Here is a 144179-nt window from a genome sequence, read left to right as displayed (position 1 = left end):
AGATAATTCCTTTCCATATAATGTCTGAAATAGCTGAGATATGCTGCTGTGCTGTATTAACAACTTCACTCTCACCTTGTGTATCAGTCTTGAAATGTTTTTTTAAAATCAGTGGACTTAATGTGTTCTGGGTATTTATCTGCTTGTATTTTAGATACATGTAGTTGCAAATAGCACTGGGAATTAGGTCTGTGTACACCCCTCATCCAGCTGTGTGAGCTTCACCAGTTAATGTCTGCCCACTTTCCTCATTTATAAAATGAAGGAATTGGTCTGCTAACTCAGAGAAGTGTCCCTTTCAGCTTCTAGTGTGGTTCTGTTCAACATCTTCAAATCCACCATCCCCTGAGGGATATGTTTGGGCAACCAGGCCTTGAATTTTTTTATACTCTGAATTTTGCATGCTTATTTGACTTAGTATTTCCGAATTGATTTGTTTTTAAGGTATAACTTGTGTTGATTTTCACTGAAATCATATGGTTCCGTCACTACTCTTGTAAATTAATTTGAAACTTAACCTTTAAGGTAACTGGGATGATATGCTTGTGAAAATGTTCTCCTTTGCTTTTATCTTATGTGTACCTCTTTAATCTTCCTTCAATCTGATTCATTTGTCTTGTTATAATAAGGTGTAACCTTGTGGCTGAAGACTTGCAAAGAATGAAGGTAATGGGACCTCTTATTCTCAAAGTAGTGACGTATTATCTGCAGTCACAGATTCAATGTCAGACTTGAGAATAAAGATTCTTGGTATTTAGTGTCAAAATTTTTTTTTTAACTTAGAAGCAAAGATTCCAAGGAAAAAGTAAAAATCTAAAATTCCATGATTTTAGAATCTTAGAGTCTAAAATGCTAAGATCTTTAGAATCTAAGTTCAAATGACTCCAAATTCTTAAAATGTTAAGTCAAAGAGTCTAGAAATCTGGGACCTTTAGTTTCACAGCTTTATACCTAATTACTGGTGGCAACTGAACAAATAAATCAGCTTTCCAACCCACCTGCCAGGAAGTGTTTGGCACCTTCCAAGACGGTGCTCAGGGGCAAACCTAAGTTGGCATAGCTGCCAACTTGCTCAGTCACTTCGTGGTGAGGCCAGATCGTCCATGACGGTGAATCTCTTCTCTGCTTCCAATGCCATCGCTGTGGTGCTGGAGTGGACACCTACTACTTTTGTGTGCCTTCTCTTCTTTTTAGGAACTGCAACTGCCCACTCCATGGGATCCAGTGGGATTGCCAACCACACAGCACCACCTTCCCCACCTCAAGGGTGGGCACATGACCCAGTCTGGCTAGAGAATTCCCATACCCTGAACACAGTGATCCTTCTACAAGTGAGCAGAGGGACTTCTCAGGCAAGGATATACATACAATGGGAGAAAGAGCATTGCGCACTCTCGGGACCTGGGGTTATGAGCTGTGAGGACAGTATAAACACTGTGAGTCAAGATTCACTCCTGGCCAGCTTTTCCAGGAAGTGGAAAAGTCCAGGGCTGGCTTATCCATAGGCACAGTAGGCACAGTGCCGAAGGCCCACCATACTTTTAGGAGCCCAAGAAAACATTTAATTTCTTTTAAAATCAGAAGAAGAAAAGGAATAAAATCCATCCTGGATTATATTCACATTTATACAATGCAATCGTAAAATATAATTTTTAATATTTTCGTATGGAGGAAGGGACCCAAAAAAGCAAAAGTAGCAGGGGCCCATGAAAGGTATAATGTGACTCTGGAAAGAACCCATCTAAGAATGAAACCAACATGGGAAAAATATCTTTGAGAGATGGAGCAAGGAGAGCAAAGTTATCACCTAAATCCCTGGATCAGCCATATCAGAAGCCAAACTATCCCCTTGGACTTCCCAGTTAAGTGAACAAATATATATTGTGTTTTACGCAAGCTGGCCTGTTGGACATTTGTTATTCTGTTGGCTTCCCAGAAGCTTCCTAAGTCTAAGGAGTTTCCCACTTTCTCCCACTAAAGAAGCCTCCACTTGCTTTCCACCATCCCTTGCAAGTAGAGCCCAGGCATGTGACCTAAATTCTCTGGCCCAACAGAGAGCTAGCTAATATCCTCTGGTAAAATTCTTTGCTGATTAAACCAGCCAGAGTTGATTTCTATTGGCAAGCAAGACTAACAGGTACAGCTAGTGTGAGCTGGGCTTCTGTTACTTGCAACCAAAAGTTTTGACTAATACACAGCAGAGCCCTCTTCTGCCCCTGCCCCTTCCTCAGGGGACAGAGCCAATCAATGGTCATGTCTTCCTAACAGCCAAACTCCTTTGTCCCTGGAGAGAGAATAGATCAGGCTGAGTTCTATCCAGGACAGGATCACAGGAGCCAGGAGGGCTGTAGAGTGCAGATTGAAAGGTCAGTGTGACTTCAGGACTCCTCAATACATTTGCCCTTTTCTCCCTGACCCCAGCCTCTAGTTTACCCAGGACCTTCCCTCTGACACGATTTTTAGGAGGTGGACTGCAAGGAAAATCACTTTGTTTGTTACTTTCTTCCACCCACAAGCACCACAAACATTCTCTCACAGGAAAGTGTAAGAGAGGTGCCTCTCCCTCTTTTCAATGCCTAAATAGAGGGAAGATCATAAGTATGGAAGAAAAATTTTTATCATAAGGCTATTTGGTGTCTTTGAAGTAGAGAACCCAATGAATGTGACAGAAAGAGTGTTCAAAGATAAATAGCAGGAAAGTTCCATGAAATACAGAACTAATTCTGCAGCACTAAAGGGTACAGCGTATTTCAAGAAAACTTGGTGCAGGAGGATTGATACCTATACATACCTTGATTAAGTTATCAAACTTCAAGTATAAGGAAAAAATATTTTAAGCACTTAAGAAGAAAAAGTAATTCTTATATTTCTCCTCAGCATCATTCAGGGTCACAACATGGTGGAGCAGTGTCTCTGAAGTCATTCAAGCCTAAAGGCAACAGGTAAATATTCTGAGACATGAAGGAACTCAAGAAGTACAGCATCTATGAGCTCTTCATTAAAAACCTGCCTCAAAAAGAAATCTGGACAACCAAGAGACAAATCAAAATAAAGAAACTGAATAGAGAAGTGATAAAAGGATGATCGTGAGCACTAAATAATCCATTTAAATATAGAATTAAGACTAGAGAATTCCAGGGATTATAACCGCAGACTTGAAATTAATGTTATAAATCTTGACAAAGTAAAATTAATTACTAACATTTTTGAGGATGAAAAGGAGGTGAGAACAAGTGTACAAAGTTAGTATCTTCTAAAACTAAAATGAGAAATTTAAAAATGACTCCAATCTCTTAATTTTTCGTAACCTTTTTATTTCTTAATCATTATGCTTCTTTTAAGAGTTAATATCTCTTGAGTTGAATATACATTTAGCTGAAGTTCACTGGCTTCTTCAGTTTCACTTCAGTTTCTTTTTCTTCTATTACATTTATGTAAAATCAAATGTAACTATTAATATTTTTAGTGGGACTTATTTTTTATTGTTATTATATTATTATTTAATGGGGCTTATTAATGCTTGTGCAATAATAAAAAATAAGAGAAACTTCATTTTGAAAATAAAAAAGTTCTGACCCAGTCGTCGAACTACCAAAACTGCTGGCTTCCTCCCACAACCTCAACCTCAAGGATCCTCAGGGGAAAACAACAGGATGCTGAGAAAACTGTAAGAAATCTCTGGTGTGACAGTGGCCTTTTAAGAACTGGTATCTTGGAGGGTGGTAGTGTTGGTTTGGGGCAGGAGGCAGCCTTGAAGGGTTATAGGAGGAGACAACAAAAGAGGAACTATTCGAGTTCTGCTTTGACTTCTCTCCCTAAATATATGTCTTCCCCCTACACCAGCAGCAACTCGGAACTCTATTCCAAGGGACCTCAGCAAAACTAGGGTAGTACAGAAGCACTTACGAGGAACTGAGAAACAGAGACATGGATAATTGACTCCAGGCATTTGCCTGTGCACTGCTCCCCTCCAAAACCATAGAATCGGGTAATTACAGTGTAATTACAGTCTGATCCTAATGCTGCTTCTGCCTGTGGGGCCAGGGAGATGACTTGCCCTCTGAGGACTATATTATCAGGGAGGGAGGATTGATTGTGGTTTTCTCCAACTGGGGTTCATCTACTCTCCACATCCTGAGCTAATTGGGACTGACACAGTTTGGGTCTGGCCTTCCTCATATGCATTGCCTGACACTGCTAAACCAGGGGAAAAATGAATTAGCAGGCTAAAATAACAAGACATTTGAGAAGCACAACTGTTTTTAAGGAAAAACAATATAGTGGGCTACAGATTTCAATGATAAAGGAAATATTAAAGAAGGAAGACCAAGAATTAAAGTTAGCTTATAAAATATATTTATAATGATGCCATTAGAAATTAGCAATGTGTAACACAAGCAAGGAAACAGAAAAGATCATGGAAAATATTAAAGACCAAAAATATAATCATTGAAATAAAGAATACAATCTACAAAATTAACAGAATAGATACAACTGAGAAACAAATTAGGAAATTGGAAGACTACATTGAAAAAAGTGCCCAGAATTAAGAAGAAAAGAAGAAAGAAACAGAAATAATCAATATTAAATATTTTTCTAAAACCCACTTAGAGATATGGAGAATTTCAACAGAGAATAGGAAACTATGATAAAGAACCAAATAGTAATTCTAAAATTGAAAAATACAATAATTGAAATTAAAATTCAATGGATGGTTTTAACAGCAAATTAGACAGCTAAAGAAAAAAATAAGTGAACTGGAACATATGTCAGAATAAAATATCCAGAATTAGGCATAAGGCAACAAAAGCATGACAAATACAGAAAAAAGTACAGGAGATTTATGGAGTGAAGAAAGAAGGTCCAACATGGAGCCCCAGAGACAATGGAGAGAGAAGATGGGGAAGAAGCAATATTTGAAAAGCTAATGATTAAGAATTTTTCAAAACTGACTAAAGACATCAATCCATATACTCAAGTAATCCTACAAACCCTAATCTGGATAAACAGGCATATCATAGTAAAGTTGCCAAAAACCAAAGACCAATAAAATTTCTTAAAACAGCCAGAGAAAAAAGACAAATTCCCTTCAAAGAACAAGCTTTATATACTGACAGCAGAATTTTCAACAGAAGCAATGGAAATAGAAGATAATGTAATAATATTTTCCAAGTGGTGATAGAAAATAATTGTCAACCAAAATTTCTATAGCCAGTGAAAGTATCCTTTAAAAAAGAAAAAGAAATAAAGTCATTTTCCCACAAACAAAAGCTGAAAGAATTTATCATCATCAAACACACACCAAAGGGTGTTTCAGGCAAAAGGAAACTAAATCCTCATGATAGATAGATGGACAGAAATAGGCAGAGTGAGATTACACACACACACACACACACACACGCACACACAATCTTACTTAGCAACAATTGACTAACTCCATAGTCCTTATCATGACCATTTACCCTATATCTCTCAAATGCTAGAGATATTAAACAAGCCAGTGCTAATTCAGTCCCCCAACCCAATGCACTGCAGATGTAAGACCTCTACACAGGAAACTACAATACATTATTGAGAGAAATTAAAAAGACCTAAATAAATAGAGGGCTATACCGTGCTCATATATTGGAAGACACATGTTGTAAAAATGTCAGTTTTTCCCAAATTGATGGATATGTACGATGAAATTCCAATCAAAATCCAAGTAGAGTTTTGTGTGTGTGTGTGTGGAAATTAACAAGGTGAGTCCAAAATTTAAATGGAAGTGCTGAGAACCAAGAATAGAAAAGATAATCTTGAGCAGAAAGAGACAAGGAGGAGAAATAGAAAGAAGAAGAATTAGAAGAAAGAGGACTAGGAGGAGCAAGAGGAGGGAGAGGACAAAGAAGAGGAGGAGGAGAAGACGGGGTGAAGGGTGGGAGAGATTCAAGGAGAGTGAAGAAGATTTGAAGTGGCAAATAGCACAATAGAGAATGGGAGAGTGAGCTGACAATGAGATTTGTGCGTGATGCTGAAGACCCAGTTAAGACGGGTAAGGATTGGGATTAAGGGGACTCAAGTCTCCAACATTACAGAGTTTTCTGAGGGATTCTGTGGATACGTCGCTTCATCTGATTTTCACAACATGCCTGTGTGGGAGAGATTATTGCCCCCGCTGTATAAGTGAACCCGGGTGGGGTAGGGGGGAATAACCAGCCCACATCACACTGTGAGTCTGGTGGATCCCTAATCATAGATCCTGTGGCAGCCTGTGTCAGAGCTGGGTGCCTGGAGAAGGGGGCCAGAATCTGCTCACCTGAGCTTCCCGCACAGGAGACTGGGCAGCGGACCCAGTGTGTGGAGCTCGCTTGTGTGATCTTGAACAAGTCCCTGGCCCCCTCTAGGCCTCAGTATCTCTATCTGTACGGATGGATGATTGGGGTCCATGGGTCTATGACCCTAGAACCTCATCTTCTGTCAATCCTCTCTCCATACTGTGAGGGTGGCACAGAGCTCTGCCCTGCATTTGAGGCCATGGAGAGGACCCCTCAGGGGGAAGGAGCTCAGAACACAGAGAGCACAGGAAGCAGCCACTGATGTATGATACATGCTCTCCAAGTGCAAAGCCCTCCCCTAGGCCCTTCTTATCACATTCCTGGGGTAAACAACTTGCCCACTGGGGGAGGAAAATGAGCCTAGACTTGGCAGCAGGACACCAGGGTTCTAATTAAGCTTTGTCATAGCTTTGCTATGTGTCACTCACCAAGTCCTTACCTATCTCTGGGCCTCAGTTCTCTCTTTAAAATGAGGGGCTTGGGCCAAGATGTCTTTAAGGGCCCTTCTGAATCGGACCTTAGGACACTAAAATTTTCTTATAGATGCAGGGATCTCAGTGTTCTTAAGAAGGGCTGCCTTCGGTGGACATTCTAAATTAAATACTCCCCACTGTCTTTTCCTTTGAATTAAGTTGGTAACATTCATTCATTCAACAAATAATCTATTTCATCTATGAAGAAAAAACTATAAGCTAGGCATTGGATATAGGGAGATGAACAAGCCAAAATTCTTGTCCTCATGGAGTCTACATTCAAGTGAGAGCACAGACAACAAGTAAGTAAATAAACAAGATAAGTTTATGTAGTGCTCTTCATGAAATAAACCATCGGATACATGGGTGGCAGACCTAGCTGACAGAGTGACTTCAGGAAGTCACTTTCCATTCTGGGCCTCATTTCTTTCTCTGGAAGGAGGATAATAATCCCGGGGGTGGGGAGGGGATGAGCACAGGGTGACTTTCCTGCTGCGCTGCCATGATGGTGAGAGACCCAGAGTTGTTGCGGGGGACACACCATGATCAGTTGAGAAGAGCAGACTCACACTCAGGACGCAGGGGGAAGAGGGGATGGAAGTGGGGCAGGGAGAGGAGAGAGAGAACCAGTAACCAATATCGCTGAGCACTTGCTCTGGGCCGTGCACTGTGTCAGGGGATTTAGGTCATTGTTTCTAAGTCTCTCAACAAACCAGCCATGTAGGCATTGCTGTCCCCATTTTACAGAGGAGGAATGTGAGAGATGATGTGACTTTACAAAGTGGCAGAAAGAGGATTCAAGATCAGGTTTCTCTGACTTCAAATCTGATGCTGAATCAGATATTAGAAAGATTTTAACGAGATACAAATAAGTATAACACTGAGACTTTGCATCCTGTGGGAAGGAAAGGGAAGAGATGGGTAGGGCTGAGAGGTTAGGAAAGTCTTTCTGGAACAGATGGTCGTCAGCTGGGCCTTTGAGTGTAGGTGGGTTTGAAACGAAGAAGAAGAGAGAAGCAGAGACCTGGGGCATTGGACTAAGACCTGGCCACTGGCTCAAGTGAGGGGTATATAAAGGTGGTTCAGAAAAGCTGGAAATATGAACCCAATAAAGAGCCCAGAGTGCCTTATTGAGGAGTACAGTCTTGGTTCCTGGGCATTCAGGAGCTGTAGGAGGTGTGCAGACTGGGGAGGGACATAGCACAGGAGAGTAGATCTGGAGTCAAAAGACCTAACGTGGAGTCATGGTTCTCTCACTTATTAGCTGTGTGACCTTAGACAGTTTACTTCATTTCTCTGAACCTCAAATCCTCATCCTTAACATGCCTGACTTAAACAGTTGTGTTCATCATTGTATCCTTAAGCATCTGGTCCAGGGTCCATCATTTAGTAGATATTCAATTGATGTTTATTAAATAAACTAAGATAAAAACTGCCTATCCCAAAGACCTACACATAAGAGCTAAAAGTACAAAACTCTTAGAACAAAACATAGAGGAAAAGCTTCATGACACTGGATATGGCAATGATTTTTTAGATATGACAACAAAAGAAAAAATAGATATATTGGGCTTCATCAAAATGAAAGTCGTTTCTTCGTCAAAGGACACTATCAAGGGAGTAAAAAGGCAACCCACAGAATGGGAGAAAATATTTGCAAAGCATACATGTGATAAGGAATTAACATCTAGAATATATAAAGAACCCCTACAACTCAACAACAACAAAAAAACCAAACAACTCAATTTAAAAACGGGCAAAAGACTTGAATAGACATTTCTCCAAAGATATCCAAATGGCCAATAAGCACATGAAATGATGCTCAACATCACTAATTATTAAGGAAATGCAAGTCAAAACCACAATGAGATACCACTCCACACCCATTAGGACTGCTACCATCAAAAAAGCAGAACAAGTGTTGGTGAGGATGTGGAGGTATTGGGACCTTGTGCACTGCTGGCAGATTATGAACATAAAGGCCTTGCCTAGGCCTGGCCCGTAGTAAGTGCTTAGTACAGGACGGTACTTCGGAGGGGAGGGTAATTTCTGTGATGATCACGTACTTCATACAGTGCAACACTAACGTCCTGTTCTTAGATGATGAAAGCAGTTCTGTGATTATCTTTGTACTTGTACTTCTCCTATAAGCAGGCAGGGTGCCCCTGAGCTCTACTGTCCCCCCAGAGGGACCCAGCCCAGCAGGAGACGGATGGGCCTGCCTCAAGAACATATGCACATGCCTACCTCCCCTCTCCCCAACTCCCAAGCTTCTAGATGCCCTAATTGGCCTCCAGAGGGGAAACGGATCTCATTGAAGGGCCTTAATTAATCCCTAGGAATCCAGGTCCCCACATTCTCCTCACTCCACTCCAAATCCCCAGTTGTTTGTCCCAGACGAGACAGGAACTTTGCAGACTCCCCGAGGAAAGAGAGGCCTTGGGAGGGGGTCACATGTGTGTGGTCTGTGCTGACTGTTGTAATGAGGCTCCAGGAGACCCTGCCTCAACAAGGCAGACCCAGAACTTGGAATGAATGCTAAGTACCCTTCCCAGTAGCTGTTCTGGCGCACGTCCACGTCCACCTTTGCCCCATGTTATAGGCATTTGTGTTCTCACCTGGCTGGCCCATGGGCATCTAATTTGGGCATCTCTGTTCATACAGGTCTTTCCATTCCATGGTTCTGAAGGCATAGGCTGTGTCACTGCCCTGGCAGGGTGTCACTGCTGGAGGTCCTGCCCTCACAAGAGCCACCTCACACACTTCTGCTCATCTGTCAAGGCCCAGAGCAAACAGTCCTCTGTGAAGTCTTAGCCAAGTGCCAGACAGGCCACCTCGCCCTCCCTGGGGCACCATGGTTTGTGCTCCTGGCAGAGCTCTTAGCACTGCGGGCCCTGGAGCAGAACTGTGATGTCGTATGACTCTTCCTGGCCAGACTCCAGATCCACAAGCAAGTAGAAGCTGCATCTGAGGCAGAGGAGGCTTCAGTCTCAGTTCTGCCCTACTATCTTTACTCCAAAGTGGATGTTCTGCATTGTGTTTATAGCTGCTATTTAAAAAAGGGTTCTGTAGTCAAATAAAATTAGGAAACAAGACATAAAGTGTCCTTACTGCAGGACTCCTCAGAGTCTTTACTGTGTTCATGTCCAGTGTGAACCTCTAAGAGGTTATGGGGATGCGACAGTTCCTAAACTTTTTTGACGACAGAATCTTTTTGACTCCTGAGCATCTTATGGGACCAGTGTTCTATAGAATCTCTGGGAAATTCTGACCTAGATTATAACTCACATGTACCCAGTCCAATTGGGGGAAAAATCATTTTAGAGCTTCACCTTACACCATACGCCAAAATAAACCCTGTATGAGTTAAAGAACGACATGTAAAAATGAAACTATAAAAACTAAAGGAAACGTAGGCAGACAGTGGATTCCCAAAGCCTGGCCCTGAGCCCAGCCCCCAGTGCTCTGTGATTATTTGGAGAATGAACACAGGGTTATGATATCACTGACAGATACGCTGTGTAGGTAATATTTGATTTTGCATCTTGAATAGGCTGCTTCAGCTGTTAGACTGATGAGGTTCCATTTTGGCCGTATTCCTCCTATGAAATTACATCTAGGAAATGAATAACCTCACACCTGGAAAAGCTCCCTAATGGTGCCACTTAATGTGACCATCACATTGGGCCTGCATAAAATAGCCTTTTTTCGAAAGCAGTGACTTCAGCCCTGAGCTGATGGTTCCCAGCAAGGTGGAGGGACCTAGGGAGAATCTCCCAGCCCCTCCCCTGGCAGGGGCCAGTCTTTCTGATCAGGACTTATTCCTTTGAAGGGCCCCATGGGCCTGGACCCTAGAAACAACTCAGTAGGGCAGGCGCATCCTAAGCTCCCACCTGGCCACCCTCACCCCTGTGCATGCAGGACCTGGACACCACACATCCTCTTGCCAATTCCACCTCTCTGGCATCCTTCCCTCCCACTCCACCCACAACCACTGCAATGATTTAGCCTCATCTTCTCTCCCTTCAAGGGTCCCTGTCTCCCATCTCCAGGCCTGTGAGCTGTAAGGGCAAGGATCAATTGTCCCTGACACCCAGCAGGGGAGCTCATGTTTCTGAATGGATGGTTGCACCTGGCAGGGACTAGTCCTAACCAGAGATAGAAATCAGGTTGGGACACCTGAGGAAGGAAGCTGAGCCCTCTCCAGTGTCCCAGGTTCCCACCAAGCTGTCAATGGCTAAGACTTGTAACTTTAAGACTGATCTCTGATGGAGACTCTCTCCCCAGCCTTAAGTCTATGTGACAAATAACTTTCTGAGAAGAAATGCCAGGCAGTCACATTCATTACCTTCCCTCTGGGCAGAGACCAGAAACAAGAGGTGCCATTAGGGTGGAGGAGTGAGGCAGAGCAGATCTGTCTCTCTGGTTCCACAGGAGTAGGGATCATCACTGTCATTTTCTGAGTCCCCAGCTTGTGGAGGCTTGGCAAAAGGTGTCAGTGTCACTCACAGTGAAACTCAGTAAGTGAATGTTGGATGGATGGATGGATGGATGGATGGATGGATGGATGGATGGATGGAAGGAAGGATAGGTGCATGAGTGGACAGATCAGTGAAGAGGCTACTGCACTGGTCCGGGAGAAAAAGATAAATACTGAGATGAGGCAGTGGCCATAATTGGAGGCAGGGAGGGATGGATTTGAGGGACACTTAGAGGGAGAGATGACAGAACTTAGTTACTGACTGGCTCTGGGCTTGGGGACTCTAATTGCCTCATAAATCACACACAGAAATACTATCGATGGGGAAACTGAGACCTGAGACAATCAATACCTTGCCCAAAGTCACACAGCAAGATAGTGGTAAAACTGGTCCAGAACCCAGGCATCCTGGATCCCAGGCCCAGACCCTTTCCCCACAATGGCACAAATAACAGTTGTAGGACTATGCAGGTTTCATGGAGCCTTGAATGCCACGCCTGGGAATTTGGACCATTCCCATGAGTAATTGGGAGCCATGGCAGGTTCTTAGTATTTGGCAGCATTTCTCATTTGTTTGCCTTCCCCCAACAGGGAGCCTTCCAGTGCTGTTGCTAAAATGCACAACCTAGATGCTTTTAGGCCAACCCAACCCCCTCAGTCTTCATATAGAAGACAGAGAGGCATCTTCTCATCTTTACAAGGAGAAAGCACAAAGCCCAGAGAGGGGTTAAAGCCATGCAGCAAGTTAGTAGCCCAGATTTTTCCAAATACCAGAACTGTTCTCTCATATTCTGGTAATAAAACCCAGAAACCTGAAATTATGGACCTGGAGAAGGAAGGGTCTGACCCAAGGTCATCACAAGTGGGTGGCAGAAGCAGGACCTTGCGCCTGAGTCAGACCCCTTGGGGCCAGTGCAGCAGCCGGCTGGTGCCTCCCCTTCTATGGCCCCCCCTCCATGGCTGCATTCCTGTGAGGAAGTCTGTGTTCTGACTCCCTCCCTCAGCAGTCACTGTGCCCCCATCTGTCTTGGCGGGGGCCAGTGCTGGGACATCTCCAGGCTGCCTTCAATTATGAGCCAATAAATATGAGATGTGCTGTGCATCAAGCCGCTGCGTGGCCTGCCAGCCCCACCCCCACTGCGCCCCTGCCAGCCTCTGCACCAAGGAAGATTGGATTTTGTGTCGTTCATTTTTTATCTCTAGTCTATGTCAGATGGGGAGATACAGGACGTGGGCAGTGGATAATTTTATCCTTCCCCCACACATCGGGCGCAGCGCTGAGATGGGGTGTGTGATGTCCTGAGGTCACCTACTGCCCTCACGTAGGGAGGTCCCCCACCCCAAGCCATCAGCACTGGGCTCCTGCTCTCTGCTGGGGAAAAATGACATGTATAGAGAAAAGAGCCCTGGGCAGGAAGACAAGGGACCTGGGTTCAAGCTTGGGCCCTGCTGCTGACCCGCTGTGCAACCTTGGGCAAATGTCTGAAGACATTCTGTGAGGCCCTTCTCTTTGCCAAGCCCTGTGCAGGCAGCAGGGGCCACCAAGAAGAATCGGACCTGCCCCCTGCCCTCAAGGAGCTGGCAGTCAACTCCAAGTAAACAGACATCCCAGGGAGGGGTGGCAGATGTTGGCACTGGGAGTGAAAAGTGAGGATTTGCCAGTAACGAATGAAGGAAGGGAGGGAAAGAAGACTCAGGCAGAGGCACAGGGAACTGCTTGAATAAAACATGGCAGAAGGCGGTGAGTGACCAACGTGTGCTTGGAGACCTATGAGTATGGCTGGGGCATGGGGTAGATGGAATGGGGGAGAGAAGAGTTTTAAGCAGGTAAGTGTCATGATCCAATGTGCATTTTAGAAAAATCTCTCCGACTACTGTCTGAAAAGCAGATTTTGGGATGATAATGGAGATTGAAAGCAGGGAGTTCAGTGAGGAGGCTGATGCAATGGTCCAGGAAAGAGAAGATGATGTCCTAGATTAGAGCAATAACAGTGAATCCAGAAATAATAATAATCATCATTATCATCATTATGATGAATACCATCATTAAGTGTTACTATGGGATGGGCACAGTGCTAGGTATTTATATCATTGTTTCTAATCTTCACAACAACTCTTCAAAGTAGGTTATTATCCCCATTTTGTAGATAAGGAAATTAAGCCTTGAGTGAATTAAGAGAGTTGCCCTAAGTCACATAGCCAATAAGTGGCAGAGGCAGGATTTCAATCCAGGTCTGTCTAACCCTAAAGCCCATATTCTTTCTACTGTGTTCTTCCTCCTAGAAAGAGAGGCACAGTTTTCAGAGAGTTTAAAGGGGCATGGAAGCTATCTGATTTCTGTGATTGTCTGGATGTGGAGAGCAAAGGACAAAGAGGATTGAAGGAAACTGTGCAGGCTTCTGGCCAGGGATGCTGGGTGGAGAGAGGAGGCACGGGGGAGGAGCACGTTTGGGAGTCGCAGATGGACTTGGTCCTGGCCAGTTGAATTAGGGGGCAGTTGAATGTCTGAGTGTGGAGCCAAGACGTAGCCTGGAGACAGAGATTTGGGAATCATTGACAACCGGGTAGTCACAGCTGTGTGAGTGGATTAGGTCATTAGAGGGAGTGTGTACAGTGACTGGAGGATCGAGGCTGGAACTTTGGAGAATTCCAACCCTTAGAGGATGAGTAGCAGGAGGGTAAACAGGGAATCAGGGTGCTGCAAGATGGTGTTAGCCCAGGAGGAATGGAATTGCTCAGGAAGGTCAAGGAGTAAGTGGTCCCTGATGCTGCCAAGTGGTCAGTAAGGTGAAAGCTAAAAACTGGGTTTAGGGACCAGCAGGCAGCAGTACAGCAGAGGTGCTGCATGCAGCATTCATCAGGAATCTTGGCAAAGGAGTCTTCATGGGCATGGTGTTTCCAAGTGGTTGGAGGGGGCTATACATACCCTATCCGTGGCCCTGAATTATGTCTCTGCACTCGGCCTGTGGTGTGGTCTTTTGACCCTGGCACATTAGTGACTCCTATCCAACCTCTCTCAGGAATCTTGAGCCAGGTGAGGAAAGTACCAGCGTTAGGAAGGGAGATAGAGGAGAGATGTGAAGGAAAAATAAAGAAGATTGTAGGAGGAAGAGAGAAAGACTGAAAAATGATTGTTAGGCAGGTATAATACCTGAGAAACCACCAAGAAGAAAGGGAGATTTATTTTGATGCTGTTTTCCAATAATTATAGTTACCAAAAAAGAAGCCACAACCCACGATAGCTGAAGTACTAAATGAGTGAAGAAGGGTAAGAACTGTGTGTATCCAGTGAAACAGAACAATGCAAGTATCAGTCTGCTGCCTTTGAAGACACTTGGGCTGTTGCCTTTGCACTTGAATGATACGTTGGCTGGGTATGATATTAGAGTGTGTGTGAGCAGAAAAGCAAAAACTCTAGCTGGATAGAGAAGACTCGTGTCATCGGCAATTGGGTTATACCAGAGTACTCAGTGTTTATCTTTGCTTCTCTTTTTAATCTTGATGAAAAATTTGTTGCAAAACTACTAGAGTTGTAACACATTTTACAATTTACATAGCTGATTTCACGTTTGATTGACAGGTTTTTTAGGCTGTTGATGGGCATAAATTTTTTTCCTCTGGGAAAGTGGGGCACAATCTCCATATGCTTAGGGCAGAGCGGGTGGACTGGAAGCCAGTTTGAAGAGGGGTGAGGAAGTGTAGACAGCAAGTCTTTGAAGAAAATGGGCTGAGCTGTGATAGTGAGGAAAGAAAGAGGAGTAGCTGTAGAGTAACATAGCATGGAAGACATTTTTGAGATGAGAATGTCGTAAACATGTTGAGTGCTAAGGAGCCAGGAAAGAGAGGAGCTAAAGAGGGGAGAGGGTGTTGAGTGGAACCAGTTCCTGGAGGAAGTGGGCAGAAAATGGGCTCCAGGGCCTTGAACTGGAGTAGGGGCAGCTCCATGGCCACTACACTATAGCACAGTGGTTAAGAGTTTGGGTCTATAGTGAGATGGTCTGGCTTTGAAACCTGGCTCCATCAGGATGGCGTGACTTTGGTCAAGTCACTTAACCTAAGGCAGAGGTGTCAGTTCCTTGTTTCCCAAAGACAGTGCCTACCCCATAGAGTTATCATGAAGATCAGATTGATACATATTGATTGATACATATAAAGTGCTTAGAACAGTGCTGGTACATATGAAGTGCTTGATAAGTTAAGCTGTTAGTGCTCAATAAAAATTAACTGTTAGCTAACTCATCTTGTAAAGCTAAAGAGAAGGGAGGAATATTGTGCGGCCTGTGGAAACTCCACTTGGAGGGGAGGGATGATGATAGAGCTCACATCAATGCTTTGCTCTTGAGCTGAGGATTTGGAGTGAGGTAGAGCTGGGTTTACCTCATTTCACCACGCCAAACCTCAGTTTTTTCATCTGGACAAGCTCCCTCTCGAGGCGGACTGTGAAGAGTTCATAACACAAGTGGGTGAAGCACTGAGCACAGGGCCAGGCACCCAGAGGTGCTCAGTGAATACTTACGATGATCACCGGCTCCCTTCCCAGTGATAGAGACCTCGGCAGGAGGTCTCTGAGAGGGAGAGTGGAGCTGGGGTTTGGAGCTTTATATGAGAGAAGGTTTGCTGGGGTGCAGGGTGGGGAGTGCTGGGCGCTGCAGAGGGTCTGGATGGGACGATCGCCCCACTCCTGGTCCAGGCTGGCCAGGAGAGGAAGAGAGTCCTGGGGGAAGGGGATCCAAGGCTGGATTCCTCCAGGAAGGTGAAGGCAAGAGGCAGGGGCTGGGAGGAAGGTCTGTGGTGTGAGAGGAGGATTTCTGAGTTTCATTCAGTCACACTTTTCTGAGCACTTACAGTATGCCAGGTTCCATGTGCAGCAATTGTTATACCTGGGCTCATCCAACCCCTATGGGGCATGTCAGTTGAGTTGTAGCTGTCGGGGGAAGAGGGAGAATCTCCCTCTGCCCTTTCCCTTAAGGTTCTTCTGGCTGGCCAAACAATCAACAAGACAGGTTAGCAGGAGAAAATAGTACCAAGTTTAATAACATGTATACATGGGAGAAGCTCAGAAATGAGCAACTCGTCCCTCTGTCTAAGCTGCTTTCTTAAGTATTGCAGCTAAAGGCGAAGGAACGTGTTGGGGGTGGGTAGTGGCCTGGGACTTCAGAAGGCAGAAGGACAATTCTTTTCAGGGTCATCTATTGATAATTTGGTCAGGGAGAGATAGAGTTTTTTGATAAAAGGGGCTTGGTGCCCCTCCCATTGCAACATCTATTTTACATTATCTTTATAGCCATCATGATAGAAGATCTGTTCCAGGAATGAGCCACCATGCCAGATTCTCTAGGCAGTTAGTGGGGGAGGTCAAATATCCTTATTGTCTTCAGCTCGAAATAATCCGCATACCAGAGTGGTGCTTCCTGGGGCAGCTTGCCCTGAGCACCATCATAGCCACGGGAGGTCATGTGTAAGCAAAAGTGGCGGGAGAGCAGGGACTCTGAGGAAGGAGAAGTTGGGAGGCAGAGAAGAGAGGGAAGGAATCAGCCTCTGAGTAGCGGGAGGTGAGCGGACAGCTCCCCCACTGACAAGAGGTGGCGGGAGGCGCCAGCCCCCAAGTGGCCTCTTCCTCCCAACATTCAGGTTCCGGTTCCAGTCCCCAGAGCTGGCTCCTTCCCCAATTCCCCTTTGTCTAATGGACTCAAGTGGTTTTCTGTTCTTTGCAACTAAAGGAATCCAAATAAAGCATATCCCCATTTTGCAGATGAGAAAATGAAGGCTGAGATGGGAAATGACTTGTGAAGTCACATAGCTAGCTGGCTAAGTGCAGAGCAGGAATTAGAATCCGAGAAACTTCTTTCTCTAGTGCCCGCTCCTCCTCTTTCCTTAGCCCCAAGTAAGCCAGGGCTACTTCTCTTCATCCCCAGCTCTTACCCTCAGACCCTGCTGCCCCTGAGAGGTGGGGATGACAAACCTCTAAAACCCAGCCAGAGTCTTGCCAAGTGGGAGCAGAGTCAGATGCCAGCAAGAGGTTCTCCCAGCTGGGAGGGGTGGTTGGACCCAGGACTGATTCATTCTCCAAACCTGCCTTCCCCTCAGGGCCTCTTCTTGGGATCCTCCAACTGGTGGTCCCCTTTGGGTTTCCACATCCCAGTGGGGGCCCTTGACATTCATGCAGAAAGTGGCCACAGTGGCTGGGCATCAAGCTTTAAGGCTCTGGGGAGGATGTGAAGGGGCATGCAAGACCCAGGCAGGGGGGACAAGGACTAGACCTAAGCAGTAGGGGTGAGAATAAGTTTCCCCAGAGTGGGTCCCAGGCCTACGTAGGGCCCAGTAATCTCCTTGGATCTCACAACTTCCTAGTAAAGTCAGTACCATCACCCGCATTTTACAGCTAGAGAAACCGAGGCTCAAAGATATTGCCACCTTTCCAAGCCTACATAGCCAGTAAGAGACAAAGCTGGGATTTCCCCTCTGGCCTCCTGACTCCAAGCCCAGGCCCCTCCAGCTGCTGCTGTAGCGGCCCAGCTTTCCCAGGAATCAGTGTCATTCAGAGAAGAGCTCTTACCCACTCTGCTGCGGAATGGCTGTGGCTCTGAGCCACTTGCCTCTGTCTCTGGGTCTCAGCTGAGTGGGGAGGGGTCCCCTGGATTTCTAAGGTCTGCCCGCTGGCTCTTCCAGTGGGTTACAGTCTCCACCACTGGGCATCATCCAGGCCATGCCCCCGCCTCCCTAATAATTAATCTCCAGCCAACAGTCCCAGCTGCAGTGCTTTCATCATCCAATTACCGGAGTTGCTGGCACAATAAATCTTGGTCACAAAAATGCAGGCAAATCTGCAGCTATTTTCATGGCCATTACTGTGCATAGGACATTGAGACTCAGGTCATTTGCCTTTCTGACGTGGAGTCCTGCCCCCACCCCCTATCGTCCCTGCCTTCTTTCATTTCTCATTGGTAGCTGCCCCCTCCGCTATCCCCTTCCACTCCATCATCCCTGTAAGCACACGCTCCTCCCTTCCCTTCTCCTATCTGTAGGCAGGGAGCCAAGATCAGAAGACTCTGTGTGACCTTGGCCAAGTCAATTCACCTCTCTGAGCTTCTATTTCTTCACCGGTAAAACAGAAATAACATTATTGACCTCATAAAGTTTTGTGAAAATTAAATAACCCAAGTGTACCACCACCTCACTGGTGGTACACAGTGTTTGTTGGTGGTCTCTGCTAATTTTTTTAATAGCTACATATTTATTTTAATGTGTACTAGGCAAAAATATAACTAATATATCAAACCTAAGATTTCATGACTATTATTACTTCGGAGATAGTGAAATTAGGTATATACATAAAATATGCCAAAGAAAAATATTAAAAATAATACATGGATTTAGCAAAAATCACAGAAGGGGCATGAAAATGAGAGAAGCTTGGAAACCCTGAAATAATGGCTGTGCAATGCTTGCCTTCATACTTATTTGTTCTTTTCTCCATCCCCCTTTCCTGTAGAGGGGAATGTGGGGGGCTATGGAGGGAGGGGACCCATCCTGCTCTGAGAGGCACCCCATCTAATCCAGGGTGGGGGGAGTCACCTCAGGGCCCTTCATTCATGTGACAACCTTCCCCGAGGCTTGCTCCATGCAGGCCCTGTGATGGCTGCTGGGGACACAGCTCAAATGGCAGGTCCCTGCCCTCATGGAGCCCCCAGTCTCCTTCACTTCTGAACTAAATCCTTTCAGCGTCCACCATGGTAGCCGTCATGAACTTTACTTGAGAGGATGTAGGGTAGGACTTTCCCTGAGGTCTCCAAATTGTGGATTGCAGTTAAGACCCCCAGCTGAGGGCAAGAGGCTCTAAGGCCACAACTGTAAAGAGAGAAACAAAGGAGGACACACATTCACACACACACACACACAGAGGACTTAGTAGGGAAAAGGGGAGAAGTCAGCAGTAGCCTTGTGAGGAGTGCTCTGTTTGCGTGCGAAGTTACTGCCATGATGGTGAGTGGAGAGTATTCCAGAGCTCCTCAGAGAAACTGGGCATGCCTGCCAGAAGGGGAACCTCACCCCCTTATCCAGGCAGAAAGGTTGCTGAGCAGGAACCCACAGGTCCACCCTAGGGCTGCCACTGAGCAGCACAGAGACTGAGATGAAGTTTCTAGTAGAGCTATCCAGTGGCAGGAATCCCACTGATGGGGGCCCTTCCAGCCAGCAGTGATGAGAGGAACATGTGAGGTATTCCAAGGAGGATTCAGAGGACTCCCTCCCAGTTCTTCCTGGCTGCAGGCAGGCATGGAAGAAGATCACAGAAGTTCTCATGCTCCACACAAAGACCATGCAGGTTAGAATAGGGGAGGGATCTGTTGGCCACAGATGGCCTCAGACCAGGTATGGCTGACCCCACCTACAGAAGGGGCTGGGCCTTGGACCTCTGACAGAGTCAAAGGAAAACTCAGCTGCCATCTCTGAGCGGGGCCTTGGAAACAGGGGAGGCAGAGGGGTGCCAGGAAAATCATGCCCACCATCTCTCAGCTAAGGACAGGTCAGCAGGTCCACCAGTCTCCAATGGAACTGGACTGAAGCAGATCCTGTGCTCATGCCCACACATAGAACTTCCTTCTCTGGAAAGTCACCACCCCTCTCAGAGCATCAGTACCCCCTTGAGGACAACAGAGTTAGCAAGTGATGCCTCAGGGCAGTTTTGAAAGCCCAGGCAGAGATTGCTGCTCTGTCACCAACTACAGGCACTGCCATTTAAGATTCCAGGTTGCCTATCGTCAGCAGCCAGTTGGGGGAGATTGCCACCTGGTGGTCAATGTTGGCAGTGCCACCAGGCTACAGGCGAAGCCCTGGTCTGGGAGCCCCCAGGCCCAGAGCCAGGCCTGGCTTTAACAGCATGACCTCGGGCAGGTCGCTGCCACTCTCTGACCCTCACTTTTCTCATCTAAAATGTGGGATAATAATGCTAGCCTTGCGGGGCCATAGTGAGCATTAAACTAAATGACTGCACTGTTGTACCTGTCATGGGCAGGCCCTCAGTAAAGGTTTGATCCACCCGGATCTTGTTCTGGCAGGACTCTGAGCAAGGGTCAGCCCCAGAGGACCCTCTGGGCAGTTGTAGCATAGGTGCATGGCTTGGGGAGCTCCACGCTGGCTGGATTTCAGGCCCCCTTGGCCAGGTACTTTTGTATGATACACCAAAAGCAGCAGGCCTGCCCAAACACATCACCTACCTGAGCTCCTGAATCTGGAACCTGTCTGTTCCTAGCTGGTGGGGTGGGCCTCAGCTCCCCAGCAGTATAAGCATGTCTGCAGCTGTGGGTCCTTGTCAGACCTCACTGGGCACAGGGAGTTCTGATGAGGGAGGATCTGCCCCACCTCCTGACTCTGGGCTTAGTATGAGGCCTGTGCCCTCTCATTTGCAACTCCTGAAGCACCAGGATACTCAACGGCCTGGAAAGCAAACATGGAACCCTACCCCCAAGCCCCACCCCTACCCTCCTGAGAGTTGTAAGGAAACTGCTACTTTCTGGCAAGGAGGAATTTTCACATGAGGAGTGGAAGGCAATTGACACACCTGACTCTGGCCTCAAGATTCGACTTCCCCTTCAGATCTTCTCTCACTGACTCCTGCTGCCACCACCACGCTGGTCTTTGGGAGCCTCACTCTCTACTTTCAAGGCTCTGGACCAAGTGTGTTGACCCAACCATTCCTCAATGTTGACAACACAGTGGATGCCAGGCAGCAGGGTTCAGATCAGGCTTTAGGAAAGGTTTTCCAGTAACGACACAGAGCGTGGTATGAACCTAGATTATTGGAATGGAAAGAAGGTGTTCCTTAGCACTAGCCTGGGGTCCTCTTAATAGCACATCCCCGAATCCAGGGTTCGCTTCAGGCTACCAGGGATCATCCTCAGGGTCACTTAGATGCCATGAAGTCTCGAACCAAAGGAGTGAAGTCAGGAAAGGCAGGAGTGTCCTATTCTGCCTAAGACCCACCTTTGAGTTCCCAATTTTGGAGGATCTCTACTTCTCCAAATGATTGAAACTGGAATGGCCACTAACCCATTCGTTCAACAAATATTTACTGAGTACCTGCTATGCTAGGGGAAGGAATCATATGGTGATGGGCGTGGCACCCTCCCCTCAAAGCTCATAGATGCCCATAGGACCTGGCCTTAACCCAGTCTCCATGGCCTACAATCATCATTCAATTTCAATACAGAAACCCGAGCTTTCAAACTAGGCACATAGAGTAGCAGGAAGGGCACTGCAGTTTCCTAACCATTTTCCAATGTTTTGACCCCAAGGAAATCTGGGACTGGGGCCCCTGAGGGGAGGGAGCTCAGGAGAAGGGTATCAGGAGATAGTAAAGAGGACCTTTGCCTTATGGCCACACACAGTGTTGCCACCAAGGGCAGAAAATGACGGTCCAGAGCAGACACAGGGTCTGATTATTGTCTAACTGATGAGTACTGTGTAGCCCCACTCCCTTCACACCCTGAATTTCACATTGGACCCTCATACCAATAGTGTTCAGCAATCTCTATCTTGGTAACTGTCCAGACTTATTAGCTCATGCTCTGTGCTGACCCTCACTCTCCCCTTTGCAGGCATAAAAAGCCCCTCTTCACAGAGCTGAGTCTTCGGCAGCCCAACTAACCCAAGGCCTGTTTGTCCACTGCCTACCTAGTCCTTGGCTGAGCCCAGGAGTCTTGCAAACCTGCTCCCCAGATGGAAAAGCACTCTGTACCCACAGGCCTATGTCTGTGCCAAAGCTGTGGTGTCATTTTTAATTTCCATGAGATTGGGAAAAAATATCAGTAGGAATCCCAGGCAATTACCATGTCATGGGAAAGTTGAATTTTTGACCCAGGAAAGCTACAGCTCAGTGGCAGACTAGAGACCCAAGTTAGACACCTATTTGGCAAATGAAACTTGGTTCCACATGGACATTCATAGTAGCAGTCTATGTTCCTCCTACCTCATGGGGCTGGCAAGAGTGTGAGTAGGAGGTAGGTGAGGTAATAGATGGAGAGGTAAACACTATAACACAGTGCTACTCAAAGAGCAGGCAGCATCAGCATTAATTGAGAGCTTGTTAGAAATGCAAATTCTCAGGCCCTACCCCAGACCTAGAATCTTGAATTAGAATCTTGGTAGGGGGAACCTTTTTTTAAAAAAACATCTCTAGGTGATTCACATGCACACATAAGTTTGAAAAGTACTGCTATCTCACTGTGCTCACACGATGGGCTAATATGACTCCTACAGGGAAAAATCATAATAATCACGGCAGCTCCCATTTTTTGAATGTCTACTTTGTGCCAGGCACTTAACTTTTATCTAAGTTTAAATATATTTTCTCACTTAACCCTCACAACAACCCTACGAGATACTTCTATTATCCTAGTTTTTACAAACGAAGAAATTATAGCTAAGATACTTGCCCAATCATTTCACCTTTCCAAGGCTCAGTTTCTTTGTCCGTAGGTTGGAGACAATAAGGTCATGATTCCCTGGTTGTTGTGAGGATTAGAGACAATGTATAGAGTACCACCCACATTGCTTGATGGGCTCAGACCTGGCCACTGGGTGTAGCTCTAGGGACTGGCCCACAGTGGGGAAAGGCAGAGGCAGAGTTCCTATCTCCAACTTGTGGCTCAATCAGAGACCTGCCCAATGCCTGCAGGCCCCTGACCTTCTCACTTGGCACTAAGTCAGCTTCACCTGCTATCAAGTTCTATGTTTACCTCTCAAGAGAATCCATGCTCTCATTTCTGATTCTATTCCTAGTTGATGACAACAAAATCTATATTTAGGATGACTCTGGGTCTTGGGAGGGAGCTGCTCTGATGGTTTGGGGTACTGGAAAATAATCTCCAGCTAGATCTCGGCTTCCAAGTAGAGAAATTAATGCATTTCTTTCAGATGATATAGAAGGGGAAGACCTTTGGTTTAAGACGCCACTCTAGCACAACTATGAGACAGGTTGTTACGACAAGGATCATCACCACCAGGCTCTTACCAGCTACTGAATACCCATGATGTTGCAAGGATTATCTCTGCCTCACGTCAACCTGCAAGGTAAGCATCACCCACAGTTCTGCCTCTTATTTACCATATGACAAAAATATAGGTTTGGAATCAGATCTGACTTCATCACTTACAGGTGTGTGACATTGGAATATATCATGTTACCTTGTTGAGTCTCAACTTTCCTATCTCTAAAATGGGTTGTTGGATTAAATGAGAGAATGTATGTATAACTCAAAGCACACAGTAGGCACTTTAAAATTGTTATTCTCCTTGCATCCTTCTTTCCTATACTGTGCTATACCTGGAGCTATGGTGGGCACAGAGAACAGAGATGACTCAGACCAAGTCCCTTCCTACTTGGGCCTGAGGTTTTCCCTTTTATACCCAGTCTAGGTCATTCCTCATAGTAAGGGAGCAAAAGGTCTGGGGCAAAATCAGGTTGGGCAAAATCATGAGGCCTGCAGTTTGCTAAGGACATGATGGAGGTGAGGCAAGATGACTGTCCAGCCTTGGAGTGCGCTCCTCAGCGAGCCCTGCCTTCCTCTTCTCCTCTTCATCCATCACCCTCATTTTCAGCATTCAACTGTCAAATGTTGCCAATGCTGATGGATAATGAATGGAGATCCATGGGTGAAAGGTAATTTATCCTCTATTTACACGACATTGCACTGTTTGCTAAACCCTTCTGAGGATTCACTAGCTCATCAGATCCATACAACTTCCTGGTGAGTGGCAGGGCAAGGGTCATGCCCCTGCTATATATAGCTGAATAAACATGTTCCCAGAGAGGGTCAGTGGCTGGCACAGAGCTGTCCATCAGGTCAGTGGCAAGCTCTAGGACAAGGACACTGGACTCCTGACTCCTCCTAGTCTAATCCTTTCTCCATTCTGTCCCAATGTTTCTCCCGGTGATGCTCTTTAGGTAATACTGTTAATCAAACTTTAGTAGATGTATTCCAAGTTAATTTCTCATGGCTTGTAGTTCTGCTCCAGTTGTGACTAACAAGTTGTGGTATCAATTAATCAAATTTTCCACAAGGATGGGTATTTATAGTCTTTTGGTTGCAAGCTACATACATCCAACTCAAACTAGCTTAAGAAATAAATAAAATAAAAATCAAATAAAGGTTGGGGGGTTGTGGGTTCCCATAACAGTGTGGAGCCTAGTGGATATCATCAGGACTGTTTCTGCCTGGCTCCATTCTTTCAGGCTTCTACTGCATTCAGGCATTCTCCACTAGCCAAGGAAGATAAGACGGCTATCTACGGTTCCAGGCCTTCAACCTCCCAGTTTAACGCTCCCAGTGGAAAGAGAGCTTGTCCGAAATGGCACTTTTGATTTCCTTTGGATCTGCTACTACTAAATCCCTAGGGAGATGGGGGGAAATATCTGATAAAGTTACTAAAACTCTAGAGAAGTTTAAAAGTTCCCCAAAAGGTGTAATAATAATAAGTAAAAAAGTTAAATCCATGGCATCAGCTCTTTTGTACTCCATTTTGATATAAGGATGTTTTATAATCATTGGATTTATTTAAGTTTTATCTATTATTTATGGTATTTGAAATGTTCAAAAGGATCAGCTATACTAAATTTGTAACTGGTATTTATGTTTAAGGCAGTTTAATCAAATTTGTTATTGTTTAAATATTTAAGAGGTTTTCAATGTTTTATTGAATATGAGTTTAATAAATTGAGTACTAAAGTTTTATGTAGTAGTGCATATTCCTCTCAAGTCCAAAGATCCCTCAGACATTAAGCAATCTAAAAAAATACATGAAAATAAAATGGATCATTGGATTTTTTTTTTTTTTTTTGGTGAGGAAGATTGGCCTTTACCTAACATCTGTTGCCAATCTTCCTCCTTTTGCTTGAGGAAGATTGTCCCTGAGCTAATATCCGTGCCAGTCTTCCTCTACTTTTTATGTGGGACGCCACCACAGCATGGCTTGACGAACAGTGTGTAGGTCCGCTCCTGGGATCTGAACCCGCAAACCCCAGGCCACTCAAGCAGAGTGTGTGAACCAGGCCGGCCCCATGGATTTTTTTTAATGATTATATAAATGATTATTTTAAAATTATTTTTAAGAGGTAAATTAGCAGTTCTCTGAACTTCATTTATTCTTTCATCATTATATGACTCGCAGTGTTATGATGAAACATATGCCCATTTGAAACTTTTTCAACAGTCAATTTGTTTTAAGAAAGCAGACTGACCTACTGGTGGAATTTGAGGAGTTAATGCTTAAACATTTTGCAAAATAAAGTAGTGCCTTAAGCATCCCAATGGAACAAACAGAAAGTCAAGTAAAAATCATAAATTAAAGCTATCACCTCATTTCATTAAGATAAATATTTGTGACCTCTCCAGCTACAATTAGAGAATAACTTCAAGGTGTTTTGAAACAAGAAATAAGATGTGCAGTGACAAGTACTGGAGCTGGTGTCAGACAGGGGTGATTCTGTGCATCCTGGCTCCTCTACTTAATAGCTAGCGCGTAATACGCAATCAAACCAGTCATGAGCATCTCTGCCCTGCTTCCCTCAATAGGTAACTATGTTCAAATGACAATCTGTAAAAGTGCAAAGGATTATTATTAATGAAGTTTTCTGGAAATAAAAGTTCTTATGAAAATCAAGAAAGTGCATCAAATCCATTTTTTGGAAGAAGTTAGGTACAAACTAGATATAAGTATGAGGATGCCTTAACAACAACAAAAAAAGAGTCACCACAATTAAGCTCTTTATTCATCTTCCTTGTTTCAAAGAGTCATGGTAGTTTTTACAGTACAGAGAGTACTTCTGGCACTTGGTATCACAGAGCCAAGCCACGCTCAGAACATGCTCAGCCCCAGCATCTCCCTTTGAGTCCTGGACGAGTGGCGGTTACAGAAAATCCAATCAGGGACAGAGGGGAAATACCAGTGAAATGAGAACCCCAAATGAAGGCTTGGCTTTGGGCTTGGGCTGTGATCCCTGGGACATTCCGGGCAGGACCAAGCTGAAGCCAGAGAAAAGCTCATTCCCAGGAAGTAATGGGACTGATCTGGAAGCAGGCCAGGACAGAGAAGACTCATTTAGGGCGAGTGTTCAGCAGGTTTAGCATGCTCTACAACCCATAGAGGGATGCAACATGCTCCTCCTTGTGGGGGAACTTGCCCTGACCTTCTCAATTGGCTCCAGAAGGCCAAGAGTCTTTGGCTCCTTTATTAATTCAGCATAACTTTACTGCTGTCTATTCTATGCCAGGCACCCTGTGTCGGGTGCAAAGACAGGAATCAGACACAACCCTTACCTTCAAGGAATTCAGAATATGATAGAAAAAGCATATATTTAAAAATAAGTCTTGTGATTCAAGGTAAAAAGGACAGAGAGGAGTCAGACAAACTTAGCCCTCAAGGAGTTCACAGCATACCAGAGGTCTAGAGAGCACAACACAGGCAACAATAATACAGGGCAGCCTGTGGTAAGGACCACAGGGAGGTCAGACTGTGCACTCTGGAGCATAAGGAAAGATGACACATCTACTGAATAACGCAGTGGGAAAAGTCACGGCCCACTGGAGAAGACTGAGCAGCCTAATCTGGCCAAAGTGAAAATATTGAATCCTACTGCCCTGGGGAGGAGGCTGTGTAGCCTCAGGCTGACCTCTGTGGGTCTCTGGGGCTACCCAACAGGCAGGGTGTAAGGTCTCTTACCTATGGCTGCCGTTTCATCATATCCTGTGGATATCTGAGGGGAGAACGGTGACCAGGAGAAACAGGTCCAAATAAAGCATCCAAATAACAAGGGCCTGAGGTAAATACTAGGAGCCGAGGAGTTAGGGAACCAGGAGTTAGGGAGCATGAGCAGGACCAGCAGGTTAAATGGGTGGGAGGCTGGTCTGGGTACATATCAGCAGCAGGAGGCCCCTACCTGTGCTTTCCTGCCATGTGTGCTGAATGGTTCCATTCTGAGGGTCCAAGGACAGGGTGGGGCCTGTGGGGGCAAAGGACCACAGACTATGTAGTCCTCTCCTCATGCCTCTAGATTACAGGCCTCCAGTCTGCTTTCCTCTTTTCTTCACAGCTACCATCACCTACCCTATCTTTTCCATTCTACCAACCTGAGAGTGGCTGCAATGGGCTCAGTTAGGGTACCAATATCATGGTATAAGTCGCAGGGCCCTGAAGGCCTTGGCTAATTGGCACAAACAGTTGGAGTGCCTACAGCTGTTTTTCTTGGTCACCTGGAGCATGGAGAAATTGAGCCAGCTTAAAGCAACGGGGTTGGGTAGGAACTTATCTGCAGCATAACCTGCTGGCCTGTGCAGGCCTCCTTCCTTTCCCACGTTTCAGGCAACAGCTCCAGCCTGTTGTCATTTCTTCTTCACAGTGGCCACCACCTACACCATCTCTCCAGCCTAGGGCTCATGTTTGTGCCACTTTCTCTCTCTTCCTAAAGGTGCCAGGACTCCTATCTGCCATTCTTTTTCTTCACAGCTGCCATCACCCACTCTGTTCCTCTCTCTAATCCTCATTATGGATTACCCGTCCCCAACCCTCTTTTCTTGCTTTTCCTGAAATACGCACATAGGCCCTTTGCCTTTTAAGAGTTTCACTGCCAGTCACTAAAAACAAGCAAACATGAGGCAAAGAGGAAAGAGAAAGGGGAGGGCAATTTAGAGACGGATGAGACATCTTCTGAGTACTGGTACTAGACATCTGGGGTCCACACTGCCATATGACTGAGGTCCGTTCCTTGACTCCCTTCTCAGATGGTCCCAAAGAGTCTTGATAGTCTCACTCTCTTCATCCTTGAGCCCTGGTTATAGAACTTAGCCCTCCTCCCTCTTCCTATCTATTTGGAGTAGGGTGCTCAGGAAAGCTTTGCTGAACAAGAAGTTTCTACTATTCAGGAGGGGGCTGCCCTTTTAATCCTCTCCCCTTCCCCAATTTCTCCCTGCATCACCAACACTGTCCACCCTCAAACCGCCCCAGCCCCCTCCACCTGCCAACTTGACAGAGGTCTTTTCTGACGGTGAGCTTCATATAAAGAAGTAGATGGGGTCGGCCCGGTGGCACAAGCGGTTAAGTGCATGCGCTCCGCTGTGGCGGCCCGGGGTTCGCCAGTTTGGATCCCAGGTGCACACCGACGCACCACTTGTTAAGCCATGCTGTGGCGGCGTTCCATATAAAGTAGAGGAAAATGGGCACAGACATTAGCCCGGGGCCAGTCTTCCTCGGCAAAAAAGAGGAGGATTGGCATTGGATGTTAGCTCAGGGCTGGTCCTCCTCACAAAAAAAAAGAAGAAGAAGAAGTAGAGATAAGTATTCATTATTTCACCCAAAATTTGAAGGTCCTACATGCCAGGCTACATGTAAACACCCTTAGTAGGCAATGAGGAACCACAAATGATTTTCAGCTGGGGAATGGCAAGAGAAAGTACCTTACATTATGCACTCAAGAAATATTTAGATAAATGTATAAATGAGTGAATGAATGATCATAACTGTGTATTGAAAAGATAACTTTGGCAAATGTATGAGAGGCTAAGGGAATTTTAAAAAGCCACTCTAAGCCATGGGCTTAAGCCATATGCTGAAGTAGGTGAAGTCAGTCTCTACTTTCATCCTGTAGGACTCTCCTCCATCTGATTGGTGCAACTGCAACCCCTAGCCCCCAGGCCATGTTCCATGATGAAGATTTGCTCTCTGGGGTCATTACCCAGCACCAAATATATTTAGCTGATACCAATTTAAGGCATTATCCTCATAAAATAGGGACAAAAAAGAAATCTCTCATGATAGAATTTCTGTCACAATAACAGGCTATGGGAGAAACAATCTAAAATAAGAGCAACCAATTTGGTATCATCTGAGAGAGCCAGCACTGGCAAAGTTCAGCCCCAAACCTATCAGACAAAGAGGCATCCCTACATCACAAATAGTGATTTCAGTAGGTCCAAACAAATAGGCCTGATTCAGAGGTTTGGGGGTCCAGAGACCTTCCTAATGTTGAAGACCTTCTCCACAGGTAAAGGAGTGGCTGAGCCAGGACAACATTCTGAGAAAAACAAACTTGGGGGGAACCCAGCAGCCTGGATAAGCCTGAGGCAGATGACTCCAGGCACAATGAAGATGCAACCAAGACAATGACATTAGGAGCTACCATCACACCAACTTCTACATCTACATCTACATCTTAGAGCCCAATATCTACAAACTATCCCACCAGCTGCACTTATTTTGTTAAATTTTCTCCCTCTTCTAGCCCCATAAACTGTGAGCTCCTTGTGGGCAGAGACTGTGAGAAGTTTTGTCCAATGCTTTAAAGTCCTAACCCAAGTCCTTTTTCCACCAGGAACCATCCTCATAAATGAACTTCAGGTTCGTCTCTCATAGGAGTAATGCCATCAGAAACAATAAGTACCACTATCAATAACCCCTGGCACCGAGCTTCTCATTTTCTCCCTAGGAAATACTACATTCTGGATGAGGAAGAGAAAGTTGAGCAGAGCTGCAAAGCTGGAGAAGGTAGGTGACCTCATGATTCTACTCTTTTGCCCAATTCCTCCAGGGTAGAGAGCCTGTAGAGCTCTGAGCATGATTAGAAGGGTGTGGGTATTTTTGATATTAAAAACAGAACAAATCATCCAGATCTTCCTTCATACCATGACACCTGCTTGTAACCTCACACTTGGATTAGTGGTGAGTCATTTGAAAAGATGAGTCCTCTGACTTCCATGTTGAGATCAGAGTCCTATATATGCAGCCAGGACTTGCTGATCATGCAGCATGCAGGTGCTCTGCCTTTCCTAGGGATGGGAAGTAGAGAAATCACAGATCCGATCTTCTCATTTTACAGATGGAGACCTGAGGCCCCGAGAGTTCAGGTGACATGTCCAAGGTCCCAAAGCAAGCAATGGGAGAACCAAGACCATATCATGGTCTCCTACCTGACAGTTCAGTCTCTTTCCACCTCAGTAGCTATGGCACAATTATCATTTTGCCCTCTGGAAAACGGGTAGTGAAAAAAGGTAGGGCGTAGAATCTTAAGTTTTTGGATTCTTTGTAGACTTCAGTAACCTCTGTTATCCTGACCTCCATTATCCTGGCTATGGTTGCCTTCCATGGTTTCCCTTCTATGGAAAGTTGAGTCCTAAGCCAACTAGTTTTGAATTGGCTCAGAGATCCTACCAGGGCTGGTGCAGTCTCCTTGCACATGGCTCAGGATCTCTTGGACTGTAAACAGACGGAAGGCAATCTGCTCACACTCCCGCTTGATCCCACACTCAAACAAACACGCAAACAAGCCCTCCTTCTCCAGAGCAGCCAAATCAGAGTAGCCACAGGGCCCACAGTGCAAGATCCAGGGGTGGGACCAACAGGCAGCCTCCAAGGGGGTCTGGTTGAGGTAGATGCCTAGGTTGACTCTCCGTTTCTTACTGGTTGGGTGTGAGTACAAGAGCCATGATTCTGACAGTGTTCCAGCTTCCTTCTCCAGCCTCAGTGAGCTGTCCAGCAGAGGGTTCTGCTGAATGGTAGGAAGATCTTGGCCACTAGGGTCCTGGCACCTATGTGGGATCTCCAAGGGCCGGAAACTTACCACACTGCCTTGGCAGCCATGTGGGGGCTCACAGAGCTGCTGGCTCAGAGCTGGTCTCTCAAAGCATTCACCATGGTCAGCGCTGAGAGCCTCTGCCCGGCACCTTTTTGGTGTCCGGGCACTGCAATATAGCACTGAGTGACCGGCCCCTCCGGTCACCTCTGCCACTTCGCACTCCACTGTCACCATGGGCTTAATGAGCCTGCCATGGTGCCATGTGGCCCCTAGGTCATCACTGTAGATCATCAGGGAATGAGGCCTGGCTTTACATGGTAGCCGGAAGCAAAAGAACCGGTAAGGGAGGTAATAGGCATATGCAGGGATGACCAGCCTCCCCGACTGCAGCTGGATGCCATGACCCGGGCCCACAGCAAACGTGGCCCAGTGCTTCACTTCTGAGCCAATGACCTCCTCAGTCAGGTCCCTCACCTCGCTCCACGAACAGCCAGCATCCTGACTGCAGATGAAGCAGAGGCGGGCAGCATTCCTGCCTGACACAATCTGTTGACGCTCAGTGACATGGCCCCGCACACAGATGAAGAATAGGTAGACACAGCCACTCTTCTGCTCCCACACAGGACAGGGGTTCATGGTCCGATGCCCAGGTAATGTGGCTTCCATCAGGGGCTTCAGGGGTCCCCACTAAACAAGGGGAAGAGAGAGAGAACAGGAGTGAGAGACTAATAGGAAGACATGAGGCTCATTAAAAGCGTTAGTACTTTTCAGAGATAAGAAATAAATGATACTGAAATCTATAAAATCGTGAAGGCCCAAGTATTCACTGAATTCTCAAATAATATAGGATGATTTATAAAGCTGGAAAGAGGCAACACTAGATATTGTACATGCTGTCCCCTCCGTCTGGAACACTCTTCCTCACTTTGTCTAGATGCCCATTTTATCCTCCAAAACCCAACTCAAATGTCACCTCCTTTATGAAGCCTTCTATGAAACTCCCTCCCCTCCCCCACCAAAGGCAATCAGTGGCTTCCTCTTTATACAGACAGAAGAGTTATAGCACTTATTATAATTTTATGTCACTGGCTCCCTTCCTAGACTATGAGTCTTTTGATGGTAGAAACTGAACTATTCTACTTTTGTATCTCCAGTGCCCAGCACATGATAGGAGCTAAATAAATATTTTTAAAAAGAAAGAAAGACCAAAAAAAAAAAAAAAAAGAGGAAAGAAGAAAAGAAAGAGAAACAAAAAAAGAAGAAAAGCAAAACAAGGAAGATAAATATGGAAGTTTTAGGCAAATAAAGGGAAATTTAAGACAAAGAATTTTTTTCCTTCCTCTTCTACCCTGGGGAGGCAATTCATAACAGCATCATTAAAAACTCAAGCACGGAGTCAGAGACACCTAGTTCAAACCCTGCCTTCCTCACTTATCATGTGACCATGGACAAGTTAATCTTATTTTACCTCAATTTCTCCATCAGTTAAATGGAGGATGTAACAACATGCTCAAATAGGAGTTGTTGTAAGGATAAAATGAGATACTGCCTAATCAGACATATCACATAGAAAGGCCTAATCTCCTTAACGTATTTTAAAAAACAATATTTGAGGGGCTGGCCCAGTGGCATAGTGGTTAAGTTCCCTCACTCCACTTCACTGGCCCAGGATTCACGGGTTCAGATCCTGGGTGCAGACCTATGCACTGCTCATCAAGCCATGCCGTGGGAGCGTCCCACATACAAAATAGAGGAAGATTGGCACAAATGTTAGCTCAGGGACAATCTTCCTCAAGCAAAAAGAGAAAGATTGACAACAGATGTTAGCTCAGGGTCACTCTTACTCACCCCAAAAAATAATAATAATAAATAAATAAATAACAATACTTGAAATTGGTAAGAAAATTTCCAGAAATCCAATAGAAGTGGGCAAAGAACAAGATCAGACAACTCACAGAAAGATAAAAACAAAAATAGGTTCAACCTCACATATAAAAAAGAAAAGCAAATTAAAATTAAATTGACATAGTATTTTTCATCTAAAACCTTGGCAACATCATAAACCTAATAACACTCTGTTGGAAAAAATGTGAAGAAACCAGCAATCTCATATATTGATTGGAGTACAAAATGGTTCAACACTTAGATAGGACATATCAAAATTACAAATGCATTTATCCTTTCCCAGCATGCCCAATTCTTGGAACTTATCCTAAAATATATCTGCTCATCTAATTAAGTATGTATAAGATTACTCACTGTGGCATTGCTTGAAACAGCAAAATATTGTGAACAACCCAAATATTCATCAGTAGTGGACTAGTTAAATGAATACACAATGTAAGAGGGGAAAAAAGAAAAAGGAAGAAAGATCTCCATAATATATTGTTAAATGAACAAAGCAAAATACAGAACAGTGTATATACATGCTACTTTTTGCATAAGAAACTTGGAGGAAAAGGACTTCCAATTACAGCAAACTAGGTAATTTGAACTTCCACTGAGAACTAGAATAGATAAAATACTAAAACAAAACCATCTGTTAGAAAGCCAACAAGATAATGAAGAATTACAGGCCAAGAACTCGAGACGTTAATTCAGAAAGGTTGGCCTGGTACTTCGAGTCCCTTTTCCCCTCAGGGTATCTCCACTAATTATCAACGAGGTAACCGAAAGGAGGAGAGGCTGAGCAATCCACTTGACAGCCTTGTCAGGCTGGGAGGACAAAAATTAGAGGCCCTGGTAAACCCTCTACTATGAGTGGAGGAACCTTTGATTTGGAACCTTAATGGGGTAAATCCCAGGAGTAAGGGTGAAACCGAAATAGATCAACCCTCATAGCCACTAGAAAACTGGCTAGCATTATCTACTGAAGTGGAACATAAACATGGCCTATGATCCAGTAATTCCACTTCCAGATATAAACCCAACAAAAATGCTCACACATAGTACCGAAAAACTTGCACAACCTAAGCGCCCATCAAGAGATGAATGGATAAAGATGTGGTATATATACACAATGGACTACTACTCAGCCATAAAAAAGATAAAATCTTGTCATTTGTGACAACATAGATGAAACTTGAGGGTATTATGCTAAGCGAAATAAGTCAGACAGAGAAAAACAAATACTGTATGATTTCACTCATATGTGGAAGATAAACAAACACACACATGGATACGGAGAACTGATTGGTGGTTACCAGAGAGGAAGAGGGTGGGGGGAGGGCGAAAGGGGCACATGTGTATGGTGACAGAAGTAGACTTTTCGATGGTGAACATGATGTAATCTATACAGAAGCTGAAATATAATGATGTACACCTGAAATTTATAAAATGTTATAAACCAATGTTACCTCAATAAAAAAAAAGAATATTCAGACCAGCATTAACTATACACATAAAAGCTAACTCAAATAAGCAACAACAGTAGAATGGATCAATTAATTGTGTTACAGTCATACAATGGAATATTATGTAACAATGAAAATGAACAAATTATAGCTGTACACAATTTGGATAAACCTCAAGAATATAATATATTGAATGAAAGAAACCAAACATAAAGAATACACAGATTAAAAATAAACAAAACTAAACTCTAGAGCTATAAATCAGGGTAGTAATTACCTTTGGGAAGGAGAGAGGGGGCATAAGAGAAGCTTCTGAGGTGCTGGAGTATTTATTTCTTGAGCTGAGTGGTGAGTCCACAAGTGTTGGCTTTGTCAATTCACAGGGCTGACATTTGTTTTGTGCATTTGACATTTATGTTTTATGTTTTCTGCCTATGTGTTATTGCTTCACATTAAAAAAAATTTGAAAAGGGAGTATTAAGAATATATACTTGGGGGCTGGCCCAGTGGCGCAAGCGGTTAAGTGCACGCGCTCCACTGCGGCAGCCTGGGGTTCACCAGTTCGGATCCCGGGCGTGCACCAACACACTGCTTGGCAAGCCATGCTGTGGCGGCGTCCCATATAAAGTGGAGGAAGATGGACATGGATGTTAGCCCAGGGCCAGTCTTCCTCAGCAAAAAGAGGAGGATTGGCAGATGTTAGCACAGGGCTGATCTCCTCACAAAAAAAAAAAAAAGAAGAATATATACTTGTATTTCTTTGTTTCTGTATGAAGCACTAGAAGGGTGCATAAGAAACAACAGTGACAGCCTATAGGAAATAGAAGACTAGGAATGCAATCTATACCTTTTTATATTGTTTTTATTTTTCAGCCATATAAATGTATTAACTATCCAAAACAAAAAATAAGATTTAAAAAAAATTTTAATTCCGGCATGAATGGGCAAAACATTATTAAGCAAAGCTCAAATCATAGAATCTCACAGTCACAAGGATCTAGTGCTAACTCACATCCTACAGAAGATTCTCCTCTAAGTCTTCTGGATAAAGGCCATTCAGTCTCTCCTTGAACCAGTCTAGGGACAGGGAACTCATTACCTCTGCGGCAGTCCATTCTATACTAGAGTACCTTGTATACTGTAAACACTTCAAACATATGTGCCAAAGTCAACTTAATTATTGGGCAGTCTAGTCGTTGGGAAGTCAGAAGCTCAACCATCCTTACTGGCTGAAGGGAGAAAATGATTTGGGCCAGATATGTCTAATATAAAGTTGACATGAAGCTGGAAGAAACAGTAAACAAAACAGGAAAGCATTAGAATCTAAATGATCTCTGGAGCAATGGGACATAAACAAGCTGAGGCTTGACAGAGATACAACAAGTCTTGGGTTTAAAAATCTGGATGGAGAAACGTGATTAAAGAACAGCAAATGTAATGGCCAACAAGCATATGAAAAATACGTACTCAACATTGCTAATAATTAGGGAAATGCAAATCAAAACCACAATGAGATATCACCTCATATCAGGATGGCTACTATCAAAAAAAAAAGTGTTGGTGAGGATGTGGAGAAATTGGAACCATTGTGCACTGTTGATAGGAATATAAAACGGTGTAGTCACTGTGGAAAACAGCAGGCAGGTTCCTCGAAAATTAAAAATAGAATTACCATGTGATCCAGCAATTCCACTTCTAGGTATATATCCAAAAGAATTGAAAGCAAGGTCTCCAAGACAGCACACCTTGCACACCCATGTTCATAGCAGCATTATTCACAATAGCCAAAAGGTTAGAGCAACCCAAGTGTCCATCAATGAATGAATGGATAAACAAAATGTGGTATACACAACACTGGAATATTATTCAGCCTTAAAAAAGAAGGAAATTCTGTTATATGCTACAATATGGATGAACTTTGAACCTTATGCTAAGTGAAATAAGCCAATCACAAAAAGACAAATACTGAATGATTCCACTTATATGAGGTATCTAAAGTAATCAAATACATAGAAACAAAGTAGAATGGTGGTTGCTAGGGACTGAGGGAGGGGGAAATGAGGAGCTGTTCAATGGGTACAGAGTTATAGTCATGCACAATGAAAAAGTTCTAGAGATCTGTTGCACAACAATGTGCATATAGTTAACAATACTGTAATGTACACTTAAAATGTTTAAGATGGAAAATTTTATATTAGGTGTATTTTACCATAATTAAAAAAAAAGGAACAAATGTGAAAAAGACTTGGAGATCTTAGCTGACCATCTACTTAATATTAGTCAACTGTGTTATGCAGCTACCGAAAAAGTAAATGCTACTTTACCTCAAGCTGCATTAAAAAAAGGAAACAAGATGGGATAGCCACCCGATTGCTGAGCCAGTCAATCTATCCTTGGGGTCCTAAGTTCAACTCTGAGTACCATTCTTTGAAAAAGGACACTGATATCCCAGACCAGATCCCAAGGACAGTAATCACAGTTTTCAAGGCACCAGAAACCAAATCAAGACTATGGCCTAAGGAGCCACTAACAGAACTGAAGCTACTGAGCCCCAAAAACAGAACACTCAGAGGGCATGGAACATCACCTTCAGGTACATCAAAGAGTAGTTCTCTGGAAAAAGGACTTTATCTATATTATGTACAGACTGACAGCTCCAGAAGGCAGAACAAGACCAACGGGTAATTACAGAGAAGTAGAGATCGTCTCATTCCAAAAAAAAAGTTAACAGTTGCCACAGGATTAAGTTTATTTGAGGAGGTGTGTAAGCAGATCCTTTATAGAAGATGACTAATGTTGAGTTCCTACTATGCAACTGCTATTATTAATTACATTCTGCAGATGATGAAACAGAGAAGAGTCAAGTATTCAAGGTCACACAGCCAATAAATGGTAGGTCTTGCCTCACTCCAAAGCCATACTCTTAACCACTAAGCTATTAGTAGCTACCAATGGAATACAGAAGATTTCTATACTGAGAAAGAAGTTGGGCTGATGATTCTTCTAATGTCAAAATTCTACAATTAAGTCAGTCAGAGAATGAAAGTGAATGAAATAAAGAGAACAGAGAATGAATGAAAATGGACATATTTATGAATATGTGTGACTGCTGGGTAGTGAGGTTATGCAACAGGTATGGTCTGATAAAAATTACTTAACAGCCCAACTGTCTGTAACAGAAAGCAGGGCAACATGACCACAGGCAATGCCGGTCCTGGGGGAAACAAAAGAGCTAGAACTCCAAGCTGGGCTCCAAGCTGGGCTGCAGGGCTGGGGCTCTTTGGAGGCCAGTGATACAAGCAGAGGTTTGGTCCTAGGAAGCCATGAGGAAGACTCACGACAAGATAAGGTGAAAGAGCACGGACTGTGAATTCCCTAAAGTAAAAAACTTCCCCACAGGGAAATGTGAGCAAGTCATCAAAAGCAAAGACAGGGGTTGCTGGCAAGGCCCCCCTTCAGCAGAATAGCATTTGCACTGTAACAGCGAAACAAGGCATCCCTATAGACATGAAGTTTCAATGGTGCGATTTCCGTGGGTAGAAGAGCAGGACAGGTTAGGGGATTAAATTACCTACTATAAATACAGATATGTGTGTGTTTGTTTGTTTGTTTACAAAAGACTCTCAAATCCATTGTCTCATTTGATCCTCACTTCAGCCAGCTCTGGGAGATAAAAGAAGGCAACGATAAGAAAAATGGCATCTGCAACAAGCCAGCAGCTCACAGGCCCAAGGGCAGCAACCATCTTTTTCCCCATTAAAAATGCAGTAAAAATGTGCTACTTAGGGGCAAGGGCTCCAACTCCAGTTCTGCCACTTCATAGGTGTGTGCCCAAGGCAAGTCCCTTTAATTCTCAGCCCGTTTCCTCCTGTAAAATGGGGATAATAATATGTACCTCACATAAAGCATGTAGTAGGAGGAGGGGTAGGAGGAGGAGTATGGTTGTTGTTATCCTCCCCACAACATCTGCCAGCTGTGGTCTTGAACAAGCTACCAACCTCTTGGAGCACCAGGATCCCTCATCAGCAAAACTGGACTAACAACACTTACTTCCCTGGGTAACTTAGGAGGATAAAAGAGAATGTGAACAGGGTTCAGCCCAGTGGCGTCGTGGTTGATGCCACTCTGTTTCAGCGGCTTGGGGTTCGCAGGTTCAGATCCCGGGCATGGACCTATTCACCACTTATCAAGCCACACTGTGGCAGGTGTCCCACATATAAAGTAGAGGAAGATGGGCACGGATGTTAGCTCAGGGCCAATCTTCCTCACCAAAAAAAAAAACGAGAGAGAATGTGAATGAAAAGCATACCACATGTTAGTTGAATCTGAATGAGCCATGGAGGCCTCTGGAGACAGAGACCAAGTTTGACACCTGCTTCTACTGCTTTATTATAGCTGTGTGACCTTGAGCAAGTGGCAACCTCTCTGAGCCTCAGTTTCCTCACCTGTAAAACGTGACTGACAACAGTTCCTATGTCACAGAGTGGCTGTGAGGATCCAGTGTGCCCCCGGCACACAAAAAGTACTCAGCGAAAGCCACTGCTTTTACTGTTTTTCCTTCCTCAGCTCCCACATAGGGCTTTTCCTGCTCTCATGGGAAAGGCACAGACCCTGAAGTGCTCTGAGCAACGTGGAGAGAAACTGAAGCCCAGGCCCAGATCTGGGATGAGGAGTCACCTGTACTGAGTGTCCAGTCCTCAACCCTCGCCTCAGCACCAGGTGGAGAGCATCCTCATCCCTGCACGAGGAGCGCTTCTCTGCAAAGGCCAGGAAGGTGTGGGTGGGGGGCACGTAGAGCAGGGCTGGGATTCGGTAGGTGATCCCTCTCTTGTCTTCCTGCTGGAACAGGGGGCTGCTGAAGGAGCATGATGTCACTTCTTCCATGACCTCTGTAAGGAGAGGAGGCAGCTAAATGTCTGTCCATACCCAAATGCTGGCTTGTATACAAGTTCTGCTCTATCATTCCTTTTCTAAAGATCACAGACAGGGAGGCACAGATGGACTCAAATGTTTACTTTTTTACACAAAGGGAACATCATGGTCTTAACAGCACAAAGCAAGCAATATGCATTCTCATTTAACAAATCTATCCTCCAGAATTTGTGGGAATCCTACGCAGCCTGTGTCAAGTGTATCTCTCCAGAGAGATTCTGCATGTGCTTCTGCCAAGCATCCAGGGGTATTACCGGCCCAGATGGTTTCTAATGTCAATATTTTGGCTTGGAGTTTTTAGGCCATTCGGGTAATATAAATATAAACCCAAATCCATATGAGGGAATGCCTGTGGTTAGGAATTCTCTGGGAAAACTATTTCCCTCTACTGGAGCCTAGGATAAGCGGCAATCTTGGTCAGCTCTCTGAGTCAGCAGTGAGAATTTTTTTTCCTAGTCCACCTTATCACAGGGCGTAGATTTTCAAGAGACTTCATGCAGGGATCTCAGCTCTAACTAGAGTCTAACCCATGTGGGCCCATAGTTTCATTCACTGTAACAGCAGGTCTATTCAAGCCCAAGCATCTAGGTAAGTGAGGCCAGCAAATATCAAGGGCAGCTGAGGTCAGGTTAAGGGACTAACTACTCTGGTTTTCAGTTTACTCTTGGTTTTTAGGCCCCCGGGGATTTCTCTTACTTTCTTGCAAATTCAGCTATAAAGGACTTTGTTATATTTTATCCACCATTTTACAGGTTAGCTAGCCTGCCATAATGCTGAAAATGGAGGTCTCCAGGTACACTTCTCAAAGAAAATCAGGTGTTCTACTTCTCAGAGGCCAAAAAGGGAATCAAGCCAGACAAAAAGAACTTTAAATTCTTCTTTTTCCTCAAACCATCTACCATCAGGCTCTATCTTACAAATTGTTTGTAAAAATTATCAGGCTGTAAGAACAAGGTCCGTAAGGGCTTATTTTTTTATTTTATAAATATTTCTGGGTGCTTACTCCAAGCTAGGTAGATGCTGAGAAGAAAGAGAGGAATCAGAGGTCCCTGCCCTCAAGAAACCCACATCCAAGTGAGGGAAACAGGCGTACACATGGACAATTACAATATCATATACTAAGTGGTACTTCAGAGGTAAATACGAGAACATGCTGGAAAACAGAAAAGGGGCATCTGTCCGGATCAAGGCAGCAGAGAATTTTTGGAGGGGTAGTAACTGAGCCAAGCAAGCTCCTGTCTCATAGCCTTATACTGTGTGCCTGGAATATTATTCTTTCAGACAGCCAGAGCTCACTCCCTCACCTCCTTCAGCTCTGTTCAAACGTCATCCAATCAGTGAGGCTTTCCCTGACAACTCTCCTGCCCCTCCCTCTCCCCTTTCCCTGCTCTGTGCTCCATACCACTTACCATCCATATATTACACTTGTTTACTATATACTACAGAATGGAAGCTCCATAAAGGGCAGGGATATGTCTGTCTTATTCACTGCTACACGTCTACACCTGGAACAACGCCTGGTACATGATAGGCGCTCAACAAATATTTGTTGAATGACTGAACGAGTGAGTGAGCTGGATCTTAAAGGATGAATAGTGAGTTAGCCAATTGAAGGGTGAAAAGGAGAAGGGCTGAGGGAGAGGATGTGAAAAGACTATAGGTGACAGAAAACATAGTGAGCCGTGGGGACTCTTAGTAGGTCAGTATGACTAGAGAGGAGCGCAAAAGCTGTGAGCAGAGATGGGACTGAAGGGATCAGCAGCGTCCAGATCCTGGGAGGCTCTGACACCTTATGAAGGTGTTTATCACACAGTTACGGAGCCACTCAAGAATTTTTGGGAGAGGAATGGCATGATCAAGTATGCATTTTAGACCAATCTCTCAGGCAGCCTTGTGGGCAATGAACTGAAGGGGAAAGGTGCACTGCTTCTGGCGACAGCCTCCTAGTGTCAACCAAGACAAACTTTCATCAGTAGCATATGAATGATTCACTTAGTCACTTGTTTCTAACTTAAAGAGAGAACCATGGCTCACTATCATGAAGGGAGTAGGGATGTGGTCTCCTGAGTCCAGAAGGAAAGCCTCCCTTCGCTCCAGTTCTGAGCTCTCAATAGCAGAACTGAAAGAAAGGCAAGGGTGAACTGTCTTCTTCACACAATACTAGAGCACACCTCTCTCTCCCCAAATCAGGCTCTCTCGTCAAGAAGACTCAGGCTTTCTTCTAAGTAAAGAGCTATCCCTGAGCCAGGCTGGTATATGGTTAAAAACATAGGATTTAAACCAGGACCAGGACTCCACGGCCTTGGGCATGTTATTTAACTTTTCTATGCTTCAGGGTCCTCACTGATAAAATTCAGCAGAGTGGTTGAGAGAATTAAGTTAAAAGTTTAAGTGGCTGTTCCAGAGCCTATGACATAGTATGATATCAATATATGAGTTATTATTTTTAGACTGTCAATCATATTCTAGTTTTATTCCTTGAAACCTGTGGATGATGATGATGATAACAATTACAACTCCCCTCTACACCTCTGGGAGAGATCCTATTTTAAACTCTTATAAGCTAATTGTTTAATTATGAGTTAATATCAACACTATTAATTAATCAGCCAACACATGATTATTAGTTAACATTGAAAGAGGAATTCTTTGGGTGACAAGATGAATGGAACACAAGATAGGCACGGAGTGGGGAGGAAGGACTAGGAAAAAAGAAAGGGGCGGGGAGAGAGGGCACCAAAGGAGAAGCACAACTTGTCATATGGGACTGGATTCACGTCCCAGCTCCTCTTCTTACAGTGTGACCTTGTGCCAGTCACTTAATCTCTTTAAGTCTTGATTCCTTGCTTGTAAAATGTGGATAACAAGAACACCTACCTAAGATGATCGATATTAAGAACCACTTGAAAGTGCCTTATGAACTTTAATGTACTATATAAGTCTTTATTATAAATTTTGATGTCTTCACAATTTCACTGTGGCTTTGCTATCACTATAACAATTAGAGTCACTATCATTATTTTTTCTTAATTATGGTTATGATGATCATGTTGATGACAGTGTTAACACAGTGGCTCTGGCACTGACACCCAAACTATTTCACACAAACCTTATGCTGGGCACTAGGGATGGAGAAGAATCAGATATGGTTCTCCTTTGGAGTTGTTCATTTTAGCAGAGAATTCAAATTATTAATTGCTGCTCCATGTAATCACCTTGCAATCAAGTCCTCCCTGCTGTCTTACTGGGAGAGAGTACAGTGGAGCAGGGACTTTGAAATCTGACTTAGCTTTGACACTTACCAACAAGTCACTACCTCTGAGTCTCAGTTTTGTCACCTGTAATGGGAACAACACCCCCTATTTCTCAGACAATGTAATGCCACAGACTCCAATTAATCCAGTGCAGCAGGCAGCCTCCAGTCAACCCCAGAAGGAGGCCTCCCTATCTCACGTAGTCACTCCTAATAACTAATATTTAAGGAGCATCCATCCCATGTGAGCCCTTTGGAGGTCCTGTAGTCCAAACCCCTCTCACGGCAGAAATGGGACACCTGGCCCACAGAGGGGAAGGAACTCATCCAAGGCCACTCTGGGAGTTGGTAGCAAAACCTGGACCCCTAAATTCCAGCCCAGGGCTCTCTGTGGCCCAGAGACCCCCCTCTAGGAAGAACGGTTTTCCCAGTTTAAGTTCCCTCTCTTCTTTAAAATCCTAGTTCTAAGGTTTAGGTTTGGCTTCAGTGGAAGGAAAATAAAAACAGAACTAGCCAAGAACATTCTCTGGCCGTGTCTGAGATCCGGCCGACGGGGTGGCTCTGACTCCACATTCGCCCCGAGCGGACTTCCTGAGCCCGACGGTGCTGCTGAACGGCCCCAGTCACAGCGCCCGCTGGTCGGGGGTCTCCAGTCTCCCGGCCCCGCTCACCTGCGCGCGACCCCGGCTCCGCGCCTGTCTCGGGGCAGCTGGGCGCGAGGACAGGCCCTCGGGTCTCGGGCACCGAAGCCCCGGAGGACGACCCGGCTGGGGAGACGGAGGCAGGAGGGAGAGAGCCGGCGGACACGGCCGACGAAGCGCAGAAAGACGGAGACAGCGGCGCCGAGAGGCCCAGACCAGCAGGAGGGCAGGCGGGGCGGGACGCGCGGAGGCCGTTGGCCCGGCCGTTGGCCGCGGGGCAAGTCAGCCCCGCCCCTCTCCTGTCCCCGCCCGCCCCCTCGCCGCCCCCTCGCCGCCCAGCCACGGACGCCCGCCCTCTCCCCAGCCCGCAGTCCTGTCCAGCCGCGGTGAGGCACCTGCCCCTTCTTCTCCCACCACCCCTTCCAGCCCAGGCCCAGGTTCAGCTCAGGCCCTGGGCCTACCGCGACTCCCAAGAGCCTCGCAGCTCCCTGGCTCCGCCCCCGCTTCTATTTCCTCCCCTGCCCTCTCTCTTCAGCCCCTATCCCCACGCTCTTGTCTATTGGCTGCCGGTCGGTTGATAGGTATCACCGCCTAAAACTTCCCTGGATAGCCCGAGAGTCAAGCAAAGGTTCCGGGCGTCAGAGAGGACTCCACAAAAACGACTCGAGATCCAGAGCACTGGGCCACACGTCCCCTAAAATTATTTATATGTTATATATGTGTGCGCGTGTATATATATGGAGAAAATAATAGTATTAGATTATAACCTACTGAATAAAATAAAAACCCATAAGTCCATATTGATATAATTGAATAGTGAATAAAAAATTGGGGAGAAGGGGGGAGGGAGGAGGGCGAAAGGGATAATTCAGCACATGTGTGTGCTGATGGGTTGTAATTAGTATTTGGGTGGTGAACATGATGTAATCTATGCAGAAATAGAAGTATAATGATGTACACCTGAAATTTATACACTGTTATAAACCAATGTTACTGCAATAAACAAAATATTAAAAAAAAAAAAGATTACTGTATTATGGTTTATCCAAGTCTAAAAAAAAAAAATTGGGGAGAAAGGACAGCTCTTCCTATAGTAGAATTCCAATTAATAAATGTAGACTGTGTGCAGACTGAACACAATATGCTTATGCTAAACGCCTGCTTTCCTTCTGGGAGTCTGGAGTTTTGCTACACACCAGGCAGAGGGTGCCCACATGACCAGCCCCCAGTAAAAACTGTGGGTGCTGAGTCTCTAACGGGTTCCTAGGCAGAAACACGGCGCACACGCTGCATTTTCATTGCTGGGGGAAAGGGCGCTCAGTCCCATCTCTCATGGGGCAGTGGGGAGCATAAGAAAGCCTCCACATGGATTCCTTCAGACCCCGCCTGTGTCTTTCTCTCTTAGGATCCAATGTGCGTCCTTACTGCATCGCTATAATAAATCTCAGCTGTGAAGACAACCATATGCTGAGTCCTGTGAGTCCTTCTAGCAAATCTCTGAACCTAGGAGTGGTCTTGAGAACCCTCAACCAAATACCATATATAAAGTTTTAAAACAATACCATATATTGTTTATGGACACATATGTCTGAAGAAAATGCATACGAATAATAAATATCAAATTCAGGGTAGTAGTTACTTCTGGGAGTGCAATAAGTAGGATGTGATTAAGGATACTGAAAGAACTTCAATTGTATAATTTTTTTTAAAGGTGGCAATGGGTTCATGAATGTTCATTTCATTATTCTTTAAACCTTATTATTTGTCTGAAATATTTCATTTTTAAAGATCGGCTCATACAAAGTCTTAGGGTTCTTCACCAGACTTCCCCAAATTCACAATCACAAACTCGGTGGATCACCAAGTCAATTTAGAAAAACATCTAAAGCTAATGCCAAATCTCTCAATTCTTCTTTGGTGGTTTGTCTTACACCTGAGGCAGTGAGGTCTAGCAGCAATCTCTATATTTAGAAGTGAAGAGATCTTGGCTCCAATCCTGACTTCCCATTTCCTACCGGAGTGACCTTGGCATGTTATTTAACTTCTGTACCTCAGGTTCCTCATTTGCAAAATGGGCACACTTAGCCCTACTCCTCATTCATGGCTCGGACCAAACAGGTTTCACTTCCTGTATGAGGACCTCCCAGGTCTCCATGCTAAAACAGTTACTCCTCTTCCAGCCTCCACAGCACTTTGTACAGATGGCTTCTGATGAATTTTCTGAATTTGCCACTCCATCAGCCACTCTGATTAATCTGACAGAAATGGGAACCAAATCCATTCTAATGGTCTCATACAGCATTTAATTAAAGATACTATCAACAGAACTCCAAGCAACAGGATGAGACCAATCTGCAGAATTGACCTCAACCACATCCAAGGGCCCACACCCAATCAGCTGGAAAAACAAACCACCACCACCAAAAAACAATCATAAGCCATCAAGGTCTACCTTAGAAAGCCAAGTGGCATTCTCTAGTGGCTGTATTGATGTCATACCCGGCCTGAGGCATTAATCCAGGTACAGCAGGATGTATTAGTGATTGCCGACTCTACCTTGGCCCACAAGGAAGTCAAGAGCAATTCTATCATCCATAACCACATTGGCCAGTGAGCTGAGGCGCACCTGAATGCCTGCCTTCCAGGATTCAAGTGGTATCATTGATGGCTTCAGCTAAAGTCAGGAATGAATTTCATATCAACGTTTCTAACAGGATGACTCTCAAGATAGGGATAACCTCCTGCAAAGTGTGCCTAAATGAGTCAGGCACCCCTCCAGGAAGCTCCCCCTTGTAACCAAGGGCAGCCTCATTTTGGAGCAATCTCCACAGTCATCTGAGGGCAAAATGATCTATTTACTGGTGGTGCTTCCTTAAACATCTTAAGGTTGCTTATGACCCTCCCTATGGTGCAAGGCACCATGTTTTCAGGGAGGAAGACAAGTTAACACCTGGCTTCCACACAGGAAGTACAGTCCTGAGGGCATATATGATGCCCCTGTTTACAACTGTTGGGGCCTCCCAAGTGGGACCTACATTATTCAGGGGACACAGGTCGACAGTGTCGCTAACGTGGCCTCTTGGCCACCTGGTAGGTAGGCCCCCGAGTTCCCAGTTCACTTAGAATAACTGAAACCAGTCCTTATTTTTGGCAAGACTGCCTGATGGCAGTTAGTCCAACCTGTCCCATATGTCCATGCCACCAAGCAGGTGGCATTTGTCCACCCCACAGGATGACTGGACAATAGCTACAAGAATGGGGGGAAGGGAGACGTCTAGATGCTGTGACGAGTGTTTTGCATGAGACATACAGGAGCTGAAAGTGCACCTGATGTTTCGATGGACTTCTCAGTAGGTTAAAGGGAACAGCCATCAAACTGCGGTCAGAGCTATCTGGTGGGGAATGGCAAATCCAACAGTCAGTCAAATTTAAGGAACTTGCAACAGTCTGAGAGAGTTGTACTAGGCCGTTTTCCTTTGAGAGGAGGGCTCCAGGGGTGACTCTGTTTCCAAATGTTATGCTCAGGGACTGTGTCAAACTCACAACAGAATCCAGGTGGCTTAACTAGAATCAAAGGTAAATACTCCAGGTCTCCTTCTGGCTAGGCTGCCACCTGGAGGGTATAGCAACAAGGCTGGCCTGGGGATGATGCTGTTAAGGCAAAGAAAACATCATGCCCAGCAATGGTCAGAGCAGAACAGTGAATTTTCACAATACCTCTATACAACACTCCCCATCCCCTTTCATTCTGATCGTTACTCAGTAAGCAGCTGTGATAGTTAATTTTGTGTCGACTGGGACACAGGGTCCCCAGATATTTGGTTAAGCATTATTCTTGGTATGTCTGAGGGTATTTCTGAATGAGATTACAATTTGAATCGGTAGGCTCAGTAAAACGACTGTCCTCCCCACTGTAGGCAGACCTCGTCCAATCTGTTAGAGGCCTGATTAGAACGGAAGTCAGGGTAAGGGAGAATTCACTCTCTCTGCCTGTTTTCAAGCTAGGACATCAGTCTTCTCCTGCTTCTGGACTGGAATTTAAACCACCAGTTCTCAGGCCTTTTGACTCAGACTGGAGTTACACTGCTGGCTCTCCTGGGTCTCCAGCTTACAGATGGCAGATCATGGGACTTCTCTGCCTCCATAATCATGTCAGCCAAATCTTTAAAATACATCTCTTTATATATACATACACATATCCTATTGGTTCTGTTTCACTGGAGAACCCTAATATAGCAGTGAAGAGGAAGTGACTGCTTTCTGGGAACAGCCACCTTCAGTGACCAAACTGCCTTACTAAGGTATTGACCAGGATGAGCTAAGAGAAGCAGAGTCAGAAATCTTTTGAGTACATTTTTTGAGTAGGCTGTTTCAACACTCAACAATACTAGATGCCTGTGGATGGAAGAGTGGAAGGTCCATCAAATACCCTGACTATCAGCCCACTGTTGAGTGGCTTTTGCAATAAAAGCTGTACCACTGACAGACTGCATATGGTCGAGAAAAACAAAAACATGAGACAGATTAGTTTCAAGACCAAATAGTGTGGTTGGAGTTGGCTGACTGCACTAGAACAGCAACACTGTAACCCGAAAAAGTGTCAACAGTGGTGACCCAATCTCAATAACCCCCAGAGGGAGCCAAAGTTGACTGATACAGTCAATCAGCCAGGAGTGAGTGGAGGCCATGCCCTGTGCTATGTGGCCTCACTCAAGGCTAGACAAACCAGAGTTTTGACAGGAGTCACAAGCCTGGCATGCAGCAGTAGCCTCGGCAGTAGCCTGAGAAGTGTAAGTCTTTTTTTTTTTTTTGCAGGAAAGGATTCACTCTGCGCTAACATCTGTTGCCAATCTTTCCTCTTTTTTTTTTTTCTCCCCAAAGCCCCAAGCATGACTTGTAAGTCCTTCTAGTTCTATGTGAGCCACCGCCACAGCATGACAACTGACAGGTGGTGTGGTTCCGTGACCGGGAAGCGAATTCAGGCCGCCAAAGCAGAGATCATGGGTGGGACTTGAACGACTAGGCCATCAGGGCTGGCTGCAGAAGAGTTACTCTTCTACTTTGTGCCCATGCTATGATGGTGGGTGTAACGCCACGTCTGGTATGATGGATCCAGGCAACGATGGTGGCAGTCTGAGTGTTACAGGCTTCATCAGCAGCTTGATTCCAGTTGGTCTCATCAGCGAACGAGCCCCCACTGTGGGCATCTACGTGAGCAACCCCAATAGTTCAACTCATTTATAGTTTGTGGCCCCAAAGAAGAGTGTCTTTAATCTGACAGTCTGCAGTCTTCCAAGTGACAGACCAGAAGACTAAGCCATTGGCAACAGCCCTCGAGTCAGTAAAAATATAACATATCTGGTCCCTAGGAATTATCTACGGCAAAGGTCACAGCTTTCAATTCAGCCCATTGTGCTGATCAGCCTTTACTGTAGTCAGTCTTCCAGAACTGTCACTGGACACCAACAGCTTTTAACTTAGCTGGACCATCAGTGAACCAGGCCTCGGCATTTGATTGTGGAAGTCTTTGTAAATTAAGTGCCCCATTGAGCCAGGGGCTCTGCTTCACGCAGCCAAGTGGGGAATACATTTCCTCCAAAGGAGCTGCTGTCACTTTTTCATGTAAAACTAAGATGGTCAGGCTGGTTGCATCCCAGAACACATCATTTCCATTTGGCAAGGGAAGTCTGCTGGGATCTCTTTTGTAAGTTGTCAAGTCTGAGTTAACATGGCCCAAACTGCATTAGGCCAGAGTTACAAGGCTTCCATGGATCAGACATGCAGTTTTAGCAACAACTCAGTAGCAGCCTAACATGCAGTTTTAGCAACAACTCAGTAGCAGCCTAATAGCTGTCCATCTTCTTAAAAGGGTGGACTTGGTACCTGCCAAGGGCATGAGGTACTGCTGTACTGGGAAATGGCCTGTGTACTCCAGCAGTCACCAAGTTTTCAACTACAGCTGTGATTTTCGTCTCTTTCCTCTTAGGGTTCTATATCCTTTTGTTAGACTACCTGAGAGGACACAGGGATCACTTCCCTATATGCAATAGTCCCTGAATGGGAGACTTATAAGCATTCACAGTTCAATCAAATGTATAATTGATATCAATAATACATTAATGCGAAAGCCATAGAACAGTAGTACACTGAATCAGTTTAGAGACCTCTCCTACAGGCCATTTTAATTTTCCTTTCCCATTGCAAACTTCACCCAAACCCTACCAGTTGAATTCAGGCAGTTTTTCCCCACTATGAGAACCCAGACCAAGCAGTTTAAGATAGGTATGTTGGAGGCCACAGCCACAGCCACCAAGAGATTATGCTCTCTCCCAGCCAAGAATATGTGGACATCACAGGAGTGAGAGAGGCTAGCCTGCATGGGGCAGCTGGGTCAGCGGGAAAGACTCTTCTCCCAAGTCCTGCTCTAGCGTCAGTGCTGCCTCTTCCCTTGTCTAACTGTTGGCTCCGACAAGCACCTAAGGCTCAAGGGCTGCTATTTTAGTTTTGTTTTTTGTACCCCTGCACACCATTGTGGATTTGCCCCACAGTCCTGGGCACTTTTGATTATCCCTGTGCTCAGGGCTCCCTGTCCCCTTGGCACCAAGCAGGATGGTGGCTTATGCTTATATTCAACAGAGCTATAAACAGGGATCTCCTCAAAGATCCCCAGCATACACAGCTTCTTTCCCTAAAGCAGTTGAGGGAGAGAGAGGGATCAGGGGTTACAGAGGGAGAGCGGCTTTGTGCCAGAGTAAGCAAGGTCATGTATTTACTTTCGTTTCAAGAGGTTACCTGCTTGGACTCAACAAACTCCTCGTGTTTTTGGTCCATTCAAAGCTCTATATCCTTATTGCTGACACCATTTATTTCATCTTTGGGGAACCCTTTACTCATCAGTCACAGCCATACTGCCTTCAGCTGGGGCCAGAGGCTTGCTGCTTCATTGTTAAAACATCCTTTCCGGGCCGGCCCGGTGGCTTAGCAGTTAAGTGCGCGTGCTCTGCTACTGGCGGCCCAGGTTCGGATCCCAGGCGCGCACCAACGCACCGCTTCTCCGGCCATGCTGAGGCCGCGTCCCACATACAGCAACTAGAAGGATGTGCAACTATGACATACAGCTATCTACTGGGGCTTTGGGGAAGAAAAAAAGGAGGAGGATTGGCAATAGATGTTAGCTCAGAGCCGGTCTTCCTCAGCAAAAAGAGGAGGATTAGCACGGATGTTAGCTCAAGGCTGATTTCCCTAACCAAAAAAAAAAAAAAAAAAAAAATCCTTTCCTCCTCCTGCCCAGAGGAGAGTGAGCAACAACCTAAGTACCATCTGGACAGTGTGTTTCAATCCTGCCTCTTGCTACTTAGCCTCAAAATATTCATTAACAGGTAGGACAACAAGGGACCCTTATTCCTCTACCCTAGCTCAGCAGCATTTGCTACCAGAGCCCAGGTTATCTTCTCATACCTCCTCACCTGGCCCATGTCTTCTCTTCTAGAAAACCATGTCTGTCAGCATCCCATCTTGGTTACCAAAACTGTCAAAGTAGTCTATGAAGGATCTAGAATTTTATCCTACTTGCACACTAACAAGTTAGCCTATTATTCTTTCATGGATACTAGCAGAAGACATGAGACTCCTGGATCAAAGAACTTTTATTACTTATAGAACAGCAAGCAACGTGAGCACGATATTTGTGTGAGTTCCCCATGCTCCCCCAACAAGTGACGTGGGGTAGGCCTAGATAGCATGATGCCTACACATTTAGTGGGTTCTATCACAGGAAAATAATCCTGAACTTGGGGAATTTAACACTTTTAGTGAACAGTAGGCAAACCTGCTCCCTGGGGAGACATTACGTCATCTCTCAAGGTTGCTTACTGCCAACAGAACAGAGATAAGGCCCAGGAAAAGAGTGGTCACGGTCTTACATTCATACAAAGCAAGACGTGCAGGGATGCTCAGGGCTCATGGCAGACTGCCTCTCCCAAGTTTCTCATTCTTCAGAGGGTCACTTTCAACAGTATTATAAACCAAATCCAGGGCACTAAGAGCCTGAATACTATTCAACACTCATCAATGGTTTCCCAGAAGAGTTTGTCTGCCACACAGAAATCTCCCCGAACGGGCCAAACTCCCTTATAGCAGCCAAGACACACCGCAAAAAATTCTAAGACCTTTACTATTGACTCTCAATGGATCTAAGGCTGGCATGACAGACTGTAGGAGGGGGATGGCTGTAAGACAACCCAACAGTTGCCATTCTTCCTTAACAAGCATTATGCACTCGAATCCCTCTTCTCCCAAGCAAACCAGCCAAAGTTCTAACAATCGACCTGTTTTCTGCCCAGAGAAGTGGGGAATTGCCCTCTTTTCATGCTCATGGAGGTGTCTCTCTCTGTAACTGCTGTCTGACAGGAGGAGGAGCCTGCTGCCCACTTTAGCAAATCGATACTGCTTCAACTAGTTTCTGGAGTCAGGGAAAAACTGGAAAAGATCCATGCACCCTAAGAAATCTCAAAGTGGGGTTTACGGGCAAATTTAAAAGATTATATGGGGCCGGCCCGGTGGCTTAGCGGTTAAGTGCGCACCTCCACTGCTGGCGGCCCGGGTTCGGATCCCGGGCACGCACCGACGCACCGCTTCTCCAGCCATGCTGAGGCCGCATGGCCACATACAGCAACTAGAAGGATGTGCAGCTATGACATACAACTATCTACTGGGGCTTGGGGAAAAAAATAAATAAATAAATAAATCTTTAAAAAGATTATAGCACTCATATTCTTTGTAATCATAAGGAATGTTTTGTATGTGAGCATTTTTGCAGGGTAAGGAGCCTTCATAATCTCAAAAGGATACATTATCTAAACCTCTTTGACAAGCTCAGACACTTAGTCCTAGAGAAGGAATGAGATTTGCCCAAAGTCACATATTACAATAAAGCTGGAAACAACTCAGGTCTCTTGTCTCTCACACCTACTCTCTTCCTCTCTCCTCCAAACTCACTCCTCTCTTGGGATAGTGGAAAACTAGAAACAAACAAAAATATCTATTTATAGGGAAATAAATTAAAAACATTTATACTATGGGATATCATGCAACTATTAAAAATGAGTTTGACCTATATATACTGACAGGGAAAGTACCTAAGAAATATTAAGTCAAAAAAAAACCCTATAGGAGCCGGCCCCATGACCTAGTGGTTAAGTTCAGCGTGCTCTGCTTCGGCAGTCCAAGTTCGGTTCCCAGGAGCAGACCTACACCACCTGTTGGCGGCATGCTGTGGCAGTGACCCACATACAAAATAGAGGAAGACTGGCACGGATGTTAGCTCAGGGCAAATCTTCCTCAGTAGGAAAAAAAAAAAAAAAAACTACAGAACATATTTCAACATAATTCAATTTTTGTAAAAAAAAAAAAAAAAAGTGAAGACACATGTTTGTATATAAAGAAAAAGGTACACCTGGTGTGAAAGAACTCCAAGGAGTCACCTTGAAGAGGGTTATTCCCCATCTATATCCACAAGCCTTGGGGTTCCTATGCCTAACAGAAACTCCTTACACATTTTCAAAAGCTTCAAGTAGCTGATAGTAATATGATTATCACATTAAAAAAAAAAGAGGAAACTAGAACCTCGGAGAATTACATGATTTACCAAGGTTTATAGGAATAAAGAGTATAGACTCCAAACCTTCAAATCCCAGTCCAGTGATGTTCCACAATCCCCCACTGTGTGGCGCTAGATAGGGCAACATTCCCAAGTCAAAGAGGAAAATGGGATAAGCGTGATTTCTTATAAGCTGAATATAGTTTTAGGTAGTAGGCTCAGCTGGAACTGTACTTCTGTAAGGCTAGAGGGACAATATTCCTATTGGTCACAGGATCTGGGCAAGTGCCCCGTTCTTCTCTCTAACCACAGTGGGAAAATACCCGAAAAGATGCTGCTCACAACTCCAGAGCCAGGCTACCCAGGTTTAAATCCCTGTTCTACCACTAGCTTTGTGACAAACTATTCAACTTTTGTGCCTCAATTCCCTCAGCTATAAAATGGGGATAATAACTACCTGCTTCTTAGGACGGTTGGCAGCATTAGCGAGTTAATACATATAAAGTACTTGGAACACTACCCAGGACAAAGTAAGTACTGAGTGCCATGACTGTTATCACTGGAAAGCTAGCAGTTCCTCACCTATAGGTTCTCAGGGGCCTCTGACCAGCAAAACAGCCTAGAACAAAAGGAACCTACAGTAGTAAGACCGTTAACACTTGCTGCTCTGTTCCTTCCATCAAGACTATGACTCCATTTTTTCACATCTTCTTTCCTTTTATTGAAAAAAATTTTAGAAAATGGCAGTTAATAAAGGACACAAACAAATCAACAGGGATATAATAGTGGAAAACATAAACAATATAAAACTAAAAATGTCATTGGCTTCTTTAATTGGTTAAGAGCACAAAATGTAACAGGCAGAAGATCTGTCAAACAAATTAAAAAGCTGTTTTTTTTTCCCAATTCTCACCAAGTCAGATATATACACACCCACAAAAATGGTGTGTGAAGGAAAGCTGTCATACACAAGAAGTTGTATCCTGAAGTAAGAGAAAGAGATGTTGAAATAGGAATTAACACAATAAAGTTAGCAACAGGTTAACAATTTTAAAAGCTGAGTCTTCAAATGCTGCATGGCACAAAGCTATACTATATTAAAGTACTGCTAGGTATGAAGCAGGAAATCTGTACGGCTTTTAGCAAAAACGTTTTTCCAGAAAAGCAAATCAAAACAACGCAATAAGCAGACCAAGGAGGCTAGAGCTAGATATCAGAGCTACAACTTCTCATATCTGAGCTAGAAAATCCTATTTATCCAGATTGGACTAAAAATTTCAAGACAAAACAGGGACATTTTGAACATTTCTTACTTTATCCATTTTAAGTTCTCTGTTTCTTTTCCCCTCACCCAGTAATTCCACATGATCCTGCAGAAAGATGGCTGCTTTTAAAATTGGCTATTTTATTTTTCTTTCTGTGGCGAGACTGTCATGGAGCCTGGATATTTCAGGCTCGTATGCATCCATGACCAGTGTCCCGCTGTGGTCAAAAAACTTAGCAATGGACTTGGTGAACTCGGCTTCCCGCTGCTGTTTTGTTCTCCCACTGATGAAGGTCAGCTTCAGAGTGTACTTGTCATCGAACCTAAGCAAAGACAATAAATCAAAAACCAAACACAAAGATTCAACCAGTAACAACAGAGCACCAAATGCTTTCAAACAACAGTGCTGAGCTGGCTACTGGTGATGTAGGGAACACACAGATCTACCCTTTCAAAAAAAAAAAAAATCCAGGGGCTCCTAACTGCCTTCAAGATACAAGTTATGATTCGTAGGCTTTGCCATGTCTTCCCTGATTTAATTACTGTGTACCTCCTCCTTTACCTTGTCTAGACTGTTAAGCCACATGGACCGTCTTCTCTCACCTCTGGATTTAGAAGCATTTTCCTAGCAGACACTTCTCTTCAATCTCATCCCACTAGTTCCCACTTGTTAATACTATACTTAGGTATAAATGCTTCTGGGGAAGTCTTCCCAAACACTCCCAAACTGGGTCAGATGTCTCTCCTTTGTCTTTCAACAATCAACTGACAACTCAAATACTGAGTGCCTATCATATGCCAGGTCTAATGATAGGTTCCCATGCCATCAATGAAATTACCTATTGAAATGATGTTTATATATTTGTGTTCTTCAACAAACTCAGGGATTCTTGAGCGCAAGGATATTGTCTAACTTGTTTTCTATTCTTAGCTTGGCACTTGGCAGGCAATCAAATTTTTATGAATAAATGAAGAACCCTTGTTTTCACAGATGTTCCCCAATTCCAGGCTGCTCAGTCCTTGTACCCTGTAATAAATCTAGCTCCAGGTTCTACGCTGATCCCAGGCCAGGGATGTCTTTTACTACATGAACTCCAGAGATTCCTTAGCTATACCTTAAGGTATCTTGAAGGCCTTTAGTATCTCCACCCATTCAAGAGGGTTTATAACATCAACCTCTGGCAGGCTGACGCTCCTCCCCTCCACCAACCTGTTTCTGCCTCCATTTACCTAGGGCATATTCAGTGGATTCTCAGGCTGGTATTGCCTTTAGAGGAAGCAGTTGCTTGAGCCTGTTTCTGCATGTTTGAAACAGGAAAACTACCACCTACTTTTCAGGATCACTGTCACGGTTAAAACAGTGCCTATCATCAACTGGTGCTCAAAAAAATCACAGCTCAATAAATTGTTGTCCAGCCAGTTACAATACTCCCAACTTGAAAAGCTAGAAGGTGAAGGTCCTTGACCTATTTTCAACACCTCAAAAATTTTTCTCAAGCTCTGACCAACTGCTGCTAACTGATAGCACAGTAATTTTTGGACTTTTGGGTCCAGTTCCATCGGCAGTTCCATAGCTTTGATGGCAGGACATGATCTGATGAGTTGTGATTTGGCACATTTTAGAAATAGTTACCCATTAATTCAACAAATATTTAATCAGCCCCAACTCTACATGCCAGGCAGTTTCAGATGCTAAGGATATACAGCAGTGAACACAACAGACAAATCTCTGCATTTTGGGGCGTTTAGTGTGTGTGAGGGAACCAACAATAAAATAAAAAATACGATGTTCTTTTAAATATGTTGGCAGGAAAGGCTTCCCTAAGCAGATGCTTGAGCACAGCCCTAAAGAAGATGAAAGAACAAGCTATCTGGAAACAGAATATTCCAGGAAGAGGAAACAGCAAACGCAAAGGCCCTGAGGCAAGAAGATGCCTGGAATGTCTGAAGAACAGAAAGGAGGCCAATGGGAACAGAATGGAGTGGGAGAGGATGAGGGTCACAGGAGATGAGGGGTGTGTTTGCATACGTGTGTGGGGTGAAGAGAAGACATAAGTGTGGACGTCTAAGCGATGCTTAGGATTTTAGTTTTTCCTCTGAGTAAGGGGGTTTTGAGCAGAGGACTGAGTTGATCTGCCTTATGTTTTACAAGGATCACTCTGCCTGCTGCACTGGAAACAGACTACGGGCAGGGAGAGCAGCTGCAGAGGTCCATTAGGACATTATTACAGTAACCTAATTGAGAAATGATGGTAGCAGTGGAGATGGTAAGTGGTCAGATTGAATACATTTAGAAGGCAGAGATGACAGGATTTACTAACAGACTATTAGAAGGACTGAGATAAAGGAGTCAAAATGATTCCAGAATTCTGGCCTGAGTAATTAGAAGGATGGAGTTGCCATTTATTGAGATGGGGAAAAGCTGGTTTGGATGAGGGAGAGCAGAGTTAGGTTTTGGACATGTTTATTTTGAGATGCTTATTAGGATCCAATGTCAAACAGAAAGCTGGGATACATCTGGAGTTCACAGCAGAGGTCTAGGATAACAATACAGATTTAGAGATCTTCATCATATAGATGTTATTTAAAGTCTTGAAAGTCTAGATAAGATTACACCTAGCAAGTGAATACAGATAGAGAAGAGGTGCTAGGAAGAAGCACTAGTGCATTTCAAATTTAGAGAAAGGGGATAATGAAGAATCACAGAGAAGACTAAGGAACAGACATTAACGTAAGAAGAAAATTAGAAGATTATGGTGCCCTAGAAGCCTAGCTAACAAAAAAAAAGTATAACAAAGAGAGAGTGATCCAGTGTCACACGCTGCTGACAGGTCAAGTACGATGAGGAAAGAGAAGCAAAGACAAGAGCAGATCCAACAGATAATCTAAGAAGAAGAAAAGAGGGGCAGAGAAATGAGAAGACTGTGCAAAGAGAATAAGAGGAAAGAACATAATTTTTTTAGTTGGGAGAAATTACAGCATGTTTGTATGCCAGAAAGAATGAGCCAGCAGAAAGGGAAACATTAAATAAATGAAAAGGACAGAATCCAGTGGACAACTGGAGAGGAGGCTTTCAACAGGAACTCAGAAAGAAGGCAGAAGATGATGAGCACTGTTAAGTAGGTAGTGATGGGAGTCTTCTGATTGCTTCTATCTTCTCAGCAACAAAAGAAGCTGAGAGTAAAGGTGGGAAGGAGGGCAGGAGGTTTGAGGACAGAGGAGAAGGGATGAAAGACCCTCTAGGACAGTGACAGAGTAGTAACTGGACTACAGAAGTGCCATGGAATCTAAGCTGGGTAAGAAGGAAGTGAAGGGAAGAGGGACCGTGAAAAGGTGGAAGGCTCAATGGATTACAGATGCCACTGGGGCCGAAGAACTGTTACGACAAGAGAACAAGAAGGAGATAAACTAGAAAAGGAAACTAGGAAGCAATGGTCAAAGAGTGGCAGGCTTAAAACTAGAGGTAATTAGTTATCAGCAACAGCAAGGTCTAGGGTACCAGGGAAGTAAGTGTTGAAGACACAGCGGAAAACAAGATAATCAGAGGAGAGGAAGTAAAACTGAGAGGCCAGAGTACTGGAGTAATCATCTACTTGGATATTCCATCACCAAGACCTGTGACAGGAGCTATGTTAGAGAGGGTGCCAATGAGTCAGGAGCTATCTTCAAGGAAAGAGAAGTGGGTCTATGCTTAACCACAATGAGAAGGAATAGAGGTGGCATATTTCCTCTCCACAGGCACCAATAATGTGGTAGCTGGTAAAAATCAGCAGGGAATGTGGAAAAATCAGAACATTCCTACACTGCTAGTGGGACTGTAAAACGGTTTTCCAAAACGGACTGTTTTGGAGTTCCTCAAGCAATTAAAAAGAATTACCATATGATCCAGCAATTCCTCTCGTAGGTACCCAAGAAACGAAAATGTATGTCCACACAAAAACTTGTACATGATGTTTACAGCAGCATTATTCAGAAAAGCCAAAAGGTGGAAACAACTCAAATGTCCATCAACTAATAAATGGACAAGCAAAATGTTGTATGTCCACACAATGGAAACTTAATCAGCATAAAAAAGAATGAAATATTGATACATGCTACACCACGGATGAACCTTGAAAACATTATGCTAAATGAAAGAAGCTAGTCACAAAAGATCACATATTATATGATTCCATTCATGTGAAATACCTAGAACAGGGAAATCTATAGAGACAGAAAGTATATTAGTGGTTATTTAAGGTTGGGGAGTTTGAGGGGATAGGGAGATAGATGATAGCCTAAAGGGTATAGGGTTTCTTCTGAGATAATGAAAATATTCTAAAATTGACTGTGGTGATGGCTGCAAATATCTGCAAATACATCAGAAACCACTGAACTGTACACTTGAAATGGGTGAACTGTATGGTATGTGAACTATATCTCAATAAAGCTGTTAAAAAAATACATAAGTCAGAATGAAAATAATGAAATCAAGATGTCACTAGGGTCTAGAATTTTGCAACTCTGCTTCAGCAGCCTGGCACAGGGTACAGATTTATGATGGCTGAGGCTAAAAGGGCAGGCAGCTAGGAGCTTGGCAAGGAGGAGGTAAGAACTCAGCTGCAACATGAGAATGAAGGTCTGCTCCTCCTCACAGGCATCTCCACAAGTTGGTAATGAGAGAAGCTGTTTGGCATGGATGCTTCATATATGTGAATAATTGTACTTATAATGTCAGTGTCTACTACATGCTAGGAACTGTACCATGTATTTTTAGGATAGCGGCTAAGAGCATGAGTTCTGGGCTCAGGCATGGACTGGAATACCTGCTAGAATCCACTTTGGGGCTGTATGACCCTGGAAGAATTAATTAAACCCTTTGGGCCTGTGTTCTAACCTATAAAAAGAGCTGTTCTAAGGTTTAAATGAGATAATGCACTTGGCACAATACTCACTGTATGGTAAATGCTCAATAGACGTGTGCTATTATTACAACTGGTATCTCATCTTCCAACAACTTACAAGTCATTTTTGACCCTACTAAAGCTCAAATAGTTTACATGATATAGCAAAAGTCACACAATCAGAAACAGAGGTGCTGGAATTTGAACCCCATTCTGGACCCTAGAAAGGCCTCAGGTGTCAGCTGCACAAAGTTATACACACTGCTGGTCAGAAACAGACTGAATTGTGCTTCTTTGAATTGCCCAGTGCATGGCTTCAGAGATTGCAATCTGTGCAATCAGGATCATAAGACATAGAAGGTAATGGGGTTCTTCAAAGATAACTGACTTCATACCTTTGGACTTTACAGTTCTGCAGTCTAATTGGCTCAGTTAACTGGCCACAAGGAAAAAGAGAATTATTCTTCACTCTTCCACCAAAGTACTTTCTCCCACAGTTTATCCTCAGAGCACTTCTGTGGTAATGCAATCCAAAAGTACAAAGCAAGGAAAAACCTTCTAGATCATTCATACCCCTTTCTTCATTTTACATGACTAGCATTATGATCTGTGTAGAATAGACATACAACAGTCTGTTGCTGATAATGATTCTATACCCAGGGAAAACCAAACATAAGGATTTAAGAATCTGTGAGGACAGTCATACCTTTTGAGACTGGAGGACAGCTGCCAAATATCATCAGGATCCATTCCTGTAGGATCTTTCCTGTGGGCCACGAGAAAAATGCTCTTCTCCTTATATGAGGTATAAATGGTCAGGATCCCCATCATCACAAAATAAGTTCAAATAAAGTTAAGGGGAAAACACATAAACATACACACACAAAAGAGAAATAAAACAAATTGGCAAGGGCTACAAAAACTTTCATAATGATAGTCCTAAAGAAAACAGTTTTGTCTCACTTTGTAAAAACACTGAAAATTAGCTATTTCATTTTCACCCTTATGTTTATGTACCAAGAGAAGCAAGGTTCACTCTGATTAATTCTCCAAAGAACACCTAAAAAGGAAGAAGGCACAAAGGTACAGGGCATAAACCAGCTCTCATCTCTTCCACGTGAAGGGTTACACGTGGAAGAAGATCCTGTTGCCTAATTTGTCAAGACTTGTGCTTCTTTCTCTGTAAAATACAAAACTAATAATTACAGTGGATTTGACCATGCTCAACTAATTTCAAGAGTCATAAAAAGAGAAGAAAAGTGACTTCAAATTAGTTTATTATAAGAACAATTACTTCCTATATACATATAGGCTTATTATTATATTCAGGTTTTGATAGTATTAACTACCATATTTCAGTACCTACTGTGTGCCAGAAACTGGCATAAGAGCTTTGTGTACATTGTGTCAGTTAAAATTTTACGAAAGAGAGAGGCAGGCAAGTATAGTGCAATGTGTATGGGCTTTGGAGTGAGGCAGTCCTAGATTTGAACTCTGGCTTTTAATCAATGTTTCCCTAACAAATCACTTCCCTCCCCAAGGCTTAATATCATCACCTCTAAAATGGCGATAATACTGACTTTTTAGAATTGTCATGAGATTTAGAGATGGTATATACATACAGATATATATTTAGTGTCTAGTATACACAAAGACATTTATAATGGTAGTCATTACTATCATATATAACTGACATGACTATAAAAATAGCAAGATCTTGTTTTATTTTAAATAAATACAACCTAATAAATGAAATTCCATTAAGGTAGTTCTCTTGGGAGGGCATATTTTGTAATTATGTTGCTGTTTTTGTTAGGACCTCTTTGGCATATTCTTTTGAACTGCGTTAATAGTGAAAAATTCATACTGGGACAATTTTATCTGATTACTAAAAGGAATCAAGGTACCAATTCTGGAGAATATGATTTGAGATCAATCTGGATAATGCCATTTTTTATCAGGACCTGCTTTATTAAATGGCTTGCTAACTGCCTCTGAGGAAAAGTCCCCAAAGTAGAGTTTTTAGAAATATTTCAGGTAGAGGCAAAATTGTTAAGAAAAGTAAACCACCTACCAAAATGCTTTGTTTTAAACAACTAGTACAGTGCCGGCACATAGCAGACACTCAATAACACCATGTGGCTATTAAGAACAAGGCAGACCTGTATATTCTAATATAGAAAGACATCCAATATATTTCTTAAGGTAAGAAAAGTGCAGTATGTATAGATTGACTTGGGGGGGAAGGAGCAGAACCACGAGAAAACTGTTACTATGAACATGTATAACTTTTGTAATAATAGTAAAATAAAAGTACTTTGTATTCAGCTTTTGAGAAATATCAAGCTGGGTAGGAACAAACACAATTCCACATTTATCATAAAAAGGAGAGGCGTGGCGCCAGCCCAGTGGCATAGCGGTAAAGTTTGTGCGCTCCACTTTGGCGGCCCAGGGTTCGCGAGTTCGGATCCCGGGCACAGACCTACACACTGCTCATCAAGCCATGCTGTGGCGGCGTCCCACATATAAAATAGAGGAAGACTGGCACAGATGTTAGCTCAGGGACAATCTTCCTCAAGCAAAAAAAGGAAGACTGGCAACAGATGTTAGCTCAGGGACAATCTTCCTCACCAAAAAATAAAAAAATAAAAAAAATAAAAAGGAGAGGGGAAAGGAAACATTTGAGAGCCAATTACCTACCACATTATAAAATCTCTCATTTAATCTTTATGATAATTCTGAGTGTGTATTACCCATATTTATAACTGAGCAGCATTCAAATAGTCTCAAAAAAGTTAAGTTCTCATTAACACAAGATCACAAAACAACTTGGATTTCACACCAAGGTTCTCTAGCTCCAGAATAGGTTCTTAACTCCACAGTTACACAAGCCACACCTAGACCTCATGCTCGTAACTCCCAGTCCAGCCCTTCAGCTTCAAGGAAACCTGATACAGATCTGAATCTCCAAAATCTGGAGGTTCCTTTCCTAATATACTGGAATGAATGGCTTGAAGCAACCTGGTCTAATGGGAAAAGTTCCGGACTAGAAATAAGCAGAGCTGGGTCTCACTCTTACTGTGTATTTTGCTAGCAGGTGCTCACACTTGGATTATAATAACCTCTACATTAATAACTAAACAGAATTAAAGACAAAATAACCATATTAAATCTAAAATATCAATGATAATTACTACACAAATTTACAGATGCCCATACCTCATAATGTTAAATTCTGACATTAGCAGGCCCCAGAATCAAAGTTCGTTTTTTTGTAGGGAACAGGGAGAAGTCTCAGTAGAGATTTTTAAAAATAACCACTAGAAAACAAACCTGAGCATAAATAAAGGATATGATATGACGCACAACGCCAAAACAGGCTTGGACTCTGGAAAGGGGTGCATATAATCCCAAATCAAAGCCACTATGGCGAAGAAACAGGAGATGGTACAGATGGTGAGGCGACCATCAATGAGACCAAAATTCTCCACATACTTGTACTTTTCCAGAAGTACCTAGTGAAAAGAACAAGGAATCAAGCTAACAGAATGCTTCTTGCTAGTACGTGCTTTTATTCTTAATTTCCACGATAAAAGTTAGATTAAGAATCACATAAACTACTAAGTAGTTCTCTCCAATCAGGACTTTACCACCCAAGCAAAAAAAGACTCAAGCTGTTTAAAATGGATCCCAGAGAAAAAGTTCATCAATTTCTCACACTTTTTTTTTCTCTTTAGGTTACACTTTATTCTGCACTACTAAGTAGGTCTCTCCAATCAGGACTTTACCACCCCAAGCAAAAAAAGCCTCAAGCTGTCTAAAATGGATCCCAGAGAAAAAGTTCATCAATTTCTCACACTTTTTTTTTTTCTCTTTAGGTTACACTTTATTCTGCACAATTTTGAGCCAAGACAGTAAGAATATATAATTACACATGGGGTAGTTTTAGCAACTTTACAGAAGATGAACTTCCTGCCACTGGTATTTACGTTCAGATGCAGAAGACATCAAAAAGAGGTATTAATGAAGGAGTCACAGTTCTAGACATTTCACCCTCAATCCATATTTGATTTTCTCTTCACCCATTTCCATGTCTTCTCCTTTTCTTGTGAGAGTTGGAGCAGCAGTCACACTTTTTTTTTTTTTTTTTTAATCCTCAACTTTTTCCCTAGGGTGAAGCTAAAATTTTCTTTTCCCTTTTTAAATGGAGAGATGACCAGTCAAGGATGAATGTCTTATATTCCCTCAATCTTCCTGGCTCTAGACTAATTAACCTCAAAAACAATAGATTACCAGCTTTCTGGAATTCAAAAATTAGAGAATTTGAGGAGGAGCTTGAGGTAGCTAACATTTATATTTTAACACATGTTCCCCTACATATACTGTGAGGATTTTAGAACTGCTTTCTGGCTCAATTCTTAACACTGAAAACTAAAGTCATTCCACAAGTCACAGAAGAAAAAGATCCTGCAGAATATGAGCTATCAGCTGTACACATGCTAACAGACCACCCTCCACAAGAAAGTACCTTTTTGGCAGAATCATCCAAAGAATTTTTTACAGCTGATCCATCCCATTTGTCAATTTTCACAGGCTTATCATCAATCTTCCACTGTAAAACAAAAAGAACAAGTAGAAGAGTTGCACATCAAGAGACATGGCATCTTACTGAAAGCAAAATGAACTTCCTTAAGAGCATCCTCAAGCACAGGCAACAGTTACTCTCTGTCTTCTGACGTTGGACAGCTAAAAAATAAAACACTTAAAAATGAAGTTGAAGGGGCCGGCCCGGTGGCGTAGCAGTTAAGGGCACGCGCTCTGTTTCGGCAGTCTGAGGGTTCGCAGGTTCAGATCCCGGACGCGCACCGACGTACCGCTTATCAAGCCATGCTCTGGTGGCGTCCCACATAAAGCAGAGGAAGATGGGCACGGATGTTAGCCCAGGGCCAATCTTCCTCGGCAAAAAAGAGGAGGATTGGCATCGGATGTTAGCTGAGGGCTGATCTTCCTCACACAAAAAAAATAAAATAAAATAAATAAATAAAAATAAAAATGAAGTTGAAAAAGACTAAGTCACTAGAATCAGGTGGTACTCATATATGTTGCCAGTCTGCACGCTGAGAAGTCAAAATCTACAAGCTCAAAACCAGAACACTGTCATGGGCTGCAGACTAGTGCGAACTCACATAACCCATCCTCGTTTTACCCCAATGTGGGTAAAGAACAGAACTCCACTTGTTCATCCTTTCATTGTGTGACCACAAAACTCATAAAATATACATCCATGAACTCTCAGACACTAACAAAATGAGAAAGGTCTCCTTTAATACATCTTTGTCAGCTAATAACTTTTGCATATTACCAGTATGTCTTAACTACAGAAAAGCAGCAAATCCAGTGCAGTCTGCTGGAAAGAACATTTTGCAGTAAAAACCAAGTCCTACTACCAATGAGTTATGCGACTTGGGAAAAACCCTGCTTCAATTTCCCTCATCTACAGAGGTTTAAAAGGTTACCAAATACTGTGCTAGTCACAGGGAAGTGATTCTCTTACACACTGTTGGTAGAAGTTCAAAATGATACAACATCCACAGAAGACAATTTAGCACCTTGGCTTCAACTTCCCACTTCTGGAGATTTTTCCATATCTGCATACACATGAAATAATATACAAGGCTACTTACTGCAGTAGCATTTATAAAAGTAAAAAGTAACTCAAGTGCTCATCAATAGGGGACCGGTTAAACAAGCTATGGTAAACCCATATATCCTGAGAAGGTAGAGAGGCATGTGGGTGGGAAGGAGACTTCTCAATGTATGCCTTTTTAACTTTTAACCATGTGAATGTATTATATAGTAAAAAAATTTTCTCAAATGCAAGTGATTATGTGAATATAGCTTAATGGAACAGGCTGCTACAAATAATCTGAAAAACCTGCCTTTTAAAGATCATAATAATGCTCAACTCTTAATTTTTTAGATCAAGTGAACGAATAGTGTATTCCATAAAAATTACAAAGTAGCAGGCAATTCAAAACTCATGTGGCCTTAGAATAGATTTTATCTAAGAACAGAGAAGAGAACTTCATAGTTATCTTTCTGATTGAACACAAGTTCAGAGATACTGCATACATGTATGGAATAAACATCTGTAAAAAGTAAGTGATAAGATTTTAAAGGAATGTAGAAATATAATTCATCCAACTTGATTTTTTTTTTGGACTGTGATTCTATATACTATTGCACAAAAAAGAAAAACTGTTCTGTGAAATTTGCTGGAAGAAAAAACATAAACTAAAAGCCATATATCAAGTGATTAAAAGTTAATCAAGGTTTTCTCCCTTTGGTGTCTCATAAAAACAAGAATTTTCTTCGAGACAATTACTCCTGGCAGCATGTTGTAATATTGATTCTCACAGCCTGCCAGCCTACAAATCAAACATGACACTTAATTTTAAAAATACAAATTGAGCCAGGAAAAAATTAACAGGCTTTCTAGCTAAATAGCTCATTTACATTTAGTTAAATAAATCTCATTTTGATAACACTAAGGAAAAGAAAGAACTTGTACAGCCAGAATCTACAACAGAATTTAAATTATTTGTGAAACAAAGTCATTAAAAACATTTTGAGTCACTCCAAAAAGAAAAGTCACATTCTCACAGAAACTCAGCCACGCATCACTACCTGCAGTCCATCACAGAAAAGAAACTTGCCTCTACAATTCAGAGGATCATTTCTCGGCAATTTTGGGCGACAAAATGCAGCAGAAGCCATTACAGCATGAATTAGTGTTGAAAGAGCTTCAGCTCTAACACTGTGGCACCTAGCAGCAATCTTCAGTAAGTAGAGCATGAACATTTCCAATGAATTACATGAATTACAAGAAAGTTTATAATCTGACTTATGAAGAGATGGGAGCATCATACATTTTGTGTATATGAAAAACTTTAGCTTATTTCAAAGTAAATAGCATCTCTGCTATAGTACAGACACACATCTGGAAAAAGGGCAGGAGGGTGAACATTAGGTGCTTATTTTACTGATTTATTTTCCATCATTCTCAATAACTCCTCATCAACTAAAATGTATGCTACTTTTCATGTTCTCTCTACTGCTATTCAGGGTATTTTAGAAACTACCTTTTTTTTCTCACTCCTGTCTTCCTCAACTCTTAGTGCAAATTGCTTTCCTTTTAGTAATAAAAAATAATAAAAAGGCAAAGGCTAGTTTCTTTCATGTGGGACTTCACAGGATAAATTACAAAGAAAGACTCTCTGCAGAAAACAGTTAACTTAACGTAGGCCTGAGACTGTCATCCTTAGAAAGGCCTGCTTAAAAGGATGGCCCTTGGCTGGCATCTTGGAAGTTGGGTGGTAAACAGTTTCCTAGACTGATACAAAACTTTCCCTAAGTGATAAGAGTGGCTCATTGTGCCTAAACTGTTTGTATAAACAATGTGGTTTATGCCAAACACTTGTTTTCCTTTTAGGAGTAGGAAATTTTGGCATGGGCTAGGCAGAGGGTGCCTACTTAATCAGCCCCCAATAAAAAACTTGGCAGAGTTTCTAATGAGCTTCCCTGGCAGACAACACTTCACACACATTATCACATCATATTGTTGCTGGAGGAATTAAGCACATCCTGTGGGATTCCACTGGGAGAGGACTCTTGGAATCTTGCACTTGGTTTCCTCTGGACTTCATCCTACGCACGTTTTCCCTTTGCTCATTTTGCTTTGTATCCTTTGGCTGTAATAAATCTTACCCATGAGTATGACTACATGCTGAGTCCTGTGCCCTTCTAGTGCATCACTGAATGGAGCAGTCTTGGCGAGCCCTGATACAGACAGTACTACCAATTAAGATATACCAGATGCTGTAACTTCACACACAATTCTTCTTCCCCTCATTCCCTCCTGCATGTTATAGATACATGTATGTTGGGCACAATCAACAATCACAAGGATTGACTGACTTAGTTATTATTTGTACCAAGGTCATATATGCACATAGTTTAAAGAGTAAGAGTTCTGTAAGTTGTTAAAAACAGCAGTCCCTGCTTCTCCATAAGACCCTGGTTACTGTCATTTCCCACTCCCCAGAGAGAGGCTCTACTTTCATCTCCTTTGGCTGATTTTTTTGGTATTCACCTCTATATCTCTAAAAAAATGTTTAAATTGTTATTTCTTAATTTTTCAGTTTCTGGCATTAAATCTATAAACGTCTCACCATGAAAGATGGGATTTAGCTGTTTCACTCCCTGCCACACTCACGTTTGCTTTTCCTGCTCCTCCCCCATCACCTTTTTAATAGAGCCATAACAGATCAACACTGATCTGGTCTCATATAATACACTAATTTTGGCGAGATCATCATTCCGAGTTTACATTATGACTGTAAATGCTATTCACAGATGAGTCATGGAGTATACTTGAACTACTTTTTCTTTCCCACATAGCTTCTTGTTTTCCTTGGAGCTACTGTTGTTTTCATTGTTGCTTTTAGTCGTACAATGTATTTATCACCAATTTATTCTCAAATCCACCCCCAACTGTTTAAATCTCCTCTCAATATGTGCAAACATACTCTGCATTTTATGAATTTCTTCTTCTTGGAGCCTTTTGATCTGCTTCAATCTAGGTGGACTGCTTTCTAGGGCTGCTGTAGAGCTGTCATCCTGGAATCTCCCTTACTATGTATCTAGGGGTTCCCTTAACCGCCTCTTGGGCTGACTCCCTTTTCTTAGACACCATGTCTTACTCTTTTCTTGGTTTACTATTCTTGATTTGGTAAACACATCCTCTAGTGGCTTCCTTGAAAAATGGCACAGGGGAAAACAATTTTGAGACTTCATACATCTGAGTATCTTTTTATTCTACCCTCACACTTAAATAAGAGAAATAATTTCTCTTTAAAAATGTCAAGGTTTTATTCCATTGTCTCAACAGTGTGTGTGACCACTGAGATTTCTGAAGCCCTTCTGATTCCTGATCCTTCACATATGTTTTTTCCCTCTGGAAAAACTTACAGGAAGTTCTTTATGTTGCCAGTGTCTAAAATTTCAAGATGATGGCCCTTATGGAGATCAATTTTCATTCACTGTTAAACTGCTAGTAACACCGCTAGACCCATTTCAATCTGGAAATCAATGTCCTTCAGATTAGAAAACCAGAGTTCAGAGATATTAAGCGTCACATAGCCAGCAAATGATGGCGACAAAATTTCTTTAGGGCTAACTTACAAATACATGGCTCACCATAAAACCGTCCCTTCTTCAGTGATAGAAACATATTTTTACTTGCCTTAATCTCTGAACTCAACCCCAAGGTAGACTCTGTTTGTGGCCTTATTCTCAAAGATGTACTATATACTTCAAACCAGAACCTGACTGGATTTAGACTGAACACAAACAGATGTAGGCAAATGCATTTTTTTCCTCACACAATAAGGTGGGCCCTTATTATGCAAAGGAGTATAATATAGTGGTTAAAAGATAAAGCTTTGGAGTCAGACTCCTTGTGTTTTAATTCTCACTTTTCCATTTGATAGATGGATGATATTGAGGAAATAATTGAACCTCTCTACAACCTTTGCTCAACTGTAAAATGAAGATGATAAAAATATCTATTTCACAGAATAGTATAAGGATTAAATATTGTAACTATAAAACACAGCACAGTGCCTGATAGACAGCAAGTACTTATTAAAAATTAGCTATTGTTGTTGCTATTAATTATGTGAAACTATATCATATACTACATCATGGTTAGCTGGGTGTAGGTACTATCTCCCTCACTAGGTAACAGGGACTGCACAATTTTGCATTCTTAGAGTCAGGGACATGATAATAGTATCAGTAGCTACTTACTGAAAAACAAGAAGTCTGAACTCTTTTAAAGATAAAAGAGAAGGAAAAGATTTCTAAAATATTAACTTGCAGTTAAAGTCCAGCAAATGTACACATGGCTAAAATTATCTCACTTGCTCTTGTCCACAGAATTTAAGAGACAGAGGGAAGGCAAAAGGTAATAACCACAGCTACCACTTACTGAGCGCATAATATGCGACGTATTGTGCTAAGCCTTTTATATACACATCTATATACACACATTTAATCCTTAAAATAACCCTATTATGAACAATTACCATCTGCTATGGACTAATGTTTGTGTCCCCCACAAAATTCCTATGTCGAAATCCTGACCCCCAATGTGACAGTATTAGGAAGAGGGGACTTTGGGAGGTAATTAGATCCTGAGGGTAGAGCCTTCATGAAAAGTCTCTTATAAAAAGACACACGAGAGCTTACTTCCACTCTCTCTGTGCTCCACCACGTCAGGATGTGAGAAGAAGGCTGTCTGCAACCAATAAGAGGGCCCTCACCAGAACCCGACCATGCTGGCACCCTGATCTTGGACTTTCCAGCCTTCAGAACTGTGAGAAATAAATTTCAGTTGTTTAAGCTACCTGGTCTATGGTATTTTTGTTACAGCAGCCCAAATTGACTAAGGGCTCAATCTCACGATTTCAAACCCTTTCACTATTCCACACTGCTTCCCACAAAATATAAGAAAGCCATTATCAGACATCAAAAACAAAAGAAAAGGACACAAACAGACCCCTGAAGTGACAGCCATACAAAATATCTTGATTCCTATCTAATAAGCTCTAGTTAGTAACATAAAATTTAAAAAAAAATCTAAAAAAAGATTATAATCTTGCATATGCCAACAAAACCAGCAGGATATAAAATATTTTGATTTTTCCATTTTCCTCTATTTAAAACCAACCACAATTTGACTGAAAATATAGCTCAAAAAGTCCTATTTTAAAGAAATCACTTCCCTGCCACTACCAACAGAAGAGATAAGACACTTTATCAAACCAGCATACCTATACCAGGCCTGGACGGCTAACCAGCTCACAGAAAGTATGCATTTGATGGTTTCAACAGAACATTATAAAGACTCATTTCAGTTATGATTCTCTGCTATAAATTTGAATAATAAAAAGTTCTACAAAGACATTTCACTGCAGGTATGGGATCAAGAACTCTACTTTCAAAGGACTTAGGAAGGATATTAAACACAATCCAGGTCTGAAGAATACGTAAACAATGAACAATGTAGAAAGGCATTTTCTGACTTAACTGATTTGGCGATTACAGACTTCTCCTGTTCCCCATGCATCTCTGGCTTTACTGGGGTAGGATGTCAAAAAAGGACAAAATCCTTGGTCATTAGGGCACGTCCAGCAAAACAAAATTGTCTTGAGTATGAAATAACAGCACGAACACTTCCATTTTCTTATTTTTTAATAACAGTGAAAACGGAAGTAAGTTATGCAGTGATAAAGACCTTGCTGCATTGCTTCATCAAGTTCCTTAGCTTGACAACTGGACAGTAAGACTCAAAGGACTCGTCAGCTCACACTGAAGAGATGAAGGAGACCAGAGGTGAGTCGTGCCAATGGAAGGACACTGCTCTGATTCAGAGAGAACTGAGCATGGCTGTAAGAAAAACTAATAAATTTTTTCTCTCCCTTCTTTGGTCTCTCCCAGTTTAGAAAGTGGATATAGGCTGCAAAGAGGAAAATGAGCAGGAGATGAGTCGCATTACAGAGGGAGGGTATCCTAGATAGCCTTGTTTACTAGGCTAAGGGACTTTGACTCCATTCTGAGACAAGCAATGGAGAGTATTTTAAGCACGGGAACAACACAATCAAATTTATGTTTTTTTTAAAAAAGTCATTGTAGTGGCAACCGGCAGACGGTCTGGAAGGGAATAACACTGGTGATAAATACATCAGATGGGCCTGATTTAGATGGAGGGACTGAATTAGAGCAGCAGCAAGGGGATGAAAGGGGAATATTTACGAGTAGAATGGCAGGACTTACTGACAAACTAGTTAAAAAGAACATGAGAGAGAAGACAGATACGACCACTCTACTAGAATTCGGGCTTGGATAACTGCTTGAGCTGTCATTCAGTTTCCCAGAGAAAGAACACAGGAGGAAAGAGGAGATACACCCATTTGTATATGCTGAGTTTGAGATGTTTAAGCTCTATAGTTATACTGATTTCAGAATTTTCTAAACCAAAATAAGGAGATTATGAAAACTGACGTAGACACAGAAGCTGAGATTACTATTTGAGTTGAAATATGCACCCTTGCCTCCCATATGCACACATTTAGCAAAAGATCAGAAAGCATAGAGTTAAAAATAAGAAAAAAAAATGTTCAATTTCGGGAGAATATGATGCCTATCTTGAGAATGCACACTGTCACCTAATTTAGATCCCAATTCATAAATACCATGATATCTCAAAGAAAGAGATTATAGCTCTTGGCAACATACTTAATCTTCAATTTCAATCTATTTTTCATAAAAATGGCCAAGAAATACTGCAAAGAAAATTACTTGCTTAATAGTGGCTTATTATCGGCTGCATTTATCACTGGAGTTAAGTTGGAAGTTAGAAATTACCACATGTTAATTATGAGCATGCACATCAGTGGCAACACCAGAGAAACTGGAGGTAAGTACACTGGCTCTGGCTATTTCAGTCTAATATATCTATTAGATACCTAAGTGAAGACGGCAAGTAGGGGCCGGCCCCGTGGCTTGGTGGTTGGGTGAGCGCGCTCCACTGCTGGCGACCCGGGTTCGGATCCCGGGCTCGCACCGACGCGCTGCTTCTCCGGCCATGCTGAGGCCGCGTCCCACATACAGCAACTAGAAGGACGTGCAGCTGTGACACACAACTATCTACTGGGACTTTGGGGGGAAAAGTAAATAAATAAAATCTTTAAAAAAAAAAAAAAAAGACGGCAAGTAGGCAGTTGGACATATAAATCTGGGGCTCAGAGGAGAGGTCCAGGTTGGAAATACAAATGTATAAGTCATCAACTTATAGATGGTATTTAAGCCATGACACTGGGTATCTCCTTGGGATGAGTGTAGATAGAGGAGAGGTCCAGGGGCTTGCCAATATTTACAGGTCAGGAAGAAGACGAAAAACAATAATAACAATAAAGAGAGAGAAACCAGGGAAGGAGGAAGAAAACTAGGGGCGAGTGGTATTCTAGAAGCACATAAAGAAAATATTTCAAGAAAGAAGCGATCAATGAGTCAAACACTAATGGAGGGTCAAGTAATATGAAAAACTACTATTGAGATTTGACAAGATGGAGATCAGAACAGAGAAATGGTACAGGCCAACAGCTATAAAACGGACCTGGGCAGATGGAGGTTATTAACATCTGTGATACCACTGTGTTACATAATGGTGAATAAGTAGTTAAAATAACAATAATAATTTGAAGCTTTAAAGGTCTCTCCATAAACACTGTCAAGACAAAAAGAATGAGTTTTTAAAATTGAGATATAATTCACATACCATAAAACTCACCATTTTAAAATGTACAATTCAGTAGTTTCTATTATATTCACAAGGTTGTGCAACTATCACCACTATCTACTTTCATAACATTTTCATCATCCCAAAAAGACACCTATACCCATAAGCAGTCAATCCCCATTCCCTACCTCACTCTCCAGCTCCCGCAACCACTAGTCTACTTTCGGTCTGCATGGATTTGCCTGTTCTGGACATTTCATATAAACAGAATCATATAATATGTGGCCTTTGGTGACTGGCTTCTCTCACTTAGCATAATGTTTTCAAGGTTCAGCCATGTTGTAACGTGTCAGTACTTCATTCCTTTTTATGGCCAAATAATATTCCATTGCATCGTTATACCATATTTTTTTATCCATTCATCTGTCAATGTATACTTGGGTTGCTTCCATCTTTTGGCTGTTGTGAATAATGCTGCTGTGACCATTTGTATACAAGTTTTTGTGTAGACATACATTTTCAATTCTCTTGGGTTTATACCTATAAGTGGAATATGCTGAGTCATATGGTAACTCTCTGTTTAACTTTCTGAGGAACTGATAAAACTGTTTTCCAAAGTGGTTGCATCTTTTTATATTCCCACCAGCAATGTAGGAGGGTTCCAATTTCTCCACATCCTCACCATTTCTCCACATCCTCACCAACACTTGTTATTTCTCTTTCTTTCTTTATTCATTATAGCCATTCTAGTGGGTACGAAGTGATATCTCGTGGTTTTGATTTGCATTTCTCTAATGACTAATGATGTTGAGCATCTTTTCATGTGCTTATTACCCATCTGTATGTCCTCTATAGAGAAACATTTATCCACATCTTTTATTCTTTTTTAAATTGGGTTATTTGTCTTTTTATTCTTTTTTTTTTTATAATTTTTATTTATTTATTTTTTCCCCCCAAAGCCCCAGTAGATAGTTGTATGTCATAGCTGCACACCTTTCTAGTTGCTGTATGTGGGACGCGGCCTCAGCATGGCTGGAGAAGCGGTGCGTCGGTGGCACCCGGGATCCGAATCCGGGCCGCCAGCAGCGGAGCGCACACACTTAACCGCTAAGCCACGGGGCTGGCCCTGTCTTTTTATTCTTGAGTTGTAAGATTCTTTATATAGTCTAGATACCAGACCCTTATCAGATATATGATTTGCAAATATTTTCTCTCATTCTGTGGATTGTCTTTTCACTTTCTTGATAGTGTCCTTTGACAAAAAAAGTGATTAATTTTGATGAAGTCAAAAACGAGTTTTGAGATGCTACTAAAGTTTAGTTTGCAAAACAATGTTAAAAAAGCCAGTATCTTGTTTCTTGAAACACAAACATACACAATTATTACAACGCCATAAAACTGTTCATCCTCTGTCAGAGCTGGGTCAGGGTACAGGCACACCACCCAGAAGTCTGGTAAGTTAAGATATCATCAAGGAGAGTAAAGAAGGACATGATCTCAGGACACATGGTTGACGGGTGACAAAGCCAAGGCTTGAGCCTAGGTTTTCCAACCTCAAAAGAGGGTCTTTCCACTACCACATTAGCTAGCACATAGCCTGCTTCAGGATGAAACGCAACATACCAAGCAAGGAAAGAGCACTGGATTAAGAACTAGGGAAACCAGTTTCTAGAATTGCTAGTAACTCACTGTGTGGTCTTGGGCAAGTTGCTTCATCTTCCCCTCTCAACTGTGTCCATGTCTATAAAATGAGGAGGCTAGAACAGATGAGCCTTAAGCTGTCTTCATTACAAACACTTTAGAGAAACCACTACTGATTAAGCAGAATAGTTAAAAACCAAACAAAAAAACAAGCAAAAAAAAAAAAATACCTTCAAGCGTCAGAACCAGAAGAGGTTTAAAAAGTCATCTAAGACACTAGTTCTCAACCTGGAAGTAACTCTTAAAATGTAGAGGGAATAAATATATAAACAGCTATGTGTGAAAACATGCAGATGTCCAGGCCACACCTTCAGAGAATCTGATTCAGGTCTGAGATGAGGTCTAGAAATCTGTATTTTAAACTGAAACCCCAAGGAAGTCTGATGTGGACAGTCTTCATATCATGTTATAAAAAATATTTATTTAAGGAAGCTGAAGCCTTGAGTAACCAGTTAGCAGTAGCTATACACATTTTGTTGAGTGCTTACTATGTGCCAGACACCACCTTTTAAGTTAAATACTATTGTTATCCCCACTTTATGGATAAGAAAACTGAGATACAAAGAGATTTATTAACTTGCCCAAGAACATACACCTGGTAAGAGGCAGAGCCATGATTCAAAGCCAGACAGATAGCCCGGCTCCAGAGCCTGTGTTCTCAACTACTAAGATATACAACCTGGGGCCGGCCCCATGGCTTAGCGGTTGGGTGTGCGCGCTGCGCTACTGGCGGCCTGGGTTCGGATCCCAGCGCGCACCGAGGCACCACTTCTCCGGCCATGCTGAGGCCGTGTCCCACACACAGCAACTAGAAGGATGTGCAACTATCACATACAACTATCTACTGGGGCTTTGGGGAAAAAAAGGAGGAGGATTGGCAATAGATGTCAGCTCAGAGCCGGTCTTTCTCAGCAAAAAGAGGAGGATTGGCACGGATGTTAGCTCAGGGCTGATCTTCCTCACAAAAAAAAAAGATATAAAACCTGTGCTTTAGGATCAGGCTGGCAGTCCAGCCAGGAGACAGAAATCCAGGTATGAGGTTAAAAGGGTCTGGATATAGCTCTAGAAAGCATGGTTTAATACTACATTTTAATAGCTAAAACAATTTTAAGAGCCAAAACAAATCCAGCCAGGAGACAGAAATCCAGGTACGAGGTTAAAAAGATTTGGAGGGGCCAGCCCGGTGGTGCAAGCGGTTAAGTGTGCACGCTCCACTGCAGCCGCCTGGGGTTCCCCAGTTCCGAACCCCCAGGCGCGCACTGACACACCACTTGTCAAGCCATGCTGTGGCGGTGTCCCATATAAAGTGGAGCAAGATGGGCACAGATGTTAGCCCAGGCCAGTCTTCCTCAGCAAAAAGAGGAGGATTGGCAGATGTTAGCTCAGGGCCAATCTTCCTCACAAAAAAAAAAAAAAAGATTTGGATAAAGCTTCTGGAAAGTATGGTTTAATACCATATCAATTTTGATAGCCAAAATAAATTAAGCAAGTAATTTTTCTTTATAGCCTGCTATGTAGAACAAAATGCCTTTGATGTATTTTGGGCAAAATAACCTACTGCAGTAATCTAAGTTATTCTGTGATGGAGGCTGGAAAATTATACTTGTAAACCTATTTTTTTTTTATAATTTTATTTCTTTATTTATTTTTCCCCCAAAGCCCCAGTAGATGGTTGTATGTCATAGTTGCACATCCTTCTAGTTGCTGTATGTGGGACGCAGCCTCAGCACGGCCGGAGAAGCCGTGCGTCGGTGCGCGCCCGGGATCCGAACCCAGGCCGCCAGCAGCGGAGCGCGCGCACTTAACCGCTAAGCCACGGGGCCGGCCCTGCAAACCTATTAAGATCAGAAAACTAGAAGTGCTTTGTTCTTAAAAGTCAGTTTCATAGGAGCAGAAATTCACATCTGCTTAGGGAAAGCTAGAAGCACATTTGCATTTCTTTATTACATTTATTTATGGCAAGTGAAACTACAGCTGCAGGAAATAAAATAAAAACCTTTCAAAAAATAAAAAAAAATCAAATTAAAGAGATTGTAAGGTAACAGCCTCTCATTCCTACAGAGCAAAAGCTTCTCTCTTCATTCAGATCCTGCTCCACTGAGAACAATATTTTTTCCCATGCTCTCCTCCACAGTACCCTGTTTTCAGACAATTAGAGGCCCCATCCTCTAGGCAGTTCCTGAAGACTGAGGTGGCAGATTTGAAGTCTTTTCTCTGCTAAATTCCACACTGCAAGTACTTATTCTGGGTTGATCACTATAGAGAACTCTAAGAACCTCTCATGGGGAACTGGACAAATACAAGTTGGTAGAACAATACAAGGCAGTATGTCATATTAAGAGACAGCTGAATTCCCATGTGCAACAAACGCTAGAGAATTCAGAGGCGGAACAACTCAATGTAAGGCTGAAATGAAGTTTTCTAAGAAAAAGCACCTAAATAGCTCTTGATTTATTTTCTCTCCTCTGTCCCTCACTTCTTTGTTAATTCTGCCAAGTGCTCCTTCGTGAGGCACTTTCATCTATTTCTGCTACTCAGGTTGAGGTTCTCATCACCTTATCATTCTATTTTTATAGCCCTTTACAAAGAACATTTACCAATATTATACAATTTAATGTTTACAACAAGCATCCACATGGTTTACATAAGGAAATTTAGGTTCAATAACATCCTGTAACTTATCCAAGGCCATATAGCTTTTAACATGCTGCACCAGAACTCAAACTAAAGAGTTTATACTAAACTCTATGCTACTATGGTATATACTATAAGGCCTTATTAGAAAGCTTCTAATTTCTACCAATCCAAACTATCAGAATAATTTTTCTAAAATCGCTTTATATAGTCTCAAAACCTTCAACGGCTTTCTAGTCCTATTTCAGGCAATCCATGCCCTCCTCAATCTGATTATACCTGCTTGTCACTACAGGTCTCTCAGAGAACCATCCAGTCAACTCACTACCTGAGAAACAGCAGGCACCATCTGTGTACCTTTGCTCAAGGACATTCTTGTCTGGTAAGTCTTTCCTCTCTCTCTCCCAAAATAAGGTCCCAGCTCCACTCTCAGACAGGAGGTCTTCCCCTGGGGCCCTCACCCCCTTATCAACTATATCTCAGGGATCATTCTTGATCTCATTTGAACTTCTGTACAAAGTACACATTTGAATACACCAAATACTTTTATGTTTAATATTTTGGGTACCCCACGTCCTATACTCAGCTATATTGAGTACTTTCTGACAGTAGGATTCTTAATTTTTCCCTCCGCCATCACACATTCGTATTAGACACTATAAGTTACAGAGATCATTCACGCATATCATCTCACTTGATTCTCCCAAAAACCACAATATTTCAGATGAAGAAAGGGAAGCTTAGTGAGGTTAACTGACTTGCCAGTCTTCATACAGTGTGAAAGCAGCAGAGCTACTTCAAAGCCCAGATCTTACAATCCCCAAATCCAGGTTCTTTCATTAACACAACACCATATACTTTTCAGTAAGTATATGGCCTTAGCAGAATGCCCATGCTTAATGTTTGCTGCTGCTGATCCAAGCAGACGCAAGAGCAGTCAATGGGATAAGATGAGCACAGCCTGCAGGGTGCTCACCCAACAGGAAGGCAGGATTTATGTATGAGAATGACCATTAATTCCCAATAGTCTCACATTTCTTCGAGCAATTTATCATCCCAACCACCAGAACATGTTTCCGTCTCTTAAGAAGGGTTAAGAATGTGAGAACTACGTATTTCAAAACCAACGTCACCCAAAAAGAAAGCAAAAAGATCTAGATCTGAACCCCTCAATATGATCACATATTAATTCTTAAGCACCTACCATGTGTTAGATACAGGGAAGTCTAAAAGCTGTTTTCAACGGAAGTAAAAACTTCTATTTACTATATTCAAGACTCCATGCTTAACATTTCTCATCAAACTAGCCCAAGGCCCTACAGTGAGAGAACTACAAGGGACCTTAGCATACATTAAGGCTAAGTCTCTCATTTTACAGATGAGGAAACAGACATAAGGAGAACAAGCATATTTCAAGGTCACAGCTAATTACAGGCAGAACCAGTACTAGGACTCAGATCTCCATGCAACTGTTTCTTCCAAGATGCTATGCAAAGGGCAAGAAGCGCCAACCCAGGAGCAGAGTTTTCCTTTGGGCCCTTGTTGATAGAAATGCAGTTAAAGAACGGGCGGAGTGGCTAAGAGGCAAGGGTGAGCAGACAAGCTCATGAACCCGATTCACTAGTGCACTTGGTGGCAGGCAGAGGGGGAAAAAGACGGGGGGAGGGTGAAGAAGCCGAGAGGAAAAGAGAGAAATCTTAAAGGCTTCCTGTCAGTCCGGCAGGGGAAGTCAATGCTCAAATAAGTTCACTATTTTGGGTATCGTGATAAAATGCCTAGGAACTTCAGCAAGCAAAAGGCCAAAGACCACTTTGGAACCTGCAGCAGCATGCAAGTGTGGTGGTCGTGGTGGGGAGTTTGGGGACTACTGACTTCGAGCAGTAGTCCCTGCTGCTTTCATTCCTTCGGGCTTCAGTTTTCTCCGTCGGTGAAATGGACACATTCAACAGTGGCCCCAGCACCACCGAGGAAAAGCGAAAGCTGCACTGAAATGTGGGAACAATCGAACTATCCTAAGAAGCTATGGTGACCGGCGTTAAGGACCAGGAACACCTCCGAGAAGGAAAGAAGATCTAAAAAGGAGAGAGCCTGGGTTTGAGGTGTGGAGAGAGCAGGCTACAAGCGCCGTAGGGTTCCCATGGTGGGCCAGACGAGGACTCCCCCACGACATGCCGCAGAAGAAAACGAGGGCGGGGATGGGAAGGTGGGTGGGCTCGCCGCCTCCTGGGCCTCCCCAGGCCTAGACTGTCCCCAAAAACCGGCTCCTCACCTTATCCAACAACCCGCTGCGGCTACTGCCTGTCCCGCAGCTGGGGCCACCGCCAGCCCCACTACTGCCTCCGCCACCTCCAGTTCTCCCGCCCTGTGCAGCCGCCGCCGCCATCTTGTCTGCCTCTGCGTCTCCCCCCTCCTACTTGTCCGAACCCGATTGGCTGAAGCTGACGGCGTGAAGCGCCGCGCGGAGTCCATCGGGATCCGTAGTTCGAGGTTGGCTGACGCGACGTTGCCTGCGGAAGTGGCCGCGGGGCTTGCCGGGACTTGTAGTAGTTAGAAGCTCCGGCCGCCGGTTGCCGCCTACACGGCAGCCACCGCGTCGCGGTTACCAAGGGGTGGAGAAGGCAGTGGCAGGCGCCACCGTGGAGCGGCCCCGAGATCCTCAGGAGGCTCGCAGGCGCGCATCCCGCCTGATCGGGACGTCTGCCCCGCGGACGCCTCGGAGGCGGAAGCGACGCCGGAGGCAGGTGTGGCTGGAAACTTACTTTGCCTGAGGGGTTAGAGAGTCTCCCCCACCTCAGATCTAGGTTTTCCAAAGGGGCAGGAGGAGCTCGTCTTTCCTCCTTTTCTAGCCCTGTTACAACACTTACCGGTTATTCTCTCTGGTAGCTGTCATCTTAGCTGTTAGTAATGTTTTCGTGTTAGAGAAAACTCACGTTCACTGAGTGCCTGCTGTCTGCCAGGCGGTGTCCTATGTGCATTTACGTCCATCCTCTCATTTAGTCCCCTAACAGCCCCGTCAGAAGAGGAAACTAAGGAACTTACCCCAAGCCAGACAGCATGTATCAGAACCTGCTTTAGAAGCCGGAGTTTTTTTGACATCAAAACCCGTGGTATGCTTCCTCTGCCACTCTGCTTTTACAGTTTTAGGATGAAATAGTATTCTAGATTTTTACTAATTTTTTTCCACAAATATTTATTGAGCACCAGCATTGCTCAGAACTGTACTAAGGGATACTGGGGGATCAAGACAGACCTGTTGCCCACTGTCGTGGAACTCCTACCGTAGGGACCTAGAGTTAGCACGTAACAGGATTTTATTATACTGTGATCTATTACATTGCATCACTTGTTTATCCCCATGAATCCTTCATAAGTGTCCAAATGATTGAACAAATATTTCTTGAGTGCTTACTATGTAAGGTCATTGTTCTGTTCACTGGGGATATATCCCTGAATAACAGGCAAAATACTTGTCTTGGTGAAGCTAACATTCATATGATAATAATTATCACTAAATAATATGAGATTTCTTCACCTCTGTGCTTTTCGCTGTTTATCTTTTATAACTTCTCATTTTTCAAGACCCAGCTCTAATGTCACCTGCAATCTGAAGCCTTCCCTGATCCTTACCTCGTTCTTCTCAGACAGAATGAACAGCTCCATGGTGTTGTGTTCATGATTCAGTTTAGTTTGGTGAACACTCATTGAACCCCTTCAATGAGTAAGACCCTGTATGAGGTGCTGGAGATAGATATAGGTAGGACCCAGGCCTGGCCTTGCTGGGGCTCACAGCCTGGGGTTGTGGGTGTGAGGAGTCGGGAAAAGACAGTAAGCAGGCTGTTAAAGTACAGTGTGGCAGTGTCTCTATTAAGAGGTGGACCTGCGATGGTAGCAGAGAAGGGTCAAACTGAGGAGGGGAGATAGAGGAAAACTACCTGTATGAGCTAGGCAAAGAAGAGGGGCCGAAGCATGATAGGCCAAAGGAATGGAACAAGCAAATGTATGCAGATGAGAATTACTGTGTGTGTATGTGTTAGAGCTGAGAGGCACTGCAGTTAGATTGAGATTAGCTGTTTCAAGTTCAAGATAGAGACCAGAGGTAGCTGAAGCCAACCAGGCAGGCAGCCTCTAGTCTGGAACTTGGCCTTGTTTCTTTCCACCATGCAGATAAAGTTAATACTTCTCTAGGGTTACTTTCTAGACAGTGTAACCTGGGGGTTATTTGCTCTTCCTAGCCCATTAGTTGTAAATCCACACCTTCTCACCTAGGATTCCTCATAGAGAACTGGAATTTCTGTGATTAGTTGTGTCTTGGTCTGTATGCCCCCCATCAGTTTGAGTCTGATTCAGCCTTTGTGTTATATGCATAGCAAATATCTTTTCCCAGATTGTTTCTTATCTTTCAACTTTGTCTTTGCTACTTTTACCATACATAAATTTATTTTGTGTAAATGATCATAGAAACGATCCTTTCTTTTCTGATTTATGATTTGCACATCTTATTTAAGTGCTCTAGTCCCACCCCATTGTCATAAAATTGCTCTTCTGTTCCACCTTCCCATCTATGTCTCTGTCTCTATCTCTACATCTACATCTATCTGTTTCTGGGATCGTTAGTCCTGTGGTATTTTTCTAGGCCCCAGGTGAGACACATTTTGCAGCAGAAGAGTCACAGTAGGATATAATTAATGAGAATGTTCAAGAGCTCTGAATGGCAAGCTAAGAAGGAGTGTAATATGTATTTTACAGGTGAAGAAACAAACAAAAAAAGAAGTCAAGGGGCCTTTCCCAAGGCCAAATATCAAGTAAGTACTGTGCAAACCAGAAGCAAGTTCCCCATACTCCGTAAGTTACTGGAGCTTTCTCCAACGGTCATCGTCTCTAACATCTCCCAGCCAGCTATTTACTCATTCATTCATTCACCTATCTAGCAGATAGGTGTGGTTGGTCACAAGGCAGATTTCCTGAAAGACAGAGTGACTCAGTGACTATTTATCTTTCCCCGTCCATCCATCTATCCATTCATCTTCCCCAACACATTTTTAGTGAGTTCTAAGCTCTATGCTATGCTCTGGGATTACATAGGTGAGTAAGATATCATATGCCCCATGGCAGGTGGGAAGTTGGTAAGGGAGCAAACAATTTTAATAAAGTGATAAGTACTATACCAGGAGAAGTAGGGAGTGTCATGGGAACACATAGGAGGGGCCTCCAACCCTTTTCAGGGTGGTTAGGGATCAGGAAATTCACAGTGCCCTGTGTTGGACCAAAGGAGATAGCAACATCACACATTAATTTCATAGATAGTTATGGAATCTGTTATGTGCCAGGTGCTGTGTTAAGTGCTGGGAATAAAGAGCTGAACACCATAGATGCTGCCCTTCCTCTGGAGGAGCTTAGAGTCTAATTAGGGAGATCAGAAATATGTATAAAAACCCCTGGCCCTGGGAGTACCATTGTATCCTTTCTTTGGCTCACATGTTTATTGGGTGTTTCCTATGAGCATTCCAAGAGTGGAAGAAGAGATAGTGAATTGGACGTGTTTCCAGACTTCGAGGTTCATAGACCATTGAAGGAGCCCCCACATGATTGTTAGTAATTTTATGAGGTAGAAGGGGCCCCAGCCATGAAAGAGATAAAGAGGAAATACTCCAAGATTTAGCCAAAGCAGCAATTATTTCCCTCTGGGAGGCTCAGTGATAGCTTTGTGGAAGGGGTGGCATCTGGACTGGGTCTAGAAAGAAGCTTTTTTCTATTTATTTATTCTTAATCCTTAGAACAATTCTCGGAGGCACGGGTTTTTATCCTCATTTTCTATGTGAGAAATCTGAGGCATGAAGAAGTAAAATGGTTTGCCCAAGGTTACTCAGCTTAGTGGTAGAAACTAGACTCAAATTTAAGCCTCTTGTCTCCAAAATTGTTCCCCTTCCTACTGCACCGCTCTGCTTTTCGTATTTGTCACTTCCAAGAAACACCTGATCCCAGCTTTCCACTCTACTCCTTCCTTTTACTGAATCTCTTCCCAGATCCTCCATCTCAGCATCCCACATGGCCTCCCTTCCCTTGTCCAGGGGCTTACAGGCTCCCAAACCTCTGCTACCCCAAGTGGTTTGAAGCTGTCCCAAAGCAGTTTTGGGAATGGCTGGGTCCCTTTAAAGAAAAATCTCAAATCTCTAAGAGCTCAAGGTTTAAGAAATTTTGATCTTTGATGAGAGATTTATTCCTAAAGGAAGTGACATTTGACCTGAATCTTAAAGCATGAGATCAACCAGATGAACAAGATGGAGAAGGCTCTTTTAGGCCAGAGGAGCCCCAAGAACAGAGGCAGGGAAGACTGAATGTGGGTGGGATGTTTTGGGAATAGAAAATGAATCTGTGAGCCTGACGGGCAGGGCTAACTGGAGCTGGAGAGGTTAGGACAGAGGACTCCAGGGCCTTACGACCAGGCTCAAGCGTTTGGCCTTCATGCTCAGTGGAAATCCAGTCAGAAGCCTGTGGCAGTATTTTAGGTGGGAGATGATGAAAGAGCAGTGACAGACAGAGAAAAGTAGTGCATTGGAACAGTATTTCTGAGCTGGAATTGTCATGACTCAGTGACCAGTGGATTTAATGGAATCCAGTTTCACCTAGCATTATTTTTGTTAGACCTCCTTCTAAAGCACAGCTTGAGTCATGGCTGTCCCCAGCTCAGATATCGTCCATGGCTCTCAGTTACCGACGAGGTAAAGCCTGAGCTCCCAGCCTGGCACTGAAGGCCCTTCAGGAGCAGGCACCATCCTTCCTGTCCAGCCTTAGTGTCCAAGACACAAACACACGTCTTCCCCTTCCTGGGTCAGGTTGTTTCTTTACTGTGCGAGGCATGCCCACCACCATGCCCTTGGTCCTGTGGCCTTTTCTGTTTGGCATGTTGATCCTTCTCTATCAGCGAACTCAATTCATCCCTCAAATCCTATTTATCCAGTTCAAGTCTCATTATTTGCACATCATCTTGCCTAAAATGTGAGCCCCTCTTCTCTGAACTCGGTGAAAACAAAGACCATTTCTAGCGAGCACTTATTATGTACCAGGCACTGCCTTTCTAACTTGATCATCTCACCTGTCTATTAAGGTAGGAGTTATTACCCCCATTTTACAGGTGAGGAAACTGAGGCTCAGACAAGTAGAGTAACTTTTCCAGTCATAGAGCAAGGAAAGAAAGAGCCAGGATTCAAACTAGGTCCGCCTGAGCCCAAAAGTGATGCTTTTTCTAGTGTTCCACTGAGTTAGGATTGATTGAAATGAAAAAGCCAGGGCCTTGTCTTCCTCTTCATCTAAAGGGCCAGCCCATTTCTGAAGCAGGGCAGTGGGCCTCTAGGGCCGCAGGGATGGGGCGTGTGGTGGTCCTGGAGGGTCACAAGCTGCCCTGGGGTGAGAGAGCAATGCTGCATCTTCTCACTCTCTTCTTCCTCACTTTTCCTTGCTTGGCTCTCAGGAAGATGGCCTCCTCAGGAATCTACAAGCTGGATGATGGGAATCCTTACCTGAACAACTGCTTTCCAGCCAAAAATCTGCTTCGCATGCCAGAGGAAGGTCAGGTGACTTCTCAAATGGGTACCTTTGCCTCTAAAGCTCCTGCTTTAGAATGTCTCATATCCGTTTATTCCTCTCCAGCCTCTTCACTACTGTTCCCTGCCCCACCAAATCCCATCCCTTCCAGTCCATCTTCCCCCAGCAGCCCCAGGGAGCCTTCTAAAGTACATATCTAACCATAGTGTTCCCTTCTGTTCAGTGACTTCTCACTGCTGGCTCCTTTACCTGCTGTTCTATGTTGAGTCGAACCACCCTGTATCCTTTGCTACAACCCCATTCCTTTATTTATGCCCTATTCTGTAGTGCTCTTTTTTATTTGCCCAGAATGTTCCAGCCCTCATTCCAGTTATCCAAACTCTTCCCATCCCACAAAGCCCAGCTCTTCTCCCACTTCTTCCAATAAGCTGGGTCCAGCTACTCAGCCCTCAGTACCTGTCCCCTCTTGGGAACCATCTTCCTTTCTGTGTTTCTTATTTGATGAATAATCATATTCTGCCAAGCTCCTAAATAAAATGGCTTAAACTTGACTCTGCTAAGTAGTTTTTCAAACATTTATCCAGTTAACAACTCCCCTGGGGCAGGGACTCCTCATAACACTGAGCAGAGCCCTCTAGATGGAACACTGTTGAGAAGTCTGGGTTCAGTGGTTTGGATTTGTTGCTTTGAAGGGTATAGCAAGGCAGAAGTACCCCTTGTTTACTCTAGATGAAGTGGCTTGCTGGCCACTCTGTACATGCAGTATTGGAAGAAACTTCTCCTCCAGTCTGTCCTCCCACTTCTTTAGGTGATTTCATTTTTCATATAGAGACCTACCTGTTTAAAACCCCTCCATATGGAGCTCTCAGTGTGGACTCGTAATTTCACACCCACACCCCCTCACACACACACAGATGGACAGATAAATGAACGTAGCTGTGTGTATCTGCATGTGTTGGTATACGTACGTATATTTCCTAGTCCACTGAAAGCAGTGACACCACAATCTCGAAGAGCATACCTGGCACCTAGATCTTGGTTTCTAAATACCATTCTCCAACAAAAGGAGCCAGGACTGCTCAGAGAAAAAGTTGTTTACAGGCCTGGGGCAGAAAAAATACAAATTGAGCCTGGAACATTGTATGGTGCCAAAAAGTAAAGAAGTGCTCAGAAAAATGATGAGGGTATATCAAAAGGACATAGGAGCCAACTTGAAGGAGCTCCCAATGGCCAAAGCTGGGACAGTCTGAGTCAAAAAGTAAATAAAGGTAGAATTGGGTTGTAAAGCATAGACTAAATAAATATCCATGAGCCCATACTGATATAAATAAATATTTGAATACATAAATTTAAGTTGGGGAGAAGGAACAGCTCTTCCTTATAGTAGAATTCCAGTTAATAAATGTAGAAGGAATGAGGGAAACAGAAAATCACTATTAAAACATCACAATAATAATTTTTACAGATGAGAAACTTCTTCTGATGCTATATCAGTCAGCGCTCCTCAGAGAAATAGAATCAATAGGATATCTATGTATATATCCTACTAGTTCTGTTTCCATATACATTTATGCGTGTATGTATATATATAGTCACATGTCGCTTAATGGTGCGGATATATTCTGAGATATGCGTTGTTAGGTGATTTCATCATTGTGCGAACATCATAGAGTGTACTTGCACAGGTCTGGATGGTATGGCCTACTACACACCTAGGCTATATAGTACTAATCTTATGGGACCACTGTCGTATATGCAGTCTGTCATTGACCAAAACATCATTATGCAGCACATGACTGTATATAGACACACACACATATATATATGTTATATATTTCAAGAAATCGGCTTATGAAATGATAGGGGCTGGCAAATCTGAGATGTAGGGCAGGCAGGCTGAAAACTCAGAGAAGAGCTGATGCTACAGTCTTAAGGTTAAATTTTGCTTTTAAGGTCTTTCGACTGATTGTGATTGTGATTGTGATAATGCGGTTATCCACACGTTATTAAGGATAGTCTCCTTTACTTAAAGTCAACTAACTGTAGATGTTAGCCACATCTACAAAATACCTTTACAGCAACACCTAGATTCATGTTTGATTGAATAACTGCTTACCATATCTTAGCCAAGGTGACAGATAAAGTCAGCCATCACAGATGCTAGAATTAATGGGTCAAAGTATGACGAGAAACAGGATATTTGCATCGTCTCAAGATATCTTTATTAATTACAAAGGGAAAAATAGTAACTTCTCAGTAGAGAAACTAGGCCGACACCACCTTAACCGAGTGATCAAAATTAACATCACCAGTGGGCCGGCCTGGTGGCGTAGTGGTTAGGTTCGTGCACTCCACTTTGGGGGACAGGGTTCACAGCTTCGGATCCCAGGTGCAGACCAGTGCACTGCTTATCAAGCCATGCTGTGGCAGGCGTCCAACATATAAAGTAGAGGAAGATGGGCATGGATGTTAGCCCAGGGCCAGTCTTTCTCAGGAAAAAGAGGAGGATTGGCAACTGATGTTAGCTCAGGGCTAATCTTCCTCACCAAAATAAAAAAAAAAAAAAGACATCACCAGTAATAAGACATATTGACATCATGACCCTCTGATATGATGCTCTGAGAAGGGCATAGCATCACTTCTGTGGTAGTTTTGCCGAAGTAGAAAGCCTTAATCTAATTATTGGAAGCATCACACAAATTCAGATTGAGGGACGTTTTACAAAATAATTGACTAGTGGTCTTCAAAAGTGTCAGGATCACACAAGAACTGTCACAGATTGGGGGAGACTAAGGAGGCATGACAACTAAATGAAATATGAGATCCTGGATTGAGTACTGGAACAGAAAGAGGACATTAGTGAGAAAACTGGCAAAATTCAAAGAAGGGCTGTAGATTAATGACTAATATTGTACCAGTGTTAATTTCTTGGTTTCAATCCTTGTATTATGATTATATACGATGTTAACATTAGGGAAACTGAGTGAAAGCTATACAGGAACTCTGTACAATTTTTACAGCTTTTCTGGAAGTCTAATATTATCTCAAAATGAAAAAGTATGGGAAAAAAAAATAAACCTTCCCATGGATACTCTTCCTGCTGAAAGCTTATCCCATTAAAACCCGAAATCCTAATTCTGGTCCTCAATACCTTTTCTGATCTGATTCTGCTGATCTCCCCAGCCTTATCTCTTTGCTCTCATGTTCATCTCCTGACACTCTGGGCCTTCCTTCCTGGCCGTGTTGGGGTTTTGGCACCAACTCAGTCCAGAGTCTCCTGGAGTGAGGGCTATTGGGATAGGACAAAGGTCCATGCCCCAGCTGGGGGCAGCCGTGGGAAATGGAGTGGGAATGGGAACTGGCTCGTATCAGACAGACACAGGAGCTGCATCCAAGAAGGATTGGCAGCAGTGGTCAGGTAAGCCAGGGCAAGCCCCTGAGGCAGGGATAGTGGGCTATGCGGGCAGGGAGCCAGCAGTCAGAGGCACCACGCTGGTTCCCACAGCTCTGTGCTGTTCTTCTGCATGGTCCCAATCTTTCATACCTCTGGGTACTTCTTGTGCTCTTCCCTCTGCCCAGGCTGCCTGGTTTTTCCATCCCCACCTAATCAGCTTCCAACTTACTAGATTTAGCTCATGCCCTAGCCTGGTAGCTCCCCTCTGGGCTTCCACAGGACCACTTACATTGTTGAGCTCCTTTGAGTCAGGGCCTCTGTCTCATTCTTCTCCATAACCCAGCTCCCAGCACAAAGTAGATGCTCAGAAAAGTTCTGAATGGATGATTATAGGTGGGGAGCTGTGGCTCAGAGTTTGTCCAGCCATTCATTCAGCAACACTCACAGTGTGGTAAGCTCTGTGAGGCCTTGGAAATATTGAAATGAATGAATCAGACAAAGTCTGTGTTCTTCCACCCTAGAGGGCAAGACAGACAATAAACAAGTGAACAAATAAAATAATTACAGACAATTGCAATTACAATTGCAAAAATAATTGCAATGAATGCCTTATAGTAAGCAAACTGCTGATGAAGGAGAGAATAGATTCTAAACTGTTGTCGTGATTTTTGTTAGGTAGGCTTACTAGTAAACCTCATATTCTTTTTGCTTACATACATTTTCTAGTTCTTTCTACAGTGAACCTGTATTACTGGGTTTTTTTTTAATGCCAACTGTCCTATCATTTTCTTATCCTGAGCTCCGAATATAACCTTTCCCCTATAATGATGGAGTCCAGAGTAAGGTCTGGGAAAATGGAGCCTGTTGAGTTAATGTCACACATTGGACTTTCCCCAAGAGATGACAAATGGGGCAGTGGGGTGCAGGTAACTAGTTGGCACAGGAATAAATGATCACCTCTGCTGAGGGGAGTCGGGGAAGGCTTCACAGAACAGGAAGCACTTCATCGGGAGTCTTGAAGGAGCAATTAGAGTTTGGAGGCAAAAATGTGGAGGAAGGAATTAGGCAAGCCATTCCACCTCTTTGAGTCTTAGCCTTTTCATCTGTAAAATGGGGGCAGTAACATGTCTTCACTGGGTTTTGGGGCCAATTAAATGAGATAGGTAGGTAGATACCCCCACCCCCAGCAGCAGCACAGTATCTGGTGCATTTTAGGTAATGAGGAGCTGTTTTTGGTTTTAGTGTCCTAGATAAACATTCTGTAAGTGCACTAGTTGTAGCTTTGGAGGAGTTCACTCCTTCTCACTGTTCTGATCTTCTCAACAGGCCGAGGATACTGGTTAGTGGCTCGGAAATGTAACCTCAAGAGGAGGCCCAAGGGTGTGGTTGAGGCACCAGCAGAAGGTCAGGAAAGCCAGAAGAAGGTTTCTTTAGAGGTTGGAGGGAAGAAAGGGTCTCGACGGGAAAACCAAGTGGACATTCCTGGACGTGTACTGGACCGGGCTTTTCTGGTGAGAGTCAATGCATCCTGGATGGCTGGCAGCATCAGCAGATGACTGTCTTGGTGGAGGGCAAGGACTCACCCTGCTCCACTCTGGTACAACCATTCCAAGCCCACCCCAAACTATTAGAGTGATCTTGGCAAATTGAGTACAGACAGGGTGATGAAGGGACCTGAAGCTTTCTTGACATGTAAAGCTTTCCTTACATCCACCTCATGAGTAGGTATTGTCATCCCTATGATGTTGTTGCTATTGTGCAGATGGGAAAACTGATGTAATTTGCCTTGGCCAAGGTCCCACAGCTAGGAATTAGAACTCTGGTCTACTCAGGATTAAAACTACTCAGGATTAGAACTCGGGTCTACTGACTCCAAAGCCTGTGCCTTTACATTATATCAGGTGGAAACTCTTCATTAAGTTGGAGAGGCAAAGGAGTAGGTCGGGGGGAACAGTGAATTGAAAATCCCATTCCAGCACCTAGTAGGGTATACAGATTCCTGTTCTGCTCTGATGAGATCTCTCCACGAGCGAGGGGACTGGGGAGGTCCTACACTCCATGACCTTTGTCCTTTTGGTTTAGTGTCTGGCTGAAGGCCAGGGAAGCTGACCAGATATGACCCAGTGCCTGGGGCAGGCTTTACGAAGAGGACTGGGGTGGCTGTGTTGGAGACCAGCCAGGTAATTTCACATCTGCTCTGTGCAACGCCTCAGTGGCTTTGCAAAGAAAGACACGTTTTGCAAACCAATATTAATGTGCGGTCCAGTTCTCATAGCTCCCTAAGAAGGACTCTCTGGCAGCCTATTTTGTTCCCAAGCTCTGCTTATGGTTCCCAAGAGATGGGTTTCTGCACAGATCAGATGTTGAAAGAGAGCTCTGAGGAGGCAGCTGGTTGCATCTCACCTCAAGGTGAGTAGTGTAAGCTTTCTGCAGAGTCCCGTGGAATTTCTTTCATTATTATGTCCACTTATCACTGGGGGTGAGGAGGGCTGAAACAACAGTATTGAGGAGGGGCCGAAACACTTCCCACAATGATCTTCTTTTTCTCTTTGTTTCCAACAACATGTACATTCCCACATTAATCGAGATGGCTTGTTACCCCTGTTGCCACTTTGGATAGCAGAAGCCACAAGGATATTTTTCTAAGTAATGGGTTACTCGCCCGCCATTGAATAGTTCCACTTGATGTTTCACTGGCACCTCATGGTGACCTCTGAACCAATTGCCTCACTCCAGGTCCCAAAACATACCTCTTTTCTAGTGTTTACTATACTGTCTCTATGATGGCACTGTTATCTACCCAGTCACCAAGCCAGTAACCTGGGGTTATCCTTGATCCTTGCCTCTCCCTCACTGCCCTCACACCCACCATTACCAAGCTTGGGCACTTTTATTAAATAGTTGTAAAATCTGTATTCTTCTCCTCATCTCCACTGCCACCACCCTAATCTGGGCCACCATCATCTTTTATTAGACTAATTCAATAACTTCCTAACTAGTTTGAACCAGCTAGAATGCTTTTATTTCACATAAAAGGAAGCCAGAGGCATTGTTATTCCAGAGTAGGTTAATTTACTGGTTTAATGACATCTTCCAAGGCCCAGGTTCCTCCATCTTTCTGCTCTTATATCCTCAACATATTAACTTGTCCTCTTGGGCTGATTGCCTTCATGATCCCAAGATGGCTGCAGCAACTCCAGTCATCACATATAAAGGATAACATCCAGTGGTAGAAAAAGGATTGTCACTGTCTTATATTTATTTTTAAAAGTAAGAAAAAGCTTCCCAGAACTGGCCTTCCACCGCCAGCAGCCAGTGTCTCATTGGCCAGACCTGTATCACATGTCTCAACAATCACTGGTTAGGGGAACATGACCTCCATTACTGGATTAGATGAGTCAAGACTTATCCCTTGGAGCTGGGGCTTAAAGGACACATCCACTTGGAGAAATGTGGGTGACACTGGGGGGTCTTGAACAAGGAAGAGGTAGAGAAGTGGCTGTAGGGAAGGTAATTAATGATGTCTGGTATATTGGTCTCTTCCCTCCCTCTTCTGTCTTCTCGTCCTTTCTGTGTGTATCAGACATAGCACTTTTTATAAAAATTGCTGTCAGCCCTCTGCCAAAAAGCCTCTGACAGCTTTCCATTGACTGTAGGATAAAATCCACACCTCTCTACAGAGCTGGCATGGACCCGAATGATCTAATGACTGCCTCCCTAGCTTATCTTGTTGATTTTCATCCTCTCAAAAGCACCTTGCTTTTTCCTGCCTTTATAACTTTCATAGCCTCTGCCACCCACTTTCATGACCAACTCCTGCTTGGCTCTTAGGTCTCAGATGAAATGTTACTTCCTCAAGTAGATATTTTCTCACTTCCAGACTGAGGTTAGGCCCTCCTGTTGTTTTCTCCCATAGCATCTTGAATTTCTCCTTTAAAATATTTATCACATTTAGAAATACTTGCTTGCTACTTGGCTTCCATGCATTTGTAAGTTCTGTGAAGGCAGGGAATATTTCTGCTTTTACTTCATTGTCATCCCAATGCCTAGTTCCGTAGCTAAACATAGTAGATACCATAAATAAAGGATTAACAGAAACAAGGAATGCGGTTTGGTTAAACAGAAATAGAAGCTTCAAAGCTGAGGTTTCCGTCTAACTTTTTAATTATGAGGGGCAACATATGGTAGTCAAAAGAGCACAGAATTTAGTGATTATAGATTTGAATTCAAATCACAGATCTATCACTTACTAGCTGTGGGACCTTACGCAAGGCACTTTCTCTCTCTTAGCTTTGTTTTTCTCGTTTAAAAAGGGAGATAGTCATACTGTGTCAAAGGGTTTAGTTAGGATTAGTGGAAAGTTTGTTGACATGTTTAGCACAATACATGGCCCAAAGTAGTGCTTAGTAAATATTTGGTGAATGGATGCATGAATGAATGAATAAATGAATGAATGAACAAGCAAACAAATTATCACAAATGTATGAGATTGGTAAAGCCCCAGAAATAGAGATTTTTTTTTAAGAGCCAGGTAGAGGAAGTGGGGGGCCAGAAAAGACAGAGAGGGAACAGAGAGGAAGGAATCCTCCTAAGACCCCCATAAAGTCAACGTTACTGGCCCCATCTTACAGATGGGGAACAGGTGGGAGAGCCGAGATGCGAGCTCGGTTCCGAGCACCTCCAAAGCCCGTGCTTTTTCCACTGTACCAGGCCGCCTTCCTCGACAGGGAGTCATCTGTGGTCTTGGCCAGTTATATCCTTTGCTGGGGCCTTGAGAGCTGACTCTCTGCCCTGTGTTCTAGCTGAAGCACCACTGTGTGAGGAAGCCATCGGACCTGTGCAGCGTTAATGTCAGCGGCCTGAAGTTCTCCAAGGTAAGGCCAGCCAGCAGAGATGTGATAGGGTGAGCCAGACCTGAGGTGGCTCCTGGCTGTTGTCCAGTGTACTTCCAGAGTCCCTGGGGACTGAGAATCTGCTCGCAAGGGAGGGAGAGGTCAGACAACAACTCACTGGGTGGAAACAACTTTCAAGCACAATCTTTTGCTGTACATTTGGTATTGCCATTGTCCCATGTGAGGTGAATTAAAGGAAATAGCCTTATGGAAGTGGGTTTGACTTTGCCGTCGAATTTTATTGGGGCATGATTCTATATGTGCCTCTGAGTTCCCATCAGAAAGCCTGCAGGTGAAATTTCTCTCAGGTTTCAGTGCCAGGAGTGGTAATGGTTCTCTCAAGATGCGAGTTTTTTCTTAGCTTATAGACACTGTGACTCATATAATGAGTCATGTTGCTTTCTTTGCATTGGCTAATAGGTAGCTCGGAGCCAAATTTGTGTCTCATCATTAGCCAATGTATATACAGGATATTATGGCATATATTTTTGGTTTGTAGGCCTTCCATGGCATGTGAAGAGAGATAGCTTGTATTATACTATACAGCAATTAAAATGAATGAACTAGAGCTACATGTATCAACATAAGTAAATCTCAAAAGATCTGTGTGTATCAACACAAGTAAATCTCAGAAACATAGTGTTGAGTGAAAAAGTCAGGTTGCAGAATGATATCTACAGTATGATTGCATTTGATATAAAGTTTTAAAACATGTAAATAGAAATACTCTATATGCTTTATGGATACACATATATGTAATATAAGTATAAACAGGTATAGGAGTGACTACTCACTGGTTCAGGATAGCTGTTACCTGTGGGCAAGAGGGAGAAGAATGTGACTGGAGAGGGATGTGGGGGGCGGGGCGCGTGGTCAACTCTCTGTAATGTTTTATTTTTTTAAAGAAATTTGAAGCAAAGACAGCAAAATATTCAGGTTTATTGAAGCTGGATAGTGGTTACGTGGGTCTTCAGAATCTCATTCATGGTACTTTTCTATACATTTGAAATATTTCATAACAGAATAAAAGAAGCAGAAAAGCCCTTCCAGCCCTCAACAAGTGCTGCTCTTGTGCTGAGGGTGTGTCTTACCCCATTAGGGCTTCTCTCCTTCTGACAGCAGCTCTGGAGCTTTGGCAAGGCCTCCAGGCAGGGAACTAATCTTATGTTCTTTCAACTGCCTTCCCACAGGCTAAGGAAAAGGACTTCAAGCATTTTCATTCTGTGATTTACGTCAATGCCTCAGAAAACCTCCTGCCTCTAGGTAAGCTTTTTCTTCCTGAAAATCACCTTCTGCCTCTTGGCTGGCACAGCCAGTCACTCGTGTTAGAACTTGCCTGTCAGTCTATCCCTGACTGGCCACGCATCTCTTTTTTGGAGTGCAGTAAGCTAGGTGCTGGAGAACACACAGACCTGGATTCCAGCCCAGAGCTGGCACTACCTACTTAAAAGATTTCTCTGAGCTGCTGCTTCTCTATCTGTAGATGGAGAAAATTCCCTTCCTTTCTGCCTTCCCAAGTCAGGTTGCCTTATAGGCTCAGGTGAGATAGATGTGTAAAAATGTTTTTAAGCCCGGAAGAGCTACTATAGGAGCAAAAAGGTTCTTGTTTATTCAGCAAATCCACAGCACCCCCTGCTGGGTGTCGGGACTGTGTGAATCCTTGGCTTTTAGAAATGAATGCATCCAGTTCCTGTTCTGGTGAGCTCATAGTTTGGTGGGAGAGATGGGCTCAGACACAGACAGTTCTGGCAGGATGCAGTAAGTGCAATGATAGAGGGAATCAGAAAATGCTATGCAAGCATATAAGTGGGACTTCAGCCCAGGCCAGAGTGTCAGGAGAAACTTCTGAGAAGAGGGGCTCCTGATCTGAGACCTAAAGAATGAATAGGAGTGACTCAGGAACTAGAGGGTAAGAAGGCATTTCAGGCCAACAGAGTAGATGTGGGATGGCAGTGCCTGATCAGGGCCCCTGAAGAGGCTTTGTTGTTAGCAAACAATGCAGATAGGGGAGAATGGAGACTAGAAAGTTTGGTCGGGAATAGATTATCAAGGGCCCTGAGTGACTTGGACTTAAACCTACAGGCAAAAGAGAGCCTTCGAAAGCTTTTAAATAGAGAGGCTCAGTGGTGGCTATGAGGAGGGTGGCTTATAAGGAAGAAGATGGAGGTCAGGAAACCTGGGAGACAGTTTCATTTTTCCAGGGGAGGGGAGGGAAGGAGAGATGAGGCCTAAACCAGGGCTGTGGCAGCAGAGGTGAAGGGGATTGAGAGAGAGAGATTCAGGAGGAGGTAGAAATAACAGGACTTGGTTTCTAATGGGCGTATGGAGAGAGGGAAGAGCCAGGGGGATTCACAGAGAGCACTAGAGGAGAGGCAGGTTTGGGGAGAAATAAGATGAGTTCAGTTTTGAATGTGTTCAGATTAAGAGGTATTTTTAAAGAAGCATGTTAACAGAGTCCCTGCCCTTCAGGAAACAGTGTTGTCTGCAGGAACATGGGCTTGAAGTACAAAGGCAACAGGCATGTAAAAAGATACTCAACTTCACTAATAATTAAAACAGCATCAAAATACTATTTTCTGCCTATCAAATATTGGCAAAAATGAGAAGGACTGGTGACAGCCAGCATTAGTGGGGAAGCGGATACCCTCATATTCAACTGGCAGAAGTGTAATAAATTGGAGCAATATCTTTGGAAGGCGGTTTGACAATGTCTCTTAAAATAGTCATCACCTTTAATCTAGTAGTTCTACTTCCAGGAATTTATTCTACAGAAACATGCTTGTACAAGAATGTTCATTGGAAACATCCTGAAATATCTACCAAGCAGTCTTTTCATGAGGCTCTACTGAACATTCTAACTCAGAAAACCACCAGAGGCCACACTGACACCAGGTTTACTTAGAAGGCTCTGAGTAATTCCACACAGTGTGCCAGCAGCACGGCATCTGCAATTCCTCTTCAGTGGAGTCCTCACAGCAGTTGATGGAGCAGTCCATGCAGCCGTCCATGAACCATTCTCTGTGGCGCCCAGCTCAAGGCCAAGGCAACGAGGCTCTCATGGGGTAGATGCAGGAGCCACTCTGGCTTAGAAACCTCCTTCCCCACAGGAGCAAGTAGCCATTGTAACCCTTGATAGACATAGCTCCTAGAGTTTCTGCAAAGGACGTGTCCAATTATAGGAGTCAGCACACACAGGGAAGCCCAAAGTTATGGTGCCCCCTTCAGATGTTTGTAGTTCATTTGTACTTTCTCCTAGGCCAGATGTGACTTACCAATCTGGGGTCATTTTTACCATAGCAATACTGCCTAGTAACACAGTTGCCATACTGTTTGTTTCAGATTACCAGGGAAACAGAGCTAGATAGTTAACCTGAGGTTCAGTTCTCAGCAGAAGGGAAAAAGTGTTCTTATCTTTTATCCAAATAGTCTAAAGACTATCAGTAGGGGAATGGTTAAATAAACCAGGGTATGTCTATACCATAGAATGTAACTCAGACATTATGCAGATCTATATGTTTTGACGTGGAGCAATCTTTAAGTCATGTTGTTAAGGGAAAAAAAGCAAGTCACAGCACAATGTGTATGGTATGATTCCATTTTTGTCAAAGGTGTGTGAGTGCTTCAGGATGCACATGAGAAAAAGTCTAGAGTATCATACATGAAACTTTCAATAGTTATCTCTGGGTGTTAAGATTAAAGGGAACTTTTATTTTTCTGTGTTTTTTGACTTTTTTTGGTGGGTATGTTTTACTTTTATAATCATAAATAATATAGGTAATTTTTTAAATGGCCTTTGGCATTAGACTTAGATTCAATTCTTAGCCCTTCCACTTACGAGCAGTTCTGTTTCTAGCAAATCAGCTAGCCTAGCTGAGCCACGGTTTCCTCAGCAGTGGGATGGAAGTAGTAATCCCTATTTTTCAGGGTTGTTAGAGATTCAGAGGCCATGTATATAAAGCAGCTTACACAGTGCCTGGCCTATCCCAGGGGGAACCAGTAATTGACCACTGTTAATATCTTTCTCTTAAGTCCTTCCCAAACTATAGATTCTCTCTTTTTCCTCCCCCTGTAGAGGCATTTCACACGTTTCCAGCCTTAAAGGAACTGGAGCTCGCATTTAACGGCATCAAAACAGTCTACGTGAAATATGGAGACTTTAAGTTCTTGGAAGTAAGTTGGAGGTAGGGAGGTTTTGGTGCCTACCTGTTTCCCTGTAAGGAATGGGTGTAGAGGTCTCTACTGATTATAACTGTTGGGAAGGGGCTCTCTGGGCCTTTACAGCTACACCCTTGCTTCGGGGCAATCCTCTGGGGAGGCTGGTGGGGTTGGTGGTGGTGATGAGGGTAGTGGGGTTGGTGGTGGTGTGGTGGTGGCAGCAGTGGCAAATAGACGAGAATATATTATGCCTATGGCCATGGTGCATTGTCCTGGAAAATAAATGCCAAAGGTCATGTCCAAAGGCATCTGTGCAGAAAAATGAGCTAAAGAGAGTCTTATGGGAAGGAGAGTTTGAGGGGAGATCCGGATCCAGTGGGGGTTGAGGAGCCATGGAGGTTAAGTGCTAGGCATAGCAAATTGGACCAGCCGAACTAGAGGCATTAGGGAGTGATTCCAGAGACCCATCCTGGTCTGAGTGAGCCAGATTGGTGCCAGTGGGCTCGGATAAGGCAGGCGACAGGCCTAGTGCATAGGCCCAGGGTTGACTGAAATAAAATAGGGCTCCTGTGAGTTCTACAGCAGATTCTTGACATTTGTACATCCACAGCTGTTCTCCAAACCCCGGATTTGAAAATATAGAAAAATTTGTTTGCATTCTTGTCTTTCTCCTAGTTAAATTTCCCACAGTCATGCATTTTCTGTGTATGTTTTCATACTTCAAGTTAATCATCTCTTCAACTTTCATGAAAACTTTAGAGCCACTTTTCACAAAAAAAACAAAGCTCTTGTCACTACCTGAGAGTCACTGCATACGTGGAGAGCAGGGAACAGCAGAGCTGGAGCAAGGTGTGGGGCCGGGCACCTGGCCGGGCTCTCTCACTGAATAATGGACTCTCCTCCACACGTTGGCCCTATAGTAGAAGCATTTCAGATTCACACCTCAGGAAGATGCCTGCGTGTCGTGAGCCTTGAGGTTGATCCTAAAGAGTTGGTAACGTAAATTATTTAGTCCGCAAACATCAAGAGTCAACCATTCTTCACAAAAGCCTCACTTTACCTGATTTGCCAGAGAGAGAGAGACTTTCCACAGGAGTGAATTTTTCGGAGAGTTAATACCCTTCATATGCGAAAGTTTTAAAAAGTTTTAACTGCTTCGGCTGGCAGTCTTCCTAAAATGGATTATATGTCCTTGCATTCTTAAGCATGCTGTACTGAATCTAATGGTACCTTCTCTCCTTGGCTTCAAGTCATATTGGGGATAACAGTGATTTACTATGATTTGGAACAGGAGTGGTCCTTAGATTTGTCCAGGAAGCGAGCTCTTGAAAGTTCAATAAAACAGAGAGAAAGTTTACAACAAGTGAAGCAATTTTGTGCTACATTAAAAAAAGCATTTTATGTTACATTTTAGTATAGACAGTGGGAAACAGATTCCAGATGTTCTGGAGATACAGGGAACAATTTCCTTGACCTGCAGGCCTGGAACCTTCTTATGAGCTTCCATTTATTTGTTATTTTACTTTTTAAAGAGTAGTTATTGAGCTCCTGTGTGTCATGCATTGTGCCAGACATCTTGCCTTCCTCGCTCCTAGCATTTCAAACCCCTAGATCAAGTGCTGCTGGGCAGTGGTGAGGGGACATCACTGCAGGCTCTGACCCCACAGCTGACTAGCTTGGCCCTACTGGTTGATCATTATTGGCTTTTTGGAGGCCCCGCCTTCATAGTTTGATAGCTTCTGATGAAGATTATTTGTCCAGCAGACCCAGCCTTACCCAAGGGAATTTATTTACGTAAGAGAGCAGACCAAAGTCAGGATGCAGAATATAAATGAGAGGAGGAAATCTCCTGGCCAATCATTTGTTTTCATCTCTCTGTGATTTGCAAGGGCTCTCTAAGAAAAAGGATAAACCTGTCAAATATCCTGAATTTGCAGCTCACAGTAATGAATACTTTGACGTGTAATAAAACTTGATGTGACTCAGCAGATGCAAGAGCCAGGTTAGGAATCTTCTGTCCTTGTTTGCCAGAAAGGCTGCCACCCAGAGTAGAATTCTTCAGGAGTCAATTTAGAACAAGTTAACTTTGTCGTGATTTGATTCTCTGCATAAAAGTCTGCAAGAGGGTCAGCTGGAGCCCTGCCCTGAGAGTCAGGAGACCTTGTTTCCAGGCTTGGTCCTGCGGCTACTTTAGCATACCTCCTTGGCCAAATAACTTACCCTCTCTGGGATGTAAGTTTCCTGCTCTGTAAATTCCGGGCCAGCTGTGAAATTCTGTGACCTGTAATTCTAAGACTATTCATTTCTTTGAGCTGCCCTTCATTCTAAGCATATTTGGACCCAACATTAAATGGCCAAAGTAGCTAGAACAAGGGTCAGCAAACTTTTTCTGTAAGAGGCCAGACAATAAATATTTTAGGCTTTGTGGTCCATATGGTCTTAACTAGTTAGAACTGTCATAACTAGTCAGCTCTGCTACAGTAGAAGGAAAGCAGCCATAGACAATATGTAAACAAATGATCATGGTTGTGTTCCAATAAAACTTTATGATGCTGAAATTTGAATTTCACATAATTTCCACACAGTGTTATTCTTCTTTTGATTTTTTTTCAACCACTTAAAAGTGTAAAAATCATTCTTAGCTCATGGGCCATACAAAGCAGGCAGCAGGCTGGATTTGGCTTGCAGGCCTTGGTTTGCCAACTGCCAAGCTAGAACACTGATGAAGCAGCTCAGTGTGGTTGGGATGGAGAGTGAGACACAATAGAGTGTGGTGATAGATGAGGCTGGAGAGGTAACGAAAGAAAGGCCGTGGAGAGCCTTGGAAGCCTTGCTAAGGAGTTCGAACCTTATCCTATGGATAATAGGGATCCTTTGAAGGATTTGGAGCTGAGGAGTAATAGGGTCAGAACTGTGTTTTAGAAAAACCACTATGGCTGCTGTATGAAGAATGGGTTGGAGGGAACAATTTGCGACATTAAGGAGGTAGAATCCATAGGTCATGTTGACTGCCTGCATATGGGTATGAGGGAGAGAATTTTCCCTACCTTTACCTGTGGTTATCCAAGCCAGCTTTCCAGGTCTTCCTCCTTGAAGGCTTCTCTCTTTGCCCCTGCCAAGTGGTATTGCCCCTTTGTGTGAACTCTCAAAACCTGGAATTTGCTGATGGTGGCATGAACTCGGCACTCCTTTGGTGCTTGGCACCTTTCATGGCCTGTCCAGTATTATCAAGCCCTCTCTTATACCATGGACCCTAGTCATATGCAAATGAGCTTCAGTTGGCAGAACAAGCAAGACTGCCTCCTGCCTCCTGGCTTCTATGCATACTACTTGCTACACTGCACGTCTTTTTGCCCTTAACAATTTCATGAATACCAACTACTCTTTGAGGGCAGCTCAAGTGTCACCTGCTCAGTGAAGCCCATCTGGACCCTCTGGTAGAACTGACCATTCCTTCCTCTGTGCCCCCATTGGTCTGTGCTCAGACATCTGTCCCAGCAGCATTGCTACTTAATAGACACCTATTTGTATCTAGCTGCCCAACTAGGCTGTGAGCTTGCAGAGGGCAGGGACTGGTCCAAAGTAAGCCTGCAGTATAGGGGCATTGAATGAAGGATGCTGATGATGATGACAGCCAACACTGATTAAGCATTTACTCTGTACCAGACTCCATGCTTCAGGCTTTACCTATGTAATTCTTCATAAGAACCCATTATTATTTCCACTTTATAGATAAGGAAGCTCAGGTTAAGTAATTTGCCCAAGATCACACAATTAGCCAAGACTTAGAGCTAGGTCTGCAGAGCCCATCAATTGATGACTACAGTGGGGTCAGACCAAACCCAGTCCCCCTCTGGCAGTGACCTGCAGTCAGTTGTGTATATGTCTTACTGCCTGTGTAACACTAAAGTGGCTAAAGACCTTGCTCTTGCACCAGCCGGGTAAGATGCTGAAACTGGCCCCATTGAGGGGGTTCACTGGGTGTGTGGGTGGGGGGAAGGGAGCAGACTTGTACATAAGAGCTAAAGTAAGTGTCTGAAGAGGCTTAGAAGAGAGAGAATAAGACTGGGCTGTTATTTATCCCAGTTGCCTTTGTCTTTGCAGAGAGAAAATCAGTTTCCTGACTGTCCCTCCGATCCCAGTCAACTATCTCATGAATCTAGGTGGCTGGTTAGAAGGTGGTTGATGATGAGGTGACAGTTTAGGTCATTGTCCTCATAAGCCAGTTCATTTCAGCTGATTTTTTTTAATGTGCACCTACTATGTGCCAGGTCCTATGCTAGGTTATAAGGATACAGTGATAGAGTGGCATGGCCCTTGACCTCAGAGAGTTTATGGGCTAGTCCACCACTGTGTGCTAGGACTCTGCCAGGCACGTCCATGTACCAATATCCCTATTCCTCAGGCATGTATCCACCTATTGCAGATACCTGGCCGGCTGTGAGAAGTACCCCCAGAGCAGTCTAGATAAAGCACTCCAAGTCAGAGGAAGGAGAGATTGCACCTGGCTGGGGAATTAGGAAAGGTTTTATAAAGAGGCAGCTTTTGAGCTGGCCTTTTGGGGCTTGGAATCGGCTACATGGAGAAAGGGCATTCCTGGTTGAGTGAAAAGCTCAAGCAGAGGTCTCTAGGTGGGGCGGGACAATGAACAGGGAGGATAAACAAAGGTCTGTAGTGGGAGCTAAGGCTGACAGATAGGTTGGGAACTGACTCCAGTAGACTCTGAATGTTAATGCAGAGTCAGGAGGGTTTTAGCCTGTGGGTGATGGGGCCCCCTGGAAGATTAAAAAAAGTAGCTAGCTTCCACCTCATGTATGAGCATCATTGTCATGCAAAGTGCCCCATCTTTTATCTTTGCACCATAGTTCCTGGACCTTTCCTTCAACAGCCTGACTGCGGAGGCCATTTGTGATCTGGGGATTCTGCCACACCTCCGGGTCCTGCTCCTCACAGGCAATGGGCTCACCTCCCTGCCACCCAATTTGGCTGTCACAGAGCAGTAAGTTCTACATCACAGATTCTGTCCCATGTGTTCCCTTGTGAGCCTTTGTCTGTGTACAAGTATACAAGGAAATAGTCCGAGGCAGCTCGAAATGCTGTAAAGACAGGCTGTGAGTGCTCAAAGCAGGGCAAATGCCACCTACTATAGCTCCCAGAGAAAGCAACCATGAGAGCAGGGCCCCGAAGGATCGGGAGGCCTCAGATGGTTGCTAATAGGAGAGACACAGGTGCTGGCAAGTCACTCTCCCTGCCTCTGATTGGTCATTGGTAAATTGTAGATATTGTTCTTGGCAGACTATTCCCCTCCACAAACCCTCTAATAAACTTTGCATATTCCGTTCTGCACATTTGCTGAGGCCGTGCCTCTGGCCCTAATGTACTGGTCCTTCCTCTCTTAATAATAAAAACACATGTGTGGTGCATACTATGTCCCAGACACTGTTCTCAGCACTTAACATACATTAAGTCATCTAATCCTCACAACAACCCTGTGAGGTAGGTGTCCTATTATTATCTCCATTTTATAGACGAGTAAATTAAGGCACAGATAGGTTAAATAACTTGCCTAGAGTTACAAAGCTGGTAAGTGGCAGAGCCAGAATTTGTACCAAGTCCATCTGACTCCAGAGACCACGCTTATGACATTACATTCTCTTCTTATGTAGAATCTGTACATATTCCAAGGCCCAGCTCAGACCCTCCTCCTTGCCTTATCAGGTGCCTTCCCATCTTAACCATTTTTAAGTGTACAGTTCAGTGGCGTTAAGTACATTCACATTGTTGTGCAACCATCACCACCTTCCCTCTCCAGAACTCTTTTCATCTTGCAAAAATTCCATTAACTTTGACTAATGGACATGACACTTTTAAGAGGAACACCAGATAATTCTCTGGATTCCAGACATACTCCTTTTTGCCCTCAGGCATAACAGCAATCATATCTACTTTTGATAAACAGTATCAATCATCCAACCAATATAGTAAACCTGTGTTTCCCTACCTGTTGGTTCAGTAGAAGGAGGAACCCCTGTGGCCAGTAGCAAACTCAACTTCCAGTTAAGTGGAAGTGTTCTTGTGTCCTCTGTAAAAGTATTCCTCCCTAGGAAACTAAGGCTTGTAACTCAGAAGAGCTCAGAGTTGCAGGAATGAGAAGCAAAAATGCTGCAAGTGGATTGTTAGGTATAACTGTAACAGGAGCCACTCTCATTTTCATTCATTAATTCCTAGACCCTTATGTTCTGGTTGTGAGAAAAACAGCATCAGTATTGGTTGCTGGTTTATGTGATACTCCATCCTATAAGTCAGCACCCAACTTCACAGGGGTTGTCTCCTAGCTAGTGCAATAAATAAGTCATCAGAAGACTATTTTACCATTCTATTAGGTCAACTACTTCTGCGTGATGGAATACGTGGTAAAAAAGTAAACTTCATGTCTCTGAGCACAATATTGCACTTTGCCATGAAACATGTTCCATGGTTAGCAACAATGTTATGTAAGTTACCTGGATAATGAATAAGACATTCTATAAGTTCACAGATGGTGATGCTTTCAGAACATTGTGGTCAGGAAATGAAAATCCATATCTAAAATGCGTGTTTATTCCGGTAAGGAAAATATCACTGCTCCTTTTGTGAAGGAAGATGTCCACTCTAGTTATCCTCCTACTAGATGGCTGGCTAATCCTCCCAGAAATGGTGCCGTGCTAGGGACTCAGCATTGGCCTCTGCTATTGGCAGGTTGGGTGCTCAGGGGTGGTAGCCAGATCTGCTTTGGTGAGGGGAAGTGTGTAGCCTCCTTCCCTGCTGTCAAGGCCATTTTGCAGGCACAGGGTATCCAGCTGACATTCATGGACTAGGCCACCTTGTCCACTTGATCACTGAGAGTCTCCTCTGCGGTGGATAGTCTTTGGGAGCATTCACATGGGACACAAATAACCCTCACACTCTCTATCCATTCTGAGAGGTCCATTCACGTAATTTCCCCTCAGACCCTCCCTGTCAGCAGTTTTACATTATATTTTCCAAGCTTTGACTTGTCAGCTAAACTTTTAACCATTGCCCATGAATCAGCCTAGACTTGTACTTCTGGCTATCTTGCCAACCAAGCAAAATGGAGAATCAGATCTATTGCTCTAAGTTTTACCTGTAGGGAGGATTTCTCTTCCCCTGCCTTTCAGAGCCACCTCTGTATGGAGTTATAACACTGCAACAATATGTTTTTGGTTAGTATCAGCATATCCTGCGAAATCATTGGTAAACCCAGCTGGAGATGTTTCTCCTAAATCAGCTGGTCTCTGGACCTTAGTTGTGGGCTGATGGAGAGGAAGCATTACAGCAGGAGCAGGCATCATAGGACTCTAAGGGATGTTCATTCATGCACCTTTTCCAGATTCACGTGAACCTGATCCCCAATGTTGCTTTCACTTGATGAGAGAGTTCTGCTGCATGTTCAGTTCATGATGAGCAGCTAGGTCGCATGGTCACCTAGTGTCCATGGTCAGGTATTCAGTCTCTACCATCATGCAATAGTAAGCCAGCAACTGTCAAAAGGAGAATATTTATCTGCAGAATAGAGCTTAACTTTGCTCAAAAATGATTCTGTAATTGGTGCCTACAAAAGGCTCTATTCGTAAAGTGACTTTGTAATTTATCATCCAAGCCAGGACATAGTTGAGAGGGAAAAGGAACACTATTAATTACTTTGAGATAATAGGTGAAAACTCAGACTGTCCTTGAAAGCCAGAATGAATGGGAACGCAATCTATATAGCCCGCCTGTTTGCCTTAGACATTTAGAGCAGAGTTGGACCTGCTGAGTCACGTGCCCAATGACATAATGCCCAGAGAGCAGCTTGCACTGCAGATGGACCTGTTGCAGAGGCTTGTCTTGCTCTGGGCCCCACACAAAACTGGCAGCCTTATGGGATATTCAGTAAATAGATCAGAACAGCACAAATGCTTTATGTGTAGCTTCCAACCTCCAAAAAGGTCAGCACAGCTTTGTCCCTTTTTCTTAGTAACAGGTGGTACAAAGTGAAGCATTATGTCTTTCACATTGGAGGTATATTCCAGCGTGTTACACATCAAGAAAATTAATCAAAGTGGCAGTTCCTTGAATTTTTGTGGGGTTTACCTCCATGCTGTGGCACACATATATCTTACTAAGGCATCTAGAGTGTTTGCAACTTCCTGCCCATCAGGCCCAGTCAACATGATGTTCTGTGGAGTACTGAAATAATCAAGATACCTGTGTAATAGATTGTGGTAGGGCTAAAGAGTTGATGTAGCCCTGAGAGAAGCAGACAAAGGTGCACTGTTGTCCCTGTCAGGCAAAAGCAGACTGCTTCTGGTAATTCTCATTCATTGATAAAGAGAAAAACATTTGACAGGTCATTAACTTTATCACAAGTGCCAGGGGCTGTGTTAATTGGCTACAGTAAGAAGAGTCCACATATGGAACAGCAGCTGAAATTGGAGTCACCACTTGATTAACCTTACAGTAATCTAAAATCATTCTTCAAGACCTGTATTCTGCACAAGCCAGGTGAACAAGTTAAACAGGAATGTCATAGGACTCATCCTTCTACCTTTTTAGTCATTAGTGACGGCAGTAATCTCTGCAGTTACCTCAGGGATGCAGAATTATTTTTGCTTTACTGTTCTAGAAGCAAAATTCCTAGGGCTTCAATTTTGCCCTTCCTACTATAATAGCCCTCACTTTGTTGGTCAGTAAACAAATGTGGTTATTCTGTCAGTTGCTTAGTATGTCTGTTCTAATTACACATTCAGGAACTGAGGAGATAACCACAAAGTGGGTATATGACTTGACTGGGTCCATTCACAGGCTAAATTTCCATTCTCCCATCTGACCTTCATAATCCCCGACTTTGAGTGATGGACCACCATGCCTTTCTTTCTTTTTTTTTTTTTTTTTGTGAGGAAGATCAGCCCTGAGCTAACATCCGATACCAATCCTCCTCTTTTTTCTGAGGAATATTGGCCCTGAGCTAACATCTGTGCCCATCTTCCTCTACTTTATATGGGATGCCGCCACAGCACAGCTCGACAAGCGGTGCGTCAGTGCACGCCCGGGATCCGAACCGGGACGGAACCCTGGGCCGCCACAGCGGAGTGCACGCACCCCATCACTTGCACCACCGGGCCAGCCCCTGCCGTGCCTTTCATATCTCCAGACATTAGCACCAACTTGCAGATATTGTCTAGTAATCCTTGTCTAATATTGTCTAGTAATCCTCTAGAAAGGCCAAGTGTAGCACTGTTCAACAGAGCTTTCTACAGTGTTGGAAATGTTCTGTATCTGCATGTCCAGTCTGGTAGCCACTAGTCATATTGAGCACTTGAAATGTGGTTACTGTGACTGAGGAACTGAATTTTTAGTTTTATTTAAGTTTAATTAGTTTTAATTTAAATGTAAGTAGTCAGGAAACTGAATGAGAGGCCATGACTCTCCCTTTTGGCAGCTCAGATCATTTTTTTCCTCATCAGATCTAGGGTTTTTTGATTGCATAGATCACTAATAATTCCAAATCATCTTAATTCAATTATAGAAATCAAAATTGTTTGAAGCTAGCCTTCAATCTCTGCAAGGACCACACTATTTCTGGTTCACGCTTCCTCCTAGGATTTAGTCCTTCAATGCCCTAACGTAAAGCAGGGGCAGTTTATCAGGGCTCCCCTTCTGTGGCACAGCCTGAACTCCGACTTTTAGCCCCTAGAGTAGCAAGTTGTCAGAATCTCTGCTTATCTTCTCTCAGCCTTTCAGCCACTTCTGGAGTCAGCAGATAGCCCTAGGGGAAAGTGGCCCCAAATATTGCATGAACCCCTTTTGGTTTCCTTCTTCTTCTAAATCTTGGCCCCCTGATTTTTCATAGCTTATTAGTTCCCAGATGCCTTGAAGAAGATTGTTTTAAATGTATATATTTTGTCTGGATTTTATAGTTTTTACTTAGGGGAGAGCTGGCCCACGTTATTTAGTCTGCAATACCGTAAACCTTTCCATTTATTTTGGCTAGGTGCCTAGGGGTACTCAGTATGGAACCATTTTAAACTGAACTAAACTAGCTGGATATTTTATGATGATAGAAATTTGCGCTACAGTTTTGCAAGAGGACCAGTCTGCCCTGCCCCCTCCCCATCTCTGTTCACTCCAGGCCAGTTTTCCCCTGGCTGCGGGTTGAGGGGAATGGGTTTAGTTTTGGTTCACTCTCTCCTGAGGATGTACCTCTTTAGGATCCCAGATTCATGTAGGGGGTCTTCAATTACATGCTCCACCTTCCGTTTCAACAAGATCAGCAAGTGTCCTCATGGCAAAAGTGGCTTCCTGTGCTCAGTTTCTGTCTCTGGATTTTTAGATTTTGGCATACTACTTCCTTACTGCTTTCACATCTCTGACATGTTTTTAAATGATGGATCTTTTCTCTTTTTATATTTTATTCGTCATTCTAGTTGTTTTTGGTAGAAAGTGTTATTACATAAAGTAAGGCAAGTTGCCACCACTCTGCACTTCTATTTCCTTGCATATAAGGTGGGGAGAATAAAATGTACTCCTACTTACATCAGAGGATCAGTTGAAATCATTGTGCTTTGAAATCTGTGAGGCTCTAGACAAGTAGTATTGTCATTTTCTTCCCACTCATCTGCCCACATTCAACATGCTCTGTAGATTCCTCTTCCTCTTCCAACCTCTTAAATGCTGGTGGTCCTCAGTTTACTCGCAACCACTGTTTTTTTCATCTTCATACTCTTTCTCAGTGGTCTCATCCCTTCCCAAGTCTTAGGTGTTTCTCTACCTCACTTCTGTCTTCTGAGCTATAAGCCCATATATCTGACTCATCATACCGAACTCATCACACACACGCCCACGTCCCTGGCCTCAGTGACGGGCACTGCTGTACATCTACTGTGCAGTCGTCCAGGCTAGAAACCTGGGCATCAGCCTGAATTCCTCCCCACCGCCCCATCCATTCAGTTACCTGATGCTGTGAATTGTACTTCCTAACTTTTTCTCAAACTTGCCCATTTCTGTTATCCTTCTGTTTGGTGTCAGTCTCCAATTTCTCACCTCCCAACCCATCCTTCTTACCATCAGCCAGAGTGATGTTTCTAAAATGCACATCTGAGTCTATCACCACCCTGCTTAAGGTCCTGCAGCAGCTTCCCAGCGTTCTCAAGATAAACTCCACTAACATTGATCACAGGGCTATTCGTGACCTGACTCTACGGACTTCTCCATCCTCCTTTCTCTTCACTGGTTTCCGTTTCACGATACACTTCATCTATTCTGAACTTTTGCATCTCCGTTTCTGGATAGATCACACTATTATCTCTGTCTGGGTGAGTTAGGAATGATTTTTGACCTGCTCCATCTTTAGACTGCTCTCTTACTTGTTTTGACTGAAATCTGATACTTGGCTCTCCCATTAGGCCTATTCCCTTTTCCCCTTGGACCACATGGGTTGACTCTCTTAGGCTTGACTGGCACAGAGCAGAGGAGGATTGTTACCTCCTTTTTTCTAATCACTGTGTTCCTAATAATGCCACCTAAAGGAGCACTAGCTTTTTAGCAGCCACATCATAAGTCCTCTTTTCTACAAGCAAGCTGTTAAGCCACGTGTTAAGCTCCTCTTAAGCCCTCATCCTGTGTTTGCATGGTGGGTTTTCTGTATCTTATCACAGAAGCTGATCTGACATTTGAACAGACATTAGAGCTTGCTAAATTTCATCTTGTTTGCCGCAGCCCTTGGTTCAGCCTGTTGAGCGATATTTTTAGCCTAATCCCAAGTCTTACAATGTAAAGTAAAGAAATCCCCTTTCATTGTGTAGATAGAGGAACTGACCAGGCCCAGAGATGCTCGACACCAGCTAGAAGTCACACAGCATGAACCAGAGCGCAGGGCTCCTGATCCCCATTCCCATGCTTCTAATATGGCACATGGACCCGTTCCTGAATCTAACCACTGGAGCATACTCTTAGCTTCTAAAAAAATTGAGTTAAATCTATCAGATTTTAAATGGTATTAATTCCTTTTGCCAAGAGAAGGTATAATAAAAATAGCACCACTCTGAACATCTGGAAACCTTGGTTTATCCACTACTAACAGACTCCTGCCTCTTCAAAGCACTCTTCTCCCAAAACTGCCATGGGAAGGGCTCAGTGGGGGAGCCTGATGCTTTCCTCTGAAGCCTTGCATCTTGTCCTCCTCACCCGCCTGTTGACTGCCCCCCTATTTTAAGGCATCTATTTTAGAGACAAAATGAAACTTTTGTGTGTTATAATTAAGGTGAAACTTTTAAAAGGCAAAGTACTGTAACTTGTCACAAGAGACAGGATAGTGGCAGCTTCTCCATTATGGGGTATAAAAGAAATGTTTTGGAGGCTTATTTCTTAGCTTTTTCGTATTTCACTAGAGTAAAATAAAGATTAGCCAATTAATTATAAATGAACAGAGCTTCTGTGCAATCTCCTGTAATTGCTCTCAGGTAGAAATTAAAAATTCAGTGTATGAAAGTTGATCCTTTCAGGAATAGGAAAAGAGTCATCTCTGACCTTCAAATACCATGAACTAAAGGCTTCTTTCCTTCTCTGGTGAGCGTCTCTGGTCTTTGGATGTCAAGCCTGTTCCCCACACACTGCCTGGGCTCTTTCTGAAACCATATCTGACCTGTGCCTTTTTCAGTCAGAACTGTCATGGTTCTAATCTACAGAAGTCCGTCAGTATTAGAGTAACACAAAAGGAGTTTACTATAAGAACATTGGGAATCTCACAGTCATGCCTTAGGGACATATTGAATGTGGGTCCTGAACCTTATGGAGCAGCCCAGAGGTTCTGTCTCTCAGCTTTCACATCTGTTCCTCTCTGTCACTCGCCCATTTTTCTTTACAGGTGAACTGCCTGTGTCTCTCTGGGCCCAGAGCTTCTAAATATATTACAGCTCCAGCCACAAAGGGGTGATTCTTCTCCCTGTTCCTCTTCCTCTCTCACAGTGCTTAAGAGCACAGCAAATTCTCTCTCCATTCTTCATAGTTCAGCTTAAACATTGCCTTCCCTGAGTCCTCCCCACCAGAGTGGGTGACTCCCGCCAAGCTTTGCGCCTGCCTCTCTTACAGCATTTGTCCCACTGCTTCTAGCGTGTCCACCTCCTTCACAAGACTGTAAGCACCTTGAGGGGAGGGATGTGTTCTTTTTCTCTTTTTATTCCCATCACCTGGCTCCATAAGTGTCTGTTAAAGAAATTCATGCGTGTGAATGAATGACTATATACCCTCTCTAAATGCACCTTTGAAATATTCCTGACTTTAGGTGTACTGCTACAGCCCTTTGTGACTTTTGAACTCACTGCCTGCTTTCGTCAAGCTCTCTCTGGCCCAGGCAACAGCTACCTTTCCATCTCCCCACCGTTTAATCCACATGGGGCTTGAAGACGTGATGTGAGACGTGGGTGCTGCAGGAAAGGGTCCAGGGCTCCGAGTCAAGTTTGAGATCTACCACTTCTAGCTATGACACTTGAGGCAACTCACTCTGAATTCGAGTTTCCTCATCTGAAAAGGAAATAACATCTGTCCTCCTCAGTGCTGTTTGGAGACGGTATATATAAAACACCTGACACACTGCCAAGACTGCAGTAGGCTCTGAGGAAATGTTACTTTCCCTTCCTCTTGTTCCTTCCTACACTCATGTATGCATGTGTGTGGTTTATATGTGTGTATATGTATTTGTGACTGGATGTCCATGTATTTATTTGGGTATATGGAAGGGATAGAATTGGTGGGAGGAATAAAAACATGATTTGAGTCATCTGCCTTTGTGTACTTAAAAAGACTTACCTAGGCATCATCTACCTGGGGATACAAATGAGGTCACATTAATGTATCTAAAATGCCACCACTTCCTTCCTGCCCCACCTGTGTGATTCAGGACATCAGCCTGTTAAATTCTACTCTTGGGTGTTTCTGGGAGTCTGCAGAGAGTTTGAGTTTAAAAAGAGACTTCTCATCTCCTTACTGATGTGTGCATCTTATGAAGTCACTTTAGAGGAGGGCCGCCCTGTGGCCAGCCTGCCTTAGCCCACTCAGTGGCAAAGCTGTGCTCCATGCCAAGGGAGTTGTCTTTGGGTGCTCTCAGGGTTACCAATCCTTGGGGTGATGCAACATACCCAGGAATCTGCCCTGACCCAAAATTATGCAGTGTTCTCCCTGCAGAGTGTTTTCCCCCAACTTGGTCATGCCTCGTTCACTCTGGTATTTCCTATGAGCTCTACTTGTTCCCCCGCATCCTGCTCCAACCTGGTCTCACTGAGTCCATCAGCAAATGTGTACAACCTTTCTCCATACAGAAGACTAAGAAGGGGTCAGTTGGGGAGGGAGTTACACTTTCTGGTCCCTCTCTGCAGGGACCTCTCTTGGGCACTAGAGAAGTTCCCAAGCTGGTTAGGCCTCTTGATCGATTCCCTATCCTTCATTTCTTCCTGGGAGAGTGGATCTGTCTCCTGTCCTTGCTCATTACCCAAGATCTTTGCATTCACAGGGAGGCATCTGTAACATCACTGACAAGAAAGAGGTATATCCTGAGGTTCCCAGCGCTGGAGACACTGATGCTGGATGACAATGAACTCTCCAGCCCCAACTGCTTTGCCAGCCTGGCTGGGCTCCGGAGGTAAGGCCACAGCCTCTCTCTGCAGGGCCCTCTGTAACCCCCAGTCTTGCTCACACCCTGACTGCTGCTCTAGAAGCCAAAAGGCCTCGATTTAAATCCCAGCTCCACCACTTATCTCTGCTGTGTGGCCGTGGGTAGGTCATTTCTCCCCTCTGAGCTTGAGCTCAGCCATGCAAGTGGGGCATCAGTAAGGACATTTCTGGTCATATAACTGGATTAGAAGTGGCAAAGAGAAGGGAGAGTAGGAAGAAATATTACTGGGCACAGGATCCTGACACTAAGAGAGGAGACAGGAAGAAAAAGAATCAGAATCAGAAGATAAGTTTAACTGCTGAGTTCTACCTCTTTGGTTGAAGTAATGAAAATGCTGGCATTTAAATGGTTAAACTTTAGATCCCTAGGAAATTTACTTTGGATTCAGCTACCATTTACTGACCACTACTTTGTGCCAGGCCATTTACATTTTCTCATTTAATCTTCACAGCAACCTTGAACGGTTGATAAATATTATCCTCATTTTACAGATAGGGATATTGAGGACCAGAGAGAGTAAGTCACTGGTTCAAGGTCACACAAGAGGAGTAAGTGTTCAAGCATGACTCCATGTTCTTTCCCTAAAGTTGCTAGGTAAATGTCCGTGAGATGTCATTACTGCTGTGATTCTGTATTCCCTTTCCTTAATTGAAGACTGAAGAAGTTAAGCCTGGACCAAAACAAGATTTTCCGGATCCCGTACCTACAGCAGGTTCAGCTCCGAGATGGGTCAGGGGACTGGGTTGGAGGCAGGGGGAGTCCCCAGAAAACCATGCTGCAGCCCAAGTCTTGGATGTTTGAGGCCTCAGAGGAGCAACCGGATTATACTGTACTGCCCATGAAAAAGGATGTTGACCGGACAGGTGAGTGACACCCCTTGTTCCAGAGACTCTGGCCCCCATGGTGGGAATAAGCTTCTGAGAGTTTATTTTGAAAGTCGGTGGTTCCCTGGGAAGCTGCTGTACTTAAGCTGTTGGGCCTGGGGAGGTGGTGGTCTCACATGAATTATTTCAATGACTTCCTAACTAGTTCTCAGTTAAGATGCTTTTAAAATCTAATTAAAAGTAGATTTTTGTTTTTAATCTCAAATAACAAGATACTCAGAAGTAAGGCTTTCCAGAGATGGTTAATTCCGGGGTGCATTGATGTTCTCAAGGGACTCAGGTTCTTTCTATCCTCTTTTCTGCCATCCTTGGCCTGCTCGCTTGTCCTTGTATGCTGGTTCCCATTGAGGTCTCAAGATGGCTACCATAGTGCCGAGAATCACATCCAGATGGCAACATTCACAGGCAGAAAAAGAAAGAAATGACTCTTTTATTATAAATCAAAATCCCTTTATATATGAGTATATTTCTGGATTATATATTCTGGATTATATATTTCTGGATATTATATATTCACTGATCTAGATATCTGTTACTGGGCCAATACCACACTGGTCTCTTTTTTTTTTAACATTTATTTTAAATTGACGAATGACTAACATAGAGTAAAATATAGAAATCTTGTATAGAGCTTGAATTTTTACATATACACTCCTTTAACCACCACCCATATTACAATATAGAACATTTCCAGTGTCCCGTGTGGTACCCTCCCAGTCAGTGCATCCTGCGAGAATAGTCACCATTCTGACTTCTTTCACCATAGATGAGTTTTGCCTTATTTGAAATTCGCATATGGAATCATACAGCATGTGCTCTTTTGTGTCTGATTTATTTCACTCAGCATTATGTCTGTGAGATTCATTCATGTTGTTGCATATATGAGTAGTTTACTCTTTTTCACTTCTCTTATTTATTCCATTTATACCATAATTTATTTACCCTTTTTACTCTTGATAGACATTTGGTTATTTCTAGTTTGGGCTATTATGGATAAGGCTACCATGAACATTTTTTAAAATCTTTTGGTGGACTTAAGTACTCATTTCTATTGGGCATATACCCAAGAGTGGAATCACTGGGTCATAGAATATGAAGGTATGTTTAGCATTAAGTAGATACTGCAAAATAGTTTTCCAATGTGGTTGTACCAATTTTCATTCCCATATTAATGTAAGAGATTTCTAGTTAGTTACTCCATATCCTCACAAATGCTTGGTAATGGCAGTTTTTTTAATTTTGCTTATTTTTGTAGGTGTGTAGTGGTATCTCATTGTGGTTTTAATTTGCATTTCTCAAGTGACTAATGATGTTGAGTACCTTTTCATATGTTTGTTGGTCACTTTGATATTTTCTTTTGGAAGTACCTATTCAAGTCTTTTGCCTATATTTAAATTGGGTTATATTCTTATTGATTTGTTTGAGTTCTTTATCTATCCTGGATACAAGTCCTTTGTAGATCTGTATTTTACAAAAAATCTTTTCCCAGTATGTGGCCTGCTTTTTCATATTCTTAATGGTGAATTTTGATGAACAGAAGTTCTTAATTTTAATGAAGTTCAATTCATCAATCTTTGATGGTTAGTACTTTTTATTTCCTGTTCAAGAATTTTTTGCCTTTCTCAAGCCATGAATATGTTTTCCTATATTTTCTTCTAGAAGCTTGATTCTTTTAGTTTTTACACTTTGGACTATGATCTGTCTAGAATTAATTTTTGTGTGTGATGTGAAGTAGAGTCAAAGTTTACTTTTTTTATATGAATATCTAATTGACCCGGCACCATTTGTTGAAAAGACTATATCCTTTTCCCCACTGAGTTGTAGGGGAGGCATTGTGGTAAGGCAGGTGACAGTGTATGTGTCTAAATTACTATAGCTTGATAACAAGTTTTGATAACTTATAGTGAAGTTCTCCAGCTATATGTTGTCATTCTTCAAAATCGCTATAGCTATTATAAGGCCTTCGTATTTGCATATAAATTTTAGAATCAGCTTGTCGATTTCCACACAAAATCCTGCTGGAATTTTGATTGGAATTGCATTGAACCTATAGACCAATTTGGAGAGAATTAACATCTTTACAATATTGAGTTTTCTAATTAATTAAAATAATATATCCCACCATTTTTTAGGTCTTTTAGAATTCTTCTCAACAATGCTTTGAGTCTTCAATGGAGAGATCATGAATATCTTTCACAGATTTATTCCTAGGTATTTGGTCTTTTTTATGCTATTGTCAATGGTATTGCTTTTTTATATTTCATTCCCACTTGTTTGTTGCTAGTACATAGAAATATTGAACTTGTATCCAGTAACTTTTCTAAATTCACTTATTATTTTTAATCATTTGCAAGTTCTTTTGGATTATCTATGTTCATGATCATGACATCTATAAATGATGAGCATTTTATCTCTTCTTTTCCAATCTACACTTAATCTTATACCTTTTTCTTTCTTTATTTTGCTGGCTATGTTGAATAGACGTGGTGACAGTGGACATTCTTGTGCTATTCCCAACCTCAGGGGGAAGGTGTTCAGTATTTCAAAATTATGAGTTAGATGTATATATTTTTGTAGATGCCGTTTATGAGATTAAAGAAATCTCCTTGTATTCCTGGTTTGCTGAGAGTTCTGTTACAAATGGGTATTGAATTTTTTAAGATGCTTTTTCTGCGTCTATTGAAATGATAATGTGATTTCTCTTTTTTATCTATTAATATGGTTAGTTACATTGATTTTAGCCTTGAATTTCCAGGATAAACCCCACTTGGTCATGGTGGATATCACTGGATTTAACTTGCTGATATTTTGTCAAGGATTTTTACATCTATGTTCAGGAAATATGTGGGTATGTTATTTTCCTTTGTTACCATGTTCTTGTTAGGATTTACAATCAAGGTTATGTTTGCCTCATAAAATGAGTTTGGAAGTGTTCACTCTTTCTGTTTTCTGGGACAGTTTCTAGAAGGTTGATATTATTCCTTTCTTAAATTTTGGAGGAATTTACCATGAAGCCATCTGAGCCTGGAGTTTTCTTTGTGGGAAGAGGTTGGAATTATTAAAATGTAGAAGCTTGGAGGAGAAGCCACTTGTAAGTTAGAGCTGAAAGGTAGACCTCTGAGGAGGAGATGCTACTCGGCTGCTGGTATCTCTGAGCTCAGGCAGGCCTCGTGGAGCTGAGACCCAGATCTCTGAGGAGAGAATACTGGCCAGCTGGTGCTCGTACCTATGGAGGAGTAAAACTAAGCTAGTTTACAAAGTTTGGAAAATGCACACTGGATTCAGCTGCTGCTTGGGAAGGACTTGCTGAAGCTGGGGTGAAGGAACGTTGCTCCGGTGACGTTTGCGGGAATCGCAAGCAGACAGGAGGAAGCAAGCCCCTTCCTCCTCCAGCTTTGCAGTCTCCCTCGAGCAGCAGCCCCCACTGTCAGGGTCTAACAGGAGACCAGCTGGCAAAGCGAAACATGGTTTTCAGAGCCCCAGCTCCAGCATCCCAAAGCAGAATAGAGAAGGGTAGGTGTGGAAGTAAAAAATAATGGCTTAGTAATTGGCACAATTATGTTATTCAGATCTTTCCTAAGATTATTTTTGTGTCTACTTGGTTTGTTAACTTAAGAAACACCTATATTAAAGTCTCTCACCACTGTTGTGGATTTGTCAGTATCTCCTTGCATTTCTGGCAGTTTTTACTATTAAATTGGTTCAGTTCCCTGTTATTGGGTTCATGACTATATCTTGGTAGAATGTGTCTTTTAGTCACTGTAAAACCCTCCACTTTATCTTATTCATACTTTTGGCCTTGGCCTTTGCCTCCGTTTTGTTTGATATGAATATTTATTTTAGGATATCTCAAAAACAATATAACCCTTATATTTGTCCCAGTATGGGTCTTTTTCTTTTAACAGAAGAATTTAGCTCACTCACATTGTGATTATTGATACATTTTGACTTATTTCTACCATCAGTAGTTTATGTTTTCTATTTACCATGCTTTCTTTTCTTTTGTGCCTTTTTGTGAGCACCCGTTGAGTTTTCCCTCAATTCCAGTTTTTCCTCCAGTTGTTAAAGTTATACATCTCATGTCTATTTCTAATGATTACCCTAAAACTTTTAATCCACATATTTAAACTCACCTTTGTCTATCCATACCTAGAATCAACCAAATCCAACCTTTCCTCTTTAACAGGAAAAAAATCTTGATATGTGTTTACCTACTCCACCCCACCCCCCTCACTTCCCATAATGTAATAAACCCTGACAATAATTTGAGTTGGTTTTAGTTTTGTAAATTATGCATTAACAATTTTTTACACGGAGATTAAACTGTTAGTCTTTGCTTGCCACAGCTGCTCGTAACTCAGATCTTCGTCCTTCTTAGATTCCTTATTATGTGTGTGTATATATAACTTAGGAGCAGAGAGTTGAGCTCCTAACACAACTCAGGTCATGGCACAGGGTAAGCGTTAGTTTGTGCAAAGCTCCTCTTGCCCTATTTTATTTTTTCTCCTTCATCCTTAATCCTTACTCCTATTTCCCATGTTCATATAAATATCTCCTCTTGTGCTGGATATATTTTCCTGGATACATGTATGTATTTTTGTAAAATATATGTTATTTTTTATGTAATGTGTTTGTAATTTATATCATTGTAATATGCTGTTGAACTCATTCTGCTACTTAATTTTTTTCACTCAACTCTGTTTCAAGATTTTTCCATGTTGTTGTATGCCCATCTAGTTCCTTGCTTTTAATTAATGCATAATATTCCACACTATGCTCTATCCATATTTGATTCATCTGTTCCCTTGCTGATGGATGCCTAGGTTGCCTACAACTCTCTGTTACTGCAAATAGTGCTACAGTGAACAACCTAGTGTATGTCTCTTGCATATAGCCCTGTGCCAGTGTTTTTCTGGAATATTTACCTAGGAGTGGGAATGATGGATGACAGAGTGTCTATATACATAGTTTAAATAAGTGCCACCTGATCATTCTTCAAAATGGTAGGTCTAGTGGACACTCACACTAGTAGTACATTAGGGTTCCTGTTTCCCTTGCCAACACTTGGTATTAACCAATTTTCTGAGTTAAAGTTTTGTTATTCTGGTGGGGGTAAAGTGGTATTTCATTTAATTTGCATTTTTCTAATTAGTGGTGGTGTTAAGCATTCCTTCGTTTTTCTTAGCCATTTGGTTTTCAACTTCTATGAATTGCCATTTCATATCCCTTGACAGTTTTAATGTTTTAAATATCTTTTATTCTGTCATCATCTGCCTATTCACTTTATCTATAATGATACAGATCACATTTTGAAGAGAAATTCTTAATTTTTTGTGTGTGTGTGAGGAAGATCAGCCCTTTGCTAACATCTGCCAATCCTCCTCTTTTTTTGCTGAGGAAGACTGGCCCTGTGCTAACATCCATGCCCATCTTCCTCCACTTTATATGGGACGCCGTCACAACATGGCTTGCCAAGCGGTGCGTTGGTGCGCTCCTGGGATCCGAACCGGCGAACCCCCGGCCACCGCAGCTGAGCGTGTGCACTTAACCACTTGCGCCACCGGGCTGACCCTGAGAAATTCTTAATTTTGATTTAGCCAAATGTATTAGTTTTCTAGGGCTGCCATAAAAAAACCCCACAAACTGAGTGGCTTAAAAAACAGAATTTATTTTCTCGCAGTTCTGGAGGCTAGAAGTCCAAGATCAAGGTGTTGGCAGGTTTAGTTTCTTCAGAGGCCTCTCCCCTTGGCTTACAGATGGCCACCTTCTTGCTGTGTCCTCACATGGTCACCCATCTGTCTGTGTGGTCTGTGTCCTAATATCCTCTTATAAGAATACCATTCACTTTGGATTAGGGCGCATCCTAATGACCTCTTTAAAAACCCTATTTCCAAATACTGTCACATTCTGAGGTACTGGGGGTTAGGACTTCAACATAAGAATTGAGGGGGGAGGGGACACAATTCAGCCCATAACACCAAATCTATCCAATTTTACCATATGCTTTATGCTTTTGGGTTCTTATTTAAGAAGTATCTCCCTTTCTCACAGTCACAAAGATAGTTTCCTATTTTGTGTTGCTTTTCATTTTGCTGTTCGAATGATGCTTTCAAAAAAGGTTTACATATGGTAGATTTTCTGAGTCCCTAAAATATCCAAAATTACTTTTATTTTGTTATCATACTTGAATGTTAGTTTGGTTGAATAGAGAATTCTAGCCTTAAAATAATTTTCCCTTAAAACTTTGAAGATATTACTCCGTTGCCCTCTAGATTTATTGTTGCCAAAGAAAAGTCTGATGCCAATCTGATTCTCCTTTCTTTGTAGGAAACCTATTTTTGCTCTCTGGAGTCTCCTAGGATTTCCCTTTTATCCTTTGAAAATTTTACTAAGATGCATCTACGTGTGCAGCTCTCTTGTGTTTATCCTGCTAGGTACTTTAAGGGTTCTTTCAATCAAAAATGTGTGGTTTCCTTCATCTTGGAGAAATTTTCTTTATTTTCCTCTTTCCATTCTCTTTGTAGTCTCCATCTGAAATTCCGTCAGCTGCTGAAAGTTTTGGATCTCTCTTCTATTCCTTTATTCTGTTATACTTTATATTTCTTTGCCATTTTGCACTGCATTCTGAACAAGTCTCTCAGCTCAGTCTTCCATTTTATGAATTAGCTCTTTAACTGGGTCTGTTCTTCTCTCCAGCACATTTAAGTGTTTTATTTGATTATCATATTTTAAAATTACCAAATTGTTAATAGCTTCTCTTACATAATAATGTGCTTTTGTTTTATGAATGAAATAGCCTTTTGAATTCCTCAGAGGATACTAACAGTTCTATTTTAAAGTTTTTATTCTTTTTGTTAAATAAACTCTATTGTGTTTTTTTTTCAGATACTAGTTCTTCTGTCTTTTATATTTCATGCCTGTTTTTCATAGTGTGAATTTTCCTCAAATATTGGGAGATTCTTGATTGTCCATCTTTTTGTTGAACATGACCCAATCAGAACCTTAGGATGCAGATTCGGATTTCTGGGGCTGCTTCCTGAGATTGTGGGGAGGGGCAGGACATGGGTTCAGGCCGAGTGTACTGCAGCTCATCTCTCCCCATGTGGGGCCTCTCTGTCTCTCCATGGGGTCACTGCTTAGCACCCAGACTTGCAATCATGGCCCATCCTCCTGCTAACTCTTACTTTGTTCCTTGCACAAATCTTTCCCAAGCCCCTTTCCAGACCCTTGTCATAGAAGTTATTTATGCCATGTGGTGTTCCACCCTTATTATTTTTACTTCATTTTCATGTGACCTTTCTCAGTATGATAGCATTAACATGTGTACAGGGTCCTGTTAGCCAGGGCAAAGGTGAGTGGTGCCTGCACAAGATCCAGTCCCAGCAGATGCTTTGCTTTATTAGGTTGAACTCATCTGTTTATTGGCTCATCTCATTCTGATGGTCCCAAGAATTAAATCACTCTGCAGCCTCTTCCTTACTACCACGCTGCTGGTTTTTCTTAGTATCTCTCCTGAATTCGCTGTCTAAACACATTCTATTTCTACTAATACAACAAGTAGTATTTTCAGATCCTCTGACAGAATATGTTTTATTATATCCATTTCTCTCTTCTAAGACAGTTGGTTTGCCTTCTGATCAATACTGACTGCCCACTAGTTCTGAGGCTAGAAAGAGCTGGCCTGTTGCAAAGTTAGAAAGAAGGTCAGTGTGGCTGAAATAGAGTGAGTGAGGGGCAGGGCAGCATGAGATAAAATTGGAGAAGTAGGCAGGAGCCAGATCAGGCAGGATCTCAGAGGCCTGGCCAAGGAGTTTGGATTTTATTCTAAGTGCAAAGGGCTTATTACCTGACAGATGACACAGCCAGCTCCCCTTCCCAGTTAGCAGTGGAGCTGAGGATCAATGAGGACCCCTCTGGGAGGCACTGTGCTGTACACAGTGGGTGGCAGACTCAGACCCTGGCCTCTATGGGGATCAGTCCATGCTCTCATCAACCTTCGTTCTGTTTCTCTTTGGTTTCAGAGGTTATATTCTCATCTTACCCTGGATTTTCAACCTCAGAGGTAGGAACTGCCTATTTTATATTTGTATCTTTGAGTTAGAACATTAATGTTAATAAACAAAAATAAGCTAATGGAGCCATGAGAGGCATTTATATATATCATACTGAAGAAACCCATTCATTGAACAAATACTTACTGAGTGTTTACCGTGTTCCTGGCCCCGTGCTGGCCTATGGAGATGCAGGAGTGTACCAGACAGACAGGTCCCTGACCTCGCACAGCCCACAGACTAGCTTTCCTTGTTCTCGGATGCTGTTCAGTAGTAATGGTTGCTGCCTTAACTGATCCAGCTGGCGTTGAAGTGAGACTGCCACCGGGATGATGCCCAGCAGATCCCTAACAAGAGCTCCCAAAAGTGAGTGATCCTTGCCAAATACACCACCACTGGGGTCTAATTCTTGGTGTCACAGGCTTAGATAGTTGATTTTTGTCAGCACAGAAAATTGATTTTTCTCTCAGGGTAGACACTCACTAGCCAAGCTTACGAAGACTGATGCACTAACCTAAATACTGATTTATTCATTTACATTAAGTACAACATTTAGCCAACCTGCACCCTTGAGAGGCAGCTCAGTACAACCCTTCCCCACAGATACAACTGGGTCAGAAATTATATCAGTTAACTATTGCTGCATAACAAACCAACCCGACAGTTACTGACCTCAAACAACAGCAATTTATTATTTCTCACAGTTATTTGGGTTGGTTAAATGGTTCTACTGGTTTTGCCATGGCTCACTCCTGGCTAGTTGCCATGCAATGGGGCTGGGCTCATGGACAGCTGGCATGGCTTGGCATCTCTATGTGGTTTTTTCATCCTGGACTTCTTTACAGCATGGTGGCATCAGGGTTCCAAGAGAGCAAGGGCAAATTGCAAGGCTCTGAAATTCAAGCAATGGCTCTTTGGCCACATTCTATTGGTCAAAGCAAGTCATAACGCCAGTATGATACTGCAGTGCGGTCCTGACGCTAGCCACCCGGAGTTAGCACAGATCCCCTAAGTTAAGGGCACAGTCCCCAAGACTGCCCTCACTTCAGATACCAGCTGCAAGTTTAGGGGTCCCCAGGCTACTTGCACTTGTGACCAACTGGCTATAAATTCTGGAGTTCCTACGACTCCTTCAGGTTCAATAATTTGCTAGAATGCCTCACAGAACTCAGGAAAGTGCTATACTTACGCTTACAGTTTTACTATGAAGAGTACAAATCAGGACCAGCCAACTGAAAAGACACATAATGTGAGGAGTGAGAGGGTCCCCAGTGCAGAGCTTCTGTGCCCTTTCCCCATGGAATCAGTGTGTGTCACCCTCCCAGCACATCTGCAGTGTTCACCAAGCAGGAAGCTCACCTGAACCTCAGTGTCCAGAGCTTTTATTGGGCTTTCATTACATAGGCATGATTGATTAAGTCATTGGCCACATGATTGAACTCAGTCTCTAGTCCCCCTCCCCTTCTCAGAGGTCAGACTGGCTCAAAGCCCCAACCCTCTAATCACATGGTTGTCTTTCTGGCCTGGCCAGTCCCCATCCTGAGTCATCTTATTAGCGTAAACTCAGATGTGATCCAAGGGGTCGTGAATAACAAAGACATTCCTATCACTCAGGAAATTCCAAGGGTTTTAGAAGCCATGGGGCTTCTAAAATTCTTTTTTATACAACAGCCAGTCTAGGTTCAAGGTGGGAGAGATATAGACTCCACCTCTGGATGGGAGGAGCAGCAAGGTCACACTGCAAAAGGGCATGCATATGGGATGGAGGGCCTCGTGGCCATTAAACGGTCTACCACAGAAGTCAAAGATAATTGGTAGGTTGCTCAGTGCTCAGCTCCCAGCTGTCTGGCATGTGAGAATGTAGAGAGTGAGTTGGATGGTTGAGACTTCTCGTGGCCTCTCTCTATAAAAGTCAGATGCATCCCCCTGTAAAGACAGAGCCCTCTCTGCCCCCAACAGGGCAGTCATGCCCTCTGGTCAAGACACTCATGCTCCTGGACAGTACTAGATACCCCTGAGCCTGACTCTCTGGATTTTTCTGTTCTGTGCTCCAGTCTGACTTGCCCCTTTCAGCTTACTTAGCCTTGCTGCGGTAGAGAATTGCACAGTTGAGGAGACTGCCTTACCAGGCTGCCACCACATTCCACTCCGGCCTCTTGGAGATTGCATTCAGATCTCCTAGAGAGGAGAGTCCTCTAAGTTCCCAAGCACCATCACTGGTTTTTGTTTTACTCTCACCCATGACTGACCTGTCCCACTTGTGTGGCTTTATAAGTTAGACCCTAGAAGGATACAAAATACTTGGCCCAAAGTAGGTGTTCCACAAATGTTCATTGAATGAACAAGTGAAATTTAAGTGACTTGCTTAAGATTACACAGCAATTAACCGAGCTTGGAACAGAATCTAGTTCATCTGAACCCAGTCATTAGCCCAACGTATACCCTGTAATTTCCTTTGGTCTCATCTAACTCAAGGAATCAGTGAGTTAACTGACTTAGGCATGGTTAATCCAGCAATTTCCATTTTCTAGTTGATCAAACATGTTGACCCTGAGTCAGGCTGGGTTGTTCTGAGAGACTATGACCCTGCAAGTGACCCAGAGGCACCATACCACATTCAGGCCCCAAGGCCTGCCTGAAGTCATTTAAGACTTAGCTGTTGTTTCATCCTGGAATGAAGAGCCTCCACTGAAGGATGTGAGCTAGCCTATTAAACCAGGTGTTCAAGCTCATGTCACTCCTACTCTCCTTCTCCCCACTAGGAAAAGTCCCCTTAACAATGCAAGTACCTACCCCTTTGCCTTCTGGAGAAATTTTACCCCAACTATGTAGAAGGGGGCCAGTTCAGGATAAGTTCCTGTAGGACAGAGAGTAGAAGGTGGGGGCAAAGAACCTCTGATGTCTACACCACTGCTATATTATCCTTTGGCCTCAGAGAACTTGAAACTGGAACTTTGGATGCCAAAGAATTAGCTTACCGTGTGACCTCAGAGAACTTGGAGACAGAACTCTGGTCCCTTGGTGACATCTCCCTTTATGACCCTAAAAGTCTCTTTTGGCCAAGCCTCTCTAGAATGGTCATTCTTTCTACCACACTCCACAGGAAGGGTCTCTTGGCCCTTGGCAGCATTCAACTTCTTTATCATCAAGGCACTTTGACTTTGACTTTTTTTTCCTTCTAAGACAACCAAGGTATGTGCACTTCCTCCCATATTCGAGATTCTTCCCGTGAAGTCACTGAAGGCCAGGAACCAGACGCTAGCCCCGCCCTTCCCAGAGCTGAGGTACCTTAGCCTGGCCTACAACAAGGTGACTCTCTGCTTCTCTACCTATTTCTTCAGGGGCACAGGTGGGAGGGTGGGATACCACCTGCTCTGGCCTAAAGGCCAGCCCTCTGATTCCCTGCATTAGAGGTATGCGGGCTCAGGAATTCTCAGGGTGGGGGAAGTAGAGGGAGTGCACGCCGAGGCAGGAGTCCATGCATTCAGTCACAGATGCTTATTTAGCACTTACCGTGTGCCGGGTTCTGTGCTAGGCACTGAGTATACAGCTGTGCAAAGAAAGATTTGGCCTCTGCCCTTGTGGAGCTCATCGCCTATAGGGAAGGCTGATACTGGACAAATAATAACAATATAAGCATGCTTAGTGTTATGAAAAAATTCACAGTGCTATGAAGTGTATGACAGGGGAGTCTAATCTAATATTTGGGATCAGGGAATGTTCTCGGGAGAGTGGTGTTTAAGCTGAGATCTGAATGAGTCCAGTGAGGTGAAATGTAAGGGTAGAGTGAAGTGAGACATGTTCTAGCCGAAGGGAACAGCAGATGTAAAGTCCATGGGACAGATTTAACGTGTTTTTCCTTAACATGTTCTATTTTAACGTATTTTTCCAATATCCATGTCCTGTTTGACTTCCTGTAAACCCCTCTAATTGAGCCCTACTCAAGTCTGAAATGCAGGCAACTTTTAAGGTATTCTGCTTACATTCCTTCTAAGGCAAGCAGTTGGTACAGCTAAACTCTGCAAGTGTTTTCTTCTAAGAGTTTTATAGTTTTAGCTCTGATATTTAGGTCTTTGATCCATTTTGAGTTAAAATTTATATATGGTGTGAGACAGGGGTTCAACCTCCACCTTTTGTATGTGGATATCCAGTTTTCTCAACACCATTTATTGAAAAGACTATTCTTTCTCCATTGAGTGGTCTTCTAACCCTTGTAGAAAGTCACTGGACCATAGATGTATTATGAGTCCCTCTTTCATTCTTGAAATTGGTAATTTGTGTCTTTTCTCTTATTTTATTGATCCAAAATAGTTAGAAGTTATTGACTTTTATTGGCTTTTTTTTTAATTAAACTAGCTGCTGGTTTCACTGGATTTCTCTATTATTTGTCTGTTTTTCATTTCATTGATTTCTGTTCATAACTTTATTTCTGTCCTTCTACTCACAATGAGTTTAATTTGCTCCTCTTTTTCTAGTTTCCTAAGTAGTATAATATTAGATTGTTGATTAGACCTTTCTTCTTTTTACTATAAGCATGTAAAACTGTAAATTTCTTCTCTAAGCACTGTTTTAGCTGCGTTCCACAAATTGTGATTTGTTTTTATTTTCCTTCAATTAAAATATTTTAAACTTGTATTGTGATTTCTTCTTTGACCCATGGGTTGTTTAGAAGTCTGAGTTGTTTAATTTCCATGTATATGGGACTCTTCTAAATGTCTTATATTTGTTGATTTCTAATTTAATTCTGTTGTGGTCAGATAACATAATCTGTAAGATCTCATTCTTCTGAAATCGATTTAAACTTGTTTTATGGTCCATCCTATAGTCTATCGTGGTGAACGTTCCATGTGCACTTAGAAAAAATGTGTCTTCCGCAGTTTTGGGGAATAGTGTTCTATAAATATCAATTAAGTTAAGGTGGCTGGGCATGTCACTCAGATCCTTTCTGTACTGTTGTTTTGTCTATTTGTTCTATCAATTATTGAGAGTGGCGTGTTAAAATTCTCAGTCATGATTGTGGATTTGTTTATTTCTCCCTTTAGTTTTGTCAGTTTTTGCTGCGTGTATTTTGAAGATCTCCTATCAAGTACATATATATTTAGAATTTTTATATCTACCTGATGTGTTCATCCTTTTATTACTATGACTGTCTTCCTTTGCCTCTAATAATGCTCCTTGATTTGATGTCTGTTTTGTCTGATTTTAATATAGATAAACAGCTTTCTTATGCTTACTATTTGCTTGGTATACCTCTTTCTATCCTTTTACTTTCAACCTAATTATAGCTTTGTATTGAAAGCACATGTCTTTTAGACAGCATATAGTTGGTTCTTGCTGGGGTTCCAGAGCGTGTTTCTCAGCGTTCCTGCTCTATCCTCTTGCAACCTTCCCTTGGTTCCTACACTGAGAGTTTATCTCTACACTCTAGTTCCTCCCCAGCAATAGACTGTTTTTGCTTATTACTTAGCGCTTGCTAAGCTGGTGGTGGGGGGCCAAAGGGAGGGTCCAACCCCAGTCTTAAGCAGGCCCTGGGTTCCTGTGCCTCAAGAACGGGCCTTTCTCAGGAGTCCTACCCCTCTCCCAGCAGCAGGAGACTTGTAATGTAGTGGGCCCAGGTTGGTTTCCTGCCCTACCCCAGGAAGAACAGGTTTTAATTTTTTCTCTCCCCTAGATGCAGGGCCCTGGGCCCTCCAGGGTTTGCTGACCTTCCTCAGCAACTTAAGGCCTTTGTTCACATGGGAACAGGCTTGGCAAGGCTTCCTGCTTTTCCTGGGGTAGCAGCTGCTCTGCTTCTCCAGGCCTGCACTCCGAGGAAGGCCTTCTCCTGTCTCCCTCCCTGCATCCAGTCTCTCACACACAAGTGGGTCTGAATTCCCCTGTGTCTGTGGCTCTCAGGAGTTCTTTTCTCTTACTCTACCCCACATTTGGCCTTTACCAATTTATTAACATTTTTAGCTGATTTCCTCTTAAATGCTTATGTGGCACTTGCCCTCTTCCTCCCACATTCTGCCACAGATGAGCCAGTGTCCATATCCCATCCCTCCTTGGAGGTGCCTGTCTTTCCTTGGATTTCTAGCCACTTGATTGCCCTGAGTCCTTAGCTCTCTATTGGACTCAAGAAGTTATGATGTTGTAGGTTATTCAGCGTTTTTCTTGTTATTAGGAGGAGAGCAGCACTCTTTCCATTTTTCTACATTCTCACTTGAGTTTTTATTTTTTTATTTTTTTATTTTTTTGTGAGGAAGATCAGCCCTGAGCTAACATCCATGCTAATCCTCCTCTTTTTGCTGAGGAAGACCGGCTCTGAGCTAACATCTATTGCCAATCCTCCTCCATTTTTTTTCCCCAAAGCCCCAGTAGATAGTTGTGTGTCATAGTTGCACATCCTTCTAGTTGCTGTATGTGGGACGAGGCCTCAGCATGGCCGGAGAAGCGGTGCGTCGGCGCGCGCCCGGGATCCGAACCCGGGCTGCTAGTAGCAGAGCGTGCACACTTAACCGCTAAGCCAAGGGGCCAGCCCCTCACTTGAGTTTTTAACTGGTTTTTTTTTTTGAGGAAGATTGGCTATGAGCTAACATCTCTTGCCAGTCTTCCTCTTTTTCTTTTTTCTCCCCAAAGCCCCAGTACACAGTTGTATGTCGTAGTTGTAGAGTTGTAGCTCTTCTATGTGGGATGCCACCTCAGCATGGCTCAATGAGCAGTGAGTAGGTCCGTGCCCAGGATCCGAACCGGCAAACCCTGGGCCGCCGAAGCTGAATGCACGAACTTAACTGCTACGCCACTAGGCCAGCCCTTCACTTGAGTTTTCAAATGATATTTTTCCTTATGACAGTTACCACCTAACACAATATCTATCTTTATGTCTATTGTGAGTTTTCTGCTGCCAGAAGAGAGGGTTTTTGAGAGCTGGGACTTTGTTTTGCTCACAACTCTATCCTCATCATCTAGAATAGCAACTGATACGTAATAGGTGCTCAGTAAGTTTGTTAGATGAACAAATCATTTGATTTTATCGGGGAATACTCACAGCTACCTGTGTTAAATTAATATTCAGTTTATTAAAATTACAAATTTTAAAACCAATTCTGCCTTCAAACAGAACTTATAGATCTTGAATATCCACTCAGAAATCTACTAATTTTTGTGTCAAATGTAAAATAATCACTTGTACTCAACCTTTAACTAATATTTACTTAGTTCATAAATTTGACAGATTAAGTTATATTCACCTTAACCCAATGAAATTGGGCAGAAATTTCAAGTTGTCATTGGAAGCTGAATTTATTTCCAGAGTGCATTCAACTCCCCTTAGAGGGAACAGGCTAGCCTGACGGCTAAATTCTGCTTACAGCAGCCAGAATCCTAAGCCCATATCTTTCAGCTGGGACTTAATTTCACAGAAATATGGCACCCATGCCTTGGGTATTTTTCAACTTTCTACCAATTTTAATTGTAACTTTCTTCAACTTTTTAGCTGCCTAATTCGGTTGGATGGAATTTTGCATCCAGACAAAATTAAATTCTCCATCCCCCCTACTGTTGTGACTGCTTCTTGACTGCCTGATTTGCATACGAGAGACTCTGCACCCTCTTTGACCACCATTATGTAGTTATTTATCGACACGTATTAGGCTTCTTTGAAGGTTCATCCTCCTTTCCTCCTCCAAAGTCTAGATAAGAAGGCTATCTTTTTATCTTAAAAGATAAGACCTTTTTCTGTAAAGGTCCAGATAGTAAATATATTACTCTGTTGCAACTAGTCAACTCTGCCCTTGTAGCACAAAAGGCAACACATAAACGAATGAGCATGGCAATGTTCTAATGAAACCTTATTAAACAGAAGGGGGGCCAGATTTGGCCCACGGGCTGTATCTGCCAACCCTGGTTTTTATACATCCTTTGAGCTAAAAGTGATTCTTAGATGTTTAAATAGTTGAAGAAAATCAAAAGAAGGATAATGCTTCATGACATGTTAAAATTATATGAAAATCAGATTTCAGAGTCCATAAGTAAAGTTTTGTTGGAAAAGAGCCACCACACTGCTTTGTTTGTGAATTGTCTGTGGCTGCCTTTGTGCTACAACAGCAAAGTTGAATAGTTGCTGCAGAGACTGTATGGCCTGCAAAGCCTAAAACATTTATTATCTGGCCCTTGACAGAAAGGGTTTTCCAACCCCAGGTCTAGATGATCAAATATTAGGGTCCCTCAAGGCCCACTCCTAGTCCCTTTTCTCCTCTCACTCTATACTCTCTCCCTAGGGATGGCTTCACATACACATTGGCCTATGAACAGTGACTCACAAATTTATAACTCCAATACGGACTTTTCCTCTGTACAGACCAGTGTATCTACTACCTACTTGACATCTCTACTTGGAGGTCTCAAAGGTATCTCCAAAGTACACATATCCAAAGTAAATTATTGATCTTTCCCTTCAAATTTGATGTTCTTCCATTGTTCCATATCTTAGTGAATATCTTCATCATCCATCCAGTTACTCAAGCCAAAACCTGGTTGTCATCCTTGGTATTTCTCTCTCCTTTACATCCCTCCTCCCCACCCATATCTAATCCATTACCAAGTCTTGCCAAATTAGATCCTCATATTTCTAAAAATCCATCTAATAGGTTCTCCAAGGACCAAAATCTTTAACCAGCTTTGGTCTGGCCCCTGCTTGCATCTCTAGCCTCATTTTGCACCAAGCACCCTTTCTCTCTGCTTTTAGTCACACTAGCCTTCTTTAAATCCCTCTAGCAGGCTTTTCTCCTTGCTGTGAGGCCTGTCACACATTATTCTCTTTGCATGGAACACTTCCTCTCTGCATTAGACTAAGTAATGCTAGTTGCTGCAGCAAACTTAAAAATCTCAAAGACTTAACACAATAAAAGTTTATTTCTTGCTTTTACAGAATCTGTTGTGGGTATTCCGGGTTGGCTGGTGGCCTTCCACATGATCATTCAGAGACCCAGGTCCCTTCTTCCTGTGGCTCTGTCATCCCATAGGGCCTTAAGAGTACTTTATTGGATCCTATGCATCTGGTGGATAGATGATTGAGCATAGAGGAGGGTGGTAGGAGATGTAGAGGATCATGCAGGAGGTTTTGAATGGGCTATGCCTGGAAGTGGTGTTTTTCACTTGTACCCAGGATGCACTGGCTAGAACTGAGTCATATGACCACATCTAGCTGCCTGGGAGGCAAAAAGATACAGTCTAGCTGTGTGCCCAGAAAGTAGAGGAAATGGTTTGTGTTAATATAGAGGTCTGTCTGCCACATACTCCATCCCTCACTGCATTGCTAATTACCTCCTACCCATCCTTCAGCTCTCAGGGACACCTTCTCTGACCCCCTGACTAGGTCAAATCACCCTAGTACTTCATGCGCCTCTCTTTTGTGGCACTAATCACAGTTGTAGATCTACTCTCCTATATGTTACTGTTTCTTCAATGCTTGCTTCTCACTAGGCAGTGCTCCTTGAGGACAGGAGTTGTATCTGTCTCGCTCATTCCCAACCCAGTGGTTGGCACATGTAGGCATTCAGAAAATATTTGTTGATTGAATGAACAAAAATGAAAGAGAATGAAGAGGTAAATTGCCCACAGGGCATCTAGTGCTACCCAGTGAGGCTCCAGAGGAAGCCAAACTGAAGTCCCCTCCCCCTCCCAGCCCTCAGACCTTAGGGTCTTCTGTGGGTCCTGAATCTCACCCAACACCTTTCACTGTGTCCAGGCATCTGAAAGGCCATGGCCCCACTCCTGGCTCCTCTGATACTGATGGCTCTGATACTGTTCCGTTGCTAATAGACAACACTCCCCGGATGGTCCGGCCCCTCTGCTCAACAAGGATTGTGTATTTTTTGCCCTTCAGAGGCTGGCCTCACAGGGATGGAGTGGCCTCTGGGCCCCAGACAGCTAGAAGGTCTCCCTTACCATTGGCTCTGCTTATCCCTTAGATGAGTGGGTCCCCCTCATCTCCCGTCCCCTGTCCCTCCCCAGATCAGTGCCAGGACAAGCCTCAGTGAAAGAGACCATCAGGAGTGCTGTTGACAGACTGATGGGGTGTGTGTAGAGGTTGCACTGAGGAAGGCGAAGTGTCAGACAAATTGTATTCTGAAGTCAAAGGCAACGCCCTGCCAAACTTCCAGACTCCTTGTGAGCCAAGTGCTATATGTGTTTGTTCGTATTTTGTCGCCAGCATCCTCAATACTTGGTATAGGCTACATATCCATTGTGGAGAAGGAAGAAAAAGTTTTAACTTTCAAACACAAAACAGTGATGATGGAATTTCGGACAGGAAAGGCAAGGAGCAGGTGAAACCGCAGGGATGAGACACTGCCCAGCAGTGAGTCCATGCACAGCAGCATCACTTCCGCAGCCCCACCCCAATCCCAGCAAGCATGTAGTGCTGCAGTGCGGGGCCTGGAGGCACTAGGGCAGAGGTGGGGGGCAGTGTCGACCTGATGCTCTCTCCTGCATTCCTTACAGATTGCGAAGGAAGATGCCATCCTGCCGGTAGCTCTCTTTCCATCTCTCTGTGAGCTCATCTTTCATAACAACCCTCTGGTGGCCCATACACGAGGTATGGTGCCCACAAACCTGCCCCTCCAACCCAGTGCCCAGGAAGCAGTGTGGGCACCCTCATCCCCACCTCCTCAGTGCCAAGCCCTGGGCTCTGCTCTGCATCGTGGGTGGACAAGGTTCATGGTGCGTTGGGGGATGGAGAAAACAACAGACACTGCTGAGCACCTGCTCTGCACCAGCTTATCCTGACAGCAACCCTATGAAGCAGGCTTTATTGTCCCCATGCACAGTGGAGGAAACTGAGGATCAGGGAGGTTCATGATCTACCCAAGGTCACACAGCAAGAAAGAGGCAGAGCTGGGAATGGAATACAGAATTATCTAGATACTGCATGAGCTCTTTAAGCGATACCCTGCTTTGCAGAATAGGTCTGTTGTGACCTCATTTCCCACTTCCCAGTTGGGCAGGGTGCAGGGCCCTCCCCTCCCGGAGCATACTGAATGCAGTGGATGCAGCATGAGCAGGGGAACCCACTGTCCAAGATGCAGGAGCGGGAGGCGTTTTAGAATCCTGGGCCCTGGAGTGACACCAGCAGAGTTCTAATCCTTACTCCATACTATCTTTTTTGCGTTGGGTAAATTCCTTAACCTCTCTGTGCCTCAGTTTCCTCACCTGTTAAATGGGAATAATATGGGTACCTACCTCCTGGGTTGGTGTGAGAATTAAGTAGGTTAATACATGTAAAGCAGTTTGAACCATGCCTGGCACATAGTAAGCCCCCAATAAACGTCAGCTAATGGTTGTTTTCCCACCATGGCTCCAGGGGTCCCTCCACTGCTAAAAAGCTTCCTCCAGGAGCGGCTGGGGATCCACTTAATTCGAAGGAAGACAGTCAAGGCTAAGCACCATATTTTGATGCCTCGGAAGGACTCACGGAAGGTAAGGCTTCCAAGGCAGGACCCCAACCCCAGAGGGAGTGGAGCCTGTGTTCATGCACGCAGACTAACTTGGCCGTGGAGCTGCTCCCTCCCACAGTGCCTGGAATCCTCCATTAGTTTTGGAGTAGCAGTACTGTCTTCTCCTTTCCTTGCTCTGTTAATACAGATATACCCAGGAGGTACAAGACAGTCAGTCAGAGAGACCCAAAAGTCAGAGTCGGGAGGAGCCTCGGAGGTCATTAAGTCTGACCCCCTAATTTTACAGAGGGGGTCAGAAAAACTGAGGCCCAGAGAAAGAGCTGTGGAGACGTGGGGAGAAATCAGTCAGAAGCCCAGGTCTGAGCCTGGCTCCCTCAATTTCCACAGCTGCCTGGACTTGGGCAAGAGTTTCCCTCTCTGAGCTTCAGCTTCTCAACCCTAACGCCTCTCAGAGCTGCTGAGAGGACTGAATGAAGCAACAGATACGAAAATACATTATAAACTCCCCAAACCCGTACCAGTGCAAGTTATAGTCACCTGTGGTAATCCTGAATGGCTGCACCAGGCCTAGAATACACATCGCCTAAGGAGCATTTCCTTATGTTGAGAGAAGTCTGCTCCCTCTGTGCCTTCCCCAGCCAGTGGCCTAGACTTGCCTTCTGAGATGCCATAAAGTAAGTCAAATCCCTCTTCATCGGAAGGATTTCAGAAATTTCTGTGAAATGCACCTCCCTTCTGAACCTTAGTCTTCCTGTAGCCAAAAGCTGGACTGGGCATTGCTGGTCCCAAAAGTTAAATGTAGTTATTCCCTTCCATCCCCCCTGCACTCTGCATCTGTCCAGCCAAGCTCTTGTCTGGAGCCCTCAGAGGACCAGGGCAGCATTTAAAGCCAGAAATAGACAGAAATTCAAAGGGTTTCCATCATCTTCCCCTTGTCTGTTGCCTCCTCTAAGGATCCTCCTACCTCCCTTCCCACCAGCCAGCCGGGGCCGGGCAGAATCAGAGTGAGCCAGATACATAATCCTCTCTCCCATGTACAGAGCACCCATGCCCAGTACTCTGCTGAGCACTTGCACGTGTGCTATCCCATAATCCTCACAACACACGAGGAAACAGTCTCGAAGAGCTGAAATAACTTCCTTGTTACAAGTTAGTGTTAGGGCCCAGGGGAACCTCTACGGTTCCAACTATTCGAGGATAAACACAAATACCAGTGGCCAAATGAGAAGCAAAGCAGTGCTGTGTTAATCTAGGCAAACACCGCCTGCCCTCCATGCAGGCTGTGTTAATCTAGGCAAACACCGCCTGCCCTCCATGCAGGCTGTGTTACTCTAGGCAAACACCGCCTGCCCTCCATGCAGGCTGTGTTACTCTAGGCAAACACCGCCTGCCCTCCATGCAGGCTGTGTTACTCTAGGCAAACACCGCCTGCCCTCCATGCAGGCTGTGTTACTCTAGGCAAACACCGCCTGCCCTCCATGCAGGCTGTGTTACTCTAGGCAAACACCGCCTGCCCTCCATGCAGGCTGTGTTAATCTAGGCAAACACCGCCTGCCCTCCATGCAGGCTGTGTTACTCTAGGCAAACACCGCCTGCCCTCCATGCAGGCTGTGTTACTCTAGGCAAACACCGCCTGCCCTCCATGCAGGCTGTGTTAATCTAGGCAAACACCGCCTGCCCTCCATGCAGGCTGGACTGGAGAGTGTGGTTTAGGCCTCTAGCTAGATTGGAGATGCCTGCATTTCCCCACTGTGCTTACAGAGATGGGCTGGATGTACGCAGGTGACTCCTGGGCCTTTTACTCGATCAGTTACGTGGACGAAGGCTGCCGGCCCTCCCGCATGCCTAGGCATGGACAGAACGGGGGGGAAGTGGAGAACCTGCCAGAGCAGGCCCAGACCCACCCACCATGAAACCAAGAAGCCGGGTGAGCCCTTTGCATGTGGGAACACAAATGGAAGATAAAACTGCCTGCCTTGGTGCTGAGCAGTCAGCTCACGACGGACTCGGGCCCCTAACTGTCAACCTCCACCCAATGAGGTTATCCAGTCTTCCCTCGGGAAGGGGCTAGGAGAGTGGTGATGGGATAGAGAAAGAGTTCCCCTCAGCACTCAGGAACAGACCTGTGAGAGGGAGGAGTACCTGTTGCCCCTTCCGCCCAGCCGGCAAATGGTGGCACTTGGTGTTTTGGACACTGCGGCATGGGTTCTGAAAAAAGATGCTGGGTACTACAGACTTCAGGTCTAACCACTGAAGTTTTACATATTTTACAAAGGAAATATTTTCTTAAAAAGAACCTTATTTTATAAAACAGTCATCCTTGGCACGCGTTAGTTTGTTAGGTACATTTGCACACGTCATCTGATTTGGGAGAACTCTACAGCATAGGCAGGGCAGGAACTATTTTCCCATTTCCCAGAGAGGAGATGGAAGCTCAAAAGATAGAACTGTATTCCAGCCCATATTTTTCTAACAACAGTGTTTGGGATCTTTCCACTACATTACATGGTCTGTCAAAGAACAGATATAAGTGGACCAAATACCCTTGACAAAGAATAAAAACAACCCACTATGTAACTAGGGAGCGGAGGAAGAACTGACCTGAGGGAAACTGAGCACGTGGCTCCCCCCTGGCAGCTGAAGCAAAGGAGGAGGGAGGATGAGAGGCTTTTGCTAGTTAAGGAAGCTGAGCAGTTCAGCAGGAAAGAAGTTGTCTCCTTGATCCTGAACCCTGCCTGAGAGAGATGTGCCTTGTGGATCTTTATATAAGGTACAGGGACCAGCATCCTGAAAGGTAGGACCATCTCCCCCACACCCTTCTAGGAGTCCCTGAGGAACATCAGGGGCACTGTGTTAAACCTTGATCAAAGGAACAAGGCTACTGAGGGCCAGAGTGATGTGGTCAGGGATGCAGAATGAGGCCTGGAGCTCAGGACAGGAGTCAGATAGTCCAGGCTCTGCCACTGAATAACTCTGCGACCTTGGACAAGTCATTTTTCCTCTCTGAGCCTGTTTCCTCGTCTATAAAATGAGGATAATTATTCACTGAGTAGTTTTGAGGTGTAAATAAAACAACATATGTCACGCATAGGGCACATTGTAGATGCCCAATAAATGTGATTTTGTTCCCTCCCTCCCCCTATAAGCCCTCACCCAGAGCTCTGATCACTATACCAAGTGGCCTTAGGCTGATGAGGTCCAGGAGGAGAGATTCTGATGAGGAAGCAAACCAGTCCAGCCCTTCTCCCCTGACAGGTGAAAACCCAAGTCCCAAAGGTGCCAAAGCAGCCTCTGCTTCTCCATCACCTACCTATGACCACAGTCAAGTCTTCCTCAAAGGAGATGCTGGAGTCAGAGGCAGGGCTGACCGAAGAGCTGTCCACTGCCAAAAGCACTTCTCTGAAGCCAGAGATGCCTATCGAGGGCTTGGAGGGCCTTTCTGTGTCCCACCGGACATTTCTGCCACTGCCTCCCATCTGCTCCAACTCCACGGTGCAGAGTGAAGAGTCTACATCCCACCGGAGCAACACAGCCCACCGCCTCAGCCTGGAGCACCCATCGGATGAGGACACCAAGAGCACAGAGTCCATCTTCTTGACCCAGGTGTCTGGATCCACCTGCCCCTGCCCACTTGTTCCCAGCTCCCACAGGTTCCTGCACAACCCTTAGATGGCTCGACTGCTGTGGGCAGCTGGATGTAAGCACAGACAGCTCTGGAAACCTGAAGGCAGCACCCCTGACAGGGCCTGGAAGCCCCTTGTGGGAGATCTGCTGATCCAGGGCTCCTGGTGGGGATACCCAGGGGGACAAGTCATGGTCCTGTAGCACAGACAACATCTAGGGTCTGGCTGGGGCATGGTTCTGGCCGGTTTGGGGGGAAGGTTTGCTGCTGCCTCTGCCTGTCTGCTTCAGGTCACCTCACTTCTCATGCTGCCTCTGAATCCTGGGAACACAGATGGATGAGATGCAGGTCCTGCCCTTGAGATGTCCCCAGCCTAATGGGGGAGATGGACAGGAACAATGCGTGCAGTCAGTGCTGAGATTTAGGAAAACCCAGGGACTGGGAGCCTGGAGCAAGGAGGGATGCCTCTGCCCGGACCGGGAGGGCTCCCTGGAAGAGGTTCAGATGAGCTGAGGTTTGCAGGCTGAGCAGGAGTTAACAAGGTGAAGACGTGGGCGGCAAGGGCATTCTGGGCAGACGGATCAGCAGGGCACAGAGGAAGGAAATTAAAATGGTATGTGCAGGAATCACGAATCGTTCGGTGTCAGAGCAGCAGAAGGGAGACGTAGGAAAAGGGAAATATAAGGCTGGAGGAGTTGGCAGGGCCCCCTTGGACTTTATTATTGTACCATTACCCTCCCTGATCTCTCCACCTCCAGTCTTGCCCCTCCAATCTGCCCAATCTTTCCAAGATGTACATCTGTCCACAAATTTATGTCTAACTTTCCATCATCCATCTCTCACTTATTCCACAGATGACTGGTAGTGACATCCAAATTCATACAGTATAAAAATATCTTTATGAACTATATCAGAACCTTTGTGGAACAAAGCAGAGTATAAACAAGTATTAAAAAATAAACAATTGAGAGAGTTGGATGAAAGGAAAATATGGACAGGAAAGGAAATAATAAGTCCAAGGGTAATTCTGTCACTCAGACATGCACATCATGCACCGCTCTCTCATAATAGAAGTGTATTGCTAAAATGCAATTCTGAGCTTCCTAGCAGCCAAAGCAACACAATCAATTATGAGTCACCATGATTGAAAAAAAGTATCTTTTTTCCCTGCCTAATTGCCCAGGCTGTAACCTACAGTACAATGTTGAATAGAAGTGGCAAGAGCAGACATCCTTTCCTTATTCCTAATCTTAGCGGGAAAGCTTTCAGTCTTTCATCATTAATTAGGATGTTAGTTGTGGGCTTGTCATAAATGTCCTTTATCAGGTTGAGGAAATTTCTTTCTACTCCTAGTTTGTTGAGTATTTTTTTATCATGAAGGGGTGTTAGATTTTGTCAAATGCTTTTTCTGTGTCTATTGAGAAGATCATGTGGCTTTTGTCCTTCATCTATTGATATAGTATATTACATGGATTGATTTCCAGTTGTTAAACCAACCTTGCATACCTGGGATGTATCCCACTTGGTCATGGTATATCATCCTTCTTTATGTTGCTGATTCAGTTTGCTAATATTTTTTGAGGATTTTAGTGTCTATAGTCATAGAGATATTGGTCTGTAGTTTTCCTTTCTTGTGATGTGTTTCCCTAGTTTTGGTTTCAGGATAATACTGACCTCAGAGAATGAGCTGGGAGTTTTCTCTCTTCTGATTTTTCAAAGAGTTTGTGAAGGATTGGTGTTAATTCTTCTTTAAATGTTTGGTAGAATTCACTACTGAAGCCATTTGGTCCTTGGCTTTGCTTTGTGGGGAGTTTTTAAATTACTAATTCAACCTCTTTACTTGTTATAGGTCTGTTCAGATTTTCTGTTTCTTCTTTAGTCAGCCGTAAGTTTTAACAAAAGGTATAACTACATCCCTACATGAAATACAGCTCTCATAAAGCTGTATAAGAAAACCATTAGAGAAGGATAAAAATGCGAATTCAGTGTTCACTCAATGCCTTAAAACTCCTCCATGGCTTGCATCACAGGATAAAGAAAATACAAACAGAAACAAAACAAACGCCCTCAGCTTGGCCGTGAAAGGTGCCTCCTCGTCTGGGCCCTGCTTATTGCTGCAGCTGCCTGTCGCCTCACAGTGCACCCCAGCTATGCCAATCTTTAGTTCCCCCGAATGCACCTTGCTGTGCCTTACCTGTGCACCTTTGCTCATGCTGTTCCTTGCCTGCAACAGTCCTCCTTTCTTATCACTTGCAGCCCAACCCCCTCCCCACCCCTGCCTGGGATGGCTTTCCTGGTTCTTTAAGACTTAGCTCAGGCTAAGGCATCACTTCTTTCAGGAAGCTTCCTAGCCCCACAGGCTGGGTTGGGGCTTCCTGTGGCTCACCCAGAACCCTTGTGCTCCCTTCTGTCACAGCATTTATCAAGGTGTATGGTCATTGTCTATTTTCCTGTCTGCCTCCTCTCACCCCAGTCTTACTTCTTGCCCCAGGGCCCAGCATGGGAACCCACCAGAGCTGATGCTCATAAGTGTTAATGAAATGAATGAATATGTTTTTCTTCCTGGGCACAGGTTAGTGAGCTGCCTTCCTCCACCCTCCAGAGGGAGGATTCAGAGATGAAGGAGAAAAACCAAAGAGTACCACGCACAGCACCCAGAGAGTTGAAGAAGACTCGGAGGAAGCTCCCATCTGCCTCCATCCCCAGCAAGTTCCGTGGCTATGAGGAGCTGCTGACAGCCAAGCCTGATCCAGCCTTCATTGAGCCGAAGGGTATGTGTGGAGAAAGGTTCCAGGGCAGGGGGCCTATCCACGGCCCAGAGCAAGTCAAGGCAAAGCCAAGGCTGGTGGCAAGCCTCTTCCAGGCTGGGGTGTTGTCCTCTGTCTAAATATCTGTCAAAGGGCCCCTGCTGGTGTCCCAGTTTGGAGCCCTATGTGTCAGGACCCCTGGCCTAGGCCTTCATTGGCTTTTGGGGGAGCCACAGCTGTTAAGAGATTCCAGCCAGTCTGGGCCCAGCTGCTCTGGTTGGAAAACCCTCTCCAGGAAGGGTTTAATGAACAAACACCCAGACTGCCGGATTCCTGAGCTCCTCCCCAGCCCAGGTAAGCCCCAAGCTGAACATCCAAAATCCTCCCTATTGGGTTTGACGCAAGGGAGGCAGTGCCCTCTCTGAGCCCCTTATTTCCCATTGATGTGTTAACAGTTTTGTACTTTCAGAGGAACTGGCGGTCAGCTGTGCTCTGTCTCGGGTGTCAGTCCCCACAGTGTAACCCCCCGAGGTTAATGGGGTTACACTGGGCTCAGCCCCTCTCCCATTCCAGTGCCACTTTTCCATTAGGATCTGTGCTCATAGGGGACAAGTATTCCCTGAACGAATGATGGAAGTTCAAGCACCGCAGCAGATCAGGGGGAGACGTGGGAGCAGTGTTTTCTTCTTGGGGTCTCTCAAATCCTTTTAGCCAGGGCTGCTCTGAGACCGGGGAATGAAGAAATTGGAGGAGGCATGCCAGAGGAGGAGGGGGAAGCGCCTTGACTCAGCCTTCTGTTGTCCCCCAGGAATCCAGAAGAATGCCCAGGCTCTGCAGCACATGCTGAAGCACCCACTGCTGTACCGCTCCTCCAAGCCCAGGCTCGACACTCTTCAGAAACACTATGTTCCCAAGGAGAAACGGGTAAACCTCTGCCTCCCGAGTGTGCGAATGGCCCCTCAGGACTGCCACAGGTACAGATGTGACTGTCACCTTGGGCCTTCTACAGGCCATGCTTTCCCAGTGCCCTCACATGCTCCCTGCCTGTTGCTATGACTGTATGAGGCGGTGAGGCCAGGAAAGTCTGACCGTAGGACTAGGATAACACTCTCCTCTCTTACCTTCTGTCAGGCCCAGAGGCTCCCTGTTCCACCCCCAAGGAAGACTCGAGCCCAGCTGCTGGATGACATCCTCATTCGCATGCGGGATCCCCGGAACATTACAGAGGCTCCACTAGGTATGGCTCTGGCCCCAGTCCTCAGCTGCCAGGACCTGAGATCTAGAAGTTTACTCATCTGATGGTATAAGGCAAAGGGCTTGTGTCAGAGCAGGAATGGCCTTAGAGAGCATCTGCCCCAGCCTTCCCGTGTGCAGATGGAAAAACTGAGGCCTCGGTGAGGCAGGGAGTTGCCTAAAGTCACACAGAATGTTATGGACCAGAACTAAGGCTTGAGATAGAATCAAGAGGGGACACCACTGGCTTCCTAATGCCCTAAGCTGGAGAGGCCATTTTCAGTCCCCTTAACATCTTCCTCCTACCCCACCTCCCTTTCTGGGGGGCTCTGGACCCAATCCCTGCCGTTTTGGGCTCAGTGGGACCCAGGGCAAGCTTGGTGCCCCTCCTGGCTTCTCTCCCTGCAGGAGCTGTCCTGCACCAGCGGAAGGAGCAGCGGCTAGTGAACCAGAAGCAGTATCTGGAGGCCAAGCGGCTGCTGAAGGAGTTTCGGGCACGCTACCGGAGGCTGGCGCGCTGCTCGCTGCGGACGGTGTTCAGGGCCACTGCACCGCCCCCAGCCCACCCGGCGCTGAGCGAGGGCCAGCCTAAGTTCGGCCGTTTCCTCGAATTCATGGATGAGTTCTGCCAGGAGCCCACGGCAGGTGACTCAAAAGGCTAGGGCTGTGCACGGGGCCATGCGCACCACCCGTCCTGTGCCCCATACTCTCCCAGAGGGCTTCATGCCCTTGACTGAACCTCGGGGCTGGCTGGGCCAGGTGCGGGCCTCTGAGTTTGGCTCGGCCTTACTCACTGGCTGCAGAGAGTGGGGAGCTCGTCAGGACCTCCCCTTTCTGGGCTAGGCAGGCCCCAGCGCCTGGCACAGCAGCAATAAAGAGTGGGTGCATAGAGCAAGGTAGCCCGCGTTCTGTCTTGGAGACTGGGCTGGGCTGTCACACTGGAGAAGGATCCCCGGCTGATGCGCATCCCTAAAGCCCTGTGGGAAACATGCCAGAGCCACACATGTCCAACTGTGATTGCTGTGATAAGCACTAGGACAGAAAACGGGGTTGATGGAACAGAGATGCAGCACAGAATCTGAGGCTCAGAGAAGTTAACTAACTCACCCACAGCCAATAGTGTGTGTGTGTTGGGGTGAGGTTGAGAGGGCAAAACTGAGCCTCCAGGCCCCAGAAATGGTCCTTTTTCTATTGGGCAGCTTTTTCCATTGTGAAGGCAAATGGGGAAGAGAGGGGGAAGAGAGGATTGGGAATTCCCTTATCAGATGGCCATGGCCACAAAGGTGGGACAAGTTGAGGGGAGGGCTTATGTGCAGTTTCCCAAGGTCCTCTAACCCAGGACATAAGATGAAGTCCCACATACAAACATGGTGGGCTGTGGCTTTAAAACAGACCCTGGGGCTTTGCAAGGTGAACCTGGGCTCACAGTAAGTAAACTAACTCTGGCCAAGGCAGCCTGTGGGTTGCCCCATTCTTGTGAGTGTCCAGTAGTCAGCCCCTGCTATAGAGGAGGATCTGGAGAAGGCCACTAGGGCAGAATCAAGAGATGTGCATTTGGGGATGGACGCTGAGTGTGACCTGGTCACCTGGGCAACCCTTGCTCCTAAGGCTACTCTCTAGGGAGTGCCTACAGTTCAGACCTGGGGAGCAGGCCTGCAGTTCCCAGGGTCCAGGAGGGAGTAGCACAAGGATTAAGGATCCTCAGCAAGGCACAGACTCCCACAACCTAAGTTGCAATTAAGGTGATTCGAGAAATATAGTCTTGTAGCCACAGGTCTGACAGGGGCACGGTGGAGTATCTGCTGTATTGCAAGTGAGACTCTGTGAGGACACAGAGATATTTACATATTGTCATACACAACCACACAGTCTCACACATGTGACCAGAAAATACTTACACCCAGCTGTAGTCATACCACACACAATGGCACTCATACAGTCAGTCACACGTACCAAGTTACAAAGTCAATCTCACTCATTCACACAGGCACCTGGACAGATCCCATAACACAGTGTTACCCACAGCAGCACTCATGTGCAGGGGGCACATTGCTGATTCACCACCTTGGATCTGAGGCCCAAAACCATCCTTCCCCTAATATTAGGAAGGAGAATCCACCCCAACAGTCACACTGTAAACCTCACTAGGTTCTAGTTCTGGAGAACTGGACTGCTCCCTTCAGCCAGAAACACTACCAAACCATAGGCTCTCAGGCCTGAAAGGCTTCTGGGAACGTCCTATTCCAATCTCAAAGCAGGAAGCCTCTTGCAACCTCCCCAACAGACCATTCAGCTCCTGCCTGCACATCTAGTGACAGCCTCCATAGGCTGTCCCTTCCTTTGCTGGGAAAGCCACTGGACAGTTCAAGCCATTGGGCTAAGCTGTCTGCCTAAGTCCCTCAGTAATCCTAGCTCTGCTTTCTGGCCAAGAGTATATCTGCTTTCTCTGCCCAGCCAGGCCAACCCTTCACTGATGTGAGAACATCCTCAAGTGGCTACACGTCACGCCAAACACTCTTAACTTAGTTATTCCACATAGGATATAACTATGTGGAATTTATTCCCATCTGAATAAACTGGTTGCCTCTCCTGGACTTGCTAAGTTTTGGGGTTTTTTCCTCCTACTCATGATACCTAGATGCAGTACTCCAGCTGTATACAGTGCAGCACACAGCAGGATTGCCCACTTCCTTCTCTGGATACGATATTCTTTTATAAAGCCTAACATTTTATTTGTCTTTTGCTCACTCTTAAAACCAATGGCATTACCCCTTTGGCTTTACTGAGCCTTTATCAGCAGTCTACTAATATTAGAACTGCTGTCCCTTTTTCCTACATTTCATCATCTTAGTCTCAGGCTGGAGTTCCAGGCTGCCAGGATCACTCTGCTTTCCTGATTGTTAGCTTTCCCATCTCAGAGGCTGTCTGCAGAGCGAGTGTAGAGCACTGGCCCATTTTCCCGCACGTATAGCTAAATCACATCAGTATAGAACTCCCAGAAAAGAAGCCCCTAGGAAGCTACTGCTACTCGTCTAGGAACACCACCGTAAGACCACATGGGGGAGCTGGTGTTTCTTATTCATCCTGTCAGCCTTAGCTCAGGTATGTCCTTGAACTCTCATCCCAAACTAAACTGAGCTTTCCTTCTTTGTGACCCAGTATGACCTCATCACTCTGCATTGTACCAAGAACTGATTATACCCCTGGTGCTCAGCCCAGGGCCTGGGTCCAGGAGGCACTCAGTAAGATTTACTGAATGAATGTGCTGGGAGGAGTGGGAAATAGCTCATGCCAGCTGTCTTAATGGGATTATACATATTATACACAGCTATGGCTCAGATGACTAGAAGCCAGTGCTAGGCATGTTCCCACAGGCAATGCCTGAGCACCCACTTATTAAAGCCACGTTCCTATCAAAAAACAGCACTCCAACCTGCCTGCTGTTTTAAGAATGCAAGGTGGGGTATCACTGTCCACTCACCCACTCTCCCATACAGGTGAACTGCTGCATCTCTGGAAGCCACACAATCACTCACCAGTGGTGTCCATTCTTTTATATTTCAGGAGTAATCCAGACTTGGTCACATTACCACGGTGCAATTTTTAACCCTATCTATCTCTTATTTGCTGTATGATGTAGGGCAGGTCATTTAACCTTACCCATAGCATCAATGGAGTTTTCAATCTCGATGGGTCCTTTTGGTGTTAAACACTTTTGAGGGCTCTGGAGTGAGCAAATTTCAGTTGCTTGATTTCCTGAGTTTTGTACTTTTGAAGAGACATGATCTAGTCCTTGTCTCAGTGAGTAAAGCCTCAAACTAGATTTGTCAAATAAGCGGGAATTCATAACTAATCAAGGAGGCTTTTGGGGTGGTCGCCACCCTCCCCGTTGCCAGCATCGTCACTTACTCGCCCCACACCTCATCTACCACTAGGATGCTTCATCCCCCTGGGGTGGCTCTCACCCAGAGCCCCCTTCCTTCTCCATAAGCACATGGGAAGCTGGCTGCCACACTCTTCTGAGCCTTCTCCAATTTTCTAAAAAGAGCAAACCAGAAGAAATAGTTTCTCCCACCACCAATTCTCCAAAATTAGGTAGGCCCAACCTGTTTTTCTAGTCACTCATCCAAGATGCCAGTGAGCACCAGAGAAAAGTCAGATGTGGCCAGAGGAGAGAAAATTGAATCAGATGCAGATTGTGCCTCACAATCCTTGCTACCTCAAGACACCTCCCACCCCTACAGTGGGTGCAGAGGGAAGACTCTGATCTCTCTAGCCCTGTCAGGCCCAATCCAGGAGATCCTACCCAGAAAGCAACTGGAACCATACTGTTAGCCAAAGCCAGTGGAGGGTGGCACCCTGAGGCTGATTTGAGCCAGGGCAGCAGAAGAAAGCAATCAGTGTCTTTGGAGTCAGAGGACCCAGCTTCCAGGCAATGTAAGGGCCAGAGTTTCCCATCCATAAATGAGGGCCACGGGCTGGCCCTGTGGCTTGGTGGTTAAGTGCGCGCGCTGCAATGCTGGTGGCCCAGGGTTCGGATCCCGGGTGCGCATCGAGGCACCACTTCTCCGTCCATCCTGAGGCCGAGTCCCACATGCAGCAACTAGAAGGATGTGTAGCTATGACATACAACTATCTACTGGGGCTTTGGGGGGAAAAAATAAAATAAATCTTTAAAAAAAAAATAAATAAAAATAAAAATAAATGAGGGCCACCCCCTTCACCACACTAGGCTATAGAGAATTAATAAGTGTGGTTTGTAGAACATTTTCTGTTACTTTAGGGGCCAAGGGACAATCAAGTTCTGTTCTCATATCTCCACCTAGCTACATCGTTTTCTTGCAAATCATTTTAATGACCCTCCTTTGGAGGAGGCTGGGCCAAATGATTTCAAAGGTCCCAAATGCTGGTTTACTATGTATGGCATGGATTCTTACATCAGTCTTTCAAATTGGTTTTACAAGTTTAGATGGAACAGGGATACATTTGTTCTCTGTTGGATGAGAAACTGATGCCAAGGGGATTTTGATGAATTCCTCAGCAATGGTTCCAAAAGAGGCTATTTTG

General features: G+C 43.9%; 3 protein-coding genes across 3 annotated transcripts; 1 reads left to right on the top strand and 2 right to left on the bottom strand.

Moving 5' to 3' along the window:
- Positions 1-30304: 30304 nt before the first annotated feature.
- Positions 30305-43289, bottom strand: NEU3 (neuraminidase 3). The gene is made up of 3 exons (XM_014790330.2): positions 43038-43289; positions 38859-39070; positions 30305-31515 (listed from the first exon to the last, which is right to left on the bottom strand). Exons 2-3 carry the CDS (start codon positions 39063-39065, stop codon positions 30436-30438), a joined length of 1287 nt encoding a protein of 428 aa, XP_014645816.1. The 5' UTR covers positions 39066-39070; positions 43038-43289; the 3' UTR covers positions 30305-30435.
- A 10132-nt stretch (positions 43290-53421) lies between these two features.
- SPCS2 (signal peptidase complex subunit 2) lies at positions 53422-78875 on the bottom strand. Its single transcript, XM_087433455.1, has 5 exons — positions 78720-78875; positions 63281-63364; positions 62108-62267; positions 59459-59594; positions 53422-54192 (listed from the first exon to the last, which is right to left on the bottom strand). The coding sequence occupies exons 1-5, from the start codon at positions 78831-78833 to the stop codon at positions 54006-54008; spliced, it is 681 nt and encodes a 226-aa protein (XP_087289581.1). The 5' UTR covers positions 78834-78875; the 3' UTR covers positions 53422-54005.
- Positions 78876-79026: 151 nt separating this feature from the next.
- XRRA1 (X-ray radiation resistance associated 1) lies at positions 79027-140448 on the top strand. Its single transcript, XM_014790328.2, has 19 exons — positions 79027-79191; positions 81197-81252; positions 83919-84016; positions 88713-88897; positions 92189-92260; positions 93469-93541; positions 96351-96448; positions 101299-101432; positions 110979-111107; positions 111795-112003; positions 120046-120086; positions 123259-123384; positions 130558-130651; positions 131417-131532; positions 134766-135113; positions 137705-137903; positions 138688-138803; positions 139011-139116; positions 139521-140448. Exons 3-19 carry the CDS (start codon positions 83923-83925, stop codon positions 139772-139774), a joined length of 2394 nt encoding a protein of 797 aa, XP_014645814.2. The 5' UTR covers positions 79027-79191; positions 81197-81252; positions 83919-83922; the 3' UTR covers positions 139775-140448.
- Positions 140449-144179: the final 3731 nt, after the last annotated feature.

Source organism: Ceratotherium simum, chromosome 7, assembly GCF_057802395.1.
Source record: "Ceratotherium simum simum isolate JZ-2026a chromosome 7, ASM5780239v1, whole genome shotgun sequence".
Classification (NCBI taxonomy): Eukaryota; Metazoa; Chordata; class Mammalia; order Perissodactyla; family Rhinocerotidae; genus Ceratotherium; species Ceratotherium simum.
Note: the sequence above shows the minus strand (reverse complement) of the source record. Positions and strands in the feature narration are given on the sequence as shown.

Excerpts from the sequence above, each read along its gene's own strand:
- XRRA1 (XM_014790328.2), top strand. The coding sequence starts at position 83,923 with ATGGCCTCCTCAGGAATCTACAAGCTGGATGATGGGAATCCTTACCTG. Across the intron at positions 112,004-120,045 it reads AAAGGATGTTGACCGGACAG|AGGTTATATTCTCATCTTAC; the intron begins GTGAGTGACACC and ends CTTTGGTTTCAG. Across the intron at positions 130,652-131,416 it reads TCTGGTGGCCCATACACGAG|GGGTCCCTCCACTGCTAAAA; the intron begins GTATGGTGCCCA and ends CCATGGCTCCAG.
- NEU3 (XM_014790330.2), bottom strand. The coding sequence starts at position 39,065 with ATGGAAGAAGTGACATCATGCTCCTTCAGCAGCCCCCTGTTCCAGCAG. Across the intron at positions 31,516-38,858 it reads GGACTGGACACTCAGTACAG|TGGGGACCCCTGAAGCCCCT; the intron begins GTGACTCCTCAT and ends CCCCTTGTTTAG.
- SPCS2 (XM_087433455.1), bottom strand. The coding sequence starts at position 78,833 with ATGGCGGCGGCGGCTGCACAGGGCGGGAGAACTGGAGGTGGCGGAGGC. Across the intron at positions 59,595-62,107 it reads TTTGGCGTTGTGCGTCATAT|CTTATTTTGTGATGATGGGG; the intron begins CATATCCTTTAT and ends ACTTTATTTGAA. Across the intron at positions 54,193-59,458 it reads CTGTCCTCCAGTCTCAAAAG|GTTCGATGACAAGTACACTC; the intron begins GTATGACTGTCC and ends GTCTTTGCTTAG.